The 131,670-nt window shown below is 35.3% G+C and overlaps 1 protein-coding gene across 1 annotated transcript; it reads left to right on the top strand.

The window, feature by feature from the left end:
- The first annotated feature begins 24,587 nt into the window (after positions 1-24,587).
- Positions 24,588-115,698, top strand: HFM1 (helicase for meiosis 1). Its single transcript, XM_045847142.1, has 38 exons — positions 24,588-24,658; positions 30,341-30,453; positions 31,706-32,015; positions 40,167-40,432; positions 40,725-40,763; positions 44,330-44,400; positions 44,868-45,000; positions 45,652-45,803; positions 46,704-46,781; positions 47,250-47,408; positions 48,986-49,186; positions 49,274-49,362; positions 57,314-57,357; positions 57,462-57,563; positions 57,949-58,094; positions 59,020-59,114; positions 60,576-60,709; positions 61,480-61,527; positions 64,332-64,412; positions 71,267-71,358; positions 72,745-72,851; positions 72,950-72,997; positions 76,062-76,159; positions 76,240-76,371; positions 78,523-78,608; positions 78,832-78,915; positions 79,038-79,195; positions 80,629-80,732; positions 81,208-81,354; positions 93,872-93,952; positions 94,195-94,307; positions 98,590-98,669; positions 101,617-101,720; positions 107,407-107,514; positions 108,906-108,996; positions 111,825-111,936; positions 112,034-112,188; positions 115,629-115,698. The coding sequence occupies exons 1-38, from the start codon at positions 24,588-24,590 to the stop codon at positions 115,696-115,698; spliced, it is 4,302 nt and encodes a 1,433-aa protein (XP_045703098.1).
- Positions 115,699-131,670: the final 15,972 nt, after the last annotated feature.

Genomic DNA, 131,670 nt, shown 5'->3' on the forward strand with positions numbered 1-131,670 from the left:
GAGCCCAGAAGTAAACCCATGTCTCTATGGTCAATTCATATTTGACAAAGGGGACAGGAGCATAAAATGGAGTAAAAAAATAGCCTCTTCAACAAATGGTGTTGGAAGATCTGGAAAGCTACATGCAAAAAAAAAAAAAATGAAACTCAACCACCAACTTACATCATACACAAAAATAAACTAAAAATGGATAACAGACTTAAATATAAGTTGCAATACCATAAAAGTCCTAGAGGAGAACATAGGCAGGAAAATTTCAGGTAGTCCATGCAGCAATATTTTCACTGATATATCCCCTAGAGAAAGGGAAATAAAGGAAAGAATAGACAAATGGGACTCTATCAAAATAAAAAGCTTCTGCATGGCTAAAGAAAACATAAGCAAAATGAAAAGGGAACCCCAACTGTATGGGAAAATATATTTGCCAGTGATACCTCAGACAAGGGTTTGATCTCCAAAATATATAAGGAACTCACACAACTCCACTCCAGGAGGACAAACAACCCAATTAAAAAATGGGCAATGTAGCTGAACAGACACCTCTCCAAGGAGGACATACAGAGGGCCCAGAGGCATATGAAAGGATGCTCAGCATCACTAGCCATCAGAGAGATGCAAATTAAAATCACAATGAGATACCACAGAATGGCCATCATAAACAAATCAACAAATAAGTGCTAGTAAGATTGTGGAGAAAAGGGAACCCCAGTGTATTTTGGGGGGAAATGCAGACTCGTGCAGCCCCCTTTTGACCTGGCAATTCCACTGAAACACCAATCCAAAAGAACCTATGCACCCCAATGTTCATAGCAGCACAATTCACAATAGCCAAGTGTGGGAAACAGCCTAAGTGCCCATCAGTAAATGAGTGGATCAAAAAACTGTGGTACATTTACCCAGTGGAATACTATGCAGCAGAAAGAAGGAACTCCTACCCTTTGTGACAGCATGGATAGAAACAGAGAGCACTGTGCTAAGTGCAACAAGCCAGGCAGTGAAAGACAAATACCATATAATCTCACTTATTAGTGGAACCTAATCAACAAAACAAACTAGCAAGCAAAATATAACCAGAGATATATAAATAAAGAACAAACTGACAGTAACTGGGGGTGGGGGTTGGGGGGAGGGGATAATAGGGCAAAGAAGGGGAAGGGTCACCAAGGAACATGTATATAGGATCCATGGACAAAGACAACAAGGGGGAGGATTGAATGTGGGAGGTGGTGGTGGATAGGGCAGGGGAGAGTAATGGAGCAAAAATGGGGACAATTGCAACTGAGCAACAACAAAAATATATATAAAAAATAAAAAAGGAAAAAAAGGAAAGTGACAGGTTTCTCTTGTTCTTCATATCACATGTATCAGTAGAAAGTGCTATTTTAAAATACACATACCTTTATAAATATATTAAAACTCACGTTGTTTGTTTTTCACCTTTGATACTTCAGACATTTGATAATAATAATAACAATACTCACTTGCTGAAGCTTTACAATATGTTACTGGGCCAGGCACGATGTGCATAATCTCATTTCTTCACCAACACATTTTGAGGTGGGTATTATTTCTTTCATTTTATAGGTAAGGAAACAGAGGCACAGAGCTCTTGGACTCATCCAGGGGTACTCGGCTCCAACGCAGGTCTGAGTAGTACCAAAGCCCATGTACCTTGCCAGACTCTACACAGCTGCCCACTACCTCTCTCCCAGTAAGAAATACAATGATGACTTTGAAGGTCCTATTTTAGAATTTAGTAAGTAAAAATATCAGACACTCACTAAGCATGATTATTCTGTGAGGGTTTTGGGGATTACTTTAACATGATAATTTTGTGGGTAGGAGGAATAACATTCTGATGGCCTGGAAAGGAAGCAATTACCATGGATATGTTAATCACTTACTGTGTGCAAAGCTTGGAAAACACTATTTTAAGTTACAGTTTCTCAATAGTATAACTTAGTCTGGTTAACCTTAATTTGTAAGAAACCAAAATTTATAAACTTTTAAATCACAAAGATTATGGATTTAAAAATACCTTGTATTGTACTGCTTAGATGAAAAGTAAGCTGTAGTAAGGTTTCTGCTTGTTTTTCATTCATTTCCAATAAGAAAAAGGTTGAGGACTTATAAGAAAATTATTTAAAATCCCAAGATAGAACAAAGAGCACATCCAGAGAAAAGCTTGCTTTACACCTAAATCCAACAGCTTGTCAGAAGTGTGCGGAAATCTCAGCAGGCATATGTGAACAGTTTTTGCCATAGCCAGCAGAACATAGGCTGAAACCCTGAGACATAAAACAATTTATCAAAGCAGGAACCATCCAGAGAGAGGAAAATAACCAGTACATCACTTAAGGCATTGGGTTTAAAATATTAAAGATGAAGCAATGCTTTAGAAAGGACTTCATGGCTATTGTTAAAATAGAATTTGCTCAGGGACTGCGGTTTAGTGTGCAAACTAACTCATTCCCTGAAGCTGTTTTGGTCTATCTCCACTCTACTGCTGTTCCAGGAGCTCTGATTAAAGGGCTACAGAATTACAGACCCTGTTTATTCCTCCTCACCCTTGAAGTTCTCTTTCCAGTGAGCATCATAGAATACTATAACCAGACAAAGATGAAAAAAATATCCCCTTTTTCAGCATTAATGATGCCAGTTTTGGTGGTTTTTAATTTGGGTTAAATAAACTAGATAAGTGGTATCACAGAATTCTTAATTTTACTAAGTAATGATAGTAATTTACCAGCACATTATTATAAAACATTTAGTTGAGTTGTATGATCTACCATGTTTTTCTTCTATGTGGTATGGAAATTATGTTTACTCTCTTCCCTTAATAATGGTGTTTCATATTTATTTAGGGTTATAAAAATTATAAAGAAAACATGCATATTTTTCATACTGAAGAAGTTACTGTTTTCCACCAGGAATTAACAAACACATTTTTAGAAAGGCACTGTATTTTTCCCTCCATTGTTAATGAGTCTTGCATTGCAATATATGCTGTGGCTCTGGGTCTGGCCAGAAAATAGCAGACTTTTCAAAACTCAGGGTTCAGTTTCATTTTCAAAATGGCCCTCAGAATGTAAAATAAAAAATGGAGGTTTGGCTGCCTGCTGCCATGAAAACCAAACTTGTGAGGCAGATGCTTGTGCAAATGGAAAGAGGTGTTTTTTTAAAAAAAATATTTTATTTATTTTTGAGAGAGGTGAAGGGAGGGAGAAAGAGGGGGAGAGAAACATCAATTGGTTGTCTTTCATATATGCCCCAATCAGGGGCTGAACCTGCAACTGAGGCATCTGCCAGGACCAGGAATTGAACCAGTGACCTTTTGCTTTGCAGGGTGATGCCCAACCAACTGAGCCACATTGGTCAGGGCTAGAAAGGGGTTTTATTCAGATGCTGTGCAGCCTGAGAGAATGGCAGACTCCCATCTCAAAGACCATCTCCTCTTTCTGCCATGGAAAAAGTCCAACCATGTCCTCAGAAAGGACTAGACAAAAGCCAGCGTCCAGAGTACCTGCTCCATTTTACAGTGCTGTCCTTTGGAGCCCACAGGGAGCTCCTAAGTAGTCTTAGTCTGTGAATTCAGGAAGAGGAAATAAATAATTCCTAGCTATTAATTCACCTACCATGGGAGATCAATGCCTAATTTAAATTGATATTTACCAAAATGTGCACTAAATATGGGTTAAAAGGGATTACCATTTCCTTCCACTAGGAAACATATTTTTTATCCAGGCAAATATATATGAATAGTATCCCTGAACAGGGTAGCAAATCAGTAATGACATAAATATTGCATTTAAGTGATTCTTCATGGAACTTCTGACTTGGGAGGAATTCCTTTCTCTGAATATTCCTGGGGAGCATGGGAAGGGAGACAGAAAAAAAACCTAAGACCTGGGTGGCTGGATCCCTGAACCTGGGCAGTAGCTTCCACCTTAGCCTCAGGCAGCACCACTCTGTGTGCTGCTTGCTTCTTACTTTCAGCTTTTACACAGCATTATTTTTGAAAACAGATTAGCGTCATTTAAACAAAAGCTTGGAAACTAACTGTCTTAAAAACTTACTACTGTGTGCTCAACAAGAAGAATAAAATGTGAGAAAGCTGGTCACTTTTGCCCTCATTCCCAATGAGGGGTAAAGCTTATTTGAAGTTGAATTTACAACTCAAACACTTACTCACTCCCAGTGCCCCCACATTGTTATCTATATCTGCACCCACTTTCTTTTTCTTTCTACATATAAATCATACATGTTGTTTTTAAAAATCAATATATACTAATTTCTACACAAACATTTTCAATGATATTTCTGTTTTACCAATATATAGAGTCTGTAGGATTCTGTCACCAATTTCTCTGGAATTTTTGAACTTAGTTCCTTTCTGAAAGTCAGTAGTCAAATTTACTACTCTTTCATTTCTCGCTTTGCTCATCTTTTAGAATTTTAAGATTGTTCAGTCATTTTATTTTTTGATCCTTCCCTCATACTTGCCATATACTTTCTTATTGATCAAAAGTGTATTATCTGAGATATAAACATATAGTTCAAATCAGTAATATATTTCCTTTCTACTAGTTTGAACAAAAGGATGTCAAATCATTTTTGCAAATTATTATCAACCCAGCATACCGATTGCTCCATGTTTAAAGCTAAAATTTAACATTTCATCCATGATAAGATTATTTGATTTCTTCTGACATTTTTGCCAAACTTTTTTGAAAAATATTTGATATTTCTTAAACTTTGACAATTTCAGTTATCTGTCATCAATCCTGAAATGACATATCAACCCTCTAAAAGAGTCAAGTGTCTAAGGGCATGGAATCTGGACATGGAGGTGACATTGAGGAAACTCAAGGGGCTGTTAGAGAAAAGCCAGTGTTTTCAAGCCTCCTCTAAGGATATCCCTCCCCTGCTACTCTTCTCTTTTCTCCTCCTCTTTCCCCTTTTCCTTCTTCTTCCCACACCAACAGTTATCACTAGAGGTGTTTTGAGTTATCCTGCCCTGAAGATATTTAGTAAAAGCTTAATAGCATTTTGATTGAGTTGGCTAAGACATAGTTGATTTAGTAAATGTAAAGAGGGTTAGTATAGAATGAAAATAAAAGACTTCCTGCCTAAGCTCTGGAGAGGGTGGAGGCCAGGGAACCACACTGAAAGATGAGTCCAGACTACAGCCAGCAGTTTATCTAATGAAAACAGGATATTATTGGACAACTTTAAGTCAAGATGGCAGTGTAGGCTTACATGGCTCACCTCCTCACACAACCATATAAAAATTACAACTAAAATACAGAACAACCATTACTCAGAACCATCAGAAATTGAGTTGAATGGAAATCTGACAACTGTGGAATTAAAGAAACCACATCCAACCAGACTGAGCTGGCAAGCTGCTGCCACATATGAGACTCCATCGGCCTGACTAACACTGTTTGCTGCATCTTGGAGATCCCTAGAGACTCCACCCAACTTATAGGCCCACCCAAACTGCTTTTCCGTATGAATGGCTGGTCTTGGCTCATGCCTGACAACTTCCTAAATCCTATTGAACAAGCAACAGCTGGCCTCAGTGAGCCCCAGGCCTGGCACTAGCAGCAGCCAGCCTAGATTCACAGCTTGGCTTCACCTGGGAACCTCCAAACCCAGCAAACAGAGCAGCGATCTCAGATTGCTTTACAGCTCAGGCAGGGTGGCCCTGGGCAAAACACAGGTCGGGCTGATCTTGGCCTGCACCACCCAGAAAACCCCAGGACCCGTGTACCCAGTAGACAGCTACAGACCATGTTGGAGAATCATCACCCTGCCACCGCATAGCTGATCCTCCGCAGAGGGTGGAGGTTGGTAGTAAGTGGTCACAGCCAATCCTTGCAGCTGACTGGCCTGGGTAAAACATTCCCACTGATCTGCCAACAGCAATCAAGGCTCAACTACAAGAGGAGGGTCTACTCAGCCCACACAAAGGGCACACCTTGAGTACACAGCTTGGGTGATGGGGGAGGCTGTGCCACTGGACCCTACAGGATACCTACTATATTAGTCCACACTACCAAGACACAGAGTCAAAGAAGCTCTACCTACTATATTGAATAAACACAGGGAACTGCAAAAATGAGGGGACAAAGAAACATGGCCCCAATGAAAGAAGAGATAAAAACTCCAGAAAAAGAACTAAATGAAATGGACATAAGCAATTATCATATGCAGAATTCAAAATACTGGTTATAAGGATGCTCAAGGAACTTAGTAAGAACCTTAACAGCATAAAACAGATCCAGTCAGAAATGAAGAATACACTAATCGAAATAAAGAACAATTTACAGGGAAACAACTTTAGAGTGGATGAAGCTAAAAATCAAATCAATGATTTGGAACATAAAGAAAAAAAAAACAACCAATCAGAACAACAAGAAGAAAAAAGAATCCAAAAACTGAGGATAGTATAAGAAGCCTCTGGGACAACTTTAAGTGTCCAATATTTGTATCATAGAATTGCCAGAAGGAGAAGAGAAAGAGCAAGAAATTAGAAATCTATTTGAAAAAATAATAAAACTTCCCTAATTTGGTGAAGGAAATCGGCATACAAGTTCAGGATGCACAGAGAGTCCCAAACAAGATGGATGCGAAAAGGCCCATGCCAAGACATATTGTAATTAAAATGCCAAAGATTAAAGATAAAGAAAGAATCTTAAAATCATTAAGAGAAAAGCAGTTAGTTACCTATGGGGGAGTTTCCATAAGACTGTCAGCTGATTTCTCAAAAGAAATTTTGAAGGCTAGAAGAGATTGGCAAGAAATATTCAAAATCATGAAAAGCAGGGATTTTCAGCCAAGATTATTCTACCCGGCAAAGCTATTATTTAGAATTGAAAGGCAGATAAAGAGCTTCCTAGGCAAGAAAAAAAAAAAACTAAGGAGTTCATCATCACCAAAGCATTATCATATGAAATGTTAAAGTAGCTTATTTAAGAAAGAAGATCACAACTATGAACAATAAAATGGCAATAAATACATATTTATTAATACATATCTATCAACAATTGAATCTAAAAAACAAACTAAAATAAGAACAGAGATAGGATCATGGATACAGAGAGTGTTTTGATGGTTGCTGGATGAGAGAGGGTGTGGTGGTATGGGTGAAGAGGTGAGGGTACAAATAGATAGTCACAGAAAGGCCATGGGATGTGACTATAGTATAGGAAATGGAGTATCTAAAGAACTTACAGGCATGACCCATGGACATCATGAACAATGGTGGGGGGATTGCCTGAGAGAGTAAAGGTGCTGGGTGGAGAGGGGCAAAGGGGAAAAATCAGGACAACTGTAATAGCATAATCAATAAAATATAATTAAAAAAAGAAATAAGATATTTAAAAAAATAGGCCTCCCTCATAGATAAGGGTAAAATTTTCTCCTTAAAATAAAGCAAGGTCAGAGGTCAGAATTCTTTAATCGTGAAAGGCTATTTAAAAGAAAACTTTTAATTGAATATAGCATCAAACTATCTTATCTATATTTGGTGATATTGAGAAAAAAATGTTTTCCCAGTAGGAACTTTTGAAACTTGCTATATTGTCATTAAATGTTATTTTTTAAAACATCCATATATACACCTATCAGTATCCAAAATATAAAACAGAGTATTTTCAACAGAATTAGATCCTGACTTTTAGGAATTTAAATGTCAGAATTGGTATTATTGACTCAAGCTAACAAGTAAATGTTAACAATATTTTCCTACACATAATGGGAATAAACAGCAAACTATTTATAGTTTGCATACATACAGTGACCAACTTTGAGTCTCTGTGGTCTGGAAATAAGCCATAATTTTCTGACTCGCATTCTGGAGTTAAAATTTCTAGAGTGCCTCTTCACAGAGAATTAGCTGATATTTTTAAGATGAAAAGTTTTGAAAAATAGCTACATTTTGTGCAACCTCAATTTCACATTTTTAAAGTATTTAATACTATAATATCCTATAGTAGACAAGAAAAGAAGACCAAGTAGAACATCATTTTTTTTTTCCTGAGAAACTCTTGAGAGGAACCTATGAAAATTTGAACAAGGCATAGTTAGTCATTGGAAGTTGCTCTTGATTTTAGGAAATGCAGTGTCTATTATTTATAAAAATATAACTATGGATTGAGTGCGGGCTGGGAACCAAAGTGTCCCAGGTTCAATTCCCAGCCAGGGTACATTCCTGGGTTGCAGGCCATAACCCCCAGCAACTGCACATTGATGTTTCTCTCTCTCTCTCTCTCTCTCTCTTTCTCTCTCTGTCTGTCTGTCTCTCTCTCTCTCCCTCCCTTCCCTCTCTAGAAATGGATGAATAAAATCTTTAAAAAAATGGTCATTTAAAAAAAATTAAAAACAAATAAATAAAAATTAAAAAAAAAACCTAACTTGTGAACATTCTTCCAATAGGAAAATAAATACAAAGCAAGTATCTTCATAAGAAGGAAAACACCTTCATAATCAGTGTGAGCTGATTAAATTTGTAAGTCAAGCTGATTAAGTTATATGACCATAATCTAATCTTGTTAAACAGAAACAGAAGAGAGTATTCTAAATGAAAAGGAATGAACAACACACACACAGCATGTTTAAGAACATCCACATGAGCTTTCAATTAATAAAAGTTTAGGGCTTTAGTTCTTTGACTTACTTTAGTGAATCTTAACTTTTATAAATGGAGACTATTATTCTTATTTAAAACCAACAGAATAATGGAATTAAAAAATGAAGGCTGAAACTACAAATAATATGGTTTTGCTACAGATATCTCTCAATAGAGAGTTCTATGAAATATATTTTAGAATAAAAGAGACTTGTTTAGATCATAAGTTTTAACAAGGAATGTACTTGCAAAAGGTCAGAAGTTGTAAATATATTGTGGGTGACATTAGTTTTACTGCTGTAATTTAGATTTACCAGTAACTGATTTGATTATGGCTTCCTTATATGAAAATTATATATTTTTTTCTGTTTCTATGAAACTATAGTAAAGAATTGATCAATTAAACATTAATTTACTTCTCTCTGTGCCAGGGACTGTATTGTGAATATGACACAACACATTCAAGAGACAGATATGTGAGTAAATCATAACAGCACAATACAGGGTGCTACAAGCTAGCACTGAAGGATGTTCAAGCATTATGGAAAAGAAAGGGTGGAAAGCCCCCTAATTCAGGGATATAGAGTAGAGGGAGGAATACGAAGGCAAAGTAGTGGAAGGCTTCCCAGAAGCAGTGAAGAATATTAAAATGAACAGAATATTGAAGAGAAATTATTTACAGTTGAGATAATTGGGGGAGAAAAAGGCATGTAGCCAGAGGGTTCAATACGTATAAGAGCTTGAGACCTTGGCTCTCACAGAAAGTATGAAGAGTAACAAGTGTTTAGTATGGCTTGGGTATGGAAGAATTATAGTGAGAAGTTGATGATTAATTCCACTTCGTTCCTCATCTTCCACATCTACATTTATCAACAAGTCCCCTTGTTAATACCTCAAAAATATCTCTGGAATATGGCTAATATCTCTAATTTTGTCTTCACTCACCAGCTCAATCCAAGTCACTATCATCTCTAACCTGAACTATTGCAATAGCTTCCTTAACCAGTATTTCTGCTGCCATTTTTACTCCCACTAAGAACAGTCTTTAAAAAAAAAAAAGCTCAGATGGAGTTAATTCTTACTATGGCTGTTTCATGTGGCTTTTGTGTTCTGTTCATGCTTTTCTTAGCATTTATCTTGACTATATTCTCATTAATTAATTTGTTAACTTCATTTTCAGTTTTCCTCTCTAGACTTTTAAGGAAAAGCTGTGTTTGTTTACATTTCCAGAAAAAAACAAACAAACAAATAAGGAATAAAGGAAGAAAAAGGAAAAGAAAGGGAAAGAGATAAACAGAAAGCAGTATGATGACTAAATGTAATATGGTAGCCCAGGTGCAATCCTGGGACAGAAAATAAATAAAACAAGAACAAAAACAAAAACACTAAGGAAATCTGAACAAAATAATGAACTTTAGTTAATAAATAATGTATCAATACTGGTTTGTTAACTGTGAAGAATATACTAATGTAAAATGTTAATAACTAGGAAGAACTGGGTTCATAGTGTGGTATTTGCTATTATTCAGCAAATCTAAAAGTATTTTAAAATTAAAAATTTTTAAAAAGAGAATAGTGAAAAAGTAGGCAATATACAGCTGGAGAAATAGGTCGGAGTTAGGAAATTTTTCATTGTGAATACAAATGATGAAAATTCTACTCTCTACAAATTCATGTGACAAACAGCCATGGAGAACTTCAGCATTGCTTAGCTCATTCTGGGAATGGTGTTGATTAAGCTGTTCAATGATTCTTCAGCTTCCTGTTCTTACTTCATCCAGGTTCATCATTTATCAAATCCTTGCTGTTGGTATTAACTAGGTTAAGAGTCAGTGCTGGAGCCTCTTTCTTTCCATATCAAGATCTTCAATAGGAAAAAGTATATCCATGGAATTACTGTCTTTTTTTTTTTAATAAAATTTTTTTAATCGGTGAGAAATCTTTTTTTTTAAGATTTTATTTATTTATTTTTAGAGAGGGAAGGGAGGGAGGGAGAGAGAGAGAGAGAGAGAGAGAGAGAGAGAGAGAGAGAGAAACATCAATGTGCGGTTGCTGGGGGCCGCGGCCTGCAACCCAGGCATATGCCCTGACTGGGAATCAAACCTGCGACACTTTGGTTCACAGCCCGCACTCAGTCCACTGAGCTATGCCAGCCAGGGCGGAATTACTTTCTTTACATTCACTTTTATTTCATTTACCTGAAGCAGTAAGTAAAGCTAGAGTTGGCTGTATGATTCCAACTATATGACATTGTAGAAAAGGAGAAACTATGGAGGCCATCAAAAGATCAGTGTATGTTGAGAGGAAAGTATGGGGAGGCAGAGAGATGTATAGGCAGAGTGCAGAGAATTTTTAGGGCAGTGAAGTTACTCTGTCTGGTACTATAACAATGAATATGTGTGATTTGTCCAAACAACATATACATTTGTCCAAACCCAGAATGCATACCCACCCAGAGTGAACCCTAATATAAACTATGGCCTTTGGATGCTTAATAAAAAGTCATTGTCATGCTAATAAAGTTTGGAATATTTGTTGAAATAAGGGACTTAAATAACTTGTATTTTAGAAGACTCCAACACAAGGGTCTGCAAAATTTATCTTCAAGAATCAGATAGTCAATACAAGTGGTATCTTGGTACTCATAGTTAATTCATTCTGGAACTCATGACAAGTGCTGACACTGACAAGTACTGGATCATGAAGCATCTTCTCTTGCTGGGTGGTGTTGTGATTCATACAATTTCTAGCAAGTGCAATGATCCCTGAGCAAGCACCAAGTGCTGAAATATTTTTTCTTGTCAAAATGTGACAAGCACAGGGTTTGACAAATTCTGAAGCTGATAAGTATTGAAGTATGACTATATTTTATAATTGTGTGCTCCATTAATTTTTTAACACTATTGTAAAAAATTATCATAACCTTAGTGGCTTAAAATATCAGAAGTTAATTTCTCATAGTTCTGGAGGCCTGAAGTTCAAAATCAAGATGTCAGTGGGGCTGTGTTCCCCCCAGTGGGCAGATTCTGTTTTTTGTGTTTTTCGTCTTTTGGTGGCTCCACGCATTTCTTGCCTTTCTTGCCTCATGGCCACATTACTGCAATCTCTTCCTTGATCCTAACATCACCTTCTCCTCTTTGTTTTCTTCTTGGTGTGGCTCTAATAAGAACACTTCTCATTAAATTTAGGGCCCACCTGGATAACCCAGGATGATCTCACCTCAAGATCCTTTATTTAATCACATCTGCAAAGATTCTGTTCTTCAAAAGGTGACGTATACAGGTTCCAGAGATTTGAGGTAGTCATATCTTTGGGAGGCTATCCTTCAACCCACTGCACAGGCCATATGGTCTTTTCCAAAACTATTCAGTTGTGGGGTTTTAGCACCAAAGCAGCCACAGACAACATGTAAATGCATGAGTATGGCTGTGTTCCAATCCCTGACCTCAATGGCAGTGTGAATAAAGAATTGGAAGGCATTAAATGAAGGCAGTTGAGTCAGGAGGAAATTATAATGGTTGGCAACAAGAATGAGGAGTTGGAACAAGAAAATGGCAACAGAAGTGAAGGAGAGAGGAAGGAATTGAAAGCTAGTGATTAAAATTAACAGGATTGAATGATATAGGAGAAGGATCATGAAAGTTCATTATAGAGGTGGAAGTCATTATTTCACCTAATAGGTTAATACTTTTGACTTTTTAAAAGAGCAACTTGAGATATTAATTAATTATTATTATTTATTTATAGTTATTGATAGGAGTGAAAGAGAAAGAGAGGGAGAAAGAGAGAGAAACATTGATTTATTATCCCACTTATTTATGTGTTTATTGGTTGCTTCTTGTATGTGCCCTGATTGGAGATTGGACCCGCAACCTAGGCATATCAGACAACACTCTCACCAACTGAGCTCCTCAGCCAGGGCCAACTACTATCATTACTTGGAAAAACATTACTTTTACCCAGGCAAGTTTATGTAACCTATACAGATGAGTAGTGAAAAATAGAAAGACTCAAAAATGTTAAAAGATTTTACTGTGCAGCCATAGCTACAGCGTATGGGACATTTTGAAGTCAGTAGAGACAATAGTTAGTCAGTTGGTTTATTTTTTAGCAGAAACAAAGCAGTGTTAGAGAGGATGTCCTTTCCCATAAAGCACCACAGTGTGTAAATAGTTCCTCCCATCATGAAAAGAGTGGTGGAGGTTATTAATTGTAATTACTATTTACACATCCATTTATAGTTTACAAAGTTCTGACGTGATGTTATTTGACCCTCACAACACTTCTGAAATAGGGATGGCAGAAATTATTGTGCCTGGAGTGAACAGTTAAGTGACATTTTCAAGGTCACACAGACAGCAAATTCTGGTTTCCTGGTTCAAAATTCCCTAAGTCTTGGGCTATTTCCTTTTCACTGTCTGTGAAGTTGGATCAGAGAGTTTTGACAGTGTGTGGCCCCTGTAGCCTGGGTGGTCAGCATGACCAAAAAGATAAATATGAAATTAATGAAGTTCTTACTAAGCAGCCAGGGTGGCCTTCCAGCTGTCCTTGGAGGGCAGATGGCCAAAGAGAAAGATGCAGCCTTGAGAACAAAAGCAGAACAAAACATGAGCAGGGATGATGAGAGATACTCGATTTGGGGCTGTGTTATAAAAATTATAGAGCACAAAGAGGTAAAGCAGCGATGTCATGAATGCAATCCAAAGAAGTGAGTGCTAAACTCACCACTGTGCCAGTTACAGTTTCTTAGCCTCCTGAGTTCCAGTTAAGGAGAGTCTTCTGATTCAGCCAGTCTGGGTGAGGGTCATGAAGGACCACTTTCTACACCACAATATCTGATAGAGAATGTTCATCAAACAACTCAGAAGATGAAAGCAGCAGAAAACATCTAGAGAGGTTTTTGATGTTGGGGTATCAAAGCATTGGCCTATAATGACTTCTATTTTTAATAAACAGCAGAGGGAGTCTAGGCCTCATTTAGAAAATAACTTAATTTTTTTGACACTTGCCTGTGCACAGGACCAGGCCAGGCACTGGAAGTATAGCAATGAAGAAAAAATTAAGACAGACTTGGTCCTTGTACTTACAGAGTTTACATTCTAGATGGGAGACTGATATCAAATAATTTTTATAATATTGTATACTTATTATTGTATAGTAGTATGTAGGTAAGTTTTAAGAAGAAGAAGTACATACAGGGTGTCATAGCAGGGAGCAGATAACAGGGGAGCCTGGCTCAGGCTGGAGCTCAGGAAAAGGTTCCCTTAAGGATGGCATATGATTTGGATTGACCAAGAAGAGGAGAAGAGGATTAAAAAAAAAAAGGCCTCTTAGTATAATGTTAGTTAGCTACTTCAAAAAATATTTATTGAGAACCTACAATGTGCTATGTTCTGGGACAGGTCAGCAAAAACAAAATGGGTAAAACTCCTGCTCTCATGAAACTAATATCCCAATTCATAAAACAAAGAAAATTAAAATGTAATTTAATAAACAGGAAATCATCTGATGATAACAGTATTGTATAATTTCAGTCCTCTCCAAGTCAATCTATCAATTTAATGCAATGCTAACCAAAATCCCAGCAGGAGTTTTTTTTGTAGAATTTGACAAACCAATTCTAAAATTTATATGGAAACACATATAAAAAGAAGATTTTAAAGAAGAATAAAGTTTAAAAACTTTATTACCAAATACCAAGACTTATTCTAAAGTAATAATTAAGACAGTGTGGTCTTATCATAATGATAGACAAATAGTCCAATGAAACAGAAGAGAGTTAAGAAATAAACTCACACTTTGTAAATGGCAAAGGTGCCACTACAGTACAGTGGGGGAAAGGATGATCTTTTCAACAAATAGTCAGGTCATTTGAATATCCATACAGAAAATTAATACACAAAAATCAGTCCTTATGCAAACCAAAGTAATAATATTTCTAAAAGATAACACAGAAGAATATCTTTATGAACTTGGACTAAGCCATGATTTCTTAAACTATGCACTAGCCAACATGGGAAATATTAATATACTGAACATCATTAAAATTAAGAACTTCTGTTTATCAAGAGACACTGTTAAGTGGGTGAAAAGACAAGTCAGAGAATGGGAGAAAATATTTGCAACATATGTAGCTGACAAGAGACTCATGCCTGGAATATGTACAGAATGCCTATAAATCAGTAAAATAAAAGGGAGGAAGGGAGTGAAAAACTGGGCTGTGCATTTCACACCTGCAAAAAAAAAGATGATATAAATAGACGATAAACATGAAAAAATGCTCAGATTTCTTAGTCATAAGAGGAATACAAATTAACACCACAACGGGATGATATTCACACCTATCAAAATAGTTAACATTAAAGAAATTAACAATATTGGCCCTGGCCATGTTGCTCAGTTGGCTGGAACATTGTTCTGCTACGTCAAGGTTGTGAGTTTGAACTCTGGTTACGTGACATACAAGAAGCAACAAATGAATGCATCAATAAGTGGAACAGCAAATCAGTGTTTTTCTCTCTGTAAAAAAAATATATATATAATTAATTAATTAACAATATCAGGAATGAGCTAGGATGTGGAGCTATTAAAGGGATTATAAACTGGTACGACCACTTCAAAACTGATTGGAAGTATCTGCTAAAACTGAACACGTGCATATTGTATAATCCAGATGTTCCACTCCTGGTTATATACTGAACAGAGATACATTCATAATTACACCAAGAGACATGTATAAAAATGTTCATAGCAACACTATTTGTAATAGCTCCAACATGGGAAAAACATGATGTCTAACTTAGTCTGTTTGGGATGCTATAACAAAATACCATAGACTGGATGGCTAATTAAAAACAATTTATTTCTCACAGATCTGGAGTCTAGGAAATCTAAATCAAGGTGCTGGCAAATTCTGGGTCTGAGCTGCTTCCTGATTCTATGTCCATCAACAAACAAATGCTTAAAGAAATTTGGCATATTCTTAAAATGGAATACTAGACAGTAATAAAACAACATATCTACTACATGCAACAACAAGGTTTAAACTCATAAACATTGAGCAAAAGAAGTGAGTCACATAAGAGTGTGTATTATATGATTTAATTTATATAAGTTTAGGTACAGGCCATACTAATCCATGGAAGTTACATTTACAGGAAGAGAATTATTTCAGTTTTGCATCAAGGAGTTGGTAATACAGGGTGTTCACTTTGATAGGGGCTTAAGACTTGGGAAAATTTAGCTTAAGGTAAATAGTCATAAATCTAGCAAGTAATGTGTATGTTAAGTTTTTGTTTCAGTAACTACAGATAAGGCCCATCCTGGTGCCTGGGATTCAGCAGTTGACCTCCTGGGTCATTGGCTGGAGATTACCTCATCTGGAGATGTCTGTACCAGGAAGAAGCAAGCGACTACCCTTCCCCCTTGGAGGCAACTGTTGAATTTCAAAGGCTTTCACTGACACCTTGTTTGCCCTCCCCCAACCCCCTTATAAAAGATCTCGCTGGGAAAGAAAGGGCAAGATGGTTTGTTAGGGTATGAACTCGCCATCTTCTCGGATCGCTGGCCATCTGAATAAAGTGCCTATAAAAGATTCAATCACTGTCATTGCTTATTGGATTTGGTAGTGACAGGCAGCCCAAACGCTGGTGTCTTTTCCGGTTACAACTTCGTTAAAAAAAATGAAGGTGTGTATTTAGGACCTTTACACTTTTATATGTGTATGCATGTACGTATGTACGTATTGGATTGGCCAAAAAGTTTGTTTCTTTCTTTAAGATAGCTCTAGTAGTGCTTAGTTATTTTTAACTTTATTTGAAACAATTTTGTTAGATTGAATTGTGATAGCTGCCATATCAGCCTGCACTTTAAAAAAAACTTATCAAAATTGGTGAATTTTGTGTAACCATTTTAATATTGAAGAGGAAAAAAATAAGTGACATTTTTGGCATATTCTGCTTCATTATTTCAAGAAAGGTAAAAACACAACTGAAACAAAAAAAATATTTGTGCAGTGTGTGGAGAAGGTGCTGTGACTGACTGAACATGTCAAAAGTGGTTTGCAAAGTTTTATGCTGAAAGATTTCTTGCTGGACAATACTCCAGTCGGGTAGACCAGTTGAAGTTGATAGGGATCAAATAGAGACATTAATTGAGAACAATCAATGTTATACCATGGGGGAGATAGCTGATATACTCAAAATACTCAAATCAATAAAGTTATTGTTGAAAATGAAAAATGTGTTTCATTTTGTGGCAAAAAAATGAAACAGATTTTTTAGCCAACCCAATATGTATGTATGTTATAGTTCAATTAAAATATTTACTTACAGAAGAATTGAAACTGTCCTAATAATTTTCTCTCTTTAGTGAGAAAATATCAGTGATTATAATCTGAATAGCAACTTATTAAGAAAAATTAGTAGTAGAAATTATTAAATGTGGGAGGTCGCTCTGCGTGACATGGGCTCAGCTCCCACTCAGAGATGCACAGGATCTACACCCATGGATAGGTTTTCCTGTGGGGAATCAGGCCTGCAATATACTTAGGCCACTATGAGTCTTGCTTTTTGCTAAAACTCCCTCACCCTGAATTGAAGACATTTACTGCAAAGCAACTTCCTAAAAACCATGCTAAACCTTCCAAGGATGAGTGTAACCAGTCCAACTACTTTTGCCTTTTCATTTGCAAATATCCCTCTTCTGTGAGGTAATTACCAGCATTGGCTCCTTTGTTTTCTGTATAAGGTAACCACCTAAAGTGAGCCTGTGCATAGTTAATGAGGACCTTCTTGTATTGTACCCAGTAAGACAATAAAAGCTCATTGGAGTGAGGGCCAAGGCTTTTGTTCCCCTTGAGAGAAAAGCCATACTATCCCCTTTTCCTCCACAGAATTTGTCTCACATTTCATTCAGCCTGGGGTCTGCATCAATTGACATTAAAAGTGTTTAAATTTATCTTTTGTGTGGTTTTGTTATTTTCACATAATTATTTTGATTTAAAAACGTCAATTAAAGGATATTTAGGTATAGCTGAAGAAAAATTACTTGGTGTCTTGGGGTAGGCTGTTATAATGTAGTAATAAAGTTTCCTTGCTTTTCCCCACCCCCAAATCTCAGTGGCTTAAAATAACAAAAATTTACTTCTTGTTTTTATCATTCTAATTAGATGTTTGACCTGTGGCCTTTCACAGGATGTTTCAGGGACCCAGTCTCCTTCTATCTTCCGGCTTCACTTTCTTATGGACCTTGAATTCTTCCTGGACCTGCTCCCTCTGGCCTGCCAAGGATCAAAAACAAAGAGTGTAAAGAAGGTACATTATCTTTTAAACTGCCTTTGTTTGGCCCCAAGATGACACATCCCTTCTAATTGTAGACTAGGACTTAGTCCCTGGGTCTTATAAAGTACAATGGGACTGAGAAGTGTAGTCAGCTTCAGGCTGAAGAAAAGTTATAAAGTATAACAGTTATAAAGTATACTGCATTTAGATATTTAACACTTAAAGAAATATATTAATCCCTACTTACACAGGGACTTTATAATAATGTCAGAAGAATTTGATAAGAATGTCTAATCCTAGTATACTTTATAAGGAAAAGTATGTACAATTTGTTACATAAATCTAAATATTGATATAACTACCATAGGGAATATATACTTGTAACCAGTCTCCATTTATTCCTTCTAAAGGAACTGGTATTAATTCTTAATTACAGGAAATAATTCTATTCCAGTGTGGAATACTGCTCTTGGTTCCAATGTTTTCATTCTGGGATATTTGCTTTTTACTTCAGGGTTTGTGTTATTATATCCTAGATTCTACTTATTTAGTTACACAAAGAACAGCCATTGAATATTGAATGTTTATCAACTGATTTCTATGGAAAGCTTATTCTCTTTGTGATTATACACTGTCTAGCTGTGACTGTGGGATGCTTTGGTTCTAGGTCTAATTGGAACATCCTGTCTGGCAGTTCCATTATACCCAACATTCTTGGCTTTGGAGAACCAAAGATACTTTAAATTCATGTTGGCTGGAACAGTTAATTTCTACCTGAAAAACAAACAGATCTCATAGAATACAGATACAAGTCTCTTCTGTATCACAATTAAACATAATCTGTAGCAGCTGGAACTCAAGGAATTACTTTCTAATCAATTTACGTCCTTTATTACCTTGGTTACATAGAAACTTACTAAATATTTCCCTAAGGAAAAATTATCCTTTGATTTTCATTCATTAATCATTTTGGTATTTAAGCATCTACTAAATGGATAAATAATAATGGACTATTGAACCCAGAATTGTGCATAACTCTTTAAATTTTTCTTTCCTCCCAAGAATTCCATCATACCAGATTAGATTTCTTTTTTTCCCTTTCCTCAAACATTAATTCTACAATTTACAGAATTGATCTTACCTTTTTTAAAAAAATCTTAACTTTCCCCTAAGTCTGACAACAGTACAGCACATTCCTGGCTGTCACCCAGAGAAAAATAGTTTTGAAATGTCAACATTTCTTGGTTTTTGCTTATCTAGAACCATCTAGTACTAATTTTTCCATATCAGCTTTTCTTGATCAGAGGAAGGTTAGAAAGTAGAGAAAATTTTGTTTATGTTGAAGTTATGAGCCAGAACCCATGACATTAGTTGTATTGACAGAAATCTGTCTTGTTCCTGTGTGGTAAACACTTATTATTTGTCTTTCAAGCTCTTCCATTCTTTCTGGGAACTGAATGTCCACACACACACCATTTCTTTGAAGTTAATGTACCTTATTTGTCCACAAGGTGCCCCAAATGGACCATAGACCTAAACTTAAGAGCTAAAACTGTAAAACTCTTAAAATAAAACATTGAAGAAAATCTTCATGATATTGGATTTGGCAATGACTTTATCAATATGACACCAAAAAGCACAGGTGACAAAAGAAAAATAGGTAAACTGGACTTAATCCCAATTAAGATACTTTGTGCATCAAAGGATATTATCAAGAAAGCAAAAACAAACAAATAAATAAACAAAAAACCCCTAAAAAACAAAAACCCCACTGAATGGGAGAAAATATTTTCAAATCAAGTGATCAATATCAAGAACATTAAAAAATTACAGTTCAATAATAAAAAAGATAAATAAAAAAATGGCAAAGGACTTGAACAGGCATTTCCCCAAAGAAGATATTCAAATGGCCATTAGGAACATGAAAAGGTCCTCAACATCATTAGTCATTCACTGTAAATTCCCTTTAGTCAAAAAATGTTCAAATCAAAACCACAAGATACGACTTACTTCACATCAACTAAGATAGCTGTAGTTTGTAAAAAATAGAAGATAACAAGTGTTGACAAGGATGTAAAGAAATTGGAACCCTCTTGTGCTACTAGTGAGGATATAAAGTCACACAGTAGCTGTGGAAAATAGTTTGGTGGTTTTTCAGAAGATTAAACTTAGAGTTAATCATATGACCCAGCATTTACACTCTTAGGTATATATCTACAAAACTGAAAACAAGGACTGCAGCAGAATAGGTATTTGTACACCAAAGTTTATAGCAGCATTAGTCACAATAGCCAAAAGACTGGAAACACTAATGTCCATCCACAGATGAATGGGCAAAATGTGGCATATATATTATAGGATATTCAGTCTTAAAAAGAATATTCTGATACTGCTACTAATCAATGAACTTTGAAAATATTATACTAACTGAAATTAGCTAGACACTAAAGGACAAATATTGTATGATTCCATTTATGAGGAACCTAGGGTAGGCAAATTTGTAGAGAGGTAAATTAGAATAGAGGCATCACAGAATACAAGGGGCTCATCCCTTGGGGTGTTACATTCACAAACCAGACATGGTTGTCTACAGCAGCAATTTTCAACTGGTGTGCCACAAGAATTTTTAAAACATGCTGTTTAGTCAGGGGCACTGACCTCTTTTTCCCTTAGATTGTCAAATAAAAAAATAACAGCCAACACAACTATAGCTGGTGTAAATGAATCAAAACTATACCTATTTTTTAGTCAGATAGGCAAAAACACATTTTTTGGTGTGCTACGGAATTTTAGTAATTAGTTTGTGTGTGTCACAAGATGAAAAAGCTTAAAAATCATTGATCTACGGAGGTGGTTGTCTAGGTAGTTTTATTTACTTGCAACAAATTAAAAAGGTGATTCACATACAAAGCTCTATCTCCTGGAAGAGAGGCTTAGCCATTTCCTTGTTAACACTATTTGGTTAACTACATGCACTTTGCAACCTATCCTTTTGGGTTCAGTCCTTGTCATGTTCACCCTGTTTACAGCTGTGTCTGCAAAATTCTATGCTACATTTCAACATTTAGTAAAAATAGCATTTAGAAAGAACCACCCAGACTTGAGATCCTTGTCCTAACAGAGGTTGCCAGGATTAAGAAATTTATTTAATTTATGTGGTAATTTTATTTAATAGGCTACCCTTATACTGCCAGTGTTGTATTCAAGACTAATTATGAACTTTAGGAGAGGAAAAAAGAGAGACGTGGGGAGGGAGAATTTAGGGGATGCTGATCATGTAATGTTTGCAGCCCGGCTTGGCCAGGCTAGTGGGCCCCGGAGTGGGGAATAGGTGTGCCTCCCTGAACTCCCATGGGAGTGAGACCAAGGAGTCTGAGGTTTCCTAGGGAAGGTGGGAACTGGGGCCCAGACCTTTCGCGGGGAGATCAGAGGGGAGAACCGGACCTGGTGAGGAGATGGGGACAGGGCCAACCTTCCCAGCAGTGGTGGACCTTTAAGCCCACTCTAGGTGGGCAGCAGACCGGACCAGTTAGTTGGAGCACCGCCAGCTTCCGGCCCCAGGCTGGGTGGCCCCTCAGCACATTCTAGTCAGAAGCCCGGGAGGCTTGGGTTTCCGCTCACGTGGCCTGGGCTTCCGGTCGCGTGGCCTGGTTGTCTGTGGCCCTCCACAGAGCTAGCTGAGTGGCGCTTTTGGTGGCTCCCGGTGCCCTTGTGTTTATTTTCAGGTGTGTTTCCCAGTGCGAGAGCTGGTGGGGCCTGCGCGTGTACTGTAGCCATTTAGTTTGACAGTGGTAGGAACTGAGTTGCTGTGATGGAAAAACCTGCCCTGAGCTCCAGTCTAGGCTACACACAGGGCCCAGAAGATTCTGTCCTCGCGGCCATGAGCCTAGAATGGGCTTGCTTGGATGCAGGGTATTCCTCAGGAAATCCACAGGGATATTTTTTCGTCACGCCCTGATTTCGTTTCCAGCTAGAGACTTCCCACCCCATGGGTGTCCCTGGGGAGGTTGTAGGGACCAGAGGCCCCGACTGTGTGGACCTCTCCCTGCCCGAGACTCAGAGACACGGGCACACAGAGTAGGGGAACTGCGGGGAGTAATTTCTTCCTGTGTTTATTCTCTCTGTTCAAGTCCCAACCATCAAGTTCATTTGTGATGGTTGGTTTTTCCAGTGAATGTTGGTCCCGGCTTCTTCAGTGACTTACCGACTTCTGGCAAGTCAATATTTTATGAGGGTATTCATACTCTTGAAATAAGGAGTGTATTTCTGGGAGTAAAAATTGTAAACGATAGCTAACTTGTGAACATTTTATACAGTAAGGATTATAAAATGTAAGACAGGTCTGAGTTGTCATTAAAATAATTAGATAAGGTGCTAATCATTACGTATGCACAGAAAGTTTCAGTATTTTAAGAGCGATTAGAGCCAAAGCAAATATTTCAACCTAAAATAATTGTTGCAATATCATTTTATACCATGTGCTGAAATGAAAACTTTGTAAGAAAAAATAACCGAACATGGAAACTTAGAAAACCTGACTCTAAACCTAAAATTTCAATGAATTCAAAATCTAGCATCTCCTATAGTCACAAACGTAGAGAAATGTGCTAAGGTCCTTTCTAGGACCTGTGTTTTCAAAAAGATATGCATTTATATAGTGAAATTTTCCAATTCATAGTGTTTTAGAATCTACATGAATATTGAACTAGAAAAAAATTCACATTTTAAAACTGAACCTTAAAGGTTTGAGGGTAAAATTTTTAAGTTTCAGAGGTGATAGAAATTATTTTTATTTAAACGTATTTTTAGAAACTGGTCATTGCTAATGCATTTATTCCATAGTGAATTCCTATGAACCATTTACAGTGTGACAAGCACTGTTCTGGGTTATTGAAATACATTTGTGAGCAAAAAGTCCCTGCTCGATCTGGAGAAAGATAAGCAATAAAACATGTTCCCTATTTTTCAGACTATAAGATGCGCTTTCCCCCCCAAATTGGGGAGGAAAAGTGGGGTGCATCTTATAGTCTGAATGTAGCTCACCTGGCTCACTGTGGGGGGGGGGCAGCAGTGGTGGAGTGGGGTCACAGGTTATTAAATATTGTACCACATTTTTTCTTCAAAAATTTTTTCTGTTTTCCTTCTCTAAAACCTAGGTGTGTCTTATAGTCCTAAAAATACAGTAATTCCAGTTATCAATTAGTGCTATAAAGAAAAATAATGCACACTGTGGGGATGGAGAAATTTAGATCAGGGTTTTTTTTTTTTTAATGGGTGCATTAGAGCTAAAATAATGCATAATGTTTCCATTCTAGTTTGTTTCTATTTTACTATTTCTTTTTCTTGGTGACTAAGTGGTTAATGCATTGAGAAAAATGAAGAGAGTAATTAAGTTAAACAGGTGGAAGGGGAAAAACAACTAAAACAATGAAAAACCTTTCAACATAAAGTATACAGAAATGTAGCCCTCTTGGTAGCATTTTTTTCAAGGACTGCATGTGGAAACATTCCTCCCTCCTCTACATACTCCCACATGTGTCTCATCCCACATCACAGAGGATTGAAACTTGGAGGGACATAATCTGATTTAGTAATATGCATTTCTCCACGAGATGGCGCTCATATAGTTTCTCTGATGTTAATTTCTAGATTAAGGAAAGATTTGCAATGTACTATCACAGAATAAATAGAATTGTGATTTATGTTTTATAATATGTGCATCTGGTTCATATTTTGTTATATAGAATTTTCTTCTGTGTTTCAGAATTTAGAAAAAATTGTGATGGAGTGTTCATGTGCAGGGGTAAGAGCTGCAAAGTAAAGGAAGCAATATATGTGTGTAGAAATGTTTCTAATGTCTCCTATCAAATTTGAGGCTTTTTTGTGCCCTACATTTTCATCATATTCCAAGGAGCCAATGCTGAATATTTTTAGACTTTAGATAACATCACTGAATGTAAAAATTATCTTTTAAAAAAGGAACATAAACATTTGTATATGTTATGTAATGTGAATGTAAACATACATCTGTTTGTTAAACTTGTAATTTTTTTTTATTTTGGAAAAATTCAAACATACATACATAGGCAGGGCATTACAATGAGCTCCACATACTATTACACAGCTTTATCAATTATCAAATGATTGCAGTCTTGTTTTGTCAATACCTCTGACTTCTCTGTCTATATTTTGAAGCAAGTAACTGCATATGTAAATAGTATATTGTTAGAGACACACACATTCACAATAAAATGCACTAAAAGTAATGATATGAACAAAGTTTATAAAAGCCGAAAAGGAGTGATTAATTCTGTCTTGGGTAAGAGGACAAATTCAGAGAAATTGTTGAAAGATAAATGACACTTGACCTATACTGTGAAGGATGGGTAGAAATTTGCCAGGTGGAGAATGAAAGAAAACACATTCTAAGCATTTGTGCAATATGAAGAGAGGGGTACAAGTGTGAAATCATGAATGAGTGGAGGACAGAAAATAATGTATTTGAGTATTGAGGTGCTTTGGAGAAAGTTGCAGAAGATATAGCTGGGAAGGTAGTCTGTGTTTATTCTGGAAAATTTATCATCATTTATGTAGAAACATTCTACATTTTTATAAATATAAACTGCTTTTTCTATTTTTTTTTAGATTTATGAAAAAGTCCAGTTTTTAACATGTCGAAATCAAATGACTCATTATTTTCTTTGGATAATTTGTTTTTTGAAAAACCAGATGAAGCTGAAAAGTAAGTCTGCCTTAAAGAATGATTACAGAGTATATTATTTTAGGCATTTTTTTAATTTTTAAGGGGCTTTAATTTTCTTCTGGTAAATATATAAGTTAAAAACACGGGATAAACAGAATGATGTTTTAGGTGTATGTTTGATAAACATGGAACTTAAGTATAAGGGAGTAGCTAAAGTTTAACATCTTATATGTTATAATTTAAAAAAATAGAGTCTTACTATTTGGCTTTTATTTATTTGAATTTCTGTTCAAATTATTTTTGGCTAAGGTAAAGACTAGAAGAAATGGTGACACCTTTTAGAAACAGAAAGGGTAATATAAGAATGGAGAGTTGGTGGTAGTCTGTTAAATTCTGGCTTTTATGGGTTTTCACATGTGTATTGCTCTCAATTCTAACACTTTTATGTATTTTTTCTTTTGTATTACCCTTTCAAAATGAAGTATTGAGTAAATTGCAGGCTTCATTTATTCTTTCATTCACTTAAATATTAATTCAGGTATTGGTTGAATGCTAAAAAGGATATAAAAAGGTTGAAGCAGACTTTTGCTTTAAAAAACTCCTTAAAATCTACTTGAGGAAATTCAACACAAATATGTAAATTTCATTAATAAGTAATGTGAGCATGTAATTTATCATTTATACCGAGACACTTTTAAGAGTGAAAGAGTTGCATCCAAATGGGACAACAAGAAGTAATCAGGACTGGTCTGGGAAAATTGGAACATATGTTTGTCATTCTAATAATACAAAGTCAAAAAGACTGCAAGGCAAATGATAAGCATATACATATATGCTTATACACGCACACACACACACACACACATATATATATACATGCATATACACATATATATTCATGTAATGAAATTTCAGATTTGGAAGGAGACTTGGGCCAGAGTGATCAGGTCACACATTATAGTAGTGGTGGGATACTTGATGAGGCTTTGATAAAAAGAAGAAGGGGGCATTTGAAGGCAGAGTGTAACAGCAAGAGAAAAAGAGTGGAGATGGAATGAGTCATAGTATTTTTAGGGGATAGTATATCAAGAAGTTTCCTGGAATAGAAGATGCATAGAGGGATAAAAAAGCAGGGGGATGTAAGATTAGAAAAGTAAGCTAAGGATAGAGGTTAAATGCCAGAATGAGGATCTTGGACATGACTCTGTATGTATTAAAAGCCATGGAATTGAATCAACATTTATTGTATAATATGCCTAATTACACAAAGCACTGTGTTCAGTACTGTTAATATAAATGGAAATAGAAATAAGACCCTTAGTAAACAAGCAGCATTGTTCCCTCTCGAACCCCTCCCCCTCATACAGCACCATAATGCAGCGATGTCGGTTGCTCCGCCTTAGTGAATACCTAAGGCTCTGCCCCTTACTACATAACAAGTGCACCAAGACAAAAAAAGAGGCCCAAATGAAAGAACAGACCAAAACTCCAGAAAAAATACAACTAAGCAGCAAAGAGATAACCAACCTATTAGATGCACAGTTCCAAACACTGGTAATCAGGATGCTCAGAGAATTGGTTGAGTATGATCACAAAATAGAAGAAAAAATGAAGGCTATGCTAAGTGAAATGAAGGAAAATGCACAGGGAACCAATGGTGATGGGAAGAAAACTGGGACTCAATGGAGTGGACCATAAGGAAGAAAGAAACAACCAAACAGAAAACAATGAAGAAATAAGAATTCGAAAAATGAGGAGAGACTTAGGAACCTCCAGGACATCTTTAAACATTCCAACATCCAAATTATAAGGGTACCAGAAGGGGAACAGGAAGATCAAGAAGTTGAAAAGTTATTTGAATAAATAATGAAGGAGAACTTCCCCAATCTGTCAAAGGAAATAGACTTCCAGGAAGTCTAGGAAGCTCAGAGAGTCCCAAAGACGTTGGACCCAAGGAAGAACACACTAAGGCACATCATAATTATATTACCCGAGATTAAAAAATGAAGGAGAGAATCCTAGAAGCAGCAAGAGATAAGGCGACAATTACCAATGTAGGAGTTCCCATCAGACTGTCAGCTGATTTCTCAAAAGGGACTTTGCAGGCAAGAGGGGGCTGGAAAGAAGTATTCCAAGTCATGAAAGGCAAGGACCTATATCCAAGATTGCTCTATCCACAAAGCTTTCATTTAGAATGGAAGGGCAGATAAAGTGCTTCTCAGATAAGGTCAAGTTGAAGGAGTTCATCATCACCAAGCCCTTATTTTAAAAAATGATAAAGGGACTTATCTAAGAAAAAGAAAATAAAAAATATGAACAGTAAAATGACAACAAACTCACAATCAATAACCAATAAACTATCAGTAACCAACCCTAAAAAAACCAAAAACAAAAATGAAATAAGCAAACAGCTAGGATTGGAACAGAATCACAGAAATGGGGATTGCATGGGGGGTTATCAGTGGGGTAGGGGAGGGAGGAATGGAGGAAAAGGTACAGGGAATAAGTAGCATAAATGGTAGGTAGAAGTTAGGGGGAGGTTAAGGATAGTATAGGAAATATAGAAGCCAAAGAACTTATATGTACAACCCATGTACATGAACTAAGGGAGGGGGAATGTGGATGTGAGGGGTGTGCAGGGAGGAGGGGAGTAGAGGGGGGGAAATGGGAAAACTGTAATAGCGTAATTGATAAAATATATTTTAAAAAACAAGACTCTTAAGCATTTACAATCTAGAGGATTGTAAAGGAATCTAGAGGATTGTAAAGGAATCTAGAGGATTGTAGCAGATCTATTTATCTGCTTATCTATTATCAGCCATCTTTCTGTTATCACTATGAGGAGGACTGTGATAAATATGATAGGTTCAAATAATAAGGAGAGGGAAGGGAGAAGAAAATCTTCGAGAACCAGGGAGATTTCATGAAGGTAGAATTTGAGCTAGATTTTAAATTAATATATGCTTTAATGCCTAGGAAAGTGTGTGACACATAGTTCTCAGTAAATAATTTTTAAATGAGTTGAGTGAATAAAACAGTTGAACTTTTATAGGTAGATACGATGGTAGGGTCAGGTACAGGGACAAGCTGAGTAAAGGAAATATTTTTGAGCAAAAATGAGGAGGGACAGAATGTATTATCTGTATACACATAGTTCACTTTGGTCTGGACTATAAGCTACATGCAGGAGAATTAAAACTGTAAGGTGGTCTTGGACTACTTGGAAGTTTGGCATTATTCAGATACCACTGAGGGATTTTGAATGGGATAATATGATGAAAAGCAATTCCAAAATTAATGTGATAGGAGTGTGTAAATTATATTGGAGAAAGCCTGGAGGTGGTGAGGACAGTTGTTATCAACCAAATGTAAGTTGACTGGAGCCTTGATTATGAGAGTGACAGTAGAAATACAAAAAAAAAAAAAAGATGAATTCAAGAGAATTTATAAGGTGCAATAAGACCTGGTAGTGTCCATATTGTACTGGGTAAAAGATTATACTATGGTTTAGATTCTGAGTGGCTGGGGAAATGATGGCATCTCTGGAAAATAGGGAAATCATGAGGAAGATATGACTTTATGGGAAAGCTAAACTGTAGAGCTAGATGTGTGTTTTTTGTATTTGTTAAAATCTTTCTTGGATTTTCTGGAGTAGACACTGTGCAAAAGAGTTAATAAATTAGACCTACACTGTGATCCTTGAAAAGGCCTGCTTGCCAGACTGGCTTTTGGCTGGAGTCGAAGTTTCCCGCCATTGAATGATAACAGAGTGGCTCACAGTTTATATAGTACAGTTTATTCTGAACATTTGCTTTGCTTCTGGGAATCTAGAATGTGTCAGAGAGGGAATGCCCAAGAGATCAGTCCCCAATTAAAACCCTGGTCATGGAGACTCTAGTGAACTTTCCTCATTGGTATCATGTAATGTGTACTCTCACAATGTGTTTCTGGGGGAATTAAGCACATCCTGGGTTATCACTGAGAGAGAACCTTTGGAAGCTTGTGCCTGGTTTCTCCAGAACTTCACCCCACAGTCAGGAGTTCTCTGTATCCATGAAACTGTGTCCAATTTTTTGGTTTTATTTTGTTCTTCAGATTCCACATATAAATGAAACTGTGGTATTTGTCTTTGTCTGACTTATTTCATTTAGTATAATACCCTCTAGGTCCATTCATGCTGTAGCAAGAGGTAAGATTTCATTCTTTTTAATGGACAAGTCATATTCCATTATTTACATGTACCACAACTTGTCTCTTGATGGGTACTTCCATATGTTGGCTATTGTAAATGATGCTGCAAGAAACATGGGGGTGCATATATTCTTTAGAATTAGTGTTTTGGGTTTCTTTGGATATATATCCAGAAGTAAAATTACTGGGTCATAAAGCAGTTCCCCCTTTAATTTTTTCGGAAAACTCTATACTGTTTTCCACAGTGGCTGCACCAATCTGCATTCCCACCAACAGTGCACTAGGGTTCCCTTTTCTCTATATTCTCGCCAACACTTGTTTGTTGATTTATTGATGACAGCCATTCTGACAAGTGTGAGGTGGTATCTTATTGTTGTTTTGATTTGCAGCAAATGCTTTGGCCTTTTGTCAGACAATCAAAGTCAGATAATGTGTTGTAGATTTTTGATTTGGAAAATATAGCCATAGTAACTATATGTTGGGTGCGATGAGATGCACAAAAGTAGAAGACTAAGCCTCTCGTTTTTAAGAGTTTGAAATCCTAGATGAAGAGATAAGAAATAAATCATAAAATTCTTGAGTCTTGGCATAGGAATTATATGTGGTACTTTTCTCAACTTCATTTCCTATCACCTAACACTTATCTTTTTGTTATAATGAAAGACAAGCCATCTTTGATTAGAAAGAAAACAGTAAAGCATTATCTGTTAAAAGGATAACAGGTGAAAGATAAGGAGGTAGTTACCAGTGCCAACTGGATGGCAAAAATCTCATCAATTACTCTAAGTTTACAAAGTAATTGTGAGTTTCAGCTCTTTTCTTGGACTTTTTGTGGTTTTCAGATAGTTCTGGACCAAGAATATTTGAGTTAGAACATTGAATTGTAATAGTGCTTTAGGAATACTCAAGAATACTAGTATTGGTGTCATTGACACTGACGATCTATGATTAATCATGAGGTATGTCAAAAGTAATTGTCACTTGTTAAGGTGCAAAAGTTTCAGAATGATTTACTACCTTTTTTAAAGATTTATTTATTTATTTTTTATTTTTTTTAGAGAGGGAAGGGAAGGAGAGAGAGAGAGAGACAGAGAGAGAGACAGACATCAATGTGCTGTTGCTGGGGGCCATGGCCTGCAACCCAGGCATGTGCCCTCACTGGGAATCGAACCTGCAATGCTTGGTTCACAGCCCGCGCTCAATCCACTGAGCTACACCAGCCAGGGTGATTTACTACTTTTTAAAAAATATTGGAACATATTTAAGATTCCTGTCAAAAGCATTTGAAGAAAAGGAGATGGAGTTAAAGCCATTATTTAGGTAGCATTTTTCACAAAGCAATGTTATTCATCGCACAGTAATGTCACAAGGAAAAAAGAACACTGGCATATAGGGATAAATTAAAGTTAATGCAGTAAGTTTATAAGATACTTACAAGCCTGTGATTGAGTGGTGTTTAATTGATAAATATATAGTTCCTGATATATCTTATTATTAACATGTATATTCAAATTTTTATATTTTATGTAGCTATCCAGACAATGGAAAATCATTGGATTGGTTTCCACCACCTGCTCCATTGGTTTCAGAAATTCCAGATACTCAGACATTAGAAGAAGAAATAGAAAATCATAAACCATTAGGTATATTATCACATATTTGTCGTGAAGCCAAATCTATGCAATGTAAAAAAATCTAGTAACACATTAAAATGTTAATCTCTTTTATTTTTAATGGCATAAAATGAAAGTTACAGACTTATTCTGAATAGTGCTCAGCAACTCTGAAATCTAGAACATTTTCCTTCTCTATATGTACATATGCATGCATATGATATGCATATAATACAACATATAACCATTTTATTGTTCTGTTAATTTTGTTACCATTAAAACTATCACTGCTATTTAGTTTCATCTTGCTCTTTACCAAAGGTAGAATTCTCTGGTTTAGGGAACCAGATTTCTGAAATATATTGAGTGAAAAAGACAAGATGCAGATGATCATATGTAGTTTGATACCATCATTTTATAAAGCTAAAAAACAAGCACATTCAAACAGTATATGTGATTTAATGTAATATTGTTGGCAAAATTTGGATTTTTAAATTGGGTGTTGGGTTCATGTATGTACATTTTATTATTGAGCTTCATAATTTATATACCTAGAAATGCAGTTATATATTCTCTTTTATGTACCAAATAGTATACAGAATTTACTGTGTGTGTGTGTGTGTGTGTGTATCAGTGTTATGTGTGTGTGTGTGTTTGTATGGTAAAGCAAATTTAAGCCATAATAAGCTTCCTCCTCAGACTGTCAAAGGTGCTTGTATTAATAAAATCTCTTTAAAGAAACTTTTATAAATTTGTCGCCTTGATAAAAGCATTTCTTTATCTTGATTTTAGAGGCAGTATCAAAGTTAAAAGTATTGCATTGTGTATTTTAATACTGAATTATATTCACTGACATTATATATGGATGGGCATTGTATTTCTGTGTATAAATTATTTATATGTGATAATTAAATCTTTATAGTTACTTCTATAATTATAGAATTTATAGTAGATAAAATAAATATTACATGTATGATTATTTCTGTGGATCAGAAATTAAGCCTATTTTATAATGTAGGTTTTGTATAATTTTCAAATTTAATTTAAATAATTCTTAATTTCTGAGAGCCTTTCAGTGATATAATAAACCATAAAGTGATAGTCACCTATATTTTAAAACCATGTATGACATTTCAGATATCTTATTATTATACTAATACTTTTCTTTTGGCTTTCATATTTATCTAGTAAACCCTTTTGAAAACTTTATTAAATTTTTCATCATTTTGAAAATTTGATTTCATGGAGAACATGTAGTAATTAATATATTCTATTTTTGTAGGTATGGAAAAGAGGCAAAAAATGTTAACGTCAAATTTAAAGATAACTGATGAAAGCACAAATTATATTTCAGCAACACAAAAATTCCAATTTGCCTTTCCCTCTAATAATTATGGAGAAGGTGGTGTACATTTTGGAGGGACAGATAAAAATGGCTTATCACATGTTTCTGGCAAGCTGACATATGGTTCTTCTCAGAAATTCAAAAATCACTTTGGCACTGAGATAGCATGTGAGAAAAATATTCCAGATGATACAAGATTAGTTAATTCTGCAGAAGAAGGAGAGAGCACATCAGCCTTCCGAAAAAGGTAATTATTAAATGAAATAACATTCAGTGATAAAGTTGAATAGTTATATGTGTGTCCAAAAGTATGAAATATGATAAAATCTGAATGAGAAAAACACCAGTAACAAATAGAGTCTATTATATACCGGACATTCTGTTAACTTCGAGATTCTAGTCATAGGTTCTTACCTTAGGAGAGCTTATAATTTAGTGGGGGAAGGACTGATAGTAAATAACTAAAAATAATAGTATGACAATTATTTTTGATGAAGAATATGGTTAGAGCAGAGGTTCTCAAACTTTATGTTGTTATGACCCCTTTACACTTAAAAATTATTAAGCATTTCCAAAGAGTTTTTGTATATATGGGCTATTTTTAATATTTAAATATTAATTCTTAACCATATTATAAATTAAAGCTAAAAGTTTGAAAAACATTCATTTACTAATTCATTTTAAAATAATAAACATACTTGTTAATCTAAACAATGTATTTTATTAAAAATAATTATTTTCCAAAACAAAAAATAATTTAGTGAGAAGAGTGGTGGTGTTTCATGTTTTTGCAAATGTTTTTAATTTCTAGCTTAATAGAAGATACTTGGATTCTCATATTTGCTTTTGTATTCAATCTGTTGTAATACCACACAACCTGGAGCGTCTGGAAAGCTCCATGTTAACTAGTGAGAGAATGGGTGAGAAAAAGGCAAATAATGCCTTAGTAGTATTATGAAAATAATTTTGATCTTATGAACTCCCTGAAATAGACTCTACTATCCTTTGAGAACTGCTGTTTGAACATATAACATGGGTACCTAATCTGCTTTGGACTGTCAGGGGATGCTTTCCTGAAGAAGTGGTATTTAAACTTCACTTTAAGGAGGAATAGAATGAAGTTAAGTGCAAATAAAGGAGAGTGTTCCAGGCAAAAGGAGTAGTGTGTGCAGAAGTCTTAAGGTAGTACAGATCCTGGCCTATTCTTTAAAAATTTCCTTACTTTAAAGTAAGAGAGAAAGCTGAGAGGTTAGATATGGAGGGGCCAAGTCATTCAGAGTATTGTAGGTCAGGGTAAACATTTTATACTTTTCCTTAAGGCAGTGTTTCTTAAACTGTAACCCATGGATCTACTGCAAAAGAATCATCTGGGGTGCTTATTAAAAATTTGAATTCTTGGGTACTACCTTGGCCTTACTGAATCACAGTCTATATGAAGGGTGGATGTCACCAAGGCATCTTAATTTTCAACACATTTTCTAGAGGATTGTTATATACACTAAAGTTTGGGAACCATTGGACAAGGTCTTGGTTTTAGGTAGGGCAGTAAAATTAAATTTCTCTTTTTATTTAAAGGCTATCGTGACCCCAGTATGATGAATTAGAAGGGAGCTAGAATACATTTTGATGGGCCACTTAGAAGGTTATTTCATTAGTCTAGGTAAGAGAATGGTAGCCTGACCTAGGATTGTGGTAGCAGGAATGAGAGAGTCCAGAATTATTTAGAGGACAGAATGCAACAGGACTTAAATGATTATTGGACATGAGATCCAACTTGTAGGTTCTGGTTTGAGCCAGAACGGTTAAGGATGGTAGTGTCCATTCATAATACACAGAACTGTAAAGGAAGAACATGTTTTGGGAAAGATGAGCATGGATTTGGACATTTGATCTTAGGTGCTAATAAATTACCCAAATAGACAATTGGATATGTGAATTTATGATTCAGAAGAGATCTAGTTGTTAGTTTTTGTTTTCTCTATGACGTAAGAGATGAGATCATCTGTGGAGCTTGAGGGGAAAAGTGGAGGTAATGAGCAAGTATGAAAAGAATGAAAAACAATTAGGGAGAATGGGAAAGCAATCTAATTAGAATAATGGTAGGATTGTTGGACACTGTAAAGGGCTCAATTGAGATTGATGTCTATGAATATTTTGAAACAGCTTTATTAAGATATAATTCACTTATAAAATTTACTGTTTTGAAGTGTACAATTCATGGTTTTTAAAATATTCAGAGTTTTACAACCATCAGTACTATCTAATTTTAAACCATTGTAATGTCTCCCAGTGAAACTCCATACTCATTAACAGTTACTCTCCATGCCTCTCCTCTCCCTAGGCCTGGCAGTCACTAATCTTTCTGTTTCTATTGATAAAGCTATTCTAGACATTTCATATAAGTAGAATAATAAAAAAATATCTGACTTTTTATGTTTGGCTACATTCACTTGGCATAACATTTTCAAAATTCATTTTTTGTTGTGTATCATTACTTTATTCCTTTTACGGCCAAATAATATTCCATTGAATGGATATACCACATTTGTTTTTCCATCTATCAGTTGATGGACATTTGGGTTGTTACCACTTTTTGGCTACTATGAATAATGTTGCTATGAACATTCATGTACAAGTTTTTGTGTGAATATATGTTTTAATTGTTTTAGGTTTATACTTAGAAGTGGAATTGCTGGGCCATATGGTAACTCTGTATTTATAACCTTTTTTGAGAAACTGCCAAATTGTTTACCAGAGTATCTGCACTACTTTAAAATTCCATTAGCTATATATGAAGGTTTCAGTTCCTCCACATCCTGGTTAGCCTTTGTTATTGTCTTTTTTACTATAGTGAATATGAAATGTTATCTTACTGTGGTTTTGATTTGCATTTCCCTAATGACTAATTATGTTGGGCATCTTGGAATGTGATTATTGGCTATTTGTATATGTTCTTAGGAGTGATGTATATTTATATCCTTTGCCTATTTTTTAATTGGGTTATTTGTCCCTTCATTATTGTGTTTCAAGAATTTTTTATATATTCTGGGTAAAATTCCCTTATCAGGTATATGATTTGCAAATATTTTCTAACATTCTGAGAGTTGTTTTTCACTTTTTTGATGGCATCCTTAGCAGTACAAAAGTTTTAATTTTGGTGAGGCCCAATTTACCTAAACTTTTTGTTGTTTTGCTTAGGCTTTTGAAGTCATATCCAAGAATCCATTGCCTAATCCAGGGTTGTAAAGAGTTACTCCTCTATTTTCTTCTAAGAGTTCTATAGTTTTAGCTCTTACATTTAGGTCTCTGATCCATTTTGAGTTAACTTTTTTTGTATATGTGGTACAAGGTAAGAGTCCAACTTCATGCTTTTGCGTACAGATATCCAGTTGTTCCAGCATCATTTGTTGAAAAAACTATTTTTCCCCATTGAATGTAATGGCACTGTCGTTGGCAGTCAGTTGACCATGAATATAAGGTTTTCTGATGCAACCAATTCTCTGATTCTCCAATACTAGTGGGTGACCAATAATTAAATTTTCACACTAACTCCAGAGTTAGTTAGTGTCAGACCCCACAGATTAAGGTTTTAGTCCCACAAGACTGTGCCACTTCATATCCCAGCCACAGATAGGGTGCCAAGTTACTCACAATTCTGCCGTGCAGATTACAAATTTGGGGATTTCCCAATGACCCCATATTAGGTTCAATAATTTTCTAGAATGACTCACAGAACTCAGGAAAAACACTTTATTTACTTTTGCCAGTTCATTATAAAGGATACAATTTGGGAACAGCCAAATGGATGCATACGCAAGGTATGGAGAGGGAGGGTGCACAGAGCTTCCTTGCCCTTTCTGAGTGTGTTACACTCTCAGGACCTTGATGTGTTCATCAGTCCAGAAACTCTGAGAAACCCCTGTTATTTATGGGTTTTTTATTCATGGAGGTTTCATTACATAGGTATGGTTGATTAAATTATTGGCCACTGGTGATTGAACTCCAGCTGCTCCCCCTTCTTAGATGTCAGTGGTGGGGCTGAAAGTCTCAAACCTGTAATCAAGGTTTTGTCTTTGTGGCATCAGCCCCCATCCTAAAACTATCTAGGGGCCCTATAAGAGTAACTTCATTAGAACAAATTCAGGTATGATTGAAAAGGTCTTGTTATGAATAATGAAAGATTCTTCTGTCACTCCTATAACACAGGAAATTCCAAAGGTTTTAGGAACTCTATGCCAAGAACTAGAAACAACGACCAAATTTATATTCCTTATTATACCACATAAAGGCTTATTTCTGGACTCTCAAATCCATACCATTGATCAATGTCCTTATGCCTGGCATATGATATATCCCACACTGTCATATCTCACAGGTCTTGATTGCTGTAGCTTTGTAGTAAGGTTTCAAATTGGGAAGTGTGAGCCCTCCAGCTTTGTTCCTTTATTCAAGATTGTTTTTGACTAGTCTAGGTTCTTTGCATTTTCATATGAATTTTAGGATAAGTGGATCAATTTCTGCAAAGAAGCTAGCTGGGATTTTGATAGATATTGTATTGAATCTGAAGATCAACTTGAGGAATATTATTATCTTAATAACAGTAAATTTTCCAATCTGTGAATATGGGATATCTTTCCATGTATTTGTTTTCTTTATTTTTTTCAATGATGTTTTATGGTTTTAAGTAGACCGCTCTTATACTTATTTTGTTACATTTATTCCTAAGTATTTTATTTTTTGATGCTTTTATAAATGAGATTTAAAAATTATTTTTTAGATCGACCATTGTAAGTATATAGAAATACAACTGATTTTATATATTGATCTTGTATCTGCAATTTTGCTGATGACTCTGCATTTTAATATTATTCATCTACCTAATAGTTGTGCTTTTCCTAGTAGTGTCTCCACTGCTTGGTTGAATTTTTTTTTTAAATGTAGATTCATCTAGGATTGAGATTTTGCAAGATAAGTATTATAAAAAGGATGAAGGGAAGCAGAACTGAGAATATTATTTGAGAGTTGAAAAGATAGGTTATGAATTCTAAGTTCATTAATGGTGGATGAGAAGGAGAAGGGGAAGATGTTTTTGGAGAAAACAAAGAGGTTAATTACAGTAAGTTTTTCTTTAACTTCATTGGTTCCTTGAGCAAACAGGCTAAAAGGACAGGAGAGTATAGTCAGAAAAATGATATATCAAAATGATTGATTGGACAGGAGGAGCAATTCTGGATAATAACAGTGTCTAAGGCAGGCATGTCAAACTCATTTTCACAGGGGGCCACATCAGCCTCACGGTTGCCTTCAAAGGGCTGAATGTAATTTTAGGACTGTATAAATGTAATTACTCCTTAACAGTTAAGTGAGAGTTCAGTGCTACCACTAGGTAGAAACAAGGTGCCAGGCTGGATAAAATAAGGTGGAGGGCCAGATTTGGCCTGAGGGACTTGTGGTTGCCTCCGGTGGTCCAAGGTGAGAGAGTAGGTGACTCAGATTGTGGGAGGCAGAAAGCCACTAGAGATGAATGCCTGAGAAACTGATAGGGTAGAATTTTGAATGGGTTGTCTGTATGAATGTTGAAGTGACCCAGATGATGGCAGAATTTGGAATTGAGAGGAAAAGATTCTAAAGTGACCAGAGGTTGATATATGATATATGCCATGTGTAGAGTTACAAGGTGATGTCGCTAGACAGGACAGATAACTTTTGTGAAAGAATAAAAAAGTAATGATGTAGATTTGGGGAGAAGAAGAAGACACAGATCCACCCCCAAGCACACTGGATGTAGGAAAATTAGTAGTTTCCACTTGAGTTTTTTAAGGAGCAAAAGTTTTGCATGGCAAAGCAATATTTTTATTACAACCAGGGATTAATATAACAATAAATGAAGAAGTCGAGGACATAGGAGAAATTGTGGAGTAGAAATTCCAAAGGAAGAATATGAGATTCAGAGAATTTAGGTACCTAGCATGTGAATAAAATTTTAGTAGTTTGGAAAACTTATTTCAGACTCTAACATCACACATCTAGAAAGTGGAGAAGCTGTTGGTTTATACTCAAGTTTGTCTGATTCCAAAGTCTATGCTTTTAACATATATCACAACATATGGTGAGGAGTCATCCTATGGCATAAGTGTTTTCTTTTCCCTCAGTACCATTTCATGATGGCATTCTACTATTAATATATTATCTAAGACTAACCCTCTGTTTTTGAATTTTATATCTTCAAAGATAAACTGCTGGCATCGGAGGATGCAATCATACAGTTTGTTCTAAAATACATTTATTTCTTTCTGTTTTTTTCAAAGACTAGTTCTTATGTGAAACATGTTATTAAGATTTATAGTAAATCACCTCCACTTCCAGCTCCTCTTCCTCCCTTCCTTCCTACGCCCCAGAATCTTCACACATCTGCTGTCCCAAACAAGTCTCAAAGTGGACACGGTTGGCTCTGACCAGTGTGGCTCCAATTGATTGGGCATTGTCTTGAAAAGTGAAAGGTCAGCCCAGTTTGATTCTCAGTCAGGGCACATGCCTAGGTTGTAAGTTCTATCCCCAGTCAGGGAATGTATGAGAGGCAACTGATGTATATTTCTGTCTCACATTAATGTTTCCCTCCCACTCTTTCTCCTCCCTTCCCCTTTCTCTAAAAACAAACAAACAAACAATTTTAAATAAATTATATGTTGTGATGTTCTTTTTTTAAAAATAATCTCTCTTTTTAAAGATTTTACTTATTTATTTTTGGAGAGGGAAGGGAGGGAGAAAGAGAGAGAGAGAAACATCAATGTACGGTTGCTGGGGTCCGTGGCCTGCAACCCAGGCATGTGCCCTGACTGGGAATCAAACCTGCGATGCTTTGGGTCACAGCCCACACTCAATCCACGGGACTATGCCAGCCAGGGCAAATAATTTTTTTAAAAAGTGGACATGGTTGTAAGAAACTGTGAGCAACACTTTAAAATTGTATTTACATTATGACCCAGAATCACTACTTTCTAGGGATGTGTTCTAAAAAAGATTTATGGATGCAGATGTTCCCTTCAGCACAATGATGGGAGTGAAAAATGGAAAATTGTCCATGTTCCACAGCAGGGGTTCTTCAAAAATTCTGATGTGCACCCATAGAAAAATGGGAAGATGGAAGCAGTGTTCACCCCTGGGGAAATCAGGTTCCAGAATCATTCTTGCCAACATCCACAAGTGCATATACATGTATGTGCACACTGGTACTTACACATGCTCAAACACGTGTATGTGCACACATTTCAACATACACACATGTGCACAGGAACACAGGCAAACACATGTACACAGAGAGAAATGACTAGAAAAGTGAACACTTCCTGTTAGGGCACTCCTGAATGGAAGGACTTTGTTGTTTAATTCTTAATTTCTTTAGAATTCACTATTCTACCCTAATCAATCATTACTTCCTTGTAATAGACACCTTTAAAGGTAAAAACTAAATAAAATACTTTTAAAAGATTAAAAATTAATTTAGAAACTGTTCTATATTTTTATAGTATTTGCGTGGGTGTCATTCCTATGGCAAGGATCCGCAACCTTCCTCCTCCCGTCTAAGGACACTGTTCACATTACCACCTGAGCTCTGCCTCCTCCCTCCCTACTCCCACCCCCACGTCCATGGAAAAATTGCCTTCCATGAAACCTGGTGCCAAAAAGGTTGGGGACCACTGAAATTCTGTAAGACTGATACCTGCAGTCATTCCTATTATAAGATGTGAGTGCTGTATTAAGAACCTTAATGGTTATTTCACCCCTTAGGACTGTTGTGAGCAAATTGTCTTTAGATTAGTTTAATATGATAAATTGTAATTATAAAGATGGCTTTCCTGTATTTTCCAGAACTTTGTAAAGAAGTATTTCTTACACTAAAATGATTACTGAATAGTTTTTGGTAAGTGGGTGCTGGTTACTAACAAGATGTCTCAGTATCTGTCCACATGGGCGTCTCTATGGGATTGCTTGAGTGTTCTCATGGTATACTAGTGGCTGGCTCCTCTCAGAGTGAGTGATACAAGAGATCATGTGGAAGAGACAATGTCTTTTATGACCTAGCCTTGGTAATCACACACTTGTACTTCCACAGTACGCTACTAATCACATAGGTTAGTACTGATTTGAGACTAAAGAAAGGTGTGAATACCGGGAGACCAGGATCATTGGGGCTATCTCAGAGACTGGCTACCACAAACAGATTTATCTGAGTTTTAGGAAAGTGAAAAGTGGTAAATTTAACAAGTCTTATCTTAGGATAATGATTCGTGTTTGTGTTTGAATAAACCATAACCTACAGGTATTTTTAAAGGGACCAATTTTATGCTAGTTTTTCACATGCAAACATGTTTTTTCCTTTTCTTTTTTTTTTTTGTAGATTATTTAAAATATCCCACAATATGCATAGGAGTGCTTATTCTAATGACATTGCAAACTTGGATTCTCATGTTGTCCCAGGAGAAATTGTCCAAACAGAAATGAACAAAGGGACATCATGGAAATGCAGCAATAGTAAGCAGAAACCTCAATATTCAGATATTAACATGTTTACAGCAAGTGATGCTTTTCCTGCTTCTGAAATCAGAGAAGGTGTATTGAAAGTACCATCTTTTTCAGTTGTGTCCCAGCCTCATGAAGTTCAAGGTAATTCTTTGCTTTTTCCCTTGGTTTATAAAAGTATATAAAAGTATCTAGTCTATGTTTCTTAGCATAAGGAGTAATATAAAAATATAGTAAACTTGAATAGGTTATTTATGTGCAATTTCTGCATTTCTAATTATATTGCATTATACCTTATTATATTGCATTATACCTTAAACTGTGATGCAGATATTTAACTGTGCTGTCAATGAAAAGTTATGCAAACTTTATCTAAACAGTTTTTATGGAAAAGTTTTAAAATACCATATAAGTATGTAGGGTTGTTTTTTTTTAGGAGTAACAGAAAATGATTTGAAGGCTATCACAGAAATCCGTATCCTTCAAATTAAATTATTTTACTACAGAAGCTTTTATTTAAAATCATAATTATTAAATACTTTGTTTCATTATCTCTGTTTATTTTGGTTAACAAGAAAAAGAAGGAAAAGTGAATATTTGGGGTCATGTAAGAGACTCAGTGTGTGTGTGATAGTGCTACTCAAATAGTGGTCTGCAGTCTGGTGCCAGTTTATAAGCTGTTTATTTCCAGTCTGTCACAAGATAAATACACAAATGAGTTTATATTACTGGCTGGTCTCTGAGCATATTTACTTATAAGTCGATACAATTTCTTATACTTTGGGAAGAAAAACATATTGGAATAGACATAGGGAAGGGAAATGAATGAGAATGAGGCATACTGTGGATTGGGGACATTTTTACAAATCTAGTATTTTCGAAAACCTAATTTACAGTTTATACCTATAATCTAATTCACATATTTTGAGTATATACGTGTGTTCTGGAGGTAATATCCTCTTAGCTTCTTTGATACCCTGTGTTATGTCTATAATAGTGTACTTACTCTATTTTATTAGAATTCATTAGTTGTCTTATGACTATTTCCCTGTGACCTATGGACTCCATGAAGGCAAGAACCATGCCTTATTTATCTTCATATCTCAAAATACACTGAAAACCAGATTAAGTAACAAAAATGTTTTTGGAAAAGTGTATCCATGAGCAAGGGTGAGGGTAAAGTATGGAATATATTTGGAAACAACAAGCATTCCAGTTTGGTTGAAATGAAAGTTATGATTAAATGGGTAGTAGGAAATAATGTTGGACAGTTACCTGAGGATCAGATCCTTTAACACCATGAATACCATACTCAAGAGGTTTTGTGTTTAGTTTTAATAAATTTATTAAGCAATGAGGAGAAACCATGCACAGAATTTTTTGAGCAGGTCAAGTTATATCATCAAAATTGTGCTTTAGAATGGTAGGATTAGTGACTCAAAAGCTAGGGAAAGCCACTTAGAACTGACAAAAAGTTATGATCTAGTTGGCAAAACAAAGTGAATTCCAGATATTGGGCAGTTGAGCTAGAAAAATCCAGGGAAAAGTGATTGCAATCCTGGCTACTCTGCAGACTGAGATAATTCTGAATTTTGGTTAGAAAATACTTGCCTGATCCCTCATGAAGAGTTGTGTCCAATGCAGATAATTGAATTGCATTAGAATGGTGGGAGGGGACAATAAATGGGTTATACGTGACAGTGTAATAACTTCTGACATAGTCATCCTTTAGTGCTCCTGTTCAGCATGTGGTCTTAATCCTGCTGCACTTCCTTCTCTGTGGTGATCAAAGTAAGGTGGGAACAGAGAAAATGTAAACACTTAAAATTAATTTCATTATCTGCATAATGGGAAATCCTTCTTATCCTTTACTGGAACTTGCCATACTATGACAGTAACTTTTGAAGAGTTTTAAAGATCTTTGTTCTGTATTAGCACAGCTGAAGTGATTCTATTGTTTGGGTTTCTTTATGGATTAAGACTATTGCCTTACTTTTGTGTCCATTGTATTGTCCAAAAAGTTCATTTGCTGTCAAACTCACAGAACTGCTACCCTTCATATTTTCCAAGTGTATATTTAAATTAAAATGGAAGGTTGAATGCTATTGATGATAATTTGAGTTTGGGGATATAACTTATTTTCTGCTTCTTTTCTAATATTTTACTATATTTGAATCTTCAGGACAATAGAAGTTTGGTCAGCTTGATGCTGCCACAGTAATCTTGTCATTTTCAGTTCTGAAGACATCTTCTCACCTGTAATGACATATAATTACAGTGAGTGCTGAGAGTTTGCTGAACGAAAGGAAAAATTTGATATCAAGTGTTGATGGTGATGATAAATGATTTTAGTAGCAGAGTTTTCTCATGAGTAAAAAATTGATTCTGTATCTACTCTGGATTAGAGATTCATTTTTGTGAGTGTAAACTGATGAGAAACTACTTAATGAGAGAAAATCCAGCATGATGGCCCACATGTGGGCTTGTTACAAATAAATATTTTATAGGAAGAGACATATTTTGGAGGAAAAATGAGATTCCTTTCAAAGCTGATGGATTGACACACTGAAAATTACATTTTGTTTTGGCACAAATATTCTGACGTTCTGCAGAACTGAAAGTAAAATGAAAATTTGTAAATTGACTTAATAAATGCAAACATATTAATTGGGTGCTTACTGTGCCAGGCATTGTTCAGGTATTTTGGATATGTCAGTTAAAAAAACAGACAGTGAATCAATTGTCTTTGAAGAGTTAACATTCTTGGGAGACAGGATAACAATTGTAAGTCTATAAATAAATCATATAGTATTTTAGAAGATAATGAGTAATAGGGAGAAAGAAAAAAGTGGAGCAGAGTAAAGGTGATTAGCATGGGAATGCTGGGATCAGGGACTTAGGATAAGAATTATATAATTAGTGTAGCTCTTTTTGAGAAGGTGAGGTATAAGTAAGTAATTGAAGGAAGTGAAAGACCCAAGGAAATATGAAAGGAAGAACAGTTTGAACAACAATTTGGCTGATGTTTTTGAGGAACAGAAAAGAATTCCATATAGGTAGAGGAGATGGGTTAGTCAGGAGTAGTATGACATGAGGTCAGAACACAAAGGTGGAGGTGAAGGTGAGGAGGCAACATCTGTAGGGCCTTGTAGTATATATTTTGAGAGAAATGGGGGATTTGATCAGAGAAGTAATATGTTCTCATTTAACTTTTAATAGGAACATTTATCACAATCCAGCAATTTTTGTATATCTTCACAAAAATATAAATGCTTAAATAAGTGTAGTATTTGTATTCTGATTAGCAGCTAGAACTTCAGGCAGCAGCTGAAAGAGTATGCAGTTATATTCCTTCCAAGGGAGAAGAAACTGGAGATGGGCCTGTCCCCTCTGTGCTGAGCCTGGATGTGTACCTGTGGGGGTGCATGTGGGAAGGGGTGTGTCCCTGTGCCCATCTGAAAACTGATCTTTGCTGTTGTCCTGTGGAACTCATGAATGCAAGCCCTATGGCATACAGAGCTGGGTGTTTGGGGGGCCTTGTCCTTCAGGTGGGAAGCCTTAAAAGTTTAGTCACTACATGTGTAGTTTAAAGCCTTTGCTCTTCAGGAAAAAGGTGGGAGTTGGGGGTTCCTTCCCAATTGTATGGTGGTATGCTGGGAGTGGAATTTATGGTGAGAGTTGTCCTAGCCTTTCCTACCTATTTCGATGTCATTTTCTCATTTGTCCATTGTATAGGAGTCACTCAACTAGAAGTTTCAGGATTTCTCTCAGAGGAAATTGTTCTGTGTGTAGCTGTAATCATACTTATTGCTTATAGGTGTGTATTTGGTGGATCTGTGAGAGGAGGGAAATTCAGAAGCATCCTATGTTGCCATCTTGGTCCCTTCCTCTATCTGTTAATTCCTTTCTTATGATATCAAAATTGCAAGTATTAAAGCTTCATCATTAAATATTGGCAATTTTAATTTAATTTAATTTTAAAATTAAAAGTAACCAATTTTTAAAATTCCAAAATATTTGACTCCTTAATGTTACACTAAGCGGCAAAATTTAGAGGTATTTTCAAAGAATTCCCATATTTCAACTATATACAGTCCAAAGCCTTTGATGATGTAAGTATTTTATTATGATTATTTACTTTTCTGCTTTTTCTTACTAGATTGTTTGCTCTTGAAGGGTAGGGACTAGATTACATTCACTTTATATCCCCAGTGCCAAACTCAGTGACTGGTACATTGTAGCAGCTCAAAAAATGTTTGTTGAGTGAATGCATGTGATTTTCATAGGTGGGTTGGTTTGTATTTATTAGACTTATAAAACTTTCTCTGGAAGCTAAAGAAGTGATTTTCTTCCAGGTCTAGCATATTTACTTTTACAAAACAAGATAGTAAATTTTAATAGTGTTTTTTTTTAAGGAGGTGGATCTAGAGCAAGGTCATAATTTTAATTAGTTTAGAGATAAAAATGTTTAAGCTGTTTATTATTCCATAGAGTCTTTATAAGGCATATTTTGTAACAAATTGAGAATGTGAATGAAAAATTCTCTATATTACATGATTCATTAAATTTTATATTTTAGCTTCTTTACACAGATAGGAATTTTGTGATTTGTGCTCCAACTGGTTCTGGGAAAACGGTATTGTTTGAACTTGCTGTAACAAGATTATTGATGGAAGTCCCATTGCCATGGTCAAATATTAAAATTGTTTACAGTAAGTATTTATATATTTTAAGAGTAATAGTTGTAATAATGAAAAACCATTGAGGCTAAAGTAAGAAATAAATTCAATTCATCAGACTTATTACTTGGTTTTCCATACTTTTTTCATAAAGACAGTCCACATTTGGTCTTACCTGTTACATTAAGTTCAAAACACATTTGCTCAGTTATAAATACAAAGTAATACTTGAATTGAGAATTTGGCCCTAACAGGCCTATTTTTAAAAGGACAGGCAAGATGAACAAATAAAATCAAACATTTTATAATGCTAGAAATTCCCACAGGAACCCTTCTTTCTTAGGTATATATATATTTAAATTTTTCATCAAAGTAATTTATGCACATGGTTGAAAAAATCAATGGTCACAAAAGGGATTATAATGAAAAATAATCTCTTGCTCTACTTCTCTTCACTCTTAGTTACAATTAGCTGAGCAATCACTTCTTTTTCTGTTTTTAGTTCTGTTTGGTGATTACCTTTATAACTCTGAATAATATGCTTCTATCGTTAATTTTTAATTTATAAATATTAGGCAGTACCTAGATAGGTATTTTTATCTTAACTTTATTAACCAGTGTTTTTATGCAAATAATTTTTACAATTTCACTGGCATTCAAAATAAATATCTTATATTGTTATAGTGGCACCAATAAAAGCCCTGTGTAGTCAGCGTTTTGATGACTGGAAAGAAAAATTTGGACCAATAGGATTGAAGTGTAAAGAACTCACTGGAGATACACTAATGGATGACCTATTTGAGATTCAGCATGCCCATATTATTATGACAACTCCAGTAGGTGTTATTTATACTTTATTATTTTCATGGTTTATTAGAAAATAGCTATTTCTCTTCACCAAGAAAAAATGTTAAAAGAAAATACAAAGTAGAAAAATATATTTACAGTGTAATAAAACAAACAAAAGGTAAGTATTCAGGATATATAAGAAATACTTACAAATTAATAAGAAAAAGACAACCAAATAGGAAAAATAGACAAAAGATATGAATAGGCAATTTGTTATTGTAGATAATTTGTAATCATACTTGTTCCTTGTATTCTTCTATCTAAGTATTATGTGTTGCAGAGGAAGGATCTTGATAGAGCTTAAAAGAGGTAATAAGACTATAATTTTGAACATTTTTGGTTAAACTTAAAAATAAATGGAAGTTCAATTTTTTTAAACACTTGAAAGGCTGTCAAAGCCTAAACAAATTTTTATTTATTTATTATTATTATTTTAAATTTTAATTGTTCAAGTACAGTTTTCTGTCTTTTACTCCCCTCCCAGGAACCCTATACAAATTTTTAAAATCTTTTTCACAATACTTTTAAGATATTAATTAAAATATAGCCCATCAGCCCTGGCTGGCATAGCTCAGTGGATTGAGTGCGGGCTGCAAGTCAAAGCATTGCAGGTTCGACTCCCTGTCAGGGCACATTCCTGGGTTGCAGGCCATGGCCCCCAGCAATTGCACATTGATGTTTCTCTCTCTTTCTCTTTCTCCCTCCCTTCCCTTTTTAAAAATAAATAAATAAAATCTTAAAATATGTATATATATATATATATGTATATATATATATATATATATATATCCCATCATTTGTAACACATAAATTTAAAAATTTTATTGATATCCTAATAATATTCATTAAAATTCCTTATGTTAAACCACTTGTACTTTTTTCCCTAGGAGAAGTGGGATAGCATGACTAGGAAATGGAGAGACAACTCTTTGGTCCAACTGGTTCGACTGTTTCTCATTGATGAGGTAGTGAACACATTATTCACTTTCAGAAATAAACATAAAAAGATGAGTAGAATGGATAGAAAGAAAAGCAAGACATTTCAACCAAACTATATGTTTGTTTTATCCCTTCAACTGGAAAATGCTTATTTTTCTAAGGATGAGCATTAATGTTCTTGCAAATTGTAATTGATTAGATAGATTTATTTATTTATTTTAAAAATTATCTTTTTAAAAAGATTTTATTTATTTATTTTTAGAGAGAGGGAAAGGGAGGGAGAAAGAGAGGGAAAGAAACATGAATGTGTGGTTGCCTCTCACATGCCCCCTACTGGGGACCTGGCCCACAATCTAGGCATGTGCCCTGACTGGGAATCAAATCAGGGACCCTTTGGTTCCCAGGCCAGTGCTCAATCTGCTGAGCCATACCAACCAGGGAAGATTTTTTTTATTTTTACAGCTAATGATGTTTTTTCTTGACTTTTTTCTTAGGTACATGTTGTAAAAGATGAAAATCGTGGACCAACTCTTGAGGTTGTAGTTAGCAGAATGAAAACTGTGCAATCTTTATCTCATACTTTAGAAAATACCAGTTCTGTTATTCCAATGAGATTTATAGCTGTGTCTGCAACAATTCCAAATGCTGAGGATGTAAGTTGAGATTTTAGACTGAAATTTTTTATGACTAGTGAAATATTTAGTCATTTTAGTGTTAGAGAAAACTGAGGGTTTTTGTTGTTGTTGTTAGTCTCCTAACCAATTTAATAGAAAGTATGTTGTAGAAAGTAATGTTTAGATTTTGTAGGGAAGGCAGTATTAAGACCATAAATTTGAGTGATTATTTCTAATAAAACATTTTTTGGTGCAAGCCTGTTGTTTACTAGTATCTAAAAGTCTTAGTTTCATATATCTTGTAAATAACATGACTCTTAATATGTTATGGTAGTTGGAACCAACTGACTCTAGTTGTATAGCAGAGTATGGTGGAGAGTAAAAATAATTGTTTAGTTCACTACCATCCACTTTCCCCAATTCTGTGTGCCTAGCATTGTGGTAAGCACTAATGACAGATGCAAAAGTAAAAACATAGGCCCTATTTTTTAGGATAATCTCATGATTAATGGGGTACATAGACACGAAAATAAATAATTACATGCAGTTTTATACTTTCTGTAATGTATATATGTCCTACATTTTTCTTCATTTGTTTTCAAATTTGAAAAATGTGATGTTTCCTCACTATTTACTTCTCAACCTACTATATGACTTTTTCTTCCTGCTACTACTTAGTAATTGTTTTCACAAATAGCTGCTATATTGTCTAATCCAATGGAAAACTTGGCTATTATCTTTAATTTGACACAATTTAGTCATTTTTGTTCTTAAAAATGACAACTTTTGTTTATATTCAAGACTGATAGAGAACATTATTTAAAGTATATATAAACAATAAAAACCCAAGTTCTCTTTCTCAATTTTTCTCTAAATTAAGGTCTTTATCATTGGCCTGCTGCCACTCTCAAACTGTAAATTCTTATCTCTAATCATGATAGCATTGAAAATGTTTCAATAATTTTTCCTGTGCAACTAGAAACTCATTAATCCACCTTCCAGTCAAAGCAATGGTCAGGTTCATAGAAGGGCATGAAGCCTGATTACTAAGCAGACTATATGAAGATAAGGATTGCTCACCACACAGTTCCAACTAGTGACTCTAGCACTGAGTCTGACATATGCTTTTGGCACTGCCATCTCTCCAGTATTTATTTGCTTTTCATTTAAAACTTGTCAACCCTTACCAGTCTAAGCCAACCTTTGCTTTGCTACTCTTCAGCCAGCATTTAAGACAACACAGTAGTATCAGCCATATCTAGACATAGTTCTGAAAAAGCAAAGAAGTTACAGTGATAGTGAGAAATTCAATTTCTCTGCCAAAATCAATTTAATTTTACTTTGGAGTCTTAATAAGGAAAAGGAAACAAAATAATAATAATTAATTGGAAGTTTACCATGGTAAAAAGTATATATAATCTTGAAATACTGCTGTTGGTAATAAAATGTTTACCAATATATCAATAGAACAGTGTCAATGAACTACCATGTAATATTGCAAAAGACTATATTTAAATATTTTATGCTTCTACTTTACTATGGTCTATAATTGGGTTATTTTTAGTCATAATACTTTATTTAAAAAAACTCAATGTATACATTTCTATTATTTAAAGATTGCAGAATGGCTCTCAAATGGTGAAAGACCTGCTGTATGTCTGAAAATGGATGAGAGACATAGACCAGTGAAACTTCAGAAAGTGGTCCTTGGATTTCCCTGCTGTAGTAACCAAACTGAATTCAAGTTTGATTTATCCCTCAACTACAAAATCGCCAATGTTATACAAACATACTCTGATCAGAAACCCACACTTGTGGTATGAATTTTGGTTGCTTATTTTTTTAGTGTAATGCCCAGCTTTTAATATGGATTTTTAATACAAAACTTATTCATTCATTTTTAGTTTTGTGCAACAAGGAAAGGTGTGCAACAGGCTGCTTCTGTTCTTGTGAAAAATGCTAAATTTATTATGACTGTGGAACAGAAACAGAGGTATATTTTTTCATTTTTTTTTCTTGGAGGTAGAAAGACTTTTAGGGATCATCTAGATGAGATGAGAAAACTGGGTTAATTTTATAACCTTTTCAAGTTTCTTGACCCTCTACCTTAGTTTCCTCATCTGTAAAATAAGCATAATAGTAATTTGGAGGATTGAGTGAGATAATAAATCTTAGGGCAACTATGATCCTGTCTTTTTTATTTCATAGCTAGATTTCTTGACAGGGTATTCATATTGAGGTTTTCATCTTTTTTTATCCATATTCAATCCAGCATCTGTTGTAATCTTTCACCAAAGGGGATCTTGCTAATTCATCTCTTAGGAGCCTCTAGCACATTTGACCACTCCCACTTTATTTAAAAACTCTGGACTCCGTGCTCCCATGCTCATTATCTACCCACTGTTCCTACATTGCTGGTGGCTGATTCTTAGTTCCTCTTTCACCTCTCTACCCAACTCGCAACATTTTAACTTAAAATTTTTTTTAAATATTTTTATTGATTATGCTATTACAGTTGTCCCATTCCCCTCCTTCATTCCCCTCCACCCTGCACACCCTCTCCCACCCACATTCCCCACCTTTAGTTCATGTCCATGTGTCATAAGTTCTTTAGCTTCTATATTTCCCATACTATTTTTGCCCTCCCCCTGTCTATTTTCTACCTACCACCTATGCTATTTATTCTTTTTACCTTTTCCCCCATTCTCCCCCTCCCACTCCCCCACTGATAACCCTCCACGTGATCTCCATTTCTGTGGTTCTGTTCCTGTTCTAGTTGTTTACTTAGTTTCTTTTTGTTTTTGTTTTAGGTGTGGTTGTTAATAATTGTGAGTTTGCTGTCATTTTAATGTACATGGTTTTTATCTTCTTTTTCTTAGATAAGTCCCTTTAACATTTCATAAAAATAAGGGCTTGGTGATGATGAACTCCTTCAACTTGACCTTATCTGAGAAGCACTTTATCTGCCCTTCCATTCTGAATGAAAGCTTTGCTGGATAGAGCAATCTGGGATGTAGGTCCTTGCCTTTCATAACTTGGAATACTTCTTTCCAGCCCCTTCTTGCCTGCAAGGTCTCTTTTGAGAAATCAGCTGACGGTCTGATGGGAATTCCTTTGTAGGTTACTGTCTCCTTATCTTTTGCTCCTTCTAGGATTCAAGATACTAGCAATGTAATTTACCTTGCTAATGTAATTATGATGTGCCTTGGTGTGTTCCTCTTTGGGTCCAACTTCTTTGGGACTCTCTGAGCTTCCTGGGATTCCTGAAAGTCTATTTCCTTTGACAGATTGGGAAAGTTCTCCTTCATTATTTGTTCAAATAACTTTTCCACTTGTTGCTCTTTCTCTGCTCCTTCTAGTACCCCTATAATTCATATGTTGGAATGTTTAAAGATGTCCTGGAGGTTCCTAAGCCTCTCCTCAGTGTTTTGAATTCTTGTTTCTTCATTCTTTTCTGATTGTATGTTTTTTTCTTCCTTCTGATCCACTCCATTGATTTGAGTCCCAGTTTTCTTCCCATCATTATTGGTTCCCTGTGCATTTTTCTTCATTTCACTTAGTGTAGCCTTCATTTTTTCATCTAATTTGTGACCAAATTCAACCAATTCTGTGAGCATCCTGATCACCAGTGCTTTGAACTGTGCATCTGATAAGTTGGCTATGTCTTTGTTGCTTAGTTGCTTTGAGCCGTTCTTCCATTTGGGCCATTGTTTTGTTGTTGTTGTTGTTTTTGTTTTGTCTTGACACGCCTGTTACCTAGCGAGGGGCAGAGGCTTAGGTGTTCACCAGGGCAGGGCAACCCAGTCTCTGGGCTGTGATGCTGTATGTGAGGGCGGGGTCCGAGAGGGAACAATGGCGTTTGCTCTGCTCTCAGTCAGATTTCAGTCCCTTCCACTGCTTCCCCCAAGTAAACTGGGTCTTTCTGGTGCTAATTCCCATGTGGGTGGGCTTGTGCATGTTCTAGGACCCTGTGGGTCTCTCCAACGAACTCTCCCCTGAGGCTCTCCCTGCACCTCAACCCCCACAGGTGTTTTCAATCAGTGCCCCAGGCTCTATTTCCCGATGCTGGGATCCTTTGCTGAGCAGTCTGTCTCACTCTCCAGTTTCGCTCAGTTTATCTGTGCGCAAATGTGGGACTGCCTGGTCAGCCAACCTCCTTGCTCGCAGTGCCTCACTTCATAATCTCCACCTTGCTGGGTGTGCCCATTGCCACCCTGCACCCGGGGTCTGCCAGCCGCCACCTGTGCACCCAGCGTCCGCCCGCTGCACTCTTGTGCTCGGGATGCCCTTCAGACCGGTGCCACCAATTTTTTTGCCATGATCCCTCTCTGTCCTGCCACCAACTCCACCCCTCCTACCAATCTAGATGAATGTGTCTGTTTTAACTCCTTTGTTGTCCCACTTCCATATAGTTCAATTTTCTGTCAGTTATGGTTGTTATTTTGTGTCTAAATTGTTATTGTCCTTATTTTGGTTGTGTGAGGAGGTACAGTGTGTCTACCTACACCTCCATCTTGGCTGGAAGTCAACATTTTAACTTTTAAAATGTTAACATTCTAGCTCTGACCAATGTGGCTCAGTTGGTTGAGTGTCTTTCCACAATGCAAAAGGTCACTGGTTCAATTCCCTGTCAGGGCACATGCCTTGGTTGTAGGTTTGGTTCTCGGTTGGGATGTGTACGAGAGGCGACCAATCAATGTTTCTCTCTCTCTCTTTCTTTCACCCTTCCCCTCTCTAAAAAAAATAAATAAAATCTTTAAAAAATAAATAAAAATAATATAATTTTAAAAATGTTAACATTCTAGGGGTTCTATCCAATGTTTGTTCTTCTAATTCCACACAACTAGGTATTTGTATCTATCACATGGGTTCAGAGTATATACATACACACATTTATGTATGTCTGTGAATTCCTAAACTTTTAACTCCAACCCAGACCTCCATCCTGAGCTCCATGTCTACAGTCTACCTGCCTAACTGACATCTCTAACTGTACATCTATAGGCATCTCAAACTCATAATGTCCAAAACAGAACCTTGGTTCTTTCTCTGAAACCAGCCTTTCCTTCAGTGTTCCCCATCTTAATTACCCATCATCTACCTAGTTATTTACAGTAGAAATCTATCATTGACTTCTTCCTCACTTTCCTTCCCATAGGCAGTCAATTACTAAGTCCTATTTATTCTTACTTCTAAATATATGTCAATTATTTTGTCTCCATTAGCACCTGCCACCTCCCTCGTTCAAGTCACTATTAATCTCTTGCCTTTTATCTGTTGGCCACACACACACACACTCTTTCTACTTTAGTCTATTATCTACATAGCAGAGTGATTGTTTAAAATGAGAAATCTACGTATATCAGTGTCCTGCTTAAAACTTTCTAATAGTTTCTTATTCTCTTCAGGATAAAATCCTAAATCCTTAATATGGCCTGCATTACCCTGTGTAATGTGGTGTCTGGCTAATTCTCCAGACTCCTCATGACCATGCTCCCCCATTACTCACTATACTCAAGCTATATTGGACTCTCTGTTCTATAAATGTACCAAACCGAAAGCCCTATACAGACAGGGCTTTCCTACATTGTTTTCTTCGCCTCAAATGTTTTTTGTATTTGTTGTTGTTATTTGTTTGCTTTTTACCTAACTCTTACTCATCCTTAAAATTTTACCTTTAATGTCAGTTTCTCAGGAAGTGTTCAACGATCTTCAGTTTCCCTTTATTTACTTTGTATATCTACTTGTACTTTTTATTTTATAGCACTTGCTATAGTTGTTTAATTGTTATTTTAATATCTGTTCTATTCATTGGGTTATAAACTTATTGAGGAAAGGAGGACTTATGATCATCATATGATCATAAGTTCTCACCAGAGTGGCAGCAAATGGTTACTACTTAATTAATATTAGCATATTGCCATAATTAATAACAACTCTTGGGACTCAATAAACATGTTTAGTTATAGACCTCAGACTAAAATTGGATTGGATGATTAAATATATACATGAGCAAATACTGATTTTCTAGCTAATTTTGTATAGGGGGGATGTGCTTTACTGTACTTTGAACTAGTCTATCCTGTGGCCCCCACCTCTGGTCACTTTGTCAACCAAAGATATTTATCAAGCCTAGAAGACATCTCTGTACGTTTCTGACATTCTTTGTCCTTCTATTCATTAAAAAGATGGTTCTCTGGCCATCTTGTCTAATACAGAATTACCTATATAGCCATTTATTCATACTCTATATACTGTTTTCATAATTTACTTCCATGTGAAGGATTTAATTTGGTCCCCTTAGTTACTGCTACATGAAAAAAATCTTTAGGATTTGAAGCATGTAGAGTAGTGCTTTTTTTACAAATATCAGTAAAGCATGATTAAGCATAAGATACAGTAAAGAACCAGAGAAAGTGAGAGAAACCAACAACTTGCTCACAGCCAAAAAGTAGATGGCATATGAGAGGCAGACAGAAAGGGAAAAAGTGAAATTAGTGCTACCTGCATAATAATACCATAGATTTCTTTCTATCCACCTCTTTGTTTTATACTCCAAAGAATATTTATCAAATATCACAGCCAGTCTTTACTAGGAACAATAAACAGTTGAAGAGAATCTCATTTATATGTTCTGCTTTTGCTTCATTCCCTGAGAAAAGCATTAGTGAAATGGAATGGAACACCATTTTGAGTTGGGATCAACTAGGAAGAGAGACTACTGCTTATGTCAGTTCCCATTTAACTAGTCACATTCTAGCAACTCCCACAAGGCTTCTTTTTGTCTATCAAGCCCCACATTTTATTACAAAAGTTTCCAAATCTGTCTAACGCGCCCCACATTTTTGGGCTCTGGCCTCTTTAGGGTTTTATTAAATATTTTTTATCATGTATTGTGCATTTAAATAATGAAATATTTCTCTGTATTAAAATATGTGGTTAACTTCAGGAAGCTAATTGGTAGTTTACTCATTGTGAGAATGTCTCCTGAGCCTTTAGTTTTAGTCAGAATACTCTTTGGCTATTTATGGTCACAGATCAAACATATTGGAAGAATGTATGCATCACTTAGGTAATTTTGCTGGTAAAAACCTTATCTGTAATGAAGTCATAATTGATAGTTTTTATACCAGCTACACTTGGTTTTATAACATTCTTGATTATCAATTTTCTAAATGTTTTTAACAAAAATAGAGGCTCAAAAACAAGTTTACCAGTTCATTATAAAACTAGTAATAGAGTAAAGGAAAAACTGGAATTTTTAGAAAAGTATAGGTATAAAGTAAATAGGCTATAAGTAGCTATGAGTTTGGAACCTTCTGTTTGTTGTGTGAGTTAAGCCAGTTGATCAAGTTGGGCTATGTGATGTTTAGTCAGAAACAGATGTAGCTACCAAATGAGACTTATTTTCTTGCTCATAAATTAACTTTTAAATCAGTTTAAAAAACTGACAATTCTTGTGCGATGTTGGTATCATTCACAGAGATAACTATATGGCCCCCCAAGGTAAATATTTAATAAGTAATTAGCATTTTTTAGCTAAACCTATTTATGTGAGGAACTGAAATAGGTAACATATAAGTACCCTTAAAACTAATATCCATCCCTGGCTGGTGTGGCTCTGTGGATTGAGCACAGGCCTGCGAACCAAAGGGTGGCTGGTTCGATTCCCAGTCAGGTCACATGCCTGGATTGCTGGCCAGGCCAGGTCCCCAGTGGGGAGCATGCAAGAAGGAACCATGCACTGATGTTTCTCTCCCTCTCTTCCTTTCCCTCTGTCTAAAAATAAATAAATAAAATCTTTAAAAAAACACAAAACTAATATCCATTCCATCCTTTCCCTATTATCCTGTTCTCTGCTGCAGACAAATTATTTCATTTTGTTCCAGATAATCTGTTTTTTTTTTCACACAGAAACATGAGTCATAATTCCTTTTCTCATTTCTTACTCTTTCCTAGTTATTTAAGGATAGTTTCTCTCTCCTTCAACTCCCTTCTTTCTTCACTCTTTGTCCTTTTTTCTTTATCCTAATTTTTTTAATTCCTGTTTTTTTTCAGGAATAAAATGCTGGTATTAGAAACAGCATGAAGTTAAAGACCCAGATTTGAATGGCAGTGCTGCCACTTTACTAGCTATGTACTACTGTAATACACTTTACTAGTGTATTGGGCATATCACTTCACTTCTCTCAGCTTCAGTTGCTTAATCAGGGTTGGATACATGGGAATCAACTGTCTATCTCACCATATTAATGTGAGAATTAGATAAGACAGCGTATCTAAGACACCTTACTGTGTCACACATAGTTTGTACTTAATACTAACATGCCCTTTTCCTTCTCCTCTGTTTATTACATTATGAATCCTTTTAAAAAGTTCAGAATGTTATATTAAAAAAATGCCTGCTAGTATCATATCTGCAACAAGGAAATAGAAAACCACAAATTTGGAAGTTCTTAGACATAATTAAGAACCAACCCTACCAACCTATAAAATCTTCAGAAGTACCCAGAATTCCTTTTCAAATTGTCAAGAAAATCTTTTCCTTTTCTAACTTAGTTTAAATGCCATATCTCAGACCACAATAAACCACTATTTCATATTTCCATCTTTTTTATTTACTTACTAGTTATACAGTAGAGGTTTAAAAATTGTTATTCCTGTAAGTATTTTTCAGGCAGATTACAGGAGTAGGCTTATATTTTGACCCATGAACATAATCACCATTTATAATGTTTTCTCCTGTGGAAAGTGGGTGTTTCAAATTCCTGATTTAAAAGTGAACTTTCCCTGGCTGGAATAGCTCAGTGGATTGAGTGCAGGCTGCGAACCAAAGTGTCACAGGTTCGATTCCCAGTCCGGGTACATGCCTGGGTTGCAGGCCATGACCTCCAGCAACCGCACATTGATGTTTCTCTCTCTCTCTCTTTCTTCCTCCATTCCCTTTCTAAAAATAAATAAATAAAATCTTTTTTTAAAAAAGTGAACTTTCACTGTTACAGCTGATAAATTAGGGGCTTCTTTTTTTTTTTAAGTTTATATCATTTTACCTACCTCTCTGAATTTTCTCCCACTCCCCAGCCCCTGGAAACCACTTTTTTATTCTATTTGTATGAGTTCAACTTTCTTTTTCTTTTTGTAGATTCCACATGTAAGTGATACCATGCAGTATTTGTGTCCTCTTTTTGACCAATTTCACTTAGCATAATGCCCTCCAGGTTCATCCATGTTGTTGCAAAAAGCAGAATTTCCTTCTTTTCTAAGGCTGAATAATATTCCATGTCATGTATATGTATCACATGTTCTTTATCCATTCATCTGTCAGTGGACACTTAGGGTTGTTTCCATACTCGGCTATTGTGAAATAATGCTGCAATGAATATAGGGGTACAGATACCTCTCTGAGATACTGATTGTGCATCATTTGGATATAACCCAGAAGTGGGATTGCTGGGTCTATTTGTAAGTTTTAGAGGAAACTCCATGCTGTATTACATACTGGTTGTACCAGTTTATATTCCCACCAACAATGCACAGGGCTCCCTTTTCTCCACATCTTCGCCAGCACTTATTATCTTATCTATTTGATAATAGCCACTCTAACAGGTATGAGGTGTAATTTAATTATGGTTTTGGTTTGCATTTCCCTGATGATTAGTGATGTTGAGCACCTTTTCATGTATTTTGGCCATTTGTTTGTCTTTTTTTTTTTTTAATTTTTATTCAGGTCCTTTGCCCATTTTTAAATTAGGTTATTTTATTTTTTTTTCTAAGTTGGAAAATTAGGGACTTTTGAGTATGAAGATTAGATTTTTCTCTACTTCTTAAAGATGGTTTTCAAATAAAGATAGTATGAAAATATTTTTATATCTTTAAGATTCAAAATAATAAGGTTTTTGATATTCATGGGAATAACTCAATAATTTTATGGTATTTTTAAATAGGTTACAGAAGTATACGTATTCCCTAAGAGATTCAAAACTGAGAGGTAGGTTTAGAGATAACTGTTGAATAGTATTTCAGTTACAGTTAAAAAGTGTCAGTTGCTGATGAAATATTAACAGTATGTAACATGACATATTTCCATTGTAGATTTCTTAATACATGGTGTTGCTTATCATCATGCTGGTATGGAGCTGTCAGATAGAAAAGTAGTTGAAGGAGCTTTTACTGTTGGAGATCTACCAGCTCTTTGTAAGTAAAATATATTTTTGTGGGTATTATAAGATATTTTGGAAAATTATTTTCAAGGGAATAAAAGAAAACACTCAAGTATTGACTTGTTTATGCTTTTTCAAGTCCAATGTTATGTAAGTGTTCCTGCATATACATGCTATAGTAAACTTGTTGTCATTTTAGTTCTTTATCATGTTATCGAGCATAGTGCAACTTAAACAAAAAATAAGAATTTAATAATTTCAAAAGACGCATAATTTTATATTGTAATGTTTTCTTCATTTTAAATAAATTCCCTATACAAGATTCTATTTTGTTTGTAAAAATATATCTTTTATAAGAAAATGTCTACCTGAAGCATTAAAATTATGTCTTAAAAGTAACATTCCTTAATCTGATGCAGTTACTACCAGTACTTTAGCTATGGGAGTAAATTTGCCTGCTCACTTAGTAATTATAAAATCTACAATGCATTATGCTGGAGGGATGTTTGAAGAGTACAGTGAAACAGATATTCTACAAATGATTGGGAGAGCTGGCCGACCTCAAGTAAGTCACAGTATTTTACTTTTTGTAACATTTTAAAGACAAAGTAAAAAGCAAAAATCTTTTGTGTGTGTATTTTTTGTTAAACAAAAGATTAAGTTTTCATGTTTGGATTAGGTTTAAAAATAAATGTCACTGAGAAAATCTGCTTTAATGAAAGAATAGGAGTAAAACAAGTCTCACCAAAAAAGACACTCCCTCCAGTCAGTGGTTGATTGCTGAATGTTTGGGTTTATGAATATGTATGCTGTTAAAGGTTTTCTTGGTTTTGAGGGGTTTTGTTTTGTTTTGTTTTGTTTTGTTTTTTATTCTGACTGGAGATACTTTTGGCATTTTTATGTGGGACAGTTTTTCATTGTGTAGGACTGTCATGCACTGCAGAATATGTAGCATCCCTGGATCCTAGCACAAAATGCCATTAGTGGCCCCCAGGTATTGTGACAATAAAAAGTCAACTCATACACATAACAAAACATCCTACTCTGACAAATACTTGAGTAAAGAAGTCATTCATATAGGTTCTAAGGAAACATTTAGGAAGAATATCTTTTCTAAGAATGTCAAAATATTGTTTTAAACAAATCTATAATTTTTGTAGGGTAAAGTAAGTTATATGTAAACTATATCAAATATTACAACTTCTATACAGTTACCCAAGATTGTTTTGATTTCACCACTGCCAAAAGTATGTTACAGTGAAACCAAAGTGGTGTTTTTACATCTATACTCTTGGAAGATTTTTAAATTAAATTTTCAATTAACATTCAAATTCAGAAGCATTTTTAAGGCCTTTTTGACCTGTTATTTAAGACAGGGGACTGTTTAATATAAAATCAAAGTCTTGAGCATTGAAGAGGACTGGTATCAGCATGTGCTCATGTTTACTAAATTTCTCTCTTTGTGTGTATGTGTATCTTTTCCCCCCCAGTTTGACACTACAGCTACTGCAGTTATTATGACTCGGTTAAGTACAAAAGAGAAGTATATTCAGATGTTAGCTTGTAGTGACACGGTAGAAAGCAGGTAATACCAAAAATGTTCCAAAAAACATATTGTTAATGTAGCCTATGATATGTATTAAAAGGAAATTTGGTAGGGACTTTTCTAAGGCTATGTGTTTAAAACTTGTCTGTAATCTTAATTAGAAAGTTTGTGTCTTTTTAGAAATTTAGAAATTTCTTTTAGAAAGAAATTTAATAGTTAAAAAACAATACGATATTTTTATTCAGCATTGTTTCTTAGCATGCAGTAGCATGTGTCCTTGTTATAAAAGTACAAATTAGTCATAAGTAGAAGAATATAATTTTCACAGCTCTTTATATCTTAACATTTTGTTTAATATATAGAGACAGGCAAGCTGAGACGTTTTAGTTAAGTATTTGATTGTAATACTCTTGGAGGAAATAGGATATAATTCATTCCCTATCTCCCTACCTTTTTAAAAAGATTTTTATTTATTTTTTAAATTTATTTTTAATTATAGTTGCCATACAATATACCATATTATATTAGTTTCAGGTGTACAACAGTAATTTAGCACTTATGTGCCTTACCAAGTGATTACCACAGTAAGTCTAGTAATCATCTATCACTGTACATAGTTATTACCATGTTATTGACTCCACTCCCTATGCTATACAATATATCCCTATGACTTATTGTATTACTGGAAATTTGCACTTCTTAATTCCCTTCCCCCTTTCTGTCCAACCCCCCACCTCCACCCAGCTGGCAACCATTAATTTGTTCTCTGTATCTGTGAGTTTGGTTTTGTTTCATTTTGTTTGTCTTATCTTTTGATTCTACATGTAAGTGAAATAGTAAAATATTTGTTTTTCTCTGTTTGACTTACGTCACTTAGTGTACTGCTCTCTAGATCCATCTATGTTGTTGCAAACAGCAAGGTTTCATTCTATATGGCTGAGTAGTATTCCATTCTATACATGTTGTACCACATTTTGTTTATCCATTTAATCTATGGATGGACACCTAGGTTGCTTCCATATCTTGGCTATTATAAACATAGAGGTGCACATATATTTTCAAATTAGAGATTTTGTTTACTTCAGATAAATACCCAGAAGTGGAATTTGTGGATCATATGGTAGTGAGGAGTTTTCACATTGTTTTCCATAGTGGCTGCACTAATTTACAATTCCACGAATAGTGTACAAGTGTTCCCTTTTCTCCATATCCCTGTCAACATTTGTTATTTGTTGTCATTCCCACTTCTTTTTAAAGCAATAATGTTTTCTAGACTCATAGAATGGAGAGAGATCTGTAATATTTTTAAAAGTTGAACTGACATAATGGTTTTCTCTTATATTTTTGAAAATTCATTTACCTTAATGAATTATTAAAGTAGCAATGAGTATATTATTCAATTATATTATTGAATTATTTTAAATATCATTGAAGTTTAAAACAGAAAGACCTATTGCGTTAAAATACCTATTACTAATGCAAAGATTTTTTTCCCATTAGTTTGCACAGACATCTTATTGAGCATTTAAATGCAGAAATAGTATTGCATACCATCACAGATGTAAATATCGCTTTGGAATGGATACGATCAACTTTGCTTTATATCAGAGCCTTGAAAAATCCATCTCATTATGGTTTGTTATTTTATTTAGAAAAGTCATAATTTTTTAAAGCCAGTTGGAACTAAACTTACTTTTATAGGTCACAAAATAGATTATAGAAACTGATAGATAACAGAAACAAAAGCAACAATAATCATAAATACATTTAGAGACAAGAATAGACAAAAGTGAGACATCTTAATTATTTCACTTCTAGTCTGTGAAATCAGCACCACTAAAAATAGATGTTTTGGAAAAAAATTAACTCAAATAAAAATAACAAAAATGCCTAAAGTTATTTAAAATAATTTTTTAAAATTCTTGAATTTTATTTGAACTGGTGTTGAAATCAAAATATATAGTACTACTGTTTCTGCTGGAATTTTCATTCTGCTTCTAAAACTAACACATACCTAGTTTTGTTGCTTCTAGAGGGTTCTTTCATGTGGTACAGATTATAAAATAAACATAATTGAGATTGCTATATATCAAATTAAAACTCGACTTGTTGCAATACCATTCTAATGGACACAGGTTCAAAATATTCAGATTTCTAAGGAAAAATAGTATATAGAGTATTCCTGGTATCTGTTATACAATTAAATAAGGAAAGGATAAGCCATTTGGTATTGGAAAAATTTCAACACTGTGGTTATTTTCTATAGATGTTTAAGCCTTGCTTTAACCCATAAACTATTTTTTATTTAATATTTAGTTAGACTAACTAGAGTATAAACTGAGCCTATAAAGATGAATTCAGTTCTTTCTATTTTATTTTTCATAAATTTTTATAACTTATACAGGTTTTGCATCTGGTTTGAACAAAGATGGAATTGAAGCAAAATTACAAGGTTAGATGTACTTCTTCTTAAAAAAAACTATATTCTATTCATTTTAATGAAAAAGGTCAGGTATTATGAAAGTGAGAATCCTCTTTGTAAATTATTTTTACTATTTTTTTCTTGTGAATGATTTTTTTTAAAGTAACCTGTTGTTCAAAGAAAAAAATACATGAACTATTTTTTTTCACACCAAAATAAAGCTTGGCATATACACTTTTTTTCTGAATTAATCTATTTATTAATTCTATCAGAATATCTTCCTTTGTATAATATGTTAACCTTGTTTATTTGTTTTTATTTTAAAAATGACTCTGGTCTTTGAAAATATTATATATAGACACAACTCTTTATTTTTCTTTTCTAGTTTATTTTTTATTGAAATATAAGCCTAGCTTGGTTATGGGCTTCTTATCCTAATTTGTACTAATGATGTCCTCCTATTAAATACCAGCTTTATTTTTCAGTTTGTCACTCAGTATTTCATTAACTATCTTTTAAAATAACAAAAGATTGTTGAGAATTTATTAGTATTAAATATGGCTACCTCTTCTTTGTATTGTGACTCTTCCAGTAAAAGAAAAAAAATGCTAGATCTACTAAAAATATTTAGTCAATTTTAATTTATTCTCTACTTGGATACACACATATGGCAAATAAAAATGCAGAAATAAAGATGAAACAGTAAAATTGCATTGCTTTAAGCATAAGTATATTGTTGAAAGATATGATAAGCAATAGCATAAATTTATAACACTGCTGTTGAGAAACACCTATAAAATAGTTGTATTATCCTCTCTTTAATGGCCAATTTTGTAATTGAGTTTTTAAAGCATATATTGATCATTGTGATAAAATATACACAAGAAACCAGACTGTCCCAAGAGATATCTTGCTATGTTCTGATAACTATAATGATTTAACTTTTGTTAAATTGGCAGAATCACAATTTATATTTGCCTTATCGCTAGTCATTATAGGGTAGCTAACTTTTGCCTCTAAATAATAGCCCAGTTTATTATATAGTTGAACTGAATATAATATTTTAGTGTCCTTGGAGGCCTGCCTTAAATCTCTTAGACAGGATCCTTAGTGTAGAACATGCTGTTTCTAAATTTGTTTATACTTTCTCGCTCAATATCCTCCAGTAGCTCACTTTTAGAATAAAATCCAAACTTTCACCAGAGCCCACAAAGTCCTAGTTGGTATCTCCCTGCATATTTCATTGACTTCATCTTTTGTCACTTTCCTCTTTTTTATTCTACTCTCTTTCCCAGTCCAGTTGGCTCTCTTGGCTGTTATAGTCATGTGTATAGCCATATCTTATATACATGAAGCTTGTTTCCACTTCAGGCTTTTGTACTATCCATTCCTTATTCTTAGAATTCTTCTCACAAATTTTACATGGCCTGCACCTTCATTTCATTCAGGTCTTTGTTCAAATATCAGCTTCTCACAGAGGCTCTCCTGGACTACTTCATTTAAACCAACCTTTACAGAGAGGAAGGCAAAATGATTTCTTTGTTGGTAATGGTATTTTCATGTTTCTTGGGAAAGCTGATGTATTGATGTATGTTGAAATTTAGGATGACTGTATCATTTATATCAGAAATTACATAGCTTTATGTCAGAAATACACAAACTTTAGTTAAAAACTAAAAAACCATCATTCTCTAGGTCCTTTCTCAGCTTTATTTTCCTTCATAGTACTTTTCAGTACCTGAAACTATATTATTTATATTTATGTATTGATTGCTTTATTCAATAAAAAGCTCTGAAGGAAACTTGTCTCTTACTACTATAAACCTAAAGCTTAGAATAATGCTCATCGTATAATAGACATTTTTCTTTGGCTGATTAATTTACCGAATGTTAAGTTAATAGTGGGTAATAAAAAATTAGCAAAAACTTCAAAAGCCCTACTTAACAAAACAATTAAAACTATCAAGCTGCCTAAGCAATGTTCTTAAACCAAAGTATTTCCTAAAGAACCTTGCCTTCTCCAGGCTATGTTTTTGTGAGCTGCTACTCTACTTCAGTTTAAACAGGTTGTGGTAATCCCACCCTGCTGTGAACTGTTTCCATAGCATGGGACAGAGAGAGCACTCAAACCAGCAGGCTACACTAATTGCTCTGATCCCCATCAGTCAGAGAGTGACTTGCATTGCTTCCTTTTCAGAGGTTCCTTCCAAGTAGTAAATAGTGGCATTTCCAGATGTGCTGCTGTAAGAACCAAAAGCATCAGCTAAAATAGTCATAAGTGGTTGCTTCAAAAGAGTGGCAAACCCAGAAAAGGGGAAAGACTGGTGTTTTTTAGAACAATTCTTTTAGAGCTATTTGACTCTATACTTTGTGTGTATATATCTTTGATAAAAGTGAAAAAAAAAGGAAACCACTCTTATTGAAAGTCATATAACAAAGTGGTTACTTAGACCTAGAGAAAGTTACTTAGCCTCTGTTGTTTAGTTTCCTGACTTGTACATGAAGTAATATTAATACTGCCTATCTTATTGTGTTATTTTGAGGATTAAATGAGGTAATAAAATATTATTTTAAAAGCTTGAAGTTGTAAATGCTATTTTATTGCTTACTGAGTGTTGTTTTTATTATTTGTATTATTGTTACTGTTAGAAAATATTTTTAGCATATCACTCAGCTTTTATTTAAATGGGTTTTTTTCTTACTGCTTAAATAGGAATTACAGTTCTTTCCCCTAAAGTACAGAAACATAACTTTAGCATATTTAAAAATAAATTCTATTTTGTGCTGCTTTCTTATTTTACTAAAATAAAAATGTGTTTTCTACAATTGGACAGAATTATGTCTGAAGAATCTGAATGATTTATCATCTCTGGACTTGATAACAATGGATGAAGGTGTTAGTTTCAAACCAACTGGTAATTTTTCCATCATTACTACTAAATTTAACAATTGTTTACTTAATACTAAATAAGAAATTTTGTTGTATTAAATTTAGGTGATGGTAAAGTTAAATTGTGATCTCATTCTCAACAGGGAATCATCATTAACATGATAAACTTATATAAGAATCCTATTTATAAAATTATAGAGCTTCTTTTTAAAATTACAATATATTTATTTATTTTATTTACCAATTTTTATTATTTTTATTTTTAATTGTTCAAGTACAGTTGTCTCCATTCCCCCCCACTGAATACTGCCCCCCCCATCCATCCCCACCTCCCACCCTCAATACTACCCCGCCTTTGGCTTTGTCCATGTGTCCTTTATACATGTTCCTTGGTGAACCTTCCCCTTTTCCCCCCTTTATCCCTCCCCCCTCACCTCTGGTTACAGTCAATTTGTTCTTTATTTACATGTATCTGGTTATATTTTGCTTGCTTATTTATTTTGTTGATTAGGTTCCACTTATAGGTGAGATCATATGGTATTTGTCTTTCACCACCTGGCTTATTTCACTTAGCACAATGCTCTCCAGATCCATCCATGCTGTTGCAAAGGATAGGAGCTCCTTTCTTTCTTCTGCATAGTATTCCATTGTATTTTTGATCCATTCATTTACTAATGGGCACTTAGGTTGCTTCCCATACTTGGCTATTGTAAATAATGCTGCTATGAGCATTGCGGTGTGTGGGTTCTTTTGAACTGGTGTTTCAGGATTCTTAGGGTATAATCCCAGCAGTGGAATTGCCGGGTTAAAAGGCATTTCCATTTTCAGTTTTCTGAAGAAATTCCATACTGTTTTCCGCAGTTGCTGCACCAATCTACATTCCCACCAACAATGTAGTAGGGTTCCCTTTTCTCTGCCACCTTGCCAGCACTTATTGTTTGTTGATTTGTTTATGGTGGCCATTCTGATCAATGTGAAGTGGTATCTCACTGTGGTTTTAATTTGCATCTCTCTGATGGTTGCCTCTAGGCCTTCTGTATATCCTCCTTGGAGAAGTGTCTGTTCAGGTCCTTTGCCCATTTTTTAATTGGGTTGTTTGTCTTCCTGGAATGGAATCTTGTGAGTTCTTTATATATTTTGGAGATCAAGCCCTTGTCTGAAATATCATTGGCAAATATATTTTCCCATAAATTAGGTTCCCTTTTCACTTTGCTGATGTTTTCTTCAGAAGCTTTGTATTTTGATGAAGCCCCATTTGTTTATTTTTTCCTTTATGTCCCTTGCTCTAGAGGACATATCAACTCAAAAATGCTCAAATTCATGGAGTTTGAAAGCATGCTATTAAACAATGAATGGGTTAATAATGAGATCAAGGAAGAAATTAAAAAGTTCCTGGAAACAAATGAAAATGAACACACAACAGTCCAAAACTTATGGGACACAGCAAAAGCAGTCCTGAGAAGGAATTTCATAGCAATACAGGCCTACCTAAAAAATATAGAAACATTTCAGATAAACAGCCTAATCCTACATCTACAAGAACTGGAGGAACAACAACAAAAAAGCCCAGGGTGAGTAGAAGGAAGGAAATAACCAACATCCGAGTAGAATTAAACAACATAGAAACTAAAAGAACAGTTCAAGGATCAATAAATCTAGGAGCTGGTTCTCTGAAAAGATAAACAAAATCGACAAACCCTTAAGCAGACTCATCAAGATAAAAAAGAGAGGACCCAAATAAAAACAGAAATGAAAGAGCAGAGATTACAACTGACACCACAGAAATACAAAGGATTGTAAGAAATTACTACAAACAACTATATGACAAGAAATTTGAAAACCTGGGTGAAATGGACAAATTTCTAGAAAACTATAATCTTCCAAAACTGGATGAAGAAGAAACAGAAAGCCTGAACAGACTAATAACAGCTGGTAAAATCAAAGCAGAAATCAAAAAACTCCCAGCACACAAAAGTCTTGGACTGGATGGTTTCACAGGAGAATTTTACAAAACATTTAAGGAAGAGCTAACCCCTATCCTCCACAGACTATTCCCAAAAAATCCAAGAAGAAGGAAGACTCTCAAACTCTTTTTATGAAGCCAGCATCATCCTTATCTCAAAACCAGACAGACTCAACATTCTAATAATATTTTAGTTTTCTTAACTAAAGGCCAATATTGCTAATGAAAGCTGATGAACATAGACACTAAAATCCTCAACAAAATATTGGCAAACCAGACCCAGGAATACATTAAAAAGATCATACACCATAATCAAGTGGGATTCATCCCAGGTATGCAAGGATGGTACAATATTCACAAATCAATGAATGTAATATATCACATAAAAGGAAAGACAAAAGTCACATGATTATATCAATAGATGTACAAAAAGCACTTGATAAGGTACAGCACGCATTTATGATAAAAACACTCAGCAAAGTGGGAGTAGAGGGAGCATAGCTTAATGTAGTAAAGGCCATATATGAGAGACCTACAGCCAACATCATACTCAATAGGCAAAACTAGAGCTTCTTTTTGACAGGCATAGAATTTGTCTTCACTGATTCTGGTGACTTTTAGCAGATGAGTGAAATGCTCAAATCTTTGGGTTGTTTCAAACCTGTAATAATTTGTAGATATCCTTTCACAAGTTCTAAATTATTCAAACATTGATTATCTGGATGGTTACTTATGCTCCCTCTTTTATTCTACTTAGAGTATAATAGAAGAGAGAAACAATGTTTTAATAGTTTTTACCACTCATGATTAGAAGTTTTTTGGAGTGTAATATTGACTTCATTATTTTAGAAATTTAACATAAAATATACAAATATAGCTGAACATAACTGAATTCTCAGAGGAATACAATTCTGTATAGATGCCTTTTTACCCAATCCTCCTCTGGGCCTAGGTTGGCCATGTATTTTTGCCTTGAAAGTAAGTATTATGCAATGCTGATTCTTTGGACATTTTGTCCTTTGTGTTTATACTCAGCAGTCTCTTGTTACACCCTACATACCCTACATGATCCAGCTACTTTAAAAAAACCCACATGTTATAACTATGTATGTGTAGTTTTATGAGGAATTTAACATACCTTTTTAACCATGTTGGTATTTTTATTAAGATTATTATTTAGGTTAGTGTTCTTTTTAGAAGAAGGTTCTATGGAGTTTTAGTTGTTTGCTTCAATAATGTTTTTCATAAGCCCTGTTATATTTAGTGTGCAGTTTTACAGAATTCAAGAATTTATAGCAATACACATACCATATATTTACAGGAAATAAATATGTATGTAAAATACAAGAATAGTATATATTTGTTTTAGGCTAAGAATTTTTATTAGGTTTGAGTTGCAGTATTCTTATTATCAATCAGCTTGTTATATTTTCTGATTTCCAGTATGATTTCTTTTTTTATCTATGGATTTGTTTTTGCAACTGTAATTCTTAATTTTGTATGCATGATGATTTTTTAAGTTATCTTTTCTAGCTTTTTGTTTTTGTTATTGTTCTTATTATTTGATATAGTTGCTTTGTGATCAGATAACATTTTATGTAGGATTGCAGTCTTTTGAAATTTGTTGAGATTTGGTTTATGGTCCACTTTGTGATCAGTTTTTATAAATATTTTGTGTGTGTTTATCCCTTTGGTTTTAAGCCCTCTTCTAGATAAATATCTTATTAGTTCTTTGATGATTTATAAAAGATACTTTCTACATTTCATTTAGCTGTTTTAGTTGCCTTCAGCAGGAGGGTTGATTCATAATTACTTAGCCTGCCATTAATGTAGATGGAAGTCCTTACATAGTATTTCTAATTAACTCTTTTTTATAATTTCTTATCCCTATATATTACTAATAATTTCTTTTATCTTTCAGTATTTACTTTTTGTATTTAAATTCTTAGCCTCTGTGTTTTATTCTGCTTCATATAGTTTTTGCTTTTTAAATTTGTCATATGTACAAAAAAAGTAGATAAAATTTTTTGTATGTTTATGTTCTTGTTGAGATTTTTAGTTATTCTGCCTGGTAATGTGTACAAGAGAAGGGCTCAAAAGGCCAGGTGTTATTAGTTTGTGTGAATTTGAGAAGGACTAATATTCTGAAAATGGTATGTAACTAACTGTAAGAGGCTTAAAAAGTTAATAAACTGGGTTGCAGATGGAACCTCTATAGGAGGGAGGGAGAGAAGGAAGGAAAGAAAGAGGAATTTGCAGTGCTAAACGCATTTGGCAAAGCTGGTAGGGAATCTTTAAGTTAAAATTGCCCATCAGAGGAGTCCTTTATCTTACAGACCTAGCCTAATATTCCTGCCATGCTCAGTCCTTGGTTTGGTGTGTCTTTGAGAAGTGCAATCTTGGTGTGAACATGGTGATGCATTCAGAACATAGTAGCTGTGGCCATCAGTCAGATACTTCTTGTAGTAGTAGATGTGAGAAGTGCCTTCTCATGGCCTCTACCTTCATCCCAACCCCCAACTAGATAACTTTTACTTTGAAATATCCTGAATTTGCTACTATAAGTATATTCATCATTCAATAGCTATATTGATAATAAGTTGCCTCATTATTTCTTCCCTTCATTTGCATATCTTTTAAAATTCTTTTCATTCCTTCTTTCTTGACTAAAAAGCAGCAAGTATCAAGTTCTTTACCAAAGCCTTTCATTTTGTCTGGCAGGGAGATAGCTTATATTAATTTATAAACACTTAAGATAAGAATAACATCTTTAAATATACCCTAAAGTTTAATGTATTAGTTCCCTTGATAACCACATTCTTGATATCTCACACACTGTACTCAGAAGCTCCATTTTATGAACCACTGAATTACTCACATTTTGGCTGAATGTATTCACCAGCCTCCTAATTGAGAAAGTGGCTTTTAAGCTAGCCTTGCTAGTTCTTTATTTCTGATTCTTAGTTCTGTCTTCTGTACCATGGAATTATCTAAGTCTGATAGACTGTCAAATTCTTTCCTTCAGCAAAACCTGTAGTACATACATAAATGTTAGCCCTTTCCTTGAGAAGCAAGCAGTATGCCATTTTCTTCTTCCCACCCGTTTTCTGCTTCACAAGACTTGAAATTCTTTCTAATGTTTTTGACAACTTGTAATTGAAACCAGTAACCTGTTAAATGAATTTCATTTACTTACCCCCACTTTACTCATACCCCTACCCAACCCAGTGTTCTGTTTCTAAAACAATTTGTATTCCAACTCCAATTTACTTAAAATATTGCTAAAGAATTTTAAGTCATTCTTTTATTTTACAAATCAAATCCAAAATGTAAACTCCTTTAATAGCATTTCAAGGCTCTTTCAGGGCCTCTGTAGTCTATCATTCATCATGTTTTGTTAATAGAAGTAGGCAACACTGAATGTTAGACACTGTACTAAATACTTTAGATGTGTTATTGCATTTAATCTTTACAATAAACATATGAGATATGTGTTTCTGTTATTCTCACCTTACATTAAGAAGCTGGTAAAGTAACCTGCATATGATCAAGCCTATGTTTATCAAGCCATATCTCTCATAATGATAGTCTTTTTAACTTTACTCTTTTGATAAGCAAGTCTTGATTTTTCCTGAGGTCATAGTGGTTTTATTTTCTTTCTACCAAGACATATCAGTTACTTTTAAATCCTGCTCAAGACCCATTACCTCTACTAGGCCATCCCACACTGACCATTCTCTTAGGTTTAATTTCCTCTGTATTTAAGTTGGTATATGTAAAAATATTATCATTAACTAGACTTTGTTCTATAGTCCTGTTATTTTGCATCTGGTTATCTCCCTAGCCAACCTATAAGTTCAGAGACTCTGTCTTCTAGATTTTCTGATGTGTCTTTTGTCCCTGATGTCATTGTGAGCACAGAATAGATGTTAAAGAAAAGCTTGTTAATCCCAATTAAAAAGTGGGCAAAAAACTTGAACAGACACTTCTCCAAGGGGGACATACCAAGGGCCCAGAGACATATGAAAATATACTCAGCATCACTAGCCATCAGAGAGATGCAAATTAAAACCACAATGAGATATCACTTCACACTGGTGAGAACAGCCATCATAAAAAAAAATCAATAAACAAGGGTTGGAGAGAATGTGGAGAAAAGGGAACCCTAGTGCACAGTTGGTGGGAATGCAGACTGGTTCAGCCACTATAGAAAACAATATGGAATTTTCTCAGAAAACTGAAAATGGAACTGCCTTTGACCCAGCAGTTCCACTGCTGGAACTATACCCTAAAAATCCTGAAACGCCAATCCAAAAGAATCTATGCACCCCAATGTTCATAGCAGCACAATTTATAATAGCCAAGTGCTGGAAGCAACCTAGTGCCCATCAGTAAATGAATGGATCAAAAAACTGGTACATTTACAAAATGGAATACTACACAGCAGAAAGAAGGAGCTCCTTCCCTTTGTGACAGCATGGATGGAACTGGAGACCATTATGCTAAATGAAATTAGCCAGGCAGTGTGGGACAAATACCATATAATCTCACCTTTAAGTGGAACCTAATCAACAAAACAAACAAGTAAGCAAAATATAACCGGAGACATTGAAATTAAGAACAGTCTGACAGTAGCCAGAGGGGAGGTGGGAGGGGATAATGGGGGCGGGAGGGAGGAAAGGTTTTCAGGAACAACTATAAAGGACACGTGGACAAAACCAAGGGGAGATGGAAGCGGGGGGCGGGGGAGGTGGGGATGGCTGGGGTGGGGAAAAGTGGAGGGGGGTAAATGCAGACAACTGTACATGAATAACAATCAAGTAATTTTTTTAAAAAAGAAAACTATGTTAAACTCATGAAGAAGCAAGTTGTTTCAGCGGATGAGATGAATGTTTATTTTCCATCTTTTCCCACAGAGACAGGAAGGTTGATGGCTTGGTATTATATTACATTTGAAACAGTGAAGAAATTTTGTACAATCAGTGGAAAAGAAACTTTATTGGATTTGGTAAATTAATCTTCACCAGAAAATAATTACATAATGATATAGTATAGAATAATATTGGGGAAACAACTAATTTGTGTATCTCATGTAATTTAAGAATGAATGAGCAGAAAAGAAGGCATTTCTTATAGTGCTTATGTCTTCTTCCTCCTTATATACATCTGATCATGCAATATGCAATAGTATTACTCCTTAGAATATATTTTCAGTTGTATCTCTCTATGAGGTTATATAGATATGCAAAGTAGGACTGGCAACTACCTTTCAACTTACAAGAAAATGCCAATTACCTTGGTAGTGACTACCAAGTATAATATGTTGAGAAATGATGTGGCATGATATATTAGGAAAGTGCCATGAGTGACGAACAATGAGGGACACATGTGCCACATACTTGCAATTCTTCGCTAAGCCTTTTGCAACAGAATAATAATAACAGAAATAGAATGGCATTGGTGACAGACCAGAAAAAAATAACTGACTGTGAAGAAAATGAAAAAAAAAACAGGTTATACTAAGATAATGAACGATGGTGGTAACTTTGCAGCTACAGCAGTGAATAGAACCATAGTCATGTGGTTGGTACCTGGTAACTGTATTGGTGCTTTTTCCCTTTACTGGGGACATAACTGTGAGATAAGGTATTTATATTTATTCTTAAATTTAAGCCATTCATTTTTATTTAAAATACCTAAGTAGACTATTTTGGTAAGATTATTACACCAAAAATTGCACAAACTTGGTGAAAAGTAGGCTTTTTTACCTATTAAATTATTTTTAACTAAGAAGAAACCAAGAGTAGAAAAATCCCTAATGTTAACAGTAATGCATCTGATTTTGAGTTCAATACACGTGTAAGAGAATTAGAATAGGTATTAGCTTCATTTTACAGAGAAACTAGAGCAGAGAGTACTTTGCTCAAAGTCATCTGGCAGAACTGTAATATTTAAAGCACTCTTTCCCTTACAAAGTTAGCCTCAATAGAGATAATGATTTGCAAACCATAGAGAGGTGAATAATAATGTAATAGTATTAATAGTGGTGGTATCAGGAGCTACATTTATTGAGGGCTTACTATGTAGTAGATACTAGGATGAATATTTTAAATTTTATCTAGTTAATCTTTGCAGTCTTGGTTCCAGTGTCTAGCATAATGTCTGGCATATAACAAGTGTTTGTAAACATTTGTTAGTAAATGAATGAGTGAATGAATGAATGAATCCTCAAAGAAGCAAAATGTATAAAGCAAATTTTTGACTCGAAATGCCAAATGATAAAATTGGGTTGTTCTAAGGAAACATGAAAAATAAATAAATGCAGAGGAAGTGAATGAGAGGAAAGGAGTAAAGAATGGGCATAATTAAATGGACAAATGCTGAAATTTTATAGGTCACAATGATAGCCAGCTGCAAGGAATTTCTAGATGTACAATCTAGGATAAATGAAAAGAAAACTCTGAATAATTTGAACAAAAATCCAAGTCAAACAACTATCAGGTACAGAAATTAAATATATTTTAAATAATTTTAAAAGGTTTTATTTAGTTAAAGTAACTAATAATAATAAAAGTTTTCTCTTGTGGTTTTATTTACAGATTTCCTATGGAAGGAAGAATTAAAACAAGAGAAATGAAAGTAAATTGGTAAAGATAATTCAGTGTGTCTTAAAATACTGACTACCTATTCATGATTCATATTTATGAAGGTTTTTTAATAGTTTTAAAACTCTTTCAAAATTTTTTCTTCATACAAAAAAATAACATAATTGTATAAAAGTGAGTCTGAATGTAGATGTGAAATTAATTTCTAAAAGCTCAGACTTTAATTCAAATAGATGATTTGTGAATTTTTTTTAAACCAACAGACAATAAGAGAGTGTTCTGTTGAGTCCATGTAAATGGTAGAAAGAAGATATGTTTTTCATCAGGAGATTTCAAGTTAGCTTGAATGAGAACCATGCATATAAAAATAATTGACAGTCTGAAAACACATGTACTAAATATCTGTTGAATGATAGTGGCATTCTGAGAGACAAAAAATAGTAAAAGCAAAAGCATGGGTAATGGAATGCGTATATGACAGTAGGATGAATATTGGGCCACGAATGGGAAGTTTATATAAAGGCACAGTAATTGGAAGAGTAAACAGGTTACATTGTAACTTGTAGTGACTTTGACCAGGTTTGCGATCACAAACGCAACGGTAAATTGTGCCAAGTTCTCAGTGTTCTCAGTATCTAGATCTTAGTGTTAAACCTTTTGATTTAGATAATGCAATTTCAGGTAAAATGATTGTTTTATGTTTTCAATTAAACCAGTTAGCCAAAGAATTTTTTTCCCTCCCTAGATAGAGGAGGTCACTTCATCTCTGGGATACTTCCTGCCATCTCATTGACTTTTATCTCCCAAGTGCCTTGATGTCTCAGAAACAAACTTCTTATTGTTGTGTATAACTCATCAGGCCAACCTATAGATTGGACAGCCGAAGTTAATGTTCTGCTTCTTAGCTATATTTCTCTAGAAATTCCAGCTCCTTAAAGATCATTATAAGCCTAATCATTTTGTTTTACAAGTGAAGTAAGTGATGTCCAGAGGAGTTGTGACTTGCACAACATTATGCTGCTATACTGGGGAATGAGCTAGAACTAGAACCTAGATCTATTGGACTCAATGTGTGTTTGTTTGTTTTTCTGATATGTTCTGTTGAATCAACTATTGAGTCAAATCAGTGTTTTCCCACATGCATTTTCTTGAGAACTCCCCTCCCCATTTGCAATTTTAATACTTTCATTTATTTTGCCTTAAATTGGGTCATACATCCTTCTGGATTTATACATGTCATAATTTTGTTTTCCATTATTATTTCCCACCTTTATGCATCTATTTGGCTAGGGAGAGAGAATGTGTGTGGGGTCTTTGTTAATCCAGAATGTAGTCTTTTGGTGGGTGATGTTAGCTGATATTTACCACCTTTATGTCTCCCTCATATCCCTGTTACTTTGCTGAATTTCAGATGTTAATCTTTTTAATCTAACATTTTTAGTCTTGAAGTTCCTGCCCTTTAGTTTAAGGCTATTTTTTTTTCATAACTTTAATTCCAGGTGTTTTGCCTTCAGCACTAGCTGTTTTTCTTTGACTTGTAGGATATATTTCCGAATCAGTGACTTCTTTTTTTATTCATTAGTTTCTTGTTTTATATTATATAAGTAAGGCATGGATTCATTTTTAAAAAATCAAAAGTAAAATTTATAGAGCAAAAACTAAGGTTACTCTTGATCCTCTGTATTTCTTCCCTGGAAATAATAATATCAGTAGTTTGGTCTGAATTTTTTCTACTTATTTCCTTTCAGTTTATGTTAGTACATACAGGTATGCTAATAAACATATGTAATGTCTACTGTGTAAGCAAGCTCATACTGTAATTATTGCTCTGAGGATATGTCATGATTTTTCTGCATTATTACATACACATATCAACCTCATTTAATTCTAATAGCAATATATTTTAATAGCAATGCTTTCTACAGTATGAATATATTGTAATTTGTATTGATGAAGGATTAGATGGTTTACAATTTTTTGCTAGTTAAATGGTGCTGAAATAAACTTTCTTGTATTTATACCACATTTTTCAAGGATTTCTGGGTGAAAGGGTAAAAACATTAAAAGATTTAATGTATAATGCCAAATTGCCTTTGAAAAAGTTTGTCTAATAGTTTCTATCCACAATGCAAAAAGAGTGACTATTTTCATACATCTTCCCAATACTTGTTTTGTATTTTTGAACTTTTGGTAATCTAAAAAGTAAAGAGTTATATTTTTAAAATTAGAGGGGAATATACATAATTGGGTTTATACAGAATGGAATATAACTTTTATCCAGTTTTAACTTATGCTTATTACTCATAGGCACTTAATAAATATTTGTTGATTATACAGATTATATGGTTTTTCTATAATACTTACATATAATTAAACCCAAGGACAAAACTGTATTATAAGAGAATATGACAAAAATTTTAGATGTGCTGAGGTTTTAAGAATAGTCTAGTAGGCTCTTTCTGGAGCACACTCACTGCTTTATTGGATGTGAACTTTCTTTTAAACTCTAGGGATCCCCATAAGACTTGCAACCAGGGGAGCGGCAGGCAGCAGCAGGTTGTTCTGGACTAGTGCCCTGAATGTGTCCTCAAGGCTCCCTTTTCTCTGACATTTCAGTGAGCTAGCTGCAGCCCTGCCTTAGCTCACATCTTTCCTATAATGTTTTTAGAGAGTGAAAGCAGTCCTGCCTAGGCTCTCTCCTGCTGCTTATCCTATCCTTAGCCTTTCCTTTGTTTCACTATTCCCTGCTTTAATAAACATACTCTCAAAGTTTTAAAAAAAGTCTAAGTGAGAGTGCCGTGTAAGCACTGGAAATGTATCAATCTAGAGATTATAATGAAAGTCTTGAAAAGAAATAAAATTTATGAGCGAAAGAGAGGTGAATAAAGAAGAGTAGAGAAATGAGAACTGGACTTCTGGAGATTGGGAAAAGGAAGTAAAAAATGACTTGCAACAATAATGATATAAGATACAGAATCATGTAGTTAGTGTCAAAGAAATTGAGGCAGAGAGGAATTTTAAGAAGAGAAACTTCAATCAGTGATGTCAAATAATATTAAGATGATAATTTTTAAAAGAAAATAATGAAATTTCTTTTTTCCACCAGTCTTATTCAGGCTCAGTTAGGATGCATTCCCATACAAGACTTTGCTTTGACACAAGATACTGCGAAGATCTTCAGAAGTGGCTCACGGATTACAAGATGTATGTTACAGGATTAATGTATTTTGGTATTTTTTTAGTAAACCTAGTATACGAGATTTAATATTGGATACTTTTTTTAGGGCTGTCAGAGTTTGTGGCTCTTCAAGAAAAGAAGTTTGCTGTACTATTGAACAGTTTGATTTTAACTAAATGTTTTAGATGTAAACTTTGGGAAAATTCTCTGCACGTGTCCAAACAGCTGGAAAAAATTGGTAGGTACTGAACACAGGCAGGCAATTTGTCAATGTCTGCAATTTATTTTGTATTATACTGTTAGGAAACATAATTCTGTGATGATTATAGACCTATAAGGAAGCACCATCTTAGCAGGACTAACTGAGATGCTGTGCTTAACTGATTTCAAATGATTCCATTTGAAATTAATTGGGAAACTTAGTAAGAATTAATGCTCTTATTTTCATTTGTTTTCAAACCAAGAGTGAAATTTTGTTTTAGTACCTAGGTAACTAAGTGTTGCTCTCCCACTTTTATGACTATTTTGTTTTGATCTCAATGACAAGATACAGAGCTAATAGTCCTGGTCATTTTTAATTTACTACAGAAAATTATGCCACTTATTTATATCTTAACTTTGTTTTTTTAATAACAGGATGATATTAGTACTGATCTTCACAGAGATTTTGCAGGAAAAAAATTATGCCTGTTTCCTGCCTATTGGGGTCTAGTTCAGGTTATGAACTGAAAAACTCTAGAGTGTGCCATTTATAAAGACTGAGAAATGACTAAAGCACTCTGGAGTTTTCCAGTTTGGTGTCTTTGGCTTTGTGACCCTCCTCCTCTTTAGATAGAACTTGAGAGTTGTTATCCCATGACTGACAGTCTTGTTAATTTTACAATTTTATATGCATCTTGGAGATATTAAAAAATCACTTAAGGGGTCATTAGAGATTGTTTTCTTATTCCTTAGTTTCTAAGGAATACTAAACCTTTGTTCTAAGGCTTAGAACAGAGATCTACTTTTTATTTTCTTGAAGTTTGAAATTAGTTGGTGGAAGAATGCTGACCAGTCCTGGGAGCTGGAGTGAAGGTGGGGTCTGGCTAGTGAAAGTAAGGTCAGGTTGGAGGAGAGATTCCTGATGTAAAGGGTCATCTTCCTACAGAAGCAAACCACATGCCACACACATCCCACAAAGACAAGAGTTCTGAATTGTGAAGGAGCTTCCATACAACATTTAGGAAATAGCAATTTACAGAAAAAATTAAAATTAGATTAAATGGTCACTAATAAAAGTTTCATTTTACTTGAAAAAGCCAGTTTTTCTGCCTGACTTTAGAGTATTGACAATCTAGGTATCTGTACCTTCCAAATTATTGAACACTGTTTCCCACATTTAATCATAGAAAAGTGAGATAATCCAAACAAAAAGGCAAATCTAGGTTCTCATAGAACATCAAGAAAGAAATAAAGAATATACGTTGATTTTTAACCATGATTATAAACTAAAAAAATTCAGGAGACGTTTTGAGAGAAAATGGAAATGAACATTAAAGAAGTATGAATACTAGGAGTTGTGTTTTAAGAATTAGTAAGAGAAATTCCCAAGAAAGAATAAGGATATGAGTTAGGAAGTAGGAGTGCCATACCATCACCAGTAATATATGTGCCTAGACAGAGTGTTAATATTTTGGTATTTTATATTTTTGACAATATCTTCTCTTTGAGGATTTTTTAAAATTCATTCATGAGTGTAAGAATTTTAAATTTTAGTTTTTAAAAATATAAAAAAGGTCAAAAGATAGATGTGAACTTGAGATATTTAAGTAATAAAGTAGTGTGACTGGACAATATTCAGCAAAAGGAGAATGGTAGGAAATTAGATGGGAGAAGTAGGCTGTGGTCAAATCATGTAGGTAAGGGAGTTTGGCCATAGTAAGGAAGTTGTCTAAATTCAGTCCTTTCAGTGGATAAGCATTGGAAATTTTAGGCTGAAGAGAAAAATTATCTGATTTAGGCACAGACAGAGAACTCCAAGAAGTGCTCAGAATGCCATACCTTCATAAAGCAATATTCTCATTCCTGAATCATGTTACCTTTTTCAAATATCAGTATAATAATAGATGTCTCTTGGTACTTATTCTATGGATAACATATGATAAAACTAAGGACCAAGTTGCCATGTACACCAAAGAGTTCCTCTTTCTTTTGTAAAGCAAGCAAATACAAATAACTGTGTAATGTCACAGCCCAACTAACCTAACTGAAAACATTAAAAAAAAACTTAAAAAAATTAGTTATTAGCCTGGGTCTGTAATTTTTTTTTACTAATACAGTTAAATACTTAAGTGTAGCTTTAGTTTAAAATGCGTTGTTTAAAAACTGCTATTTGATTAATTTTCCACAGGTATAACATTGTCAAATGCAATGGTTAACGCAGGTTTGAGTTCCTTTAAAAAAATAGAAGAAACAGATGCAAGAGAACTTGAACTGGTATTTAATGTTCACTTACTCCTAATGTTACTTGTATTTTATGTGAATTCTAAAGCTTAACTTTTATAACTTTATTTCAGTGAAAATGTATTTTCCTTCTCATAGTCATATTAACCTAAGGCTTTAAGTAATAAGCCTTATTAAAAATATTGACTATAAAAAGTATTCTATTAAAAGAATTTTTAGTGTTGTGGTAAGAATATAATGATATAAATGTTTTTAGATTTTAAATAGACATCCCCCCTTTGGAACTCAGATAAAAGAAACGGTGATGTATCTTCCAAAATATGAACTTGAAGTAGAGCAGGTAAATAATTTGTTTTTAGATACTTTGTCTTTTCAGGAATAATGCTACTCATAGCTGATTTGGAGCTGAGTATGAGCAGTAAAGTTATTTTTAACACGCTTTATGCCTATCCTCTTTTAAAGATTGCAAGATATAGTGATACTGTGGCGGAAATATTAGTGACCATTATATTAAGAAACTTCGAACAGCTACAAACTAAAAGAACAGCACCAGACTCTCACTATGTTACCTTAATCATAGGTGATGCAGATAATCAACTGGTTTTTAAGCACAAAATTATGTAAGTGTAACAATTTCTATTTGATTTTATTTCTAAGCATATATAATAAAAGAAAATTTCCACTGAGGTGAAAAAGCAATACAATCACAGTGATCAATTAAATTACATTATCCTTACACTGCAGTGGGGTAATTTCTCTGTCTAGTAAAGAAGATATTACCATTGGGTCTGTTGTTTTAGATTATTATATTTAGTAATATAATAAATAAACTATAAAATCTATTACCATGGTTTGAAACAAGTGAATAGATGACCTTTAGGAATAGTTATATAGTCCACTGTTGCTGAACTTACTTGTTACTTCTCTCCTGTCATCCCTGACCTTACCACTCACCACAAAATATATCTTCTATTTCCAAATTTAAATCTAACAAACTACTATAGTTCCATTGTAGGAGCCAGCCAACCAGATCTAATATATAAAGGAGGTACTTCCCTTATACCTAATTCTCTAGCATGCCATTATATAATTTTTACCTGAGATTTTTTTTTAATGCTATTGTTTTCTCCAAGATGTCAGAAAACTCTAAGGATATCATTTATAGCAAATATTTTTTGAACACTTAATAGGTTTCAGATATTTAATTGTTTAATCTTGTGGAAGACAAGTGCTATTATTATTATTACATTTTGTAGAGGAAGAAATAGGGACCAAGAGAGTTTAAACAGTTCGTGCACAGTCAAATGAGTAGTTTAAACTCTAGATTTGAACCCAAGCATTCTGACTCCACAGCCTATGCTTCTCCAATCATATTACTGTATATAGTTGTAAATTCAGAAATGGCAGTGACTCTGAAATGGGAGTCTCCTAATTGTTGCCAGTATACTGGAAGATACCTTCCTTAAAATGTCCCATGCAAGGTCCCTAAAGGGACGTCAGTGACTGATAGGATATCCCTTTCACTGGTAATTACTCTCCTACAACTAGGCATGGCTCACTTACAGAGAATATGTCATTGTACAAATCTTTATTCTCTGTGACAATGAAATCTAATGACAGCCTCAATTATATGAGACTAAAATAAGCTTAATTGCAAAGCTGGTTTTTGTTTGTGATGTTATTAGATACAAATTATTTTATGTGAATTTTAAAGATAAAGATATTGATGCTGTTCTCACAAAGTCATGTAATTTATGTATAGCTATTTTAAAGTGATAATGATTTAGAGGGAAGTTCATGGGTTATTGATAGCAACTATATATTCAAGCAGGCCTGATTCCAAATGCAACTTGGAATCATCTGTACTTAAGAAAATTAAGGTCATGGTAGTTGTATTGACACTCCATTTCCTCTTCTAAGAATCTGGGGAAAGTAACTTTCAAGACTTCAGTTTACTACCAGACTGGTTGTATCTTAGGATCGATCAGCTCTTGAAAATTAATATATTATTTAATTTAGTGTTTAGATCATTAATTAAATTACTTTTTTTCAGAGATTCTGTTTTGCTAAAAGCTGGAAGTTGGGCTAAAAAGATTGATGTTAAGAGAGCTCTTAAATCTGAAGAACTTAGCATAAATCTAATTAGTTCTGAATATGGTAAGTTCATTGAAGTAATGAAGATATGAATGTTAAGAATATGATATCATTTAAATATTAGATATCATTAAAATTATTTACTTTATGCTGAAACAAAACAATATATGCAAATGATGTATAAAATATTTGATTTAAATAATATGTATCATTTTAAAGGAAATTTCATGTAAGTTTATATATGTAAAAGATAGCATGGACTAAGATAGCAAAATTAAAATTTTATCTGTTTATTTACACATATTTTATTTTCCAAGATAAATATCAATTATCGTGGGAACATTGATTTTTATTTTTATTCTGATACATAAACTTCTATTTTTAAACTTTTTCCTGTGCATTTTTATTTCCTAGGCTTATCAGTTCTTTTAGTTTAAAAGCTACAAAAATACAAGAGATATAAAAACAAATAAATGGTCTCATATATGGATTTCTATTATTTAAATAAGCACTTATATGCTTTTTTTCCTTTTTCTAGTTGGACTTGATATTCAGAAGAAATTCACAGTCTTTTACTTAGGACCCAAGAGGTTTGGAAATGAAATAATTATGCAAAAAAAATCAGAAACAGAGATTTCCCATTCTAAGCATTCAGATAGATCTACTGTAGCAGAACCCAATAAAGGTAAATAGCTATTATATTCCTGTTTTGCATTAAAGCAAAGATATGGCTGCAGAAGAGTGTGTGTGTAGATTAGTGATTGCCAGGGAGCATGGATAGGAAAAAATAAGGGGCCACTACTAATAGGTTATGTGATTTCTTTTTGTGGTGATGACAATGTTCTAGAATTAAAGTGTGGTGATAGTTGCACAGCCTTGAGAATATACTAAAACACACTGAATTCTATACTTTAAAGGGATGGATTTTATGGTATGAATTGTGTTTCAATTTAAAAATCAATTATATTATTATATATACCTGCCTAAAAGAAGAAAGATATAAATCGTAATTTTAAAACTACCATTTAAAATTGCATCAGAAATCTCAAATATCTAGTAATATAGCAGTAAAAAGATATTCAAAACCACTACATGAAAACTAAAAATCATTATAGCAGAGAAATTAAGGAAAATATAATAAATTGAGTGATATGCCATTGGGTCTTCTTTAATAAGAAGATAAAAAATATGAACAATAAAGTGGCAATAAATACATATCTATCAACAATTGATTCTAAAATCAAAACAAAACAAAATAAACCAGCAGAACAGAAACAGAGTCATAGATATAGAGAATGTTTTGATAGTTGCCAGATGAGAGGGGCTTTGGGGGGGATGGGTGAAAAAGGTGAAGTGATTAAGAAGTACAAATTGATAGTTACAGAATAGTCATGGGATGTAAAGTACAGCGTAGGGAATAGGGTAGACAAAGAATATTATATGCATGACCCATGGATGTGAACAACAGTGTGGGATTGCCTGAGGGAGTAGGTGGGACTGGGTAGAGGGGGACAAAGGGGAAAAAATGGGACAAATGTTAATACCATAAACAATAAAGTATATATAAAAAATTTAAAAATTCTTACGATGTTCAAAAAAAGATTCACTATTATAAAGATGTCAATTCTCCCCCAAATTAATCTTTAGCTTTAACCCAATACCAGCAGGGTTGGTTTTTTTTTTTTTTGAAACAATATACTGATTATAAAATTTACGCAAAAATTCAAAAGAACAAGAATAGTCAAGATAGACTTGAAGAAGAAAACATAACTGGGCAACTTACTTAACTAGATAGCAGGACTTGTTATTAAATAATAGATATTGAGAGAGTGTGATATGGGCATAGAATAGATATGTTAACCAGTAGAATAGGTTAGAATCTAGAAGTAGATTCCATAATGAAAATTGTGTCTTGACCCTGACCTCAGACTCTACACAAAAGTTATTTACAAATATATGACTGATTTAAATGTGGAAGGAAAGCAATAAAACCTTTAGAAATGAAAATGGATCTTCAAGACTTTGGAATATGTTGATTTTGTAAACAGAACACAAAAAGTGCTAATTATAAAACCATTTGATGCATTTGACCATGTTAAAAGTAAGAACTTCTGTTTATTGAAAGATACCATTAAGAGAGAGAAAGGCAACCACAGAATGTGAGAAAAAATTGCACTACATATACCTGGCTGTTATGGGCTGAATTGTGTCCTCCCAAAATCTGTATGGTGAAGTCCTAACCTCTACTACCTCAGAATTTGACCTTATTTGAATTTAGAGTCTTTAAAGAGATAATTAAGTTAAAATGAAGAATTAGGGTGGGCCCTAATCCAATATGAAATTAAGACACAAACACAGAGGGAAGACCATGTGAAGACACAGGGGAGATAACTATCTGTAAGCCAAGGAAAGAGAAACCATCTCTGTTGACACCTGGATCTTGGAATTGTAGCTCACAGACTTGGAAGAAATTTCTGTTACTTGAGCCACTTTATCTGTGGTATTTTGTTATGGCAGCCTTAGCAAACTATTACACTAGCAAAGAACTATTATATATAACATATAAAAAACTCCTATGTATGTTTGAAAAAGAGAAGTTATTAGGAAAATGGGCACCAAGATTAAATAGACCCTTCAAAATGGAGGCTATCCAAATAGTCAAGAACATATGAATGGGTATTTACTAAAAATTAATATATAGGAAGAAGGTTTGATTTTGGGTGTGGGCACACAATACAATATACAGATGGTGTATCATAGAACTGTACATTTGAAACCTATACACTTTTATTAACCAATGTCATCCCAATATGTTTAATTAAAAAGAAAAACATTAATGAGATATCATTTTATAAACACCAAAAGAACTTAAATGGAAAAGAAAATACCAGACCTGACTGGTGTGGCTCAGTGGGTTGAGCATTGTCCTTCAAACCAAAAGGTTGCAGGTTCTATTCCCAGTCAGGGCATGTGCCTAGGTTGTGGGCTAGGTACCCCATTGGGGGCATGAGATAAGCAACTGATTAGTGTTTCTCTTGCACATCGATGTTCCTATCCCTCTTTTTCCCTCCCTTCTCCTCTCTCTAACAAAAATAAAGAAAATAAAGAAAGAAAAATAACACCAAATATTGATGAGGCTGTGCTTCAGCCATTACTCTCAAGCATTAATCTGAATGGATATTGTTGCAACTACTTTGGAAAGCCAGCAATATTCACTAAAGCTTAACATAAACATATTCTGTGAGCCACAAATTCCCCTTCTAGGTATATGCCCAACAGAAGTGTGTATGTGTGCTCACTAAAAGACGTATATTGGAATTTTCATACTACAGCTATCATATTAGCCCTAAACTAGAAACCAGCCAAGTGCTTATCAGTAGTTCAGTGGACAAATAAGTGGTGTTATACGGACCTGACAGAATTCTATAGGGTTGGCAAACTTTGTCTTAAAGGCCAGATAGTAAATATTTTAGGCTTGCAGGCCATATGGTCTCCTTTGCAAGTACACAGCTCTATCTCTGTAATTCGAATGCAACCATAGACAATGTATAGATGACTGGGCTTAGCTGTGTTCCAATAAGACTTTATTTACAAAAAGGTGGCTGGCCTATGGACCACAGTTTGCAAACTCCTGCTATAGAGTAATGAGAATAAATGACCTGCAACTGTACACAACTTTATGAATGTATTTCTCTAACATAATGCTCAGCAAAAGAAGCCAGACACAGAAAGGATAATATTGTATTATTCCATTTATATAGGTTATAAAAATAGGTAATAATCATGAATGGGTTGAATTGTGTCCCCCCAAAAACATGCATTGACCTTCAAATTCTTGGTCCCTGTGAATGTGAACTTATTTGGAAATAGGATCTTTGCAGATATAATCAGGTTAAAATGCAGATCCACTTTAATCCCATATGACTGGTGGTATTAGAAGAGAAAAGATTCATAGTAACAGAGAGAAAAATTCCATATGAAGATACAGACACAGAGAGAAGTAGCATGCAAAGAGAGAGGCAGAGTTTGGAGCTGCCACAAGCTAAGGAACTTCTGGAGCTATCAGAAGCTGGAAGAGGCAAGGCAGGATCCTCTTTGAGAGGGTAGCAAGTGAGTGTGTTGTGCCAACAGCTTAATTTCAGACTTCTAGTATCCAGAACCATAACAGAATAAATTTATACATTTTTTAAATCACCCAGTTTGTGGTACTTTGTTATTGGCAGTCCTGGAAAAACAATATACTAATCTATGCTATTAGAAGTTAGGATAAGGGATATTCTTGACAGAGGTGACAGAAAGGGGGCATAAGATTGGTTTTTAGGGGTACTAATAATTCTCTGTTGCACAATCTAGGTATTGGTTACATGGGTATGTTCATTATGTAAGAATTCACTGTTCTGTGCATTTACTACATATGTACTTTATTTATATATACTTAAATTAAAAGTTGCACAAAAGGGAAACATTAGCTTTTTATATATAGTTAAATTAAAAGTTATGCAAAAAGAATTTGAGTTAAAAATGTAGGTTCTGATCTTGGCTCTGATATGTACTGTCTGCTGTGATCTGTGCAAATTACAATTTCTCTGATCTTTAGTTTCCAAATCTGTAAAATGAGGAAAACAGTGTCTCTTAGCAACATTGAACACCAATGATCAGTTTTTAAAAAGTGTCATTAAAGTACCTGCTTAAATGTTTGTGTTTAATAAGCAAATGAAGAAATGTTTCCATGACACTATTCTTCCCTGACTCGCCGCCTTTTTCAAAGGCTACTTTTTTCATATTTTCCTTACTCTTCTTTCTTTCTCTGATTTCTAAATGTTGGAGTTACCTAAGAGAGTCTTAGGCCTCCTTTTTTTCTGTGTACATTATTTTTCTAGGTGATGTTATCTGTATTCAAGACTTTAAATGCCACTGATACATAAAGAGGTCTACTGAACATCTCTATTTGGGCATTTCTTAGGCAGTACAATTTTTCAGATCTGATCTTGTGATCTTCTCTCCCTTTCTCCATTCTGCATCTTCTGTACCTATTTCTCTCCCAGTCTTTAGTTCATTTAGTGGTCCTACCACCTGTCCATCCACCAAGTTGCTCAAGACTGTAACCTAAGAATCATTCTTGATTATTTCCTTTCTCTTATTCCATTTCTGATATGTCAGCATGTCCTGTCATTGTCCCCTAAATATATCTTGAAAGTGGTACCTTGTAGGTTTTCAGTAAGTATCTATTGAATGATATTGGAGGAATACCTACTTAGATGGGATTAAAAAGCAAATGAAAAAGGTATATGTGAAAATGTTTTGTAAATTAATGAATTGTTTTCTAAATGTTACCATTATTGATAGTATACCATCTTTTAGAAGGAAGTACTTTCCTTTTTCCTTTTTTTATCAAAAAAGGGGGAAAGCTCATGGTGTATATGTTTAGAAATAAAAAAGAAAGTAGGGTTTCTTCCTAGCTTTCAGTGATCCCCTTTTTCTTAGAACTTACTACAACATCACAGAAGTAACTTGTTTGCCTTATTTATACTACATTTTCCTCAGATCTCCATTCTGGTCACTATTTTCCCGACAACAAAAATATCAGGAACCAAAATGACCTTTTAATCAGTCTCAAAATCAAATTCCCAGAAGGATGGAAATACCTCAGTTTTAGAAGACAATTTAGAGCCCTGGCTGGTGTAGCTCAGTGGATTGAGCACAGGCCTGAGAACCAAAGGGTTGTCTGATTCCCAGTCAGGGCACATACCTGGGTTGCAGGCCAGGTCCCCAGTAGGGATTGCATGAGAGGCAACCACACATTGATGTTTCTCTCCCTCTCTCCTTCCCTTCTCCTCTCTCTAAAAATAAATTAAATCTTTTTTTTTAATTGAAAGACATAATTAAAAGAAGAGAAGACAACGTAGAATTATGACTGCACTAAGATAATATAAACTCAGAACTATAAGATAGCCATATTTTTCCAGGTATGGAAAGGATCCTAGATAGGTGGATGGTGGACAAGAAGAGTAAAGGAGACATACAGAGAGAAGCAAAGGGGAGAATGCTACAGCCAGAGTTCTGATGACTTTCCACTTCTTGCTTTCAGTCCCTCCTGATGCTTAGCTGCATTACTACCTTTGGATTCTGTGAGATATCTCTGTTCATGTAATGCATTTCAAAACCCTACCTACTACTTGTTCTTAAAAATACCTTGAATAGTTTCTGTTACTTGCAACTGTAGGAAAAAGTTGGGACATTTATTATACTTCCTACTAGCATGAGCCTGTTATAAAGGTCAAAATTCCCCACATATTTAGCACAACACTGTGGAAAACAGATAAAAGATACTTCTTCTCAGACAACTGTTTTATTACATATGTGCACACACACTTAAAATACACAGTCATTGCAAATCTTATGAACATCCTGATGGTACAGTTCGGTTCTTATGTGCCAGTTAATATATTCTGAAATAAAGATACATAGTTATGCCTCTAAGTATAACATACGTACACAATCTGCATTATCTTTCTCAGTAACTGACACAATGAAGGGGTCAGATTTACCCTCCTAAGGCTGTGAAAACAAAATTTAGGCTTTCTCAAAACCAAATTTTAGTTTTTCTGACTTCTTGTCAGACCATGCTATTAAGTGATACAAACTGATATTCAGTTCAGAGAATATAGTTGCTAGATGGTTATTTCCAAATGTGTTTGCAAGTTCAATAAATATTTTAATATGATATATTGTCAAATTATAGGACTATCTATAAAACAAAAGCATATACCTAAGTGTACATAATATAATTATTTGTATGTTTTCTATAACTCTTTGAAAATGTCCTTTCAGCAGTAGTTTCTCATATATAGTAATAGTACAAGAGATAAGTTGTTTTTAGACTTTAGAAAAAATATTTCTGCTTTTTTAAAGATACAGCAATGCAAAAAAATACTTTTTAGTTGCAAAAAATTTTAATATTTTTTCAGGCCAGTTCTTAATATGGAACATTAGACATTTAACCTTCTTATCCTTTAAATGCATTCTCAATAAGAAGTATGGGCTTTGTTTAATTTGAAGAAAATTGATTTGACATTAATAGATTCATTTGCACTTTCTATGCCAGCCAGAGTATGAAAATTTAATGTACTTGAAGAATGCAAGGATAAAACCAGTGCTCAAGCACTTTGGAAGTGTGCACATTTAAATGCTAGTCAAAAGGAAGTCTGCTTTTCGTTATATTCTTTAGTGTATATGTGCATTAAATTGAAAAATCAAGAACTCCAATTCATCAGTGTGATCCTTTTTTGATAAATAAAAAACAAAATTTTTGTATGATATTTCACAAAAAAATAAAAGAAGATGCTCTCATTTAAAAAGTAAAATCGTAATGTGCATAAATCTATGATTAACATAAATCAGGAACTGCAAAAATCTAAGTAAAACTCTTTTAGCAATATTAACTCCAGTAGCTTGTGCACAGAGCAAATTATTTAAATTTAAAATTAGGATGTGAGGCTAAGTGTGTCTGGCTATTTTCAGTTTTTTTCCTGAATTTTTTTAAGCAACTGACCCTTGCTCCAGCAGCAATTAATTGACACCCGTAAAGTAATTTTAAATATTTCTTTTAAGTATATTCCTAGGTGACAATGTGAATTTATTTTACTTTAAGTGTTTGGAACTGGGAGCTTTAAAAACATACTTTAATTATATGTAAATTAATATAATATGTGATAAAACCATGAAAATGTATGAATTTCAGATTATGATAGTGATGGAATATGGAATCCCTTTACAATACACCTGAGAGTACAGCTTAGGTCAATTATTTCTGAGAAACTTATCTTTCCAATTATAAACCTCTGTAAGCTTATATTTGTTAATAAGACAAATTCAGACAATTCGAGGAACTTAGGGAGTGGGGTCAGAGCAGAGAGTTCACAAAATTATAGTAAAAAGTTTTTTTCATTTAGGTAATATCCATATACTAGTATTTCATTACAACACTTGTATACAGCCTTAATTCCTGACAAGACTTGATAATTTTTCCTTAAAGTTTTGGGGAGTTCCCAGAATCTATAAAATTAGAACCCCAGATCCTAGTTAGTTTTCACCCTTGGGAACAAACGCGTGTAATCATTGTACGCCATCTTGTGGTAACGTTTAGAGATGCAGCTGTTAGAAGTCTGGATTAAGGAACAAAGCAATTCCTTATCCCTGTAAAACAACAAGCAAAGCATTTCCTCCTTGTCTTCCCAACCCCAAAACAGTAGGTTCTTTTCCTAAATAAATGAAATATATTACCTGTGGAGAACTAAGGCAGCAGTATAACTAGGGAGACAGGATGGTTGAAAGATCAGGCTCTGGAATTAGACCTCTTGAATTAGAATCTCAAATTTGCTATTTATTATCTGCATAGTTTTGAGTGTATTACTAACCTCCATATGAATTAATTTTCTCCTATGTGAAATGGGGCTAGAATAGGACTGACTTAGACAACCACAGATGAAGAGACATTTGAAGAAAATCTGGATCATATGAAAGAAAGCCCCAAATAAGCAAACAGAAATTGAATGAAAGAGCAACAGGGTATTTCAGGAATGTAATAAAATGTAACATAAACTAATTAGTAATGTCAGAGAAATTAAAGATTAAATTGCAACCATAAAACAGAATAGGATGCCATGAAAACAAGCAATAACTAGAGCAAGTAAAAGGAAATAAAAGCTATGATTGAAAAAAATAGCTTAGCTGGAGGGCCAGAACATAAAGTCATTACAATCTAAATGAAATCAAAGAAACAAGGAGACATAAAATAAAAGACAAAGGGGGGCAGTCTAGGGGTCTGATAGCTAACTAAGAAGTTTTCCATAAAAGGAGAAAAAACAAACCAGAAGACATAATTTGTAAAATTTTGTACACTTGAAACATAAGTCTGCACATCAAAAAGACAGTGCCAGTTAGGATAAATGATAGAAGATATACAAAGGAGGCATAATTACAATATGTCAGAACTCATGGTTAAAGAAAAAATCATAAATGTTTCTAAGAAACAAAAACCAAAGTTGTGTTAGTTTTTGTATCAGCAACACTGGATGCTAGAAGACAATGGACTTAAAAAACCAGGGGAAATGATTCTGAACCCCATGTTCTGTACCCAGCCAAACTTTCAAGTCTGAAAGTGACATAAAGATATCTTAATACATTCAAGGATTCAGAAAGTTTAACTGTCACACATTCTTTCTTAGGCAGTTTAGGGATGAGCGCAATAAAACAAAACAGTCAACCAGGAAAGGAAAAGTCAAAGAATCCAGGAATAGTGGGTTCAGTCCAGGAGTTGAATGAAAGGAAATTCCAGGGTGACAGCTATAAAATAGGCCTAGATTGTGTTAGAAGGAGGACAGGGGACTCAAGGAAGGTGATATCTATGAAGGGAGAATAAATGGGTGAAGTGTCTCCATATATTTGTGTTTTTGAAATAGTGAATGAATTTAAGGTAGGTATTGCTGGACTAAAAGGACGGCAATGCAACTTAAGGGACAACAGCATGCTGCTCAAGAAAGAAAAGCACTCCCCTTGATTGTCCATAAAATATATTTTTACCTTCTATATATCTCTCAAATCAGTCTATTCTTTTTGACTCTACTTCTCCCTCCACCTAGACTGAGTTACTTTCATTTTCTTGTATAAACAACTGCAGTAGCTTCTAACTAGTTTTCTCCTATTTATTTATCTTTCAATTACAGTTTACATTCAATATTATTCTGTATTAGTTTCAGATGTGCAGTAGAGTGGTTAAACAATTACATACTTTACAGTGGTCCTTCCAATATTTCCACTACCCACCTGGCCCCCATGCAGTTATTACAATATTAGTGACTGTATTCTCTATGTTGTAATTCACATCTCTGTGACTATTCTGTAACTACCAATTTGTACTTCTTAATCTCTTCACCCTTTTCAACTAGCCCACCAACCTATCTCACATCTGTCAGCTGTCAGTCTGTTCTTTGTACTATCAATCTGTTTCTATTTTATTTGTTTATTTTGTTCTTTAGATTTCACATATAAGTTAGTTTTCTTGCATCCATTCTGACCCCTCTCAAATCCATTTTCCTTAGTATACTCCATAGATTGATTTTTTAAAATGCAAATTCAATTACGTCCCTTCTTTGGTTAAAACACGTCAGTGGCTCCCCATAGCTTTTACAATAAAAGATCCAAACCATTAGCAGGTTCCATACTGTCACGTGGTCAATCAGTCTGTATGTAGCAGTGGGGTAGCTAACCTTCACAGAACTGGCTATTTAAGAACACAAGAGACCCAAATGGATTTAGATAGTTTATTACTTACACAGACAGCAAAACAAGATCAGTGTGGTATCCACTGCTTGCTGGAGGGGCCAGGTGATGCGAATGGTGGGTTACTTTGTTTTTGAGGAGTCAACTCTAGGTTGTAGCTAGCGGTTTCATAGCCTGCAGCCCTACTTGGAAGGGGCAAGGTGAAAAGTCCTATGCCTTACTGGAACCAGGGGGCAAATGAGAAACTTGTGGCAGCCACGTGCAAGATAGGGAGCCTCCTGGAGGATAAAGAGACAGATGAGAAATTGCCTTTAACTTCTCACAAGACTGCCTATCCTGACATGTCCCAAGGAGAATCACAGGGCATTCTGTAAGTAGTTGAGGCTTCCCTACATGGCCTGTGTGGAGACATGCAACGGCCAGAGTGCCCTACAAACATAGGCCAGCCTTTCTACCACTACGGTCTCATCTTGTACACTCAGTTGTTGAACATCAACCACACTGACGTTTCAGTTTTTCAGTGCTTTCTCTTGTCATAGAGCCCTTGGGTATGCTACTCCCTCTGCCTGGAACACTTTTCTACCTCTTTTCCTTGTTAACCCCAACTCTTACTCCTCAGCCCAATTGTCACTTCCTAGGGAACTGATGTGTTATCAAATAGCAGTGTACCTCTTTTATAGCACTCAGAACAAGTTTAATTTTATAATTACAGTAGAATCTTTAATTCATGTAATAGAGATTAATTTATCACTTAATTTTAAAGTGCTTACACATACTTAATTGTATCTTTTTATCTCTGTGAGGTAAACAAAACAGGTGTTATTTTTAATCTCTGTTTTTTACAGACAAGAGCCCATGTTAAGAACTTGTGTTTTCTTACTCTAGTTTAGGGTGCTCTATATTTTTCCACTGTGGTATTCATGTAAATACATTAAATATAAGACAGCATACAGGAAGTAGAGAGGGACAAAGAATATGCCATAGCAGCTCAAAGGATAGAGAAGTCACTTCCAGATGGGGTGATTAGGATAGATCTCCATAAATTCTGATAGACAAGGAAGTGCAAGTCTTTGAAGACAAGAGGTAATATCAAGGGTACGATCATAGAAAGGCTTGAGACTGTTTGAATAATGGCAAGTGAATGTGTTTTGGTGGATGTAAGGTTAGTACAGGTGCTGGAAAGGAAGGCTAGAATTATATTATGGAGGACCTTCAATAAAGAATTAATTTCATTGGCAGCAGGAAGTAGCTAATGTTTCTAAGTGGACAAATGATCTGATCAGAGTTGAACTTGAGGTAGATTAATGAAATAACAGAACATAGAATAAATTGTAGCATTGTGGGACTAGATTAAAGGAAATAGGGTAACTAAATGAGAGATGAGATCATGATCTGGGCAAAACTTTGCAAGCCATGGCCCACCTTGTAAAGTGTTAATGTCAAAACTTTTCAGCCAGTAATGCTGGAAGCACACCTGGATCTGAGGAAAGTTGGGTATTGGAAAGCACAGCACTGGCAGAACTGTGAGTCATCTCAGGGAGTTGAGAGGAGCTTATCTGAGGATTTCAGCTTGAGCTGGGTGATTCATAGGAGCATTTAGAGAAAGCAGAGGTGAGTTCTGGATTGGGTGCTCTCAGAAAGTGGAGTATTGGAATTTGGGTATATTTTATCTTGGAGATGGGAAGATGAAAGAAATAGTAGTCATTTGTGTTAGCCAGAAGAGGGAGACGTTTAGTTACTTTTCTGGTTCTTGAGTGTCCTTATCTCTAGTTTCGGAATTGTACGGGAGTCTTATCTCTGTCTTCTACAGTCTCAGTGGCCTTATCTGTGTATTGTTTATATTATTCCAAACTTGTTTATGTTCAGCTGGGAACACTGCTGTTCAGCTGTTAGCTTCCATTTGCCAGGAAAATTACTTAATCAGTACCAAATACATTGATCTGCTTAGCCCTCAAGGTGTCTAGCCAGTTGCCTCATATGGTGAGCAGGTCATCCATTTAACCCAGGGTGCTATACATACACAGTATTATCCTTGTCTAGATGTGCCATGCTTTGAGAAAGGTTGATGGAGCAGAGACACTGAAAATGAAGAGTAAAAGACCAAGAAAGGTTAAAGGTTTCAAAGCTTTTCACTGTCTACACTTCTAGTCATTTAAAATCTATGCTTCAGCAAAAATAAACTAATTTCTGTTTCTACCATCTGTCATGTGCTGCCTTTGGATATTATGTCCTTAGCCTGGAACATCATCCCCTGATCCCCTTCTCATATATACATCCTGTCTGTCCTTCAAGGACCAGTTCATATGTTTCTCCTTCCTCCTTGATACTAGTGAGAGCTAAGATCAAAGAGCCTATTTAAAATATAATTAATGAATAAATTACATATTCAGATATTTTAATTCTAGCTTTGGGGATCAAGTTGGAAGCAATCTCTCCTTTCTGTGAATTTACACGGCAAATTTACTATACCCCTAAGATACTTATTTCTAACATTTATTAAATATGTAGTGCTCTGTCTCCTAGCAGCTATCAATGACACCATCAAAATGCCATGAAGTTTGCATCTTTCCTAGCTCTTGTGGCTTAAGTATAAAGCAGCAAAAAACTTTCAAAACTCCACCCTTATTCTTACCTCATTTGGGACAAGAAGTACGAGTTACTCTGTGTCAGGGGTGCTAACAAAAGCTTATAGGTGGCTCAGTGTTCCTTGTGGAAACCTGAGTTGGGGCCAACAATGGGGCAGGGACTAACTTATCAGAACTATCTTTTAAAAAATTACATATTAAGTGGGTTAATATTGGAGGAAATGTGAAAATCATAATCTTCTTGTACTGGCTGAAAGAAAAAAGATGATATAAATTAATTATATTTAAGTATAATAATAAATGTAGTAAAAATAGATCTATCTTATATTAATTTAGGAACGACTACTCGCAAAAAACCTGGAAACCGAGACTGTAACCATCACTGTAAAAATAAACAGACGTGTGGACATGACTGCTGTAAGTTATATAAAACAAGTGTATCTCAGGTTTTAAAAATTGGAAGGTCTTTGATAAATAATAATTACATTCTAAATATCTATGTGTGATATTTATATTATGCAGCTTATAACAAATAATTTTCTTTCTTTTGTGGGAAACATGAAAAAAGTAAATATTAGATTAGAAATTTTAAAGAAATTTGGCTTTGTATGAACAATAGCTAAAGTATAACCTAAAGAATCTAGAATTTCTTTTCATAGGTAAAACTGGAGTGGCACAGAAATCAGAAATGAAAGGGCCGACAATTTCTTCATATTTATCGGATTTAAGAAACAGAAATGCTTCATCTCTTCCTCCAGTTAAACGTCTCAAGGTTAGTTTTAATAATATTTATCCCTTGTTCTGTAATTAAATGTATGTGAATATTCCTTTGTTGGGTCTCAGTTAGGTAGACATCAACAGTGTACTTTAGGTCTTGACTAGGAATATGACCATTAGTTATGATAGTGTTTCTAAAGGGAAAGGTGTTATAGTTCTTTTTTTTTAAGTATATTTTATTGATATGCTATTACAGTTGTCCCATTTCCCCGTCTTCATTCCCCTTCACCCTGCACATCCTCTCCCACCCACATTCCTCACCTTTAGTTCATATCCATGTGTCATAAGTTCTTTAGCTTCTACATTCCCCATACTATTCTTGCCCTCCCCCTGTCTATCTTCTACCTACCATCTATGCTACTTACTCTCTTTACCTTTTCCCTCTTTCTCCTCCTCCCACTCCCCCACTGATAACCCTCCATGTGATCTCCATTTCTGTGGTTCTGTTCCTGTTCTACTTGTTTGCTTAGTTTGTTTTTATTTTTGTTTTAGGTTTGGTTGTTAATAACTGTGACTTTGTTGTCATTTTACCGTACATGTTTTGTATCTTCTTTTTCTTAGATAAGTCCCTTTAACATTTTTTAAAATAAGGGCTTGGTGATGGTGAATCCCTTCAACTTGACCTTATCTGAGAAGTACTTTATCTGCCCTTCCATTCTAAATGAAAGCTTTGCTGGATAGAGCAATCTTGGATGTAGGTCCTTGCCTTTCATAACTTGGAATACTTCTTTCCAGCCCCTTCTTGCCTGCAAAGTCTCTTTTGAGAAATCAGCTGACAGTCTGATGGGAACTCCTACATTGGTAATTGTCTCCTTATCTCTTGCTGCTTCTAGGATTCTCTCCTTCATTTTAATCTTGGCTAATGTAATTTTGATGTGCCTTGGTGTGTTCCTCCTTGGGTCCAACTTCTTTGGGACTCTCTGAGCTTCCTGGGATTCCTGGAAGTCTATTTCCTTTGACAGATTGGGGAAGTTCTCCTTCATTATTTGTTCAAATAACTTTTCAACTTCTTGCTCTTCCTCTTCTCCTCCTGGTACCCCTATAAGTCAGATGTTGGAACATTTAAAGATGTCCTGGAGGTTCCTAAGCCTCTCCTCATTTTTTTGAATTCTTATTTCTTCATTCTGTTCTGGTTGAATATTTCTTTCTTCCTTCTGGTGCACACTGTTGATTTGAGTCCCAGTTTCCTTCCCTTCACTGTTGGTTCCCTGTACATTTTCCTTTATTTCACTTAGTGTAGCCTTCATTTTTTCATCTAATTTGCAACCAAATTCAGCCAATTCTGTGATCATCCTGATTACCAGTGTTTTGAACTGTGCATCTGATAGGTTGGCTGTCTCTTGGTTGCTTAATTATATTTGCTGTGGAACTTTGTGATATGTTCTTCCATTTGGGCCATTTTTGTGTGTGTGTGTTGTTGTGACTGTTTTGTAGTGAGGAGCAGAGCCTTAGGTATTCACCAGGGTGGGCAACCCAGTCTCTGGGTTGTGATGTTGTATGTGGGGGCGGAGTCCAAGAGGGAACAGTGGCACTTGCTCTGCTCTCTGTAGGATTTCAGTCCCTTCCACCACTTCCCCCAAGCAATCCGGGCCCTTCTGGTGCTGATTCCTAGGTGAGTGGGCTTATGTACGTTCTAGGACCCTGTGGGTCTTTCCAACGAACTCTCCTGTGAGGATGGGAGTCTCTCCCACTGCCTCAACCTCCTCGGGTGTTTTGAATCAGTGATTGAGGCTTTATTTTCCCATGCTGGGACCCTGGGTTGCGTGGTCTGTCTCGCTCCCCAGTTTCGCCTGGTTTATCTGTGTACGAATGTGGGACCACCCGGTCAGCCAGCCACCTTGCACGCAGTGCCTCACTTCACAGTTGCCACCTCACTGGGTCTTCCCATTGCCACCCCACACCCAGGGTCTGCCAATTGCCATCTTGCACTCCTGGGGTGCCTTGCACGCCTGGTGCCACCGCTTTTTATGCTGAGACCCCTCTCCCTTCTCTGCCCGCCATTCGTACTGGTCTGGATGAATGTGTCTATTTTAACTCCTTGGTTGTCTGACTTTTATACAGTTTCATTTGCTGTCAGTTCTGGTTGTTATTTTGTTTCTAAATTGTTGTTGTCCTTATTTTGGTTGTGGGAGGAGGCACAGTGTGTCTATCTATGCCTCCATCTTGGCCAGAAGAAAAAATGTTATAGTTCTTAATAATCAATCTGTAAATCCACTTTTGGGACATTTTTACAGCCACTTCCCTCATTTGCTTCCCCGTCCCCCCACCCCAGAAAAGGGAAATAAAGAGGGATATGTAGCTTGACTTGGTTCAGCAACTGAAACTAGACACTCTTGCCCTTCCCTGGCTCTATCTGTGCTGTCCTGGGCTGGGAAGTCTGAAGCTGATTTTGATTCATGTACCTAGATAAGTACTGAGCAAGAGCCTCCCTTCCAAGTAATAAAGAAATTGGAGTTCCTACTCTTTGATAAGGCTAGTCATGACAGACTTATCCTAAGCCTAATTCATCATATCCAGGGCAAAATAGTGGATCAGGCCACAGAACAAAGTCAAGAAAATGGCAGAATGGCAATTTCTTTTCTAAGGCTTATATAAGAATGAAGAGTCTAAGTCATGAGGCTAAAACAAGGGGAATATTGGAAAACGAAGAAATGTGCAGTTTGAAATGACTACCATCTGAGATAATTTTTAGCAATTCAAGCTTTTGCTTTTTTCCTTTCTTCCATATTTCTTATATTAGTTTTTTTCTTTTTGTACTCATTGAGCATCAAGAATATGCCAAGCACTATAATAGGTGCTAAGATACAGTGATGAATAAGACAGTTTTAGTCCCAGTTCTCATAGAACTTATAATTGAGTGAAAGATACAAAAAAGTAAATAAGCTTTTTCAGTATAGTGTGATGAGTGATTCTGTGGCAGAAGTGTAAGATAACTTGAACTTGGATAGAAAGTATACTCACTCCACATTTGGTAGGCCAGGAAAGGACTCCTAATAAACATGACCAAGACCTAAAGGATATATAGGCATACGCCAAGTATGAAGAACTGGGCAGAAGTGGGCTGAATGGTGGTAGAGAGAGATAGAGAAGCATTTCATAATAGAGAATATACAGTATTCCAGAGCTGAGAAAGAGATAGAGATCTCTTTCATTAAAAAACTGAAGCAATACAGTATGTCTGGACTTTGATTACAAGTAGGGGGTATGGTGGTAGAGAGAGATGAAGCTAGAAAAGTAAGTGGAAGCTAGATCATGAACATCTGTGTGATATTTTAAGGATTTGGACTTTATTCTGGAAGTATTGGGAAGTCACTGAAGGGCTTTAATCAGTGACATAATCAGAGTTGCATTAATAAAGTTTATTATGTATGTAATGTAGAGAATGGATGCAGGGCTGTCCAACCCATGGCCTGTGGGCCACATGCGGCCCAGGAAGGCTATGAATGTGGTCCAACACAAAATTGTGAATTTACTTAAAATTTTTCTTTTTGCTCATCAGTTTTTGTTAGTGTTTGTGCATTTAATGTGTGGCCCAAGACAATTCCTTCTTCCAGTGTGGCCCAAAGACACCAAAAAGTTGGACACCCTTGGCAGAGGATGATACAAAAGGAACACAATGAATCATTAGAAGGGGTTTTGCAATAATGCAGGCAAGTTGATGGCCTAGTCTAGTGTAGGAGTAGAGAGAAGTTTAAAAATATTTTCCATAGATAAAATCAACTAGCTTAGTATTTATGAGGGGTGACTTAGAAGGTGTAGTTAAAGACCATGCCTAGCTTTTGGGCTTAAGCATCTGGGGAAAAAGTAGGGCCTCACTCAGGTAGGAACTCTAAAGGAAAAGCAAGCTTGGTGGTGTAGAGACAAGCTAAGTTCTATTTGGGAAATACTGAACTAGAGGCCTGGTTCTGTATGAGGTGTCTGACTAAAGTTGTTTCACAGACAGCTATATGTAACTTTGAAAATCAGGAGAGATAGCTATTCTAGAAATACAGATTTGAGAGTCATTCCCATGTGGATGATCATTGAAGCTATGGGAGGAGATGAAATCTTTGATTAAGAATGTATAGAGTGAGAAGAAGACATGTTAAAGAACCTTGAAGAATATCTACATTTAATAAGCGCCTAAGAAGGAAACTTGAGTTGAGAACTATCTTGAGTTTCTCATAATTCATTGGTTTTTGGACTTTATATACCAGCAGGAATTTTGCTGTTTGACATATTTATTAAAAGGTATTGATGTAAAATTGGTAGCTGAACTTGTATTTTTTCATTAATAGATGCAAATGAATAAATCTCAAAGTATGGACCTCAAGGATTTCTGTTTTACTCCAAAAGCTTCTCCTTCTAATATATCAAGGTACAGTTATAATGTTAATATCTGTGGTAAAATATTCATCATAAACTCTCTGTTCCTCCAAATAGTCATTTATTCAGAGAAAGATGGTTACTAGCTACCTTCAAATCACAGTAATTATTTAGTTCCATAATGAAGTAATGACATCATAATAGTGTTGTTATCTTTTATACCCTAAACTTACTTAGAACTCTATGGTTATAGAATACTTTGAATAATACTTTATTGAATAATCTCTGCCTTGGGAAACTACCCATCCTATATGTCATTCCATCAGGCTCCCTCTGCCTTCTAAACTTAACAGGTGACAAGAATATACTTTAAAAAGAGAATTCATGTTGGTGTACAAAGTCTAGTCCTTTCCATTTAGGGGCCTACTCTATTTTAATAATATCTCAGATTTATAAAATATGTTATAATGAAAACTTTTTTACATTTATATATTATATCTTTGCCCTTAACAATAAAGGGCTCATAAAATGGGGTATTTTTATCCCATTTTATAGATAAAATAACTGAAGCTCATATTCATAGTGAATAAGCAGAAGGTCATATATGATAAGTCAGTTCTTTACCTATAATATGATGGCTAGGAGACAATCATATGTGTCATTTCCTTTCCAGATAAGGGCATTTTATATGCAGGGATGACATTTAACATACCTAATTCATTCAGAAAAGCCACTGACAAATCAGAACATATGCCAGCACTACTTCGAGAGATCCTAGCTTTTGTTTATCTAACAGCAAGTAGCATTGTCAATAGATTTTTGAAGCTATACACAGATAGCAGATATCTATGTGTTGGGGATATGAAAAGATGACTAAGTGTTACTTTCAATAAACACCTATTTTTTTACCCTTCACTATTCAGGCTTGTATAATTTATCATAAAAGTATTAAGTGAATGAACCATACTTCTTTTCATTTATATGAATAAGTAATTTTCAGGACTTCCGGCCAAGATGGAGGCATAGGTAGACACACTGCATCCTCACACAACCAAAAGAAGGACAACAAATTTAAAAACAGAAAACAACCAGAACTGACAGAAAGTCAAACTGTATGGAAGTCCGACAACCAAGGAGTTAAAGAAGAAACATTCATCCAGACCTGTAGGAGGGGCAGAGATAGGCAACCAGGTGAAGAAGACTCATAGCAAAGCAGCAGCTGGTGGACCTGGAGAGGTGGCAGAAATGCAAACTAGGCAGTCCCACAGTCGCACACAGATAAACCGGGAGGAACATCTAGGGAGCGAGACAGATCACGCAACCCAGGGTTCCAGTTCAGGGAAATAAAGCCTCAAGCCTCTGATTAAAAACGCCCATGGGGGTTGAGGCAGCAGCAGGAGAAACTCCCAGCCCCACAGGAGTTGTTGGAGAGACCCACAGGGCCCTAGAATGTACCCAAACCCACCCACCTGGGAATCAGCACCAGAAGGGCTCAATTTGCTTGTGGATAGTGGGGAAGTGACTGAAAACCATCAGAGAGCGAAGCAAGTGCCATTGTTCCTTCTTAAACCCCTTCCCGACAAAGAGTGTCACAACAAAGCAACGTGGGTTACCCCACCCTCATGAACACCTAAGGCTCTACCCCTCACTACATAATAGGCACATCAAGACAAAAAAAAGAAAAATGGCCCAAATGGAAGAACAGATCAAAGCTCCAGAAAAAATACGACTAAGTGACAAAGATAACCAACCTATCAAATGCACAGTTCAAAACACCGGTAGTCAGGATGCTCACAGAATTGGCTGAATTTGGTTGCAAATTAGATGAAAAAATGAAGGCTATGCTAAGTGAAATAAAAAAAAAAATGTACAGGGAACCAACAGTGAAGGGAAGGAAACTGGGACTCAAATCAACAGTGTGCACCAGAAGGAAGAAAGAAATATTCAACCGGAACAGAATGAAGAAATAAGAATTCAAAAAAATGAGGAGAGGCTTAGGAACCTCCAGGACATCTTTAAACATTCCAACATCGGAATCATAAGGGTACCAGAAGGAGAAGAGAAAGAGCAAGAAGTTGAAAAGTTATTTGAACAAATAATGAAGAACTTCCCCAATCTGTCAAAGGAAATAGACTTCCAGGAATCCCAGGAAGCTCAGAGAGTCCCAAAGAAGTTGGACCCAAGGAGGAACACTCCAAGGCACATCATAATTACATTACCCAAGATTAAAGATAAGGAGAGAACCTTAAAAGCAGCAAGAGAAAAAAAAGAGAGTTACCTACAAAAGAGTTCCCATCAGACTGTCAGCTGATTTCTCAAAAGAGACTTTGCGGGCAAGAAGGAGCTGGAAAGAAGTATTCCAAGTTATGAAAGGCAAGGACCTACATCCAAGATTCCTCTATCTAGCAAAGCTTTCATTTAGAATGGAAGGGCAGATAAAGTGCTTCTCAGATAAGGTCAAGTTAAAGGAGTTCATCATCACGAAGCCCTTATTATATGAAATGTTAAAGGGATTTATCTAAGAAAAAGATCAACACTATGAACAGTAAAATGACAACAAAGTCACAGTTACTAACAACCAAACCTAAAACAAAAGCAAACTAAGGAAACAAGTAGAACAGGAACAGAATCACAGAAATGGAGATCACATGGAGGTTTATCAGTGGGGGAGTGGATGGGGAGGGAGGGGGAAAAGGTAGAGAATAAGTAGCATAAATGATAGGTAGAAGATAGACAGGGGGAGGTTAAGAATAGTATAGGAAATGTAGAAGCCAAAGAACTTATATGTACAACCCATGGACATGAACTAAAGTAGGGGGAATGTGGGTGGGAGGGGGTGTGCAGGGTAGAGGGGAATAAAGGGGGGAAATGGGACAACTGTAATAGCAGAATTGATAAAACATTAAAAAATAAAAAATATATGAATAAGTAATTTTCAAAGTCAAATTAATTTTATTATTTTCTTTAAAATTTTTATGGTTCTATTTATCTTTTCAAAGGTCAGAATACTTAAACATACCTCAATTATCTATCATGGAGGAGAGGAATCAGCATGAAATCTGTGCAAATGCTCACCCAGAAATATCTGAATATCAAGACCAAGGTAAATTACCATTAATATTGACATGAGAGAAAACATGGTATATCATTATTTTAGATTGACAAAGAATGTTTTTGAAAAATCAACATCTGAAATCATGTTTAAAATTTGGCAAGATTTTTCTCTTGAGTTAGTGAACCAATTTCAAATCCTTTGGATCTGTTATTTCAGATGGTCTTACCACGTCTGTCAGATTTTTAAAAGACAATACATAGTGTTGACTTTTAATTTAAAGATAATATGAGGAAAAGTTGAGATAAGGCATCTCTGGGTACAAAAGGCATTAAAATGATGAACTATTATTTTTACATATCTTTAGAATTATTTAAAATAATTTTATGTTTATAAGATTAGTCCAATTTTACAAAATAGTTGTGTGACCTTGGGAAAATTATTTAAGTTCTTTGGGCCCTATCTTTAAAATTAAGGGATTAAGTAGGGTGACCTTTAATATCTCTAAAGCCTATGATTCTTGTAATTTCTATGACATCAAATAAGAATATAACCTAGTTTGTAGGATATAGCTGTTATGTAATCTAGGTTTGTTTTTTATCTGTATCTGTAATTAAATTAATGAAATAATAGTGCATATAAGTTTTTCAACCTTGTGCCTCATTCATCATAGTCTGGATCCTGCCATTAACAACATCATTTCTAAGGGCCACATTATTAACCAGTCTGTTAAAATGTGTGAGAAATAATCTGGGCCAGAGAGTTGTTTGTTCAAGTTCCTATATGTAGAAATGGCAAGCTTGGGGTTTTCTGAAAATAATTTCATGTGTGTAGACTTGGCATCTATTGCTATGATTTCCTTCAAGCTATTACTTTATGCTTCTTCTAGCCATAATTCAAGATCTTAGGTAGGCAAGGGCTAGAGTACCCACCGCTTCTTATGACACCGTGGTAGCCAGTAGGCCCAATATAAGATCAAGAAAAGTCCTCTAATCTCCCTTAGAGTATCAGAGTATTTATCCAACTTGTCCAAAGCCTGAATGTCATTACAACATGCATAGAAGATATAAGATTGTCAACCTTCATTTTTTATCTCCCTTCAACCCACAGCCCTCTGACTGACTTCTTGTACTGCTGGCTTCACCCTGCCCCTCTCCATACCAGAGTTTATCCTTCCCTCTACTTATTTCATATTGTTTTTACAGAGTATTTCTACTTGTATTTCTTTTTTACCCACTACTGCAAATCCAATTTACATTATGATACAAAAGTCTCATCATGATACATTAACCCCCAGTGATACCCGTTTCCCTGCTTTGCTTAATGAGCCCCCTTTTTTTTGAAAGAAGGATCTGTATAGTATATTCTAGCTCTGCCATTTAGTAGTTGGGTAACATTTCATAGTATACTTACCAAATTTGTCTGGATACCCTCATCTGGTTATATTTTAGGAATCTTGGGATTAAATTAGATAATGTATATAAAACTCTTAGCATAGTATTTGGTACTATTAGTAGTAGTAATTTAGTAATTGTGTATATCATACTTTTCACAATTATTAGTGTTTGGTGACAAAACACTATAAATGTATTCAAATACTGCTCTTAAGAATGTTTTTGAAAAAAAAATAGCAAGTTTTATTATCTGTGTTCCAATCTCAAGAAGGGAAGAAAAAATGTCAGAAATTAAGATAAAGCATGTTGAATCATAAAATTTTAGTTGTAAGTTACCTTTGTGAAATTTCTCATTTTACAGTGAAAGAATCCAAAACTTGGAGAGATTAAATGACCTGCCCAAAATCATATATCTAATCAATAGCAGAACCAGAATAGAGTCCGTATCTCTTGATTCCCAGGCCAATGCCATTTCAATAAAATGAAATTGACTTTTGGTTACCAGTTGAGAATTAAAAATTAACCAATAGTATATGACCTCTCAACTTTTCACCCCACAGCTATATATTTCTGTCTCTGTACTCATCCTAAACTTTCTATTTGTCTCAAAAGAAGAATGATCTTCTTTTCAAGGTTTATCTCTCCATCTGTGATCTTAATCTTTCTAACTCTGTCTCCCCTGGGTCTTTGGAGACCATTTATCCCTCTCCTTTTTCCCACTTTTTTTCAAGCTCTCTCCACTGTTGTCTGTTTTTCTTCAGCATATAAATATGCTCAAGTCTCTTTCTTTTTCAGCACCATGTTCCCATCTAACTAGGTATGGCCTTTTTGATTGTAAGTGACAGAAATTCTACTCAAAGTGACTTAGCACAAAAAAGGAAACTGTCTCATGTAAACTGAAAAGTTCAGACAGGTATCTCACTTTGATCTTGCTAGATGCAGGCATTCAAATGATCTCATCATTCCTCTGGTTTTCTCTCATTTTTTAAAAAAAGATATCCTGGTTACTAATTGGCTTTATTTTTTAAACAGGATTTCTTGCACAGCAGTGATTTCTCAAATCACATTTTTCCAATTTAATAGCTTCAGTAGAAAAATACAGCCTTTCCTGTTAGTTCTGGCAGGCCAGAGTTCATTCTGTTTGGCCTTATTTGAGTCTTGTATTTATTTTTTAAGCAATCTCTGTATCTTGAGGACTGGGTTGTGTGCTTTACCCATGTAGCCCTGGGGAAGCCAGGGTACCATGAATGACATCCTCACCAGGATCATCTGGAATGCTGGATACAGTTTCCTCTTAGCACAAGGAAGATACTCTTACTTAAAAAGAAGGAAAAGCATGCCAAGCAGACAAAAAACAGAATCACTAGTCTTTATACCCACTATCTTTGTCTTTCCCATTGAAGCAAAAATTTTTGAAAGAGCAATTGATACTGTGCTCCCTTTCTTACCTCCCTATCACTCTTTGTACACATTTAGTGACTTCCTAAGTGCTGAATTCAGTAAACTCTTTTCAACTTTTATTTTCTTTGAGTTTTGTAGTATTTGACACATTTGTTGTTTTTTTTCCATTTGGAAATCACTTCTTTGGTTTCAATTAAGCCACTCAATTGGGTTTCCTACTACTTCAGGAACTGGTTGGGCTCTTCTTCCTGTTGATATTGCAGTAGGATTCTATTTTTGCTTCTTTATTCTTCTCACTTTATAAACTTTTCTTAGGCAATGTCACCTAAGCCCATGTAGTCAATTACTAACTGTATTTGGTGATTTCTAAATCTGTACTCCCATCTAGATCTTTCTCTCTATCACCTGACCCATCTACACAATCACCTTTCTGGGCATATCCACCTAAGAAATCATGTGTCAGCATCTGAACTCTTTCTTTCCATTTTTCTCTATACCTCATGCTCCTTTTCTTTTTTTCTTGAGTGAGTGAAAGAACCCTCTTCTTTTCCAAGCTGCTAAAGGCAGAAAGGAATCAGCCTAAATATCTTACCTCACATGTAATTAATCACCAAGTCCTATGTATTTTACTACCTAAACATCTCTGTATCTATTCTTTCCTCTCTATTTCTTCTGCCAATACTCTTATCTTAGGCATTCATTGTCTCTCACTTATTACAGAGGCTTTCTTACTTTTTCCTTTGCTTCCAGTCTCATTATCCTCTAATCCGTAAATATTCTGAGTAATCTAACAGGCATACCTGGTCATGGAAGCCTCTTGCTAAAATCTTTTCAATGGTTATTCATTGCCTGTAAGAAAAATAAAGTGAATTCCTTAACATGCCAAACAAACTTCAACACAATTTTGCTCTTAACTGTCTGCACAGTCTCAATAGGCCCTGTCTTTTCCTTCTACTTTGTGTTCCAGAAATCATGAAAACGTGCACCTCTCCGAACATTCTCTCCTCTGTCATACTGCTTTGCCTTTCACATGTTGTTCTTGCTTCATGGAATATCTTGACTTTCCTTCTTGCCCTGCTCCACAATCACACATTTCTATCAAGCTCAAATTCTAATGTTACCATTTCCCCCCATTACATATGAAAGATATTTATTCTGACTTCCATTGTAGGTTTAGGTCCGGTTCCCTTTGAATTCCTTTTGCACTTTGTACATACTTCTAGCTTTAGTACATATTATTGTATATTGTGGTTGTATATCAATGTGCAAAAGTAGAATAATGTGAACAGAGGTTGTAGGTGCAACTGAAGGATAAAGTAGGATTTGGATAGGTGAAGAACAGGATAGAAGATATTGCAGTGGAGGAAACAGCAGTGATTCAAGCAAACTTATACTGGCTTGTGAAAGATTTTTATTAAATTTTGGGGAATCTTTCAACTATTATTAAAAGTTTAATTATGTAAACTTTCAATTCAATAAAATATTAAAAGGCTATAAATATTCAAAATGAATCATTTCCTATTCTACTAAATTTTATTATCTGTGTTCTTGAGATTATTTGCATCAATATTTGTATCCACATAGTAGAAATATTGGACAGTGAGGAACAGTTATGCATTTCTTCTCAACTTTGTACCCAGTGATGTCATATTGATAGTTTAAAATCAACCACAGTGGAAATATTTATAATGTGGAAATCAGCAAACACTAAAAATTAAGGCTTGATTATTGTTTTATTTATTGTTTAGACTTAAGAAGATGATGAAGAAAATGTTAATAGTACAGATTAAGTTTAACAGTGTATTGTGTCTGTAGCCATTATATTGTGAATAGCACACAAAAACTGAAAACTATTACCTAATTCTGCAAAGAAGTTGCCTAAGTGAGTAGATGAATGGGTGAGGTCCCAACATATGCCTTTGTTATTTAACTTTCATCCTACTTGTTAAGGTCAACAAAAATATCAAATAACATTCATGTGAGAACTATATTTATTTGTCAATTGCAGCCATAGGTTGACTATAGATGTAAGAGTTTGGTAAAATTCAATGAAAACATTCAGTGAGAACCAATTAGATATATAGAATTTACAATAAAGCATGCTATATATTTTACTATTTGTAAATTATGTGCTGCATAACATTTATTTATAATAAATACATAAAATATATATATTAAACATATATGTTTATATATGCATACTTTTTTGGAGAAGCAGTTATTAAACATTTATTAGAACACTACCATGAAAAACTGCACAAGAGAAGGCAGTCAGTCCTCATAACAATCTTATCTCGTAGGTACTATTGTCATTACATGTCACAGAGGAGAAAACTAGGCTCAGAGAATTTAAATTTCTTGTCTAAGATCATACAACTAGTAGATGAGAGGTAGAATTTTTACCCACATAATCTGGCTCTAAGCCCAAGCTTTAAGCAATGTATAAACAGTAAGGATTTTTTAGCAGGAGAGAAATTAAGATATATTTTGGACAAATATACTTCAGAAAATACTCAAAATTAACTTGTAGGGAAAAGAGCTGAGGGAGGAAGACCATGTTCCAAGCTAAGAAAATGCATTCAGTCTAAAAGAATCCATTGAAAATTATAAATTAGGCCAATTATCAGCTCATGTAATTCAGTAAATAGAACTAGTTTAACACAGTATTCAACAATGTTTGACCCAGTACTTTTGAAAACTGCTACTTAAGACCTCTGTTTAGTAATTGAAAGATATATTTGATTTTTCAATAGATACTAATGATTATGGTTTATAAAGTACCTATACTCTTTTATACATACACATGACAGATTTTTCTGGATGGACCTATTCTACAACTTTAAACAAGAAAGCCCCTCAAACAATGCTGTTTAACAGAAATCGTAATGCATGTGGAAGCCACAACTTCACAGATGTGGATAAAAACAACTCTACGTTTTCAGAAGTTTTGAATGTGAACTTTGAATTGGGAAATGAAGTTTGGGATGATTTTGATGATGAAAACTTGGTAGAAGCTACTAACTTTTCAGCTGATAATAAGACAAAAACAGGTAAAATTGTATGTTAGCATGAAATAATTTCATGAGAAATTCTTTGAATATTTTTTAGTTCAGCTTCTGGGACTAATTCTTCTTGTCCTTTTTTATCTGCTTACTTAATTAGCTTTGTTTTTTTTAAGATTATAATTTTTAGCAAAACTGAAAATTGACCGTTCCACAGATAGCATTTCCTCCTCTTAAGGACAGAGGTCAAGGTTATGCCATGACTATAGTGTAGCAAATGGGCTTTTTCTATTCTATTGCTCCTCTATATTTTTAAAGACTGTATTCAAATTCAGATTTTTTATTCAGTTTTCCTCATAAAACATCATCCAGCTCTGCATTCCAAGATCACACATGGTCTGTTAATGTTTGTGAAAGACAAAAGTACTTCCCCTTTAAAAGTATTCATCTGCTAGCAAAAAAAAATAACAGATAACTTTTATTTCTAGTAGAAATATTAACTTTTCAGGTATAAATAAATAGGAAAGGATTAGTTTCTCCTGTATTGGATATTGTACTTAAATCATATACAGTCCAAAAATAATGGGACTTAGCTCTTTGAGTTACTGGCAGATTTACTCTAGTTCACTAAAACAGAGAAGTGAAACTCTTGGTAATGTATGACATGACAATGAGATGGAGATATTCTCTCCCATGACAGCTGCAAGAGGGAAGTCATTCCCTCAGAATTATAGTTGCTTCTGAATGTATCCATGCCAGTCCTCTTTAAAAAAAAATCTTTGTAAAGGAAGCAATTAGAAGTTGAAATATTATTTCAGGTTCCTAAGAATTACCTAAAGAGCTAATACTCCTTCCAAAAGGAATAGGATTTGACTGCCTTCACAAAATAGGCCTGGAAATTTTCCAACATGGGGGTCAAGACGCACAGTTTCCTATATTTCTGGACAACTTTGGTCCCTACCTCAATATGAAAAGTCATTATATACTGCAAGTTAAGAGGCAATTTTTACTGGTCCTTTGAGGTAGCCTAATCCTATTAGGATATAGCTTTGACACAGGGGAAATCAATCACAGTAAATGATCCCCCATGGTAGAGAACACTTTTAATGAACTTAATTACATGTAGACCACTGAAAACATTGAATGAACTTTAACTTGATAATTTATATGAATTAAAAATAACTAAATACATAATACTGATTTGGGGACTTTGAACGTAATGACTAATAAGCTAACGTACATGTTTTGTGGTTTTACTCTCTTAGCTTTGCTCCCTTATTTCTCTATGCAAATTAAATTTGACTATTGAGAAGAATTATTCATTCCTTCTATAACCAGGTTATAACTGTTGGAGAGAGTGAGACCTTTTAGAACTTGTGAAAAGCTCCATTTAGCTTTTTTTCTGGCATTTAATTTCAAAATGTTATCTCTTTATATAGGATTTGGAAACACTTTGAGTTCAAGTACCAGGGGAAGTAATCTATCCTTCCAACAGTCGAAGAGCAAATTCCAAAGAGAAATGTCAAACAGGCAAGTTTTAGAACTTGGGTTTGGAAAACAACTCTATACAAGTTTTTACAACTTTGTATTCTCCTGACATGTAATTGGAGATGGACATCAAGTCTTAAGATGTCAAGGAAGCTGTAAGGTATTAGCCAGACTAAACTCACTTAATCTTAGAGCTGTGTTTTTCAAAGTGCTATTGTCAGACCACCTGCCTCAGAATCACATAGGAAATTATATTAAAAATACACATCCCCAGCCCCACACTAAACTTACTGAATCATGGTCTCTGAGGCTGGAGCCTAGGAACCTTCATTTTACACAAGACTTGAAAGCTGAATAGAAGTTCAATAAGGTATTCCAAGTAGAAGCCTGTGTAAAGGAGATAAGGCTTTAAAAGGCATCCCATGCTCAAGGGTCAGTAAAGTGTGGTCTGTTTGGCCACAGCAGTAAGGCTGAGATTGGTGAGGTCCAATTGTGAGGAGCATTAAATAACATTTTTAGACATCTATACCATATCCAGTAGTCACAGACTCAAACTGACTTCAGGACTTGGTGGGCTAAAGCCAACTATAGAGTGTGCCAGGTAAAGAGAGAAACCACAACTCAGCTCCAATAAGTTGTTGCTGTGCAGGAAATGAGTGTCTGATGTTGTCAAATATTCTAATTTTAAAAAAATAAAAGCTAGGAATCTAAAATCTTATGTGACATCTCATGACTTTTAAATTTTGACAACTGATTTTTTAAAATGTGACAATCTATAGGACCCTGCCCCAGAAATAGTAGTAGTAGTAGTAATAGTAATAATAATAATGTCTATAGGCTGGATGTAGCCTCAGGACCTCTAGTTTTTACCTCCATAGTAGGTATCGAGGAGTTATATAAATTGTTAAGCACAGGATAAACAATATGATCAGAAAAAAACATTCTAGTGATCTGTGGAATGATATATAGTGATATTTAGAATGAATTATAGAGGGTGGGGCCAGAGGCATGGTGGCCAATTTGAGAAAGGCAACTTATAAGGAGGCCTAAACTGGGGCAGAGGTCATGAAAACTGAGAGACAGAGTTGGATATTTTTAAACATTTCATAGATAACACAGATTGGATTTAGCAATTGATGGGATATGGTAGTTGAGGAAGAGGGAAGAATAAATGGCAAGTGGGTAAATGGAAGTATTATCTGAGAGTATAGGATACGTAGACATTTACAAGAGAAAACAATTTTAGAAATGTTTAACTTGATATATTTTTACAAAAATGCAAAATACATTTGGATATTGGACTTGAGTAGAAATCAAGGGAGAGAAATTATAGCCACAGCCAAAATTTTTCCAAAGAGAGTAATACTAGCAACTTTTTATTCAAGGTCCAGTTTACTTAAGGATCATTTATTTCTCCTTTGTTAAAAATATTAAATATGTGGCATGTTTGGTATGTTTGCCGTTATTTAGTCATTTTACTGATCTTCAACATCAAAGAATTATAGATTTTAGAGAATCCCATCCAACATCATTGGCAGGTAATCATGCCATCTCTGCCCAGACAAGTCCAGCGAACAGGAGCACAAGCACTCCCAAGTGCTGGTTCCATGTTTGGATATCTTACGCCATCCAATAGCTTTTTAAAATATGAGTTTGCCTAAAATTTCTTTTTATTATTTCCACTTGTTGGTTCTACCACTTGTTGGTCGATCTCTTGTTGGACTTGTTGGTCCACTCTGAGTCATACAGTTAGAAACATCACAGTGGAACAAAGCTGCAGATCTATAGAAGCCAAAATTGGTAGGAAGTAGGACAATAATGAGGCACATGAACAGTTTTGTGCACCACACCTTTTGAAAACTACAGGTAATTTGGGAAGAGTTTAAACATGACCAACAGGAGATTGGTGGATTTAGCAAGGAGTCCTATCTGGAAGTCCCTAAGGAACTATGCCAGAAGTTATTGCTAGGAAGCAGGCCAGTGTGACCCGAGGATGTGGGTGGAAAGGAGACATGTATTTCCTTGTGCACCCTTTTTACTATTTTAATTCCTTGACATTAATCAAAGACAAAAAATATTTAATCCTATCAGTATATGTGATTCCCTGTTTTCCTACCACTGCTATTATTCCTTGTATGTCTGTCACATTTTAACCCATAATGTCAGTTTAAACTGCCAACTCCTCAGAGAGGCAGTGATGACCACCATTTTAAAGTGGGTTTGTACCTCCACAAGTGGATTATTTCCTGTACTATTCCTCAGTTAATTTCCTACCTGTCACTTTAGGATCTATAATTATGTATATTTGTTGTTTACATATTGCCTGCTCTTCTACTAGAGTATAACTCCCTGAGGGTTTATTTACCACTTTATACCCAGATCTTAGTACAATATCTGACATAGAGAAGAGAATAATAAATATTTTTAATGAATGAATTTAATACAGAAGATTAAAGGTGAATTCTGGTATAAAGTTATGCATAGGAAAATAACTAGAGATGTCTGTCTACACTGAGATCAGAATAGGGAAAGGAAATTAAAAGTGGGATTTAGAAAAGATTTACAGACTGCTAGATGAAAGACAATTAAGTATAAGATCCATTTTTAAAGAAAACTGTTAAATGATTATTTCTGTAGGCCCTTAAAAATAGTATTGTTATCTAATTTCAAATATGTAAGTTGTTGTTTTATCCAAAGGAAAGGAAGATATAATGAGTTCTCCATGAATCTAACAAACAGAGGAGCATCAGTTTTATGGTAACAAGTATAAACTGTAATCCTATTTCCCAAAGAATCATTGTTGATCTAAATTAGAATGGTATGTTTATCTTATTTGTCACATTTTACAAATAATTGATTTTAATTTTTAGTTTTGTTTCATCACATACGGAGCCACATATTTATTTATCAAATTCTACTATGTCCAAGTTTGGTGCATCCTCCATGATAAAATTGCCTCAACAAGATGAAAATACAAATATTGTAAGAAGCAGTTTTTGTTTGTTTGTGAGTTTTTTAAATTCTGCTCGAATAGTTGAACTTTTAATGATGGCTTTTTTTTTTTAACCTCAAAATATAGGTCCATTTACAAAAAGGAAAACAACAAAGTCTGTCACCAGAGATTGAAAGACTGTGCTTTCCTCACTCTAAAAAAAGTTCAAATTCTTCAAATTTTTTCAGAGAAGTAGATTTCTTTACTAGAAACAGTGAATATGAAAACCAAATTGATTTCAGGTAAGAATTCTTTAAAGACATTTCAAGAAATATCAATAAAATATTTTTTTCACAGAGAAATTCAGCATTCTTTTCCATTGGTTATTTTAAAGACAGAATCTAAACATTGTATTTACTTAAACGTGTTGAAATTTTAGACCTCTGGTGAACTAGCTTCCTTATGATAATTTATAATATCAAATATCTCAATTTTTGAGAATATATATGTTTGATCCTATTAAATAATACATTATATCATGATAAACTCTTTTACTGGTATGAATGCAGTATGTTGATAATATGAAGTATAGTCATTTAAGAAATCCAAATGAGGAAAAAAAATAGTTCCCATCAAGATGGCAGCCTAGGTAAATGCAGTACTCGCATCCTCCCACAACCACTGCAAAATTACAACTAAACCACACAACAACCATCATTCAGAAATACCTGAAATTTAGCTGAAGAGAAGTCCTACAACTAAGGATATACGAAAGAAGCCACAGAGGGACTGGTAGAAGGGGTGGAGATGCGGTACAGGCCTGTCCCATACCCATGGGTGGCAGACAAAAGTCAGGAGAGATATCTCCACTGCAGAAAGCCCCCCAGAAGAGCAAGGGGTCCCAGCCCCACACCAGGCTCCCCAGACTAGGGTTCCAACACTAGGAAAAGAAGTACGCATAACTTCTGGCTGTGAAAAACAGCAGAGGTTGTGGCTGAGTGAGACTGCTGGGGTCCCTTCCTCTTAAAGGACCTAATTGGGACTTACTCAGACTCACTCCCTCTGAGTTCCAGGGCTGAGGCAGCAACTCAAAAGGTAGCAGGGACATATGGGGAGGAACTGCAGTGTCTGACATCATGGTGAGAGCTGGAGGGGCAGCTTTCTCTCAGACAGAAGTGCTGGCAGAGATCATTGTTCTGTTCCTGAGCCCTTCTCCCACAGAGCTGGCAGGTGGGTACCATATCTGAGTTTCCATCACCCTGGCTCACACTGTTCTCTCAGCCCTGGTATTTCTTGGGACCCTGCCCCATACAACTTGTGGGCCCACCCAAGCCTTTTCCATTCAAATGGCTTGTCTTGGCTCATGCTTCAGACTTTCCTAAAATCTTTCAACTAATTAGCATCTGGCCTCAGCATACCCTCTACATCTTGCTAAGTGGCCCCAGGCCTGGCACTAGTGGCAGCTGGTCTTGGTTTATAGCTTGGCCTCTTCTGAGCACCACCAACCCCAATGCAAATAGCAGTCATCGGCAGTTCACTTTATAGCTCTTGCCACATGGACCCGAGCGGAACACAGATGGTGACTGACCTTGCCGTGCACTTCCCAGGAGGCCCCAGAGCCATCACATCCAGCAGACAGCTCCATACCACATCCAAGAACAAACCCAACCACCTCCACAAGTGACACACTCAAGAGGCAGACTAAGTGGGCACCACAGGCCCACTGAAATAAGTCCTGCCCATGGGGTGGGCCCCTGCATAGCTGATCCTCTATGGTGGCTGCAGCCAGTCCTTGTAGACAATTAACCTGGGTGGGTCAATTGACTTGCCAACAGCTATCAAGGTCCAACTACAACTGGAGGCTGCACAAGCCCATACAGGGCAGGGGTGTATCTAGAGTAACCAGGGAAGCTATGCCACTCGACCCTACAGAACATTTACTACATAAGTCCACTCTACCAAGCCTGGGAGATGTAGCAGCACTATCTAATACATAGAAACAAATACAGGGAGACTACCAAAATGAGGAGACAAAGAAATATGTTGCAAATGAGAGAACAGATCAAAACTCCAGAAAAAGTGCTAAACAAAATGGAAACAAGCAATCTACTAGATGCAGAGTTCAAAACAATGGTTATAAGGATGCTAAATTAGCTTAGGGAAAGAGTTGAACTTATAATTTTAATAAAGAGATAGGAAACATCAAAGAGCCAGTCAGAAATGAAGAATACATTAACTGATGTGAAGAATCCATTACAAGGAATCAGTGGTAGAATCATGAAGCAGAGAATCAAGTCAGAGATTTGGAAAATAAGGGAGCAGAAAACACCCAGTTGGAATAGTAAAAAGAAAAAGAATCCCCACAAATGTGGATAATATAAAAAGTTCTGGGAATACTTCAAGTGTACCAACATTCACATCCAGGGGGTGCTGGTAGGAGAAGAGAAAGAGCAAGAAATTGAAAACCTATGTGAAAAAATAATGTCAGAAAACTTCCTTAAGCTGGTGAAGGAAATAGACATACAAGTCCAAGCAGCACAGAGCATCCCAAACAAGATGAACCCAACAAGGCCCACTCCAAGACACATCATAATTAAAATGCCAAAGGTGAAAGACAAAGAATTTTTTTTAAAAATCATTTCATTGTTGTTCAAGTACAGTTGTCTGCATTTACCCCCCACCAATTCCCCCCACCCCAGCCATCCCTACCTCAAGACAAAGAATCTTAAAAGCAGTAAGAGAAAAGCAGGTACCTGCAAGGGAGCTCCTTTAAGATTGTCAACTGATTTCTCAACAGCAGCTTTGCAGGCCAGAAGGATTGGCAGGAAATATTCAAAATAATGAGAAGCAAGGACCTGCAACCAAGATTACCCAGCAAAGCTGTTTTAGAATCAAAGGACATACAGTTTTCCAGATAAGAAAACAATAGAAAGAGTTCACCACCACCAAACCAGAATTAAATGAAATATTGAAGGGCTTCTTTAAGAAGAAAAAAAGGATAAAAATATAAACAATAAAATGGCAATAAATACATATCTTTCAACAATTGAACCTAAAAGTCAAACAAGCAGAACAGAAACAGACTCACAGACACAGAGAACATTTTGATGGTTGCCAGATGGGAGGGGTGTTAGGGGAATGGGTGAAAAAGGTGAAGGAATTAAGAAGTACAAATTGGTAGTTATAGAATAATGATGAGGATGTAAAATACAACATAGGGAATAAAGTAAATAATACTGTAATAACTAAAAATAAGAAATCTAAATGTCAATAATATTGTAAAAACTAAAATACATGAATAAGAAATCCAAATGAGATCAGTTAATATTTCAAAAATTCACGTTGTATTTTAGCCAAGTAGTTCTTTCATAACTCTACATGTTCAATGAGGGAAAAAAGTTAGATTAAGTCTAATAAATGCCCAAACTATGGGTCATTTTTATGAGTAACTCTGTAGCAGCTCCCCCCCCCCACCTCTTGAATAGTCAAAGTTTTTAAATGACATTGCTTTCCAATATAATTAAAGAAATATCTAAGAGATTTGGTCCCTACCCTATAGTTTATGAAGTCTAATTTTCTTCCACAGACTTTCCACAAGGTTATATATATTGAAGTTCATTTGCTATATTAATGTCTTAGCACTCTTCAACTTTATCCACTTCATATATATTACATTCTTTATTGTGTATTTTTAAATAAACTGTGATACAATAATATTTTTACATTTGCTTTTGTCTCCCAGTAGGTATCATCCTGATGATGAAGCTGATGAAATGAAGTCTTTTCTGGGAATATTTGATGGTATTTTCTAAAAACAAAACCAACATGTTCCTAATGTTAATGAAACAAAGTGTAAAGACACCTACTTACAAAGCATGCTTTTTATTTTTAAAAATAGATAATAATTGTCCAGGTTTATTTCTGTTGTATTTGATCAGTTTTGTTGATATTTTCACAACAAAATATCTGGACTAATTTAACTTTGTGAAAAGCACTTTTACAACAGCTTTGTTTCAATAAGCAGATAATTAAATTATACTTAGAAATTATTATTTTGTTAATTGGATTTTTGGATTTTGATAAGAACTAATTTAAAATTTTACTTTTTCTTAATGAAGGCATTTCTTCTTAGAAAGAAGGATAAAGCAAATTAATGCTACTCAGTGAATCTATGTATTGTATGAATTGTTCTCCAGTATTGTTTTGTCTCACTAAAGATTTTTAAGACTCCAGTGGCCATCTGAACCTGTTGTTATATAACTTCAAGCAATAAATGAAACATTAGTCAATATAGATTGTTGCCTTCTTTTAGTCTGATTTTCAATTAGTGAATTCATAAAACTTTGTTATGTTGGCTCTTACTATAGCAAAAGTTACATTATTTTCCAATAAATTGTATCTCAACTTTATTTATTGATAGGTAGTAGATAGACACACTAAGCAATGTTTATTATCTAATTTATTTATAGCTACAATGTGAAGTTGAAGTCCAGTTAAGAAATTTTAGAAATATTAGATTTTTTCTTTAAGCATAAAAACTTTAGAGGCAAGAGAAGAGAAACTTCCAGATGAGATTGTTATTGTTATTATTAGTAAACATTTATGAGGCATCACATGTACTAAACATAGAGAAAAACTTAGAACTAAGAGACCTTATCTCTGTGTTGAAAAATAAGGGCAACCAGTTCCTTTATTTTAGTCGCCTTTACAATTGTTATGTTTCTGCATCTGAATCAATCATGCTACAACCTTTAAAGGTTATTAAACACCATTAAAATGAAAAATTGGTGCACTACAATCTGCTCATCTTGCATACATAGATTTTGACACTAAAGAAATAGCAATTTAATTCAACAAGACTTAGTGTGATCTGCTAAGTGAAAGCACTGTGCATGGTACTGCAAAGGATGCAAATGATGAAAGCACTGTTTTTGCTCTCATAGAGGTTACTTTACATTTGGTAGAAAAAGTAAGACATATAATAAAGCAATAATAAAATACATAATAAACATCAGAAAAGTGGTTCTCAAGCTGCAGGGTGTGCTAGAATCATCTAGAGGGCTTGTTTGAAAACAGATTGCTGGGTACACACCCAGTTTCTGACTTACTAGGTCTGGAGAGAGACCTGAAATTTGCATTTCTAAAAAGTGTCCGGGTGTGCTGATACTACTGATCCAGGGATCACATTTAGGGAGTGTTGGCAGTAGAGGTTCGAAATGCTGTGGGAGTTCATAGGAGAGAGAATGTAATCCTGCCCATGGGGTCAGGAAAGCCTTTATAGAGAAGCTAAAATTTGGGGTGAAATGAATAAGAAAGATTCTGATGGACAAATATATGAGAGAAGTACATTCTAAATAGAGGGAACAGCTTGAGCAAAGCTCCAGGGGAGAAAAGCTGTCCATTTGGGCAATGATTAATAGATTATTTTAAACACAGGTTAATGTTGTAGGAGATCTTTGAAGTGTACCTTAAGGCCAGGTTGTGAAGGACTTACTAAAAAAAAAACAAAAAACAAACAAACAAACAAACAACACTGAGCATTATAGCAGAGTAATGTTTCCCAAACTTGCCTGATCATAAACATACGGATAAAATACTAAATATACAGATTCCCAGACCACACCTCAGAGTTACTGATTCAGAAATTCTAGGTAGAGGGAACTGACAATTCTGTAAGTTTTAGCCAACACTCCAGGTCAGTACGATCAGGCCAATTTTGGAAACACTTGAGTAGATAACAGGTTCATTTCCTAAGTAATTAAAATAAATGATTTGACAGTGTTTTGTACTAGACATATTTTACTTTGTGCAAGTGTTTACCTGGGAAATTATGTGTATGTTAAATATATTTAACTCAAAACCCTGTTTCATACTGATGACTTAAAGTGATATTCTTTTGATGAGGTAAATAATAACTTTGAGGTTTCCTATTTTGTAACTTAAGTTTTAAATATATTGGGTTTATTTATTCATATAAAATGAACTGTACAACAGAGCTTTTTACAAAAATATCAGTTGGGTTGAATTTTTTCAAAAGTCTTTTTCAATTAAAAGGGTCCTTAATAGGCTCTATTTTTCTCAAGCGTAATGTTGGGATAATGTCACCTACCTCGTAGGTATGAAGTGAGAATTTAATAAGCCACTGCATAGGAACCTCTTAATTTAGGGACTGATGCATTCTGTGTGCTCCATAAATGGTAGTACTAAAAAAAGTGTTTTTAAATGCACTTTAAATAAGCCATTAGCGGTGAAATAATACAGTATTTATTCATCCTATTTGAGTTGCAGTAAGTTTCACAGGACTTGACAAATGAACTCTTGACTTTCCACAGATGTATCATCTCTGGAAAAATGTTTAATCTAGACCCCCCTCCTACATACACTTCTCATGCTTTCAGGTAGATGACCTCATCCCTGTCTTCTCCTCCCCAGTATTCTTAGTTGGTTTATGGTCAGAACACACAAATCTGTTTTAATATTACCTTAAATAAGTGCAATTAGAAAATGAATCCTCTGCAAATTCTATTATATTCTGAAACCAAATAGAAATGATTGCTGAATTATTCACTCTTAGGTTTTGAAACAATTTGTTCCCTAGTAGAGTCAGGCAGAGGGTCCCTTTTCCATGACCCCATCAAGCACAGTAGGGAACACTCTTCTAGGACCCATAGCTTACAGGTTACATGGATAACCTTTACCCATGGCATCCTAGATAATAATTGTTGTCAGTATGTAAGAACCTTTACTTTTGTGAGAATAAGAAGGCACCAGTGAAGAGGAAGTTAGGGCAAAGAGGAGTAAACTCATCTAAGCTTAGATTTAAACTAAGTAACAATTAGTAACAATTGTTAAGCAAGCGAACAATTTCGGTTTGAGTTTTGGTTAGTGGAACCAACAAAACAAACAGGAAAACCCTGGCACTTCTTGTCCTTTGGCATTTCAACTCCTGGCTGAGAAAAGTCCTTGCTAACCAAAGTCTGATTCAAATACCAGTAACATGGGAACTCCTGGGAGCTGATTAGGTCCCAGGCCTTGCTCTAGACCTTCTGAGGCAGAATCCACATTTTAACAAGATTCCCAGGTGATTATGTGTACATTGCAGTATGAGTAGCCCTTGTTTACAGTGGAAAGGAAAGGAAAGGAAAGGAAGCAATATAAGAATTTTAAGAGAATCCATTCCAGAAGACAAGTGTAAGAGTAATGATGATTACATAGTTTTCTGCACATATATTTCCCTTTATAAATGTAGTGTGGTGATACAGCTCTTGTTTAATTGTGTTTCTGTAGAGGCTGTTTTTGTCACCAACTGTGTAAATTATCTTTATAATTCTCATGCATCAACTGTTTTTTTTTTAAAATATAGCTCGAGAGGCACTTATATGCTCTATAGAGTTTTGTTTTAATTAGCATAATAAAAGCAGATGATTCAAAAAAGCAGTCCTTGGGGATGGCTGGGTTTGGGGGGAGTAAAGGGGGTAAATGCAGACAACTGTACTTGAACAACAATAACATAATTTGTTTTTTTAAAAAGAGCAGTCTTTGCCTTGCTTATTTTCACATTGCAATTTGGAAACCTTTCCCTGAAGTAACATATACCTTAAAAATCCCTACCTACTTCAGCAAAAAAAAAAGCCAGATGCCATAGTATTCTGAAAGATTGAGAAAAATGTTCATAAACCAGTACTCACACATATATTGTATAGTTTTTTTTAAATAAAAAAGAATTAAAATTCAGCTGACATTAGTATTTTGCCTGAAGTACTTCCTTATGACAGTAGATGGCTTCAGTCCTTTGGATACTACACAAGCAAAAAAGTCATCTTTTTTTCTTTTTTCTGTATCAATCAGTTTGAAAACTTAAACCTTTTATCACTTAGAAATTTAATGAATTATTTTAAAGCAAAAAATTCTTCTGCAATATTTTTCTCATTTCAAGTTTATTAAAATTTATCAGTACAAATTATTCAGGCTGCAGATTATCAAAATATTAACTCAGTGGAGGCAACCCCCCAAAACGAAAAGAGAACAGAATAAAGGAGATTCATCTGCAAGTCAGGTAGATGCTCAAATGGTATTCTCTCCTTTTTTAAAAAAAAAAACTTCTGAGCATATACTACCAGTACTATCTAACATTACTGAATACTACTATGTGCTGGATCTTGTCCTAAGTCCTATAGACAGCATATTTAGTTTAATTCTTCTGACAACCCTGTGAGGTAAATTCTCTTATTGTGTATGTACTTTATACACAAGGAAGCTAAATAAATTGCCAAAGGGCACAAAGCTTGAAATTCAAGTGATTCAAGAATCCTTTGCATAACCACTATACCATTCTGCCTAGAAATGGATGAAATACAGACTACATCTAGTCATCAAAGTCCATGCTTTTTTTATCTTTAGAGTTTTTCTCTTGAAAAACTTAAGGCAAGTTGTAGGAGGGCCCTTAGCTAGAACACAACCTAAAGATTCAGTCTCCAGAGTAATTGCTAGAGAAGCAGGACTGCTGCGACCTTCTCCCTAGATTACCTGCTCAATGACCTGCTCATCGTGCTAGGCCTTTTCCCTTTGCAGATCACCTGTAACCTTAGTTGGTTGCTTGTTTTGGTTTTCATGCATAAGATTCTATATTTTTTAAATTGATTTTAGAGAAAGAGAAGAAAGGGGAAGAAAGAGAGAGAAATGCCAATTTGTTGTTCCACTTATTTAGGTATTCATTGGTTGACTCTCATTTGTCCCCTGCTGGGGACTGAACCCACAACTTTGTATCAGGATGGTGCTCTAAGCAACTGAGCTGCTCTAACCAACTGAGCTACAAGTTACCCAGCTAGGTGCTCAAGCTCCAATACTTTAATGTGGGTTTTCTAACTAGCCTCTGAGTCCCTGAAGACTTTATCTTTCCTAGATCAATGACTTCATTCTGAAACTATTTCAGAGAGAGAAAGAGAAAGAGGGAAAGAGAGAGAGACCTGTTTTCAACAAAATACTCTTTGTTAGGGCAATTGGCTTTGTCTGTGAGCACTGTGTTACAGAGTTTCTCTGCTGCTATCAGTGAAAACTAGTCTGAATAAGAGAGAAGAAACATAGTTATTTCTGACCTTTTCTGGGATCATAATACTTCAGTAATATCTGCTTGTCATATGGCTCTTATCTTTCCTTTTTTTTTTTTTTTGCCCATAATATATGGTTATATGTGATCTTTTTCATACCTCTTATCTAGGAATATATTGTTTTGGAGAAAAGTTTGAAAGTGAAACACAAATCATTACTGAGAGTACTTGATATCATAAAAATATGACTGAACAAAGTTACTTTTGAAGTTCTATTTTTATCTTAAATTAAATTTAAAGAAAGGAAAGGGATTAGCAGTTATTATTAGATTTTTATGTTAAAAATTATTAACTTTCAATATATAAATTTCAGGTTTTTCCCAATAGGCTTTATTACTTCCTCTGATTGTCTTTTCATTTTCCTGTGCTGTCCATCATCCGTTTCCTATCCTTTTGGGATTTTCTTCAATTTCTGTTTGCATTACAATGCCATATTTCTTTTATTTTAAATGATTTTAATTTCATTTTTAATATATAGTGAGAACACACTGTAATAAGTTCACTTCACCACTTTTCACTTTTGAAATAACTTTGTCTTTTGAAATGTTTGCCTCCTAAAATAAGCCAAGCATTATTTAGAGTCTTCATAAAAAGAAATATTGTCTTTTCTCTGAATTTTCTTTATCCATAGAAAAGAAATTCTTTTACCCACTTTTTAAAAGTAGAGGTGTTTAGTAAAATAGAATCTCCAGTGTAATAATTATTTCTCCATTTGAATAGTATTTCCATTGACAAACTTATGTAAAGTAATTTATAGCTTTATGTCCTTTTGGTAGAAGAAAGATCGTTTTTTCTTTTTCTTCACAATAAAAGGGCTTTATTGGATTTTTCTGATAATAGAAGTAGCATGTGCTTATTCACAATTCCTATACTATAAAAATACTTCAGCAGTTATATGCAATAGACTAGTATCCATTGTAACATAGACCTGAAAAACAATACTGCCCTGGTCAGTGTGGCTTGGTTAGAGTGTCACTATACACCAAATGGTTAGTGGTTCAATTCCCAGTGAGGGTACATACCTTTAGGTTGTGGGTTTGATCTCTGGTTGGGGTGCATATGGGAGGCAGCCAAGAGATGTTTTTCTCTCTCCCTTCCTCTCTCTCTCTCTAAAAATTTAGTAAACATATTTTTTAAAATAAATAAGAAATGAATAACAAAGTGCTAAATGAAAACATATAGAACCAGGATATAATACTAAATGAATTTAAAATACCTGTACAAAAGGAAAAAATACATTTTATAGGAATACATATAAACTAAAAGGTTTATGTTAAGTGAGTATTAAAATAGTTCTTGCGAGGGAATTGGAGTGATCTAAGTGGGAAATGGAGTTAAAAGAGAAGAAAAGAACTTTCAGATAACACAGAATTGTATGGAGAAGTTCAAGTCACCCTGAGTCTTGTTATTTGGTGATAATCATAGCAAATTATGGAGCATAGCCATTCAGATAAACACACACACATACATACATGCACCCCTTTACAGCAGTATTATCATCTGTTTTTTATCTTTACTTTAACAATACAATATAAACATTGATACACATCATTTTTATGTAGCACATGTTGATATCATAACGTGTTTAATGACCCCCATAATGGTGCATATTTAAATTATTTCCAGTTTATAACTAATGTTGCAATGAGCATTCTTATACATGCATCTTTATATGCTTTTAGCTACAAATGTACATTTAAATTATTAAAACAAATTGTCCATTTGCCCTCCATAAATACCGTTCCTACGTTCTCATATGAAACTTTCTGATTCCTACAAGGTTCTAAAATTTAAAACACTTGTAAAACACATCAGCCAACAACAAAAAATTAGCTTTAATTCCAGGCATCCAAGTGTCCAGCTCTCAGCAATAGAGTGAATTTACTTACAGAATGTGCCATATTCGGGGAGAGATCGAAGACTACCAAACATGGTGCAACAATCGCGCACAACAGTTTAGCACTGTCTTCACCTGATCTAAACAGCAGGGACTGAGGGAAGTACAGCAGAAAAAGCAGAAAAAGATGCATCTAACACCTCTCCTTCGAGTTACACATATTCACTTTAGTACATCAACTTTTTGTGGGTATATATGCATTAGAATCCTGAAATTTTTTTAAAAAGTGCCTTTAATTCCTAAGAGTGGGGCCTGTGTCCTAAGTAATTAAGTTTTCTATTTTTTGACTTCATTTCTAAACTGCCTTTTTAAAAAAGATATTATTTATTTATTTTTAGAGAGAGGAGAAGGGAGACAGAAAGAGAAAAGAGAAACATCAATGTGTGGTTGCCCCTCACATGCCCCCTATTGGGGACCTGGCCTGCAACCCAGGCATGTGCCCTGACTGGGAATTGAACTGGCTACCCTTTGGTTCTCAGGTTGGTGCTCAATTCACTAAGCCACATCAGCCAGAGCCTAAAGTGCCCTTTAATTTTCATAGAAGTTTCTGACTTCACTGGCAACTTTATGCCCCAAATAGCTAAGTGAGTTTCCAAACATAGCTGCCAAATCAGACAGCAGGTCCAACACTGCAGCTCCAGCCTGGTGGGCGGTGGAGCTGAGCTGCGCAGCCAGTCAGAACTCGGGCTCTGTCTAAACCCAGGCCCTTGGGCTAGTCATTGAGCTCCTCCGTCTCCATTTTCTCAACTATTACATGTAGATAAGAGTTTCTACTTAGCTGTATCTCCCTTATCTAGAACAAATATTTCTTCAAATATTCAAATATTTTTTCAAATATTTCTTCAAATATTTGTTCATGAGTCAACTCAAGGCAACAATTAGGAGTTAATGAATGTGAAATGTTGGGAACCCAGTGAATATTCATGAAGTGGTAACTATTATCAATATTAAGACATAATATGGGGTTGTGGTTGAAGAAGAGAAGCAGGGAGCAAAACATAATCCTGATGGCGGGTGAGAGTCTGAAGCTGCGTGCTGGGGCCAGGGTGAGTCTAAAATGTGAGAATATTGACAGGTTAGAAGAAGAGAGGGAGCTGCTTCGAATTAGGCTCAGCCTTCGGGGTTACCAACAGCCTCTCTGAATGGAAAATACCCGTGAGGCTTTTAACAGTGTGTAAATGTGAATGATCAACTCATCAAGGTAAAGTCCTTAAGCTTTTTCTACCCAATATCATTGCTATACCCCAAGCCACACTGCAGAAAGAATTGCTAAAACGCATGTTTTCCTAATGCTACTATGTGGCAGGAATTTAAGTTGGTAATCTCTTTTCAAAGCATATCTTTATTAAAAAGGAATTATTCAAAGCCATCTGAGTGGTAATTACTATATAAAGGCTAATTGACCTAATTAATCTAAGGTGGGTCAAAGGCTCCATAGTACCCAAAAAAGAACATTTTCAAATGAAAAAAAAAGAAAAAGAAACTCCAAAAGGAATTTCTTTAAGTGAACATCCTTAAATTTAGTTGAGTATGATTTATTTCTTGCACACAGATATTATATTGCTGCATATTATAGTGCTGGAGTGGCTGAGCTTGGATAAAAAGAGATAGAAAGACTAATTCTCTGAGGATACTGAGGAATATTCTGTTCATTACTCAAGGGAAGGCACTATATAAATTACATTATAACAATACTGCCTTTCTGATAACGTAGCACTGAGAGAAGAATTCAACATGACAAGAAGTCGAATTTACTATCATACTGTTTTGATTCTCTTGGTGATGTGATAAAGTGCATGCTGATACCTGCTTTTGTTTGATTAACTTCAGCTTCTCTGAATGCCAGCTTGTCCCATTTGAACTATTGACTGCAAAATATAAACCAGGAAAGATAATAGCTGGGCCCTATGACTGAGGAAAGAAGGTATACTCTACATCTGTGGAAGACAAAATAAGGCCCCAAAGATGTCCACACGTTAATTCCCAAATTTGTTAATATGTCACATTACATGGCAAAAGGGACTTTGCAGATAATAAACTAGGAATCTTGAAGTGGGGAGATTATACTGGATTATCCAGGTGGGCCTGATGTACTCATAAGCATAAGTGAAGGGTGAAGGAGGCAAGGAGTCAGAAAAAGAGATGTGAGAAGGGAAGCAAAAATCAGAGAGAAGGGGACAGATGTGAAGATGCCACACTGCTAGCTTTTTTTTTTAATCTTCACCCAAAGATATGCCTATTGATTTGAGAGAGTGGGAGGGAGAGGTTGAAGAGAGAGAGAGAGAGAGGAGAGACATCAGTGTGAGAGAGAAACATCTATCAGTTGCCTCCAGTACATGTCGCAACCAGGGATCGAACCTACAACCTAGGTATATGCCCTGACCGAGGATTGAACCCACAACCTTTTGGTGTGTTGGATGATGTTCCAGCCAAGTGAGCCACTGGCCAGGGCTGTACTGCTATCTTTGAATATGGAGAAAGGGGCCCCAAATCAAGGAGTACAGGCAGCTGCTGAAAACTGGACAAAGCAAGGCAATAGATTCCACCCCCTAGAATCTCCGGCAGGACTGTAGCTTGGATTTTAAAATCAAGCAACCCATTCACACTGATTTCTGGATATATGACCTCCAGAATTCTGAGATAATAAAGTTGTGTTGTTTTAAACCACTAAATGTGTGGTAATTTGTTATAGCAGGAATAGAAACTAATGCACCACCTTTGGGCTAACAGCACAGAGCTACACCGATGTCCTTTTCATTGGACTGGAATGAGTTTCCCAAACTGTGCCTGTAATCCAAACTGAGCTCTGACCACAAATCAGGGAGGCACTGTGGCAGGAGCTCTTGCTTTGCATCTTATTAGTCAGAAACTCACTTTGCTATTTCTTATCAGGTCTTTTGAGAAATCAAGTGCTAGGTTTCCTAAGTATCGGAAGAAACCAGTCCTTTCACCAGTGAATTCCCCCTCCCAGATTTTTAAAACCCAAAGACATTTTCTAGAAAGATATTTACAGTGACAAAGTCTTTAATCAATTTGTTCTCTGTTCTGTGCTCAAATTTAAACAAAAGAAAAGCACTTGGAGGATGAGGAGAATGTTCCCAAAGCCTTTAGAAAGTGGTTAATTTTCTTCACAGGGAGTCACGAGCTCTGGGTATGTGTTTGGACTAACTAACAGGGTAGGCTGGGCTTGGGGCAACTGACCAAAATCTCACATGAGACCGAGGAGATGAATAATGGTGATATTAACAGCCACTGTGGTAAGGAGCACTTTTGTCACATTAAGAAACATGTGCATTATCCTTTAATCCCATCCTTACTACCCGTATTTTCAATTAAGGAAAGTAAAACTTAAGAAATGGCCCCCTTCCCACCATCAGCTGTATCAGACTTGCTGTAGGTTTGACTCACCCCAAGCCTGGGCTGTTCACCACTACTCTGTGTCCCGTCTCCGTGTCCTTACAGCTGCAACTGGGAAAGTGTTCTGTGCGACAGAGTCGTGGCAGGTTTGTGGTTTTCTCAATGCTCTAAGTGGAGTACCCCAGCAAGGCCCTGCGGGTATAGGAAGGGCTTACTTAGGGGAAACATACATGAGCACCAAACAAAATCTCTTTTTAATTATTATCATTTTTTCAATTACAGTTTACATTCAGTGTTACATTAAGCAAAATCCTATTGCCCAATGCAGTGCGAGAGTGGGCAGACGGCACTGCAGCCTCGGCTTTCTCAGAAGCGCAGTAGTTCTCATGGGCCCAAGGGAAAAGCTAGCCAGCTGATGTCACGACAGTGGCTCCATTAGAAGTGAGGCAAGCCACAAGAATGAGAAGGTGCACCTTTGGGTTCTGACCACTGCAATGGACCCACTGAGAAAGAAAAGCTGGTGGAATAAATGAGACCAGCTAGGCTGGATAGCAAGATTTTTCATCAGTATGTTTGAAGGTGAATGGGATGGCACACACCCACGGTCTTGGAGTCACTTGAGTATTTGAGGAAGACTAACACTCAGAACTAGGTAAACGTGTTAAGGGAAATAGAAATTCAGAGTGGAAAGAGTTCTGAGAAAGGAAAAGACCCCCCTCAGCTTGAAAATAATGATGCTTGGGTGACACATAATCACAGTGGGGACTCTTCATGCTTGTTTACTACCTTGTTTTTTCTGAGTGAGAAGAGTGTTCATCAGAGTTGACTGCAAAGGGTGGAACAAATATCAATCAGAAGGAATAGGAGCGCCAACTGTTCTAAGATTCCATGTCTGAGTCTTTGCATCCCAAGGGAAGGTAATGTAATATATTGACTGAGAAAACAGTATGGAAGTCAGATAGACCTAGAGGCTACTTGTTCTCCTAGAAAGTTACTTAACAGCTCTGAATTTCTATTTTGCATCTCTAAAATTGGGACAGTAGCACCTCTTCGGGCTGGGCTGAGAAGTCAACGTAAAGCACTCTAGCACAGAACCTGGCACATGGTCAGTAATGCACAGTAGCTATTCAGTTTATCATTATTGTTTTTATAGGCTAAATAGTTGGAATGACATCAGAAATCCTTAAGAAATTGTGAAGAAAAAAATAACAAAATAGTCAATAAAATAGAACTAATTATATTAAACATAGTTTTACCAGCTCCCAAAGTAAACAGTGATCTCTAAAAACCATGCAGTTTCAGTACGAATAAGTCATATCAGCCCAAATGCATTTCCCTTTTTCTAGGGAGCTCTTGTGAGAGAGTCAGCAGAATTTTATAGACAAAGAGAGCTGTGATTTCAGCATGACTAAGAACCTCATGCTATCCCTGTGAAAGAACCGTGGCTGATTTTTATAGGTAAGAGGATTGTTAGCTTGTTGAATAATCCGAACAATGATAGTTAAGAAATATTATAAATCCACAGGGAGGTCGCCAGGAGGAATAACTTAGAAATTGGTCCCTCAGCCCTAAATTGTCCAACATTCTCATCTAATGCGTTTTATGCTAACATCTGTAGCATGGTGATCAGTGAAAGGATGCTGAGTCACAAAATAAGGGTTCAAAAAAAATCTCATGTGGCTGAAACAACAAACCAAATTAAACAATACAAAATATGCCCACAAAAATTCTAGTCTTTTTTTTTTACCTTAGTCCAACACCAAGCTCTATAAGCAGAGTATGGGGCACATGCCTTAGCAGCTTGTATTTTTTTAAAGGTTTTATTAAAGAGCAAAGGCAGTGTAATTCAACCACGTGGCTCTGCTTCCATCCCTGGAGATGTCTGAGTAGCGAAGACAACCACCTGACAGGACTTCACTGAAGGGGTCCCACTGCAGACGGAGTCAGTGCTGTGTGACCACTGAGATTGTAGGACCGTTCGTTTGTCAGAGCCTGGTGAGTTGTCTCACAACTGAAACGTTGCCTGCAGATCTAAGAGGTGGTTCAGCAGGGCTCACTGTGAGGAAGGCGGGTAAAAAAGATGCATCCTAAAGGAGAGAACGAAAGGCTAGCAGTGAGACCTTCCCTTTGCCCGTCAGAAAAGGAGTGGAGACATGGTGCCTGCTGAATGCGGCAGGCAGCTGGGCCATAACTCATGCTGGTACCCTTCCACTGCTTAGGCGGGGCTTGGGGCCGATGGACACCTCTCCACCTTGCCTGGGGGCTGGTTTGGGGTGTGAGTAGGGAAGAGGCAGGCAGGGCTACCTAGACAGCTCCATCTCCACTTGAGTGACCATCTATCTGCTTGCAATAGAGTTGAGATGAACTTTCTCTCTTTCCTCCACTATTGTAAGTTGAGACTGGTTTACATTTCAGTGTGGGCTGCATTTGACAAGGAATAGTGTATGGTTGATGGCGAACCACTTCTCTCATCCCCCACTAAGGGGCCCTTCTTAAAATTTAATGTGCGTAAGCATTACCTGGGGATCCCGTGAAAGTGCAGATCCTGATTCAGTAGGTCTGAGCTGGAGCCTGAGATTCTGAATATAAGATCTCAGGTGATGATGATGGTGACCCCAAACCCACAGTGTGAAAAGTAAGGAAGTAACAGGTTTAAAATTGCAACAGAATGAATATGGGTTAGTGGTTACTCACTAGAATCACCAAAACACTGACATCTGGGCCTATAAAACTAAGAAGGTTTGTAATTTATATATACATACACAAATTACAAAACTTTTTAGGTACCACTATTTATGTATGAATTGTTATAAATGTACATATATAATTAAACATAAAAATAACTTGAAGGAGCAAATTTCCATTTAATTTATACATATGAGGTCTCTCCAGAAAGTGTCCACCCCATGTACTATGAAAAAATAGAGACATGTATTGAAGAAGATACAACATATAAAATACATTGTACATAGGATAGTGACACCTCAGTCCCCTTCAAACGAGGCGCCTTGGGACCTCACACATTTCTCCCAGTTGCCATCAGCTGCCTTGGCATATTTTCCTGAATCTCATCAACAGTCTGAAATCTCTTTCCTTTCAAAGGTGATTTTAGTTTTGGGAAAAGCCAGAAGTCACAGGGCACCAAATCTGAGCTGTAAGGAGGCTGAGTCACCTGGGTGATTTGATGTTTCACCAAAAACTCTGCACAAGACATGATGTACAAATGGGCATGTTGTCATGATAAAGCTGTCAATCACCAGTTGCCCATAGCTGTGGCATTCTGAATCATCCAAATAGTTTCCATGGAGGAATGTTCAAGCTTAACACAAAACTTGATGCAGATTTGTTGCTACATTTACTCAGTCATTTTGAATGTGACAGCCACACAGTACACATGCTCACTCAATGGTGTCTACTACCCCTACTGACTAGTACAGTGAAGTCATCATTGTTCACGCATGTGCATTCCAGTCCACTCTCCTTGGCTGCCAGGTTATATCTATGTCCCGAAAATCACTCTTGTTATATTAACAATGGCTGGGCTTTCCCCAGCCATTGTTATTTATATGTAATTTAATTTATGTCATATTAATTATTATATTATATTAATAATACATAAAATACAAATGCCAGAGAAGCTCTGAAATCGCTCTCTGCTATCATTGTAAATACACTCAGTAAATTAGTATCTAATCTATGATTTTAAAAAATAAGTCATTCCAAATATGAAAACTTTTGTAGTATTAGACAGTGGTTCTTGTATACTGTATATTAAAAAATAAATCAGTTATACACCTTATGCCCATTAGGAATGATTACTACCAAAAGAAACAGAAAAGAAGTGTTGGTGAGAGTGCGGTAAAACTGGGGCCCACACGCACTGTGGGTGGGAATGTGAAATGGCGCAGCCATTATAGAAAACACTATGGCTGTTGTTCAAAAACTTAAAAACAGAACTATTGTATGGTATAACAATTACACTTCTTGGTACATATGCAAAAGATTCAAAGCAGAATCACAGAGAAATATTTGTGTACCTGTGTTTATAACAGTATTATTCACAATAGCCAAAAGGTAGAAATAAACTGGGTGTCTATCAATGGATGAATGAATAAAGAAATGTGGTACACACACATTCATACACACTTATTCAGCCTTAAAAAGAAAGGAAATTATTATGCATGCTGCAACATGGATGAAACTTGAGGACATCACGCTGAGTGAAACGAACCAGTCACTAAAGGACAAATACTGTATGGTTGCACTTATATGAGGTCCCTGGAGGAGTCAAATTCACAGAGACAGACAGTGGGGTGGTGGGTGCCAGGGGCCGGGGGCAGGATGAGGAGCTGCTGTTTAATGGCCTCGAGTTTCAGTGATGCAAGATGAAAATAGTGCTGCTGAACTATACACTTAAAAACTGTTAAGATGGTACATTTTATGTTCTATACATTTTATCACAATTTTTTAAAAAGTAAACCAATGTGAAATTTTAACTATACCAAGAGCGACTTTGTACAGGAAGATGGAATCTATTACTTTGAGATACTTTGTATTTAGTATGTTCTAAAATTTTGATACTCACATTGTGAGATGCACCATTCAGATACCATTGTTTTTTTTTAAAATGAAAGGCACCGGGTCTCAGAGAGATGAGACCAGATTCCAGGACTCCTGGCCCAAGGACTGGGTGTCACTCCCTTCTGACTTCTCCCTGGCCACGCTTTGCTCCTAGTGGCTGGATTTTGAGGGGTGTGTGTGTGCAATTTCAGTTATCTATATTAATATTGTGCTTGAATTTTTTTGAAGTTATAAACATCTCGGATAGATTGATGCGGTAGGGATGCTTGTCTCTTTGCCAAGCTGGTGACAATTTAATGATGGTGTTGTCAACTGGCGTCTTCGATGATCTTGCACCTCTATCAGGATCAGACGGTGCAGTCGTCTCCACCAGCCAGTCGCACGCACGCACAACGGAAGCGGAGCTCCGGGAGCGGCTATCACTCCGACAGACACAACAGGTCATTGCTACCAAATCAGCAGCGCGGTGCTTTAAAAACGAACGGCCCTGCTTCCCATCATGATTTTTCATGAGTGCCTCAGATTTGTCCTCGTACCTAACAGCAGAGACAATTATTTCACAATATTCTTTCATTTGTTTTCAGCACATCTTAAATGGTTTTAAATGGTAAACGGATTATTTCTGTTGACCCCAAAGTAGAAGTCTGGGTGGTTTTACTAGGCACATTAATAGAAAACGGGTAGAATTGATGTTGTATGCACACAAAATGCATATACTCTTTTCCTTTTCCATCTCATTATGTTGGGGGGGGGGGGGACGACCAGCTAGGAAGAGGGGAGTGGGAGGGAAAAGGAGTACTATGTACTTATCACATGAATTACGGTGAGTTTTTAATGTTCCT

This window comes from Phyllostomus hastatus, unplaced genomic scaffold, assembly GCF_019186645.2.
Source record: "Phyllostomus hastatus isolate PE091 unplaced genomic scaffold, TTU_PhHast_1.1 phas_contig_524, whole genome shotgun sequence".
NCBI lineage: Eukaryota > Metazoa > Chordata > Mammalia > Chiroptera > Phyllostomidae > Phyllostomus > Phyllostomus hastatus.

What these genes read in the sequence shown, in the direction of transcription:
- HFM1 (XM_045847142.1), top strand. Translation starts at nt 24,588, where the DNA reads ATGTCGAAATCAAATGACTCATTATTTTCTTTGGATAATTTGTTTTTT. An exon ending in CCAAGTCAAACAACTATCAG is followed by an intron (nt 72,852 to 72,949) that starts GTACAGAAATTA and finishes TTTTATTTACAG; the next exon opens with ATTTCCTATGGAAGGAAGAA. An exon ending in CTCCAGTTAAACGTCTCAAG is followed by an intron (nt 94,308 to 98,589) that starts GTTAGTTTTAAT and finishes TTTCATTAATAG; the next exon opens with ATGCAAATGAATAAATCTCA.